At 35.3% G+C, this 111,114-nt stretch overlaps 11 protein-coding genes and 1 long non-coding RNA gene across 17 annotated transcripts; 7 read left to right on the top strand and 5 right to left on the bottom strand.

The window, feature by feature from the left end:
- The first annotated feature begins 9,042 nt into the window (after nucleotides 1-9,042).
- LOC109169033 (F-box/kelch-repeat protein At1g22040-like) lies at nucleotides 9,043-11,680 on the top strand. Of its 2 annotated transcripts, none has more exons than XM_019317935.1 (2): nucleotides 9,043-9,142; nucleotides 9,886-11,680. In XM_019317935.1, exon 2 carries the CDS (start codon nucleotides 9,995-9,997, stop codon nucleotides 11,381-11,383), a length of 1,389 nt encoding a protein of 462 aa, XP_019173480.1. In that variant the 5' UTR covers nucleotides 9,043-9,142; nucleotides 9,886-9,994; the 3' UTR covers nucleotides 11,384-11,680. The 2 variants fall into 2 exon arrangements, with proteins under 2 accessions (XP_019173480.1, XP_019173484.1); XM_019317939.1 differs by having other exon boundaries at nucleotides 9,044-9,142; nucleotides 9,898-11,680.
- Nucleotides 11,681-11,700: 20 nt separating this feature from the next.
- On the bottom strand, nucleotides 11,701-18,525 carry LOC109169020 (BRASSINOSTEROID INSENSITIVE 1-associated receptor kinase 1-like). Of its 2 annotated transcripts, XM_019317926.1 has the most exons (12): nucleotides 18,431-18,525; nucleotides 18,095-18,262; nucleotides 17,115-17,247; nucleotides 16,963-17,034; nucleotides 16,724-16,867; nucleotides 15,762-15,833; nucleotides 15,604-15,675; nucleotides 14,355-14,431; nucleotides 14,024-14,155; nucleotides 13,608-13,949; nucleotides 13,128-13,522; nucleotides 11,701-12,340 (listed from the first exon to the last, which is right to left on the bottom strand). In XM_019317926.1, the coding sequence occupies exons 2-12, from the start codon at nucleotides 18,210-18,212 to the stop codon at nucleotides 12,026-12,028; spliced, it is 1,872 nt and encodes a 623-aa protein (XP_019173471.1). In that variant the 5' UTR covers nucleotides 18,213-18,262; nucleotides 18,431-18,525; the 3' UTR covers nucleotides 11,701-12,025. The 2 variants fall into 2 exon arrangements, with proteins under 2 accessions (XP_019173471.1, XP_019173462.1); XM_019317917.1 differs by lacking the exon at nucleotides 18,431-18,525 and having other exon boundaries at nucleotides 18,095-18,424.
- A 21,118-nt stretch (nucleotides 18,526-39,643) lies between these two features.
- LOC109169045 (beta-xylosidase/alpha-L-arabinofuranosidase 2-like) lies at nucleotides 39,644-44,671 on the top strand. Its single transcript, XM_019317946.1, has 7 exons — nucleotides 39,644-40,163; nucleotides 41,621-41,908; nucleotides 42,009-42,178; nucleotides 42,250-42,347; nucleotides 42,819-43,169; nucleotides 43,259-43,669; nucleotides 43,854-44,671. The coding sequence occupies exons 1-7, from the start codon at nucleotides 39,747-39,749 to the stop codon at nucleotides 44,423-44,425; spliced, it is 2,307 nt and encodes a 768-aa protein (XP_019173491.1). The 5' UTR covers nucleotides 39,644-39,746; the 3' UTR covers nucleotides 44,426-44,671.
- A 1,981-nt stretch (nucleotides 44,672-46,652) lies between these two features.
- LOC109171372 (dynamin-like protein ARC5) lies at nucleotides 46,653-52,799 on the top strand. 3 transcript variants are annotated; one of them, XM_019320448.1, is made up of 18 exons: nucleotides 46,653-47,064; nucleotides 47,957-48,121; nucleotides 48,210-48,332; nucleotides 48,471-48,692; nucleotides 48,913-49,046; nucleotides 49,136-49,228; nucleotides 49,419-49,482; nucleotides 49,733-49,781; nucleotides 50,204-50,286; nucleotides 50,527-50,684; nucleotides 50,816-50,876; nucleotides 51,221-51,283; nucleotides 51,391-51,491; nucleotides 51,652-51,709; nucleotides 51,787-51,850; nucleotides 51,932-52,131; nucleotides 52,293-52,457; nucleotides 52,544-52,799. In XM_019320448.1, exons 1-18 carry the CDS (start codon nucleotides 46,726-46,728, stop codon nucleotides 52,616-52,618), a joined length of 2,217 nt encoding a protein of 738 aa, XP_019175993.1. In that variant the 5' UTR covers nucleotides 46,653-46,725; the 3' UTR covers nucleotides 52,619-52,799. The 3 variants fall into 3 exon arrangements, with proteins under 3 accessions (XP_019175993.1, XP_019175994.1, XP_019175992.1); XM_019320449.1 differs by having other exon boundaries at nucleotides 51,959-52,131; XM_019320447.1 differs by having other exon boundaries at nucleotides 51,787-52,131.
- LOC109171373 (L-type lectin-domain containing receptor kinase IV.2-like) lies at nucleotides 52,748-55,213 on the bottom strand. The gene is made up of 2 exons (XM_019320450.1): nucleotides 54,900-55,213; nucleotides 52,748-54,767 (listed from the first exon to the last, which is right to left on the bottom strand). Exons 1-2 carry the CDS (start codon nucleotides 55,031-55,033, stop codon nucleotides 52,973-52,975), a joined length of 1,929 nt encoding a protein of 642 aa, XP_019175995.1. The 5' UTR covers nucleotides 55,034-55,213; the 3' UTR covers nucleotides 52,748-52,972.
- A 3,783-nt stretch (nucleotides 55,214-58,996) lies between these two features.
- On the top strand, nucleotides 58,997-64,592 carry LOC109164755 (phosphatidylserine decarboxylase proenzyme 2-like). Its single transcript, XM_019313306.1, has 21 exons — nucleotides 58,997-59,558; nucleotides 59,662-59,741; nucleotides 60,002-60,026; nucleotides 60,194-60,253; nucleotides 60,575-60,643; nucleotides 60,766-60,858; nucleotides 60,956-61,006; nucleotides 61,116-61,199; nucleotides 61,287-61,378; nucleotides 61,523-61,678; nucleotides 61,791-61,875; nucleotides 61,985-62,096; nucleotides 62,246-62,346; nucleotides 62,455-62,502; nucleotides 62,578-62,724; nucleotides 62,983-63,078; nucleotides 63,190-63,264; nucleotides 63,352-63,444; nucleotides 63,643-63,729; nucleotides 63,844-63,894; nucleotides 64,225-64,592. Exons 1-21 carry the CDS (start codon nucleotides 59,313-59,315, stop codon nucleotides 64,336-64,338), a joined length of 1,965 nt encoding a protein of 654 aa, XP_019168851.1. The 5' UTR covers nucleotides 58,997-59,312; the 3' UTR covers nucleotides 64,339-64,592.
- Nucleotides 64,593-65,474: 882 nt separating this feature from the next.
- On the bottom strand, nucleotides 65,475-69,311 carry LOC109165154 (putative clathrin assembly protein At1g03050). Its single transcript, XM_019313807.1, has 3 exons — nucleotides 68,884-69,311; nucleotides 67,295-68,037; nucleotides 65,475-66,594 (listed from the first exon to the last, which is right to left on the bottom strand). The coding sequence occupies exons 2-3, from the start codon at nucleotides 67,965-67,967 to the stop codon at nucleotides 65,495-65,497; spliced, it is 1,773 nt and encodes a 590-aa protein (XP_019169352.1). The 5' UTR covers nucleotides 67,968-68,037; nucleotides 68,884-69,311; the 3' UTR covers nucleotides 65,475-65,494.
- A 4,879-nt stretch (nucleotides 69,312-74,190) lies between these two features.
- LOC109165744 (vacuolar iron transporter homolog 4-like) lies at nucleotides 74,191-74,804 on the bottom strand. Its single transcript, XM_019314660.1, has one exon. It carries the CDS (start codon nucleotides 74,782-74,784, stop codon nucleotides 74,191-74,193), a length of 594 nt encoding a protein of 197 aa, XP_019170205.1. The 5' UTR covers nucleotides 74,785-74,804.
- A 6,505-nt stretch (nucleotides 74,805-81,309) lies between these two features.
- LOC109169065 lies at nucleotides 81,310-96,444 on the bottom strand. The gene is made up of 3 exons (XR_002052172.1): nucleotides 96,432-96,444; nucleotides 90,607-90,621; nucleotides 81,310-82,004 (listed from the first exon to the last, which is right to left on the bottom strand). It is a non-coding gene; the product is annotated as an uncharacterized LOC109169065 (long non-coding RNA).
- On the top strand, nucleotides 89,968-93,636 carry LOC109169053 (actin-101-like). The gene is made up of 4 exons (XM_019317952.1): nucleotides 89,968-90,104; nucleotides 91,042-91,435; nucleotides 92,196-92,809; nucleotides 93,175-93,636. Exons 1-4 carry the CDS (start codon nucleotides 90,045-90,047, stop codon nucleotides 93,238-93,240), a joined length of 1,134 nt encoding a protein of 377 aa, XP_019173497.1. The 5' UTR covers nucleotides 89,968-90,044; the 3' UTR covers nucleotides 93,241-93,636.
- Nucleotides 96,445-99,493: 3,049 nt separating the features above from the next.
- LOC109165751 (zinc finger BED domain-containing protein RICESLEEPER 2-like) lies at nucleotides 99,494-102,703 on the top strand. Its single transcript, XM_019314671.1, has 4 exons — nucleotides 99,494-101,588; nucleotides 101,703-101,753; nucleotides 101,841-101,937; nucleotides 102,532-102,703. The coding sequence occupies exons 1-4, from the start codon at nucleotides 99,494-99,496 to the stop codon at nucleotides 102,701-102,703; spliced, it is 2,415 nt and encodes an 804-aa protein (XP_019170216.1).
- Nucleotides 102,704-104,829: 2,126 nt separating this feature from the next.
- On the top strand, nucleotides 104,830-108,486 carry LOC109171378 (tubby-like F-box protein 10). Of its 2 annotated transcripts, none has more exons than XM_019320455.1 (5): nucleotides 104,830-105,217; nucleotides 106,566-106,938; nucleotides 107,013-107,100; nucleotides 107,289-107,421; nucleotides 107,613-108,486. In XM_019320455.1, exons 2-5 carry the CDS (start codon nucleotides 106,591-106,593, stop codon nucleotides 108,340-108,342), a joined length of 1,299 nt encoding a protein of 432 aa, XP_019176000.1. In that variant the 5' UTR covers nucleotides 104,830-105,217; nucleotides 106,566-106,590; the 3' UTR covers nucleotides 108,343-108,486. The 2 variants fall into 2 exon arrangements, with proteins under 2 accessions (XP_019176000.1, XP_019176001.1); XM_019320456.1 differs by having other exon boundaries at nucleotides 106,579-106,938.
- Nucleotides 108,487-111,114: the final 2,628 nt, after the last annotated feature.

Raw genomic sequence — 111,114 nt, forward strand, 5'->3', positions numbered from 1 at the left:
TTTTTAATTAGTCGTAGATTTATAAGTCGCAGTCCACTTTAAGTACTTTTTCATCAAAACAGTCACATTTGACCATAGTATTATTGTAATATGACCATTTTTGGTCATCCGTCAATAAAATTATTAAATACAAAGACATTTTGATAATTTTTATACAAAGTGAGTTGACCCCGCTATATTTCTATGTTTTTTTTTTTTTTTGAAAAGAAAAACATAAGACCAAATTGTCTTAGTATTTAACCGTATTAAAACTGTTTTGTTGATAGAAAACAAAAATGATTATGTTATAATAATATTGTGACCAAATATAAATATTTTGAAAAAAAATAACTAGAAATGATTTGTCATATATAAATTTATAACCAGAAATGAAATTAACTTAAAAAAATAATAAGAAAAAACACTCAATGTTAAGGTGATTAAATGTTAGCCGGTTCTTTTATTCAGCTTCCAATTTAGAATACAAATTTCATATTTTCGGTCTACTCTTAAAATCTAAGGGGTCGTTTACTTCATTTCTTTGTTTTTCTATTTCCAGTTTTTCATTTCTCCATTTCTCCAGTTTTCCTTTTTCATTTTTCTAGTCTTCCATTTCTCCATTCTTCCAATTTTTCATTTCTCAGATTTTCTATTTTGTTAAGTACAATCATTCTATATAGAATTTGTACATTTCTACAACAAAGATAATAATAATAATAATAATAATAATAATAATAATAATAATAATAATAATAATAATAATTATAATTATAATTATAATTATAATTATAATTATAATTATAACAATAACAACAACAACAACAACAACAACAACAACAACAAATTTGTGTGCATAAAGAGAAGGAAAAATGAAAATAGAAAAAAATAATAATAATAATAATAAGAGAAACTTTCAATTTTGATCACATGATTATAGGGGCATTATTAATTTCAGTACCTGACTTACAAAAGTGTCAATTTAGTACCTTGACTATGTAATTTTTGTCAATTTTGATCACTCCGGTCGAATTGACGGTCAAATTTAGCCGGGAACATTTAATCAAACATTTAGTCTATAATCTGAGGGGCAAAATTGTCTTTTGATCCTTTCTAGACTAAATGTTGGATTAAATTTTTCCGACCAAATTTGACCGCTAATTTGACCGGAGTGATCAAAATTGACAAAAATTACATAGTCAAGGTACTAAATTGACACTTTTAAAAGTCAAGTGTTGAAATTAACAATGCCCCTATAGTCATGTGACCAAAATTAAAATTTTCTCATAATAATAATAATAAGTTAAGCGAAAACAAAGGAAAAGAAAGAAGGAAACAAAACTACTCAGTAATGAGTATAGCATGAATCAAACGCCCCCCCTGGGGCGTTCATTTCTGTACAGAAGTTAGTAGGCATATTATGCGCTCAAATGTACATGTGCTCTTTTAATTAGCCTAGTATATTATTATGATTGTCTTCCATGCTCATTGAAAATATGAACCACATTCATCGCAATTATGCCATTATGATATATACATATGCTTAAAATAAAATAAAATGTTAGTCAAATTTCATGAGTTCATTCAAAGTGACATTCCTTCCAGAGGAGCCATAATAATAATAATAGTAATAATAATAATAATAATAATAATAATAATAATAATAAACTTGTGTGCATAAAGAGGAGGAAAAATGAAAATAGAAATAAAAAGATAATAATAATAATAATAATAACAATAATAATAATAATAATAATAATAACAAATTTGTGTGCATAAAGAGGAGGAAAATGAAAATAGAAAATAATAATAATAATAATAATAATTATTATTATTATTATTATATAATAATTATATAATAATAATAATAATAATAATAATAATAAGTTTCGAAAACAAAGGAAAAAGAAGGAAAGGAAAGGAACAAACAAAACCACTCCGTAATGCTTGTAACAAGAATCGAACACCCACCCTCCCAAGCATAAGCACTGTTCACGCGCATCTTCTCCCATTTCTCCATTTGGAAAAGTCCAAATTGGATCTCTCCAAAATTATACATAGACTTGGAAAATGGAGAAGAGTTGGACAATTGGAAGGATGATTTTAGTAAACAAGTTTTCCATTTTACATTTTCCATTTTTCCACTTCTCAATTTCTCCAATTTTTTGGAAAATCCTCCATTTTTCCAAGTTAGTAAACGACCCCTAAATAGCTCAAATGTGCAAGTTGACCGCAAATTATGCCGTGCAACCGTGTGCACGGTTACAAAACAACGTCGTTTTAATTAAAAAGAGCAAATTACACTTTTGGTCCTGTGACTATTGGGAGTGTGTTAATTTAGGTACGTGACTTTTAAAACTAACAATTTAGTCCTTTAACTATCATTTTTTTAGCAGATTTGGTCCTCCCGGCCAAATTGTCGGTGGAATTTGGCCGGAAAGCGTTCGAATTTTTAAATCAAACGCTATTTTTTTTACAATTAAAAAAACCAAATTACCCCCACTAATATTTGATTTAAAAATTCGAACGTCTTTCCGGCCAAATTCCACCGGCCATTTGGCCGGGAGGACCAAATCTGCTAAAAATGATAGTTAAAGGACTAAATTGTAATTTTTAAAAGTCACGTACCCAAATTAACACACCCCCGATAGTCACAGGACCAAAAGTGTAATTTGCTCAATTAAAAATTACGTGCTCAACTTTTTTAAAAAAATTATTTTTGATTCTCGTTAACGGGGTTATGCTATGCATAATTTGAATTATATATCCAAAATTAATGAACTATATATTCAGAATTAATGAACTATATATCCAGAATTAGTGAATTATATATCCAGAATTAATGAACTATATATCCAGAATGAATGAATTATATATCCAGAATGAATTAACTATATATCCAAAATGAATTAACTATATATCCAGAATGAATTAACTATATATCTAGAATGAATGAACTATATATTCAGAATCGATAAGGTCAATTATGAATGTGTAATTATTAATTTCTGAATGTACTGTTGTCAAATTATGAATATATAATTATGTAATTATGAATATATAGTTATGTAATTCTGGATATATAGTTATGTAATTCTAGATATATAGCTATGAAGTTATGAATATATCCTACTATTTGAATACAAAAAAGAAACCACTTAACGTCTTTGTTTTGCAACCGTGTGCACCATGCGACTTGTTGACGGCTTGTTGCAATTCTTTTTTTTTTTCCTTTCTTTTTTAAGTTTCGGGCCTTAGTAATTGGATCTTCTAAAATACTATTGGGCTTCGATTATTCTTAGGCTTGTTGTTGGGTAAATTATGCTGTGGAAACATGTTCACCATGCGCATTGTGAATAGAAGGTTAGATTTATACTGTAGATTCATAATTTATTTATTTTTTGAAAACGTAGATTTATAATTTTATTTTTCATTTGTTGTTACAGATATTATGAATCTATAGTACATAAATTATGAATCTACAGTATAGAAATTATGAATCTACTGTATAGAAATTATGAATTTACAGTACAGAAATTATGAATCTACAGTATATAAATTATGAATCTACAGTATAGATGTTATGAATCAACAGTATATAAATTATGAATCTACAACTTAGAAATTATGAATCTACAGTACAGAAATTATGAATCTACAGTATAGAAATTATGAATCTACAGTATAGATGTTATGAATCTACAGTATAGAAATTATGATTCTACAGCTTATAAATTATGGATCTATCCCGTTAACAATAAATGAAAAACAAAATTATGAATCTACGTTTTCAAAAAAAAAAATATGAATCTACAATATAAAAATTATGGATCTACCCATGTGTTCACCATGCGCATGGTGAACACGTTTTCACAGCATAACTATCCTGTTGTTGGGGTTGCACCTCGTCGGCAAATTTTACTATGAACTATGGTCCAAAAGCGTGTCATCTCTTTTAATGAAAAAAATGGCATACGTTCTGTCTAATTAATTCTGTTTGTATAACGTTTTCAGTTTTATTTTATATACATTATAGTTTCATTTTAGCACAATTAAAATATCATTTTATTCTAACTACAGTTTTATTTAACATTATACACTCAATATGTAAGACATGTTATTGAATTTCATTTTATACACACTGCAGTCTTAATGTTAAAGATTTGTTACGTTCATTTACCCAAATAACAATCTCTCATGATAGTCGTACTATGAATATGGTTGTTCATATCTTAGCTAAAGAAGCATGTTCTATGTCTGTACGCTGGGAGTGGAGTTTCTCCCATCCTTCTATTATCGTCAACTAGTTGTACACAGATTTGAATTAATGAATTTATTTGGTTAAAAAAAAAAACTCTCACATCTTCTTTAATATTATTAACGATTAAACTAAAGTACTAAACCCAAGTTTTCCAAAAAAAAAAAAAAAAAAAAAAAAGTACTAAACCCAAAAGCGGTAGATTCTGCATGAACCCCATGATTAATTTAATGCAACACGTCATATGCTTCTAGAAGAATAGAAGAAACACAGATTCCAGTACATTCCACCTAAAATCAATAAAATAAAATAAAATATGTCTATAAAAAACAATTTAGTTCACACTTAATTGAAAACCAAATTCGTACTAATTTTTTTTATTTTTTTTTTAAAATCGTACGGAGTATTAACTGGTGATATTTAATTAATGTGGATTACATTCATGCTTCTTCAAAAAGTCATAAACTTGTAATTATAATTTATTTCACATTTTGAAGAAAAAAATTTAAAAAATAAGTTCATTTATAAAAGATATAGTGTCAAATAGTATGAATGAAGAATATTGTAAATAGAAGATAATTGTGACAATTTGTATAATTATTGAAAGTAAAATTAGTAATATATTTACAAAAATGTGATTAGACCTTTTTATTTTTAGTGGTCAACATTTTTATTATTAGTCAACATTGTAAAAAAAAAAAAAAAAAGCCGTGTACTTCTTTCACATTTTTCTATAAAATTGTGTGTATATCAAACATACAAATATTGAACTAGATATATATTGCTATTGGTTCAATCCTAATTTTGAATTGAGGCTAACGATTCACATATACGAATTATCTTAACATAGAGTTTTGAAATTAATTTTTTTTTTTCACATATATATACTGCATCATATTACGGGATGAGACGAATCCAATTAAATTTTAGTCGATCTTTATTTAGGGGCAATTGTATAGTGGCATATACATGAATTCAAATTTATAAGTTATAAAGTCAAAATATTTGATTATATACATATAATAATCCGGAAGAATTAGTAATCCTATATAAGAACATGCATACTAATCTCATCCATTCGTCCATATAAGATTTTTAAGGCTAGAAATTAATGAAAGAAAGGGGAAAATGCGATGATATTTATTTAATCAAAACGATGCATTTGGAAATGTTTGATAGTTCTTCCGCAGATAATTAATAATGTACACAGTGAGTGCACTATTATAAATCATGAATTCGCGACCAATTATATGCGAATGCACTATAAAGTGTTTCAAAATGCAAAATTATAAATACGAAAATATCATCATGTTTTTCCTTATTTTTCATACCCTTAATCATCTTAGATAAACATATAGTATGTGATTTGTCTGCATGCTCTCATGTTGCTACTACTTCTCACCCGATCTCGCACACACGCACACACGCACACACGCGCGCGCACACGGGCACACGCACACACGCGCGCGCACACGGGCACACGCACACACGCACGCGCACGCGCACACACACATTAAGTTTGAAAAAAAGAAGAAGACACTTTTCAATTAAAATTCCAAATAGTACCTAATTTGGTTGAATCAAGCAATGTCGTGTCTATATAAGCTACCAAATACATTAACCTAAGATTAATAAAATTTGAATAACAAATTATTGTATGGTAGATACCAATATTCAATTTTGACACCTAAAATGAATTATTCAATTTTGACACATCCAAAAGCATCATTCTATACGTTAAGGCATTAGCATTTGATATATTATGCCAAGTACTTCATTTATAAGATAAAGACTATTAACAATGGAAGAAAATCATTTCCAAGCAATAGGCCAATAGTAATTTTATACGGAGTAACATTTATTGTGGTAAAATATATCTTGTTTGATAGAAGTATTTTTTTTTTTATTTGTTTATTGTTAATTAAAAGGTTTTTTTTTTAATTAAAAAAATGTTAATCGATTAGTTAAAATATAGTATGTTATAGGATTGTTCTTGATGGTGGATTGTGTTGGGTTGTAGTAGCCATGCATCATTTGGGTGTTGAATCTTGAGTTGACACTAAAGTAGGGACGAAAACAAGTCGAGTTGCTTGTGAGATGTTCAATCAAAGTTTAATATGATTTAGTCAAATTTGAATTCGAGCCAACTCAATAAGTATCTAGTCGAATTCGAGGTTAAGAAATTTGTACTCATGGCTTGTTAAGTTATTTGCGAGCGATTTGTGCTTGTGTGTATATGTATGTATACGGTTCGAATTCGAGCCAATCAAATTGAGTTCAAACCTTGTAAAAATTAGTGAATCGAATTCAAGTCTTTTTTTTTTTTTTTTTTATAAACTCAATCAAACTTGAACTCGAGTACAAGACATGCATAGGTTTAAGCTCAACCCAACTGCACCCCTACATTAAAATACACAATGCATGTTTTTTGTCCCCAAATATATATATATATATATATATATATATATATATATAAAGGTATAGTGAAAAACGTGTACTTAATTTGAAGTCTTGTTAAGTTTAAAATATCATCTATTATCTATTGATGTCAACCCTTCTATTATAATTTTGCAGTAAATTATGTTGGAAAAATTAGCTTAAAATGACATATTAAGTGGCTATTTTGTGGTACAATTATCAGTGGGGTCCACTTCCAATTTGGGTCGGGTCAAAGTGGATTCGGATTCTTCGTAGTAAGACGAAGAGATTGATATATTGTACGCTCAAAACGGATAATGGGTGAATGAGATATTGATTCTCAAAGTAGACCCATTTAAGTTGGGAAATGAAGGGAAAATGTAGGACTTTGTCCCACATTGGTTTGGAAACAAGATTTGCCCCCCTTATATACATGAGCTCTTTTCAAGCTTGTAGAATTGTATAGCATAGAGGCTTTCGTGCGCGGGGGGGGGGGGGGGGGGGGGGGGGGTGCAAATCAAAATCCAACTAGAGGACATGAAAAAGGCTTGAAATCAAGCCCGAGCTCGCGTACCCCTACGTACAATAGGCCATGTTGAATGCTATCCCTTCCAACATCCCTATATAAAGAGAGACTTCTGCTTATACTCTCTTCTTTTGCCAACAGTGTTCATACTGTGCTTGGGAAACCTAGGCTACAACGCTCCTAGCACTTGTGGGAGGTAGCAAATAAGGTGTTCTTCTTTTGCCAACAGTGTTCATACTGTGCTTGGGAAACCTAGGCTACAACGCTCCTAGCACTTGTGGGAGGTAGCAAATAAGGTGTTTAGGTGCTTAAACAAGGAATCGTAGCACGTTTTATCCTGGGAAACCTAGGCTACAACGCTCCTAGCACTTGTGGGAGGTAGCAAATAAGGTTTTAAGGAAAAGAACTTCGTGTTCGAACTCGTGCTAAATCCCTACCCAAACACTCAACATTTTCCTTCCCAATTCTTTTTGTTTTCCCATATAATATTAATCTTTTCGTAGGATTATTATTTTTGGGAATTTTCAACCATATTACCCAACAAATTACTCATTTGAGAACCTATTGTTGTGTTAAGTAAGAATCAAACGAATCGAACGAATCAAGAGTGTTCTAGAAGAGCAATTGAAGCGGTGAACATCACTCGTTAAATTTTGTTTAAAGGCCATTTAAATGAATATCACAACTAGAGGACATGAAAAAGGCTTGAAATCAAGCCCGAGCTCGCGTACCCCTACGTACAATAGGCCATGTTGAATGCTATCCCTTCCAACATCCCTATATAAAGAGAGACTTCTGCTTATACTCTCTTCTTTTGCCAACAGTGTTCATACTGTGCTTGGGAAACCTAGGCTACAACGCTCCTAGCACTTGTGGGAGGTAGCAAATAAGGTGTTCTTCTTTTGCCAACAGTGTTCATACTGTGCTTGGGAAACCTAGGCTACAACGCTCCTAGCACTTGTGGGAGGTAGCAAATAAGGTGTTTAGGTGCTTAAACAAGGAATCGTAGCACGTTTTATCCTGGGAAACCTAGGCTACAACGCTCCTAGCACTTGTGGGAGGTAGCAAATAAGGTTTTAAGGAAAAGAACTTCGTGTTCGAACTCGTGCTAAATCCCTACCCAAACACTCAACATTTTCCTTCCCAATTCTTTTTGTTTTCCCATATAATATTAATCTTTTCGTAGGATTATTATTTTTGGGAATTTTCAACCATATTACCCAACAAATTACTCATTTGAGAACCTATTGTTGTGTTAAGTAAGAATCAAACGAATCGAACGAATCAAGAGTGTTCTAGAAGAGCAATTGAAGCGGTGAACATCACTCGTTAAATTTTGTTTAAAGGCCATTTAAATGAATATCACAAACATTTCAATGCATCACCATCACTCTAACCTCTAATTTCACCTTTTCCTAAAAGAATACATCCATACTAATCATATATGTGTCGCTCAAACTCGAAACTTCTAGTTAAATTGAAGAAGATCCTTGTCATTTCATCCACACCAGATATATATTTCTAAAGTGATCAAATATTCAAATTCCCTAGATTTGCATAGTGAGTAGTCAAGGTCAGGCCAATTGTCCCACCTAAAAGAGATGCTTACAATCCAACAAGGAAATTAATCATCGTGTCTGACAGTGAAAATCTTGGATACACCCAAAAATAAATAAAAAATAGTGAGTAGTGAAGGACAAAAATGTCAAATGATCATAGTCTCATCATTAAGGAAACTTTTATCCAGAACAATACTTTCCACGCCTTGCCATGTTTTTTGTCTTATCCTTAAATATTGCTAAGGAAAGTGTAGTAACAGTAACTTCAAACAGTAATAACAAAGCACATGATCAAATATCTCCCGACATTTGTATATCTGGACACTCCTCCCAGCTCGGTGCCCAATCTCCAGAAATGCTCTGATTCTTCAAAATTCCACTCTGGGTTCATCGTATCTATCACGGGTATTCATCTGTATCTATCCTTTTATCATCCAATTCTGCTTTCAAGATTGAGTCTTTATGTCTTGGCAATTCTGGGTTCTGCTTTGAATGCTTCTTGGGAGCTCTCAAATTTCTTGTCTGTTTTTGCTTTTGATGATTTATCAGCTTTTTTAAGGTTTCTGTCTTGTTATGATTTTTTTGGTGGGAAGTTGCAGTTTTCTTATGCTGAATTGGATGAAAAAACATGGAATTTTGATCCCTATTTCTTGAATCCACTGTTCTTTGTGATTCTCTTTCCAGAATTTTGCTTGGTGTGTTCATCCCTCTTTACTTAATTTATCCCAAAACTGTATTTTAAGTGACGAGGAAACCGGATAAAAATTAAGATTGAGCTAGGGTCACTCAATTGGGCTGCACATGAGCCAAACCAAAGATTGAATCCAACAAATTAGTTAGTCTAACTCATGGCCTTATAAACTCATATGTTCTCTCTTATTTTATCAATGTGGGACTCTTAACAGTAGCATCCATGAAATAAGTGTGATTGTGTTATCTCTGCCTTTAATCTATGCAATTTCTAGATCACTGGTATGCTAGATTGAATTCTGACAACTCAGGAGTGATATATAAATTTTGTATAGAACTATAGACATTGACAATCATGTATGGATTTGATGACAAACAGACGATGATGATTGGTTAATTTTTGTTCTAGTATGCTTTACTCTGGCTTTCGTTCTTTGTTAACCGAGCTTGATTATCAGTTATCCAATCAGGAAGTTGGTCCATTGCACGTTTATTAGTTCTCGTTGGACTGGCCGAAATACAAGACTTCTGTTCTCTCGGGATTGAAGGTTAGTGGGAGTATAACAGATGGGTGGGATATTGAGCCTAAGCAATCCCGATTCCCCCACGATTGAGCTAAATGAGGTTTCGCAAAGTGAAATGTGTAAAAGACAAAAGATATCGGTTAACGTTTGGGAAGATATCCCGCAGTTGATTATTCCCGGCCTACCCGATGAGATATCCATCCAGATTCTTGCGAGGCTCCCGAGAAATTATTACTTGAATGCAAAGTTAGTGTGTCGGGGGTGGAAAGCTGCTGTCACGAGTCCCGAGCTGTATAAAGTAAGAAAAGAGCTTGGAACGACCGAGGAGTGGCTCTACGTTTTGACTAAGGGTAGTGGCGATAAGCTTTTATGGCATGGCTTAGATCCGGTCTCGAGGAAATGGCAGAGGTTGCCACCAGTGCCTAGTTTGACCGCCAATGATGGGTCTAGAAGGGGGTTGTCGGCTCTTCGGTTATGGAGCATGGTGAGTTCGACAATGAGAATTGCGGGTGCCATAAGGGGCTGGCTCGGGAAGAAAGGCTCACTTGACCAAATCCCGTTTTGCGGGTGTGCTATTGGAGCCGTGAACGGTTGCCTCTACGTGTTGGGAGGGTTTTGCAAAGCTTCAACTATGAGATGTGTGTGGCGATATGACCCGATAACGAACGCTTGGAACGAAGTGAGCCCTATGTGCGTTGGTCGAGCTTATTGTAAGACGGGGGTCTTAAATGGCAAGCTTTATGTAGTTGGGGGCGTGACTCGGGACCGGGACCAGGGCGGGCTGACCCCTCTCCAGTCTGCAGAAGTGTTTGATCCCGAAACCGGGATTTGGGTCGAAGTCCCGAGCATGCCATTCACCAAAGCCCATATGCTGCCTACTGCTTTCTTAGCTGATTTCCTCAAACCTATAGCCACCGGGATCTCGTCTTACCGGGGAAAGCTTTATGTTCCCCAAAGCCTCTATTGCTGGCCGTTTTTCGTCGATGCCGGGGGCGAAGTGTACGATCCCGAGACGAACGCCTGGGTCGAGATGCCAATGGGCATGGGTGAAGGCTGGCCCGCTAGACAGGCAGGAACAAAACTAAGCGTTATCGTCGACGGGGAGCTCTATGCTTTGGACCCTTCCAGCTCGTTTGACAGCGCCAAGATAAAAGTGTACGATTCTCGGGACGATTCCTGGAAGGCAATCGAGGGAGACATCCCCATCCGGGACCTCACCGATTCAGAGTCTCCTTATCTACTCGCGGGCCTTCTTGGCAAGCTCAATGTGATTGCTAAAGACGCAAATCAAAACATCCTCGTCTTGCAAGCAGACAGGCAGCATAATCAGAACGAGAACGAGAAAGAATCTGATGCAAACATATGGAGAGTTATCGCATCGAGGAATAGCGGGTCTGCAGAGCTTATCAGCTGTCAGATTCTCGATATGTAACTATATATGCCCGTTCTCGAGGTCAGTTCGAATCAACCTCCACTTAGTTTTATGGTTTTTCCACTCTGCAGGAGTGAGCATTTCACTCTCCTACTTATATAAACTTTAGTATATATATATATATATATATATATATATAGTTTATTACAGGCTGTGTGAATGTATAATACAGCAGATAGTTATTACGTTATTGTTATTGTTATTATTATTCCATTAATAAAACGTTAGAAAGGGTTCGTTTTGCATGTACTGAACTATCGTGTAAACCGAGTACAACTTCAAAGTTGGTTCTTGAAATTCTGCAGCACTAATGTCTTAAGAAACATGTTTTGAGTGAATAAAATGTTCCCCATCATAGCAATACATTTGTAGAAAGGGCTCCCTATTTTTATTTTTTTTTTTTTTTTTTTGAATTATGAGAGAAACCCGCAACTAGTAACCAAATGACCACAAGGAGGTAAACCAGAACCCCGCCTTGTGACCTTAGACGGCAAAGGACTACAAGGAGGTAAACCAGTTTAAGTTGTCTATATATACCTGACCAACTCAAACCAGGAAGGCTAATAGGCGAGTCCCGCTGGCCTGGGAGTCGAACTTGAAACTTTGCGGTTACTAAATCAACAGTCTGACCTAGGATTAGGATCATCTTGGTCCAGACAACACTTCATCTTGGAGATTTGGTGTGGAATCGGGGATGTTCCAACCGATAGGGTGGGGGGCCTGGCTGTAATCGGCCCTGAACATTTCCTCCTTCTGCCACTCCTCCCACTTCTCGGCCAGCCCTTCGCCTTCGAGCATCCCCACGACTTCTGCCATTCGTGGACGCTCCATCGGGGTGCTCTGCGTGCAGAGCAGGGCGACCTGAATCAGCTGCTCCACTTCATATTCCTCGTACATACCCTGAAGATCTGCATCAACTAGTATTTCATACTTCTTGTCCTTCAGAAGTCCCTTCACCTGAAATCCCGAGGGAATGTTGAGCATATAAAATATAAATGTGTAATCTCACTATTGATACAGAAAACATCATTAGTTTCAAAGCCAAGATATTAATGCAAGTTATGGAAGTAAGTTTCAGTAAGAGTTTTTTCTATTTTTTTGTCCCAAGGACTATGTGACCATTTCCACATTTGGTCTCACGACTTTTAAATCCTTTCCATATTTAATCTCTCTGATCTAAATTCCGGTCATCAGTTACCAAATTTCAAGCAAGTAACTTATCTTAAAAGGGTAAAATTGTCATTTTGCATTTTTTTCTTAAACTTCTCGGGGATGTGATGGAAAATGACAATTTTGCCCTTCAAGATAAGTCACTCGCTTGAATTTTGGTCACCGGTGACTGAAAATTAAGTCGGAGGACCAAAAGTGACAATGATTTAAAAGTTCCTGTAAGATTTTTTTCTATTTTTTGTCTATGTGACCATTTCCACATTTGGTCCCACGACTTTTAAATCTTTTTCATATTTGATCCCTCTTATCTAAATTCCCGTCATCGATTACCAAATTTCAGGCAACGTATTAAAGGGTAAAATTGTCATTTTGCATTTATTTATTAAACTTCTCGGGACATGTGATCAGAAATGACAATTTTGCCCTTTAAGATAAGTCACTCGCTTGAAGTCTGGTCATCGTTGACTGAAAATTAGGCCCGAAGACCAAAAGTGACAAGGATTTCGTAGGATCAAAAGTGGGAAAAACTCGTTTCAGTATCATGGAGGAAGTAGATTATGGTGATAATGCTTACCCAATCGAGCAACATAACATCATCATCGTTGGCGAGGCGAGCAAGATCAAACGCCCTCTGCCCGGTGATGATCTCCAAAAGCGTAACTCCATACCCGAAAACATCAGTTTTCTCAGAAGATTTCCCAGTTGACAGATACTCGGGTGCTATGTGCCCGATAGTACCCCGCACTGCAGTGGTAACATGAGTGTCCTTGTAGTTCATGAGTTTAGCCAGCCCGAAGTCACCCACTACCGCTTCCATCTCCCCGTCCAGCAAAATGTTTGCAGCTTTGACATCGCGGTGGATGATCTTCGGGTCACAATGGTCATGCAAGTAGGCTAGCCCTCTAGCAGCCCCGAGGGCAATATGCTTCCTCACGGGCCAGCCCAGCGGGGGCACTGATTCGGGTCGGTCTGCAAGCATTTTTTGCAGCATTAGACTCTCTTCGTGCTTTGATACCATGTAAGAAATATATATACGGTATGCATACATACATACCTCTTAAACGCGAAGCAACGCTCCCGTTCTCCATGTAAGGATAAACGAGCAACCTCTCGGTTGGTGTCATGCAGAAGCCACGCAACCGGAGGAGATTCCTGTGCACTGCCATACTAATCATCTCGACTTCGGTCTGGAACTGCAGCTCCCCGCCCTGGCTCCGTTCCTCCTTCAGTCTTTTCACCGCAACCAACGAGCCATCAGCCAATCGCCCTCTGTAAACCTTGCCAAACCCTCCTCTCCCGAGTATGTTCTTGTTGCTGAAATGATCCGTGGCGACTTGCAGCTCACGCAGAGAGAACTTCTTCAGCTGCCCAAGGTGGACCTCGGGGTCCTCCTCAGCTGCAGAAAGAGTAAAAAGTGAGAGTACATTCAAGCGCACGAGACAAATCGATTAACAGCTCGATGCCACCAACCGGGAACATCAAAGAAATTGACTTGCGGTTTCCTTCTCCGCCACCACGCCATCAGAATTGCGGGAGCAGCAAACAAAATTGCGGCACCTGCAGCCACCCCTCCAGCAATGGCACCAGTAGTGCCGCTCCCCCCTGCAAAGGTTGATCGAGTTTCATGTAATCTAATCAATAATCGGGGGAGTGTTTAGCTTAAACTTTTAGTTTAGACCAAATACATCATTCAATCTGATATCAGAGCCAAATAAATAAGCGAAAAAAGAAGATGATTTTTTCAACGAATAGTAAGTAAAACGGGTAAAATGTGATAGAGAGAAGTAGAACAGTAACAAACCTGAAGAAGAGGGTGTTGGGGAAATTGGAGCTGGTGGAGGAGAAGGAGCAAATTTTAATCCTGAGTTGTTTCGGAAACTGAAGCATTGCAAATTAGCCTTCAAAGAATAACCCAAGACAAGAAAATACAAGGAAAACTCCAACGAAGTTGGTCGGGGTTGTTGGTTTGGTATCCACAAGATTCCAAGTTCGACTCTTCAGTGAGTTCAGTCTATTGTGTTTCTTGGTTTACCTCCTTGTAGTCATTTGCTGGCTAAAGTCACATGGCACATGGCCAGGTTTGCCTAGTGCACACCCTCGACTCCTCGAGTGGTGACGGCAGGTTTCCCTCGTCACCCAAAAGTGTATAACCTAGACTGGTTTATCTCCTTACAGGTTTTCCTCGTCGCCCAAAAGTGTCTTCCTTATGGTCATTTGCCAGTAAGGGTCACATAGCGGGGTTTACCCCGTGCACCCTCGAGTGGTGACTGCAGGTTTCCCTCGTCGCCCAAAAGTGTCTTCCTTATGGTCATTTGCCAGTAAGGGTCACATAGCGGGGTTTACCCCGTGCACCCTCGAGTGGTGACTGCAGGTTTCCCTCGTCACCCAAAAGTGTCTAACCTAGACTGGTTTATCTCCTTACAGGTTTTCCTCGTCACCCAAAAGTGTCTTCCTTATGGTCATTTGCCACTAAAGGTCACATAGCGGGGTTTACCCCGTGCACCTTCGAGTTGTGACTGCAGGTTTTCCTCGTCACCCAAAAGTGTGTAACCTAGACTGGTTTATCTCTTTATGATTTAGGGCCACATGGGCGGGACTTACCCCGTGCACACCCTCGAGGGGTGGCTGCAGGTTTCCCTCGTCGCCCAAAAGTGTCTTCCTTATGGTCATTTGCCAGTAAGGGTCACATAGCGGGGTTTACCCCGTGCACCCTCGAGTGGTGACTGCAGGTTTCCCTCGTCACCCAAAAGTGTCTAACCTAGACTGGTTTATCTCCTTACAGGTTTTCCTCGTCACCCAAAAGTGTCTTCCTTATGGTCATTTGCCACTAAAGGTCACATAGCGGGGTTTACCCCGTGCACCTTCGAGTTGTGACTGCAGGTTTTCCTCGTCACCCAAAAGTGTGTAACCTAGACTGGTTTATCTCTTTATGATTTAGGGCCACATGGGCGGGGCTTACCCCGTGCACACCCTCGAGGGGTGGCTGCAGGTTTCCCTCGCCACCCAAAAAAGACAAAATACAGCAATCCAAAGAATATCCTGAGACAAACCTGAGTTCAGTGAAAAGAGAAAAGGAACCATTGATTGGAACTGTTCCTGTCAAAAAGTTGTTTGAGAAATCACTGCATTACATGAATTGGGCTATATTAGTTCTGCACAAGGAAGAAGTAAAACTTTGGAACTCTGAAAAATGAGACCTATTACTCACAGGACTTGCAGTGACTGAACCTTGGTTAATACCATAGGAATGGTGCCTCCCAAAGAGTTATTGTTGAGCCTCCTTCAAATTTGTCGCAAAAAGAAGAAAGTAATTAAAACATTTGGTTCCATAGAATATAAATATGTAATCTAACTATCAAACCAAGACGAAATGTCACGGGTTCATGCTACCTAGAGATGCACTTTTGTTTATTTAGGTTCTGAAAATTTGGGTCTTGAATGCAAGGTTACAGAAGGCACTAGGCGCTAGTCGGGTGTCCCCGGGGTACCTAGTGCCTAAGCGGTCGAGTAATAATAATAAAAACAATAATAATAGGCTGCAGCCACTCTACACAATCCACCGGTTTGAGCATCGTCGAGTCGTCGTTGCCTGTCGTCCAAAGCTTCCAGTCGTTCAATCGCTACAACCACTCCATGTCGCCACAACCGTGGAGAATAGAGTTTTGCGACTCGACTGAGTTGGATGCCGACTCAGCGAAGTTGGGCGCCTAGTGGGCCCGCCGACTATAAGGTGTCTAGAGGTGAAATCCCCTCGGCCTAGGGCGCATAGGCCAATTTTTACAACCGGTTGAATGACAACAAAAAGACACTCCAAACCCATATTTTATATGCTTCTCCCATTAAGGTTGAATCCCCAACTTAAGGGCCCCCACACCCCGGCTCGACAAAGCATTGGAATGATATAAATCATGGCGACTCAATGGTTCAGCAAACCGGGCCAAATGATGGTGGGCACAAGGGATCTGTCCACTTTGGGCATAATCCCTACACTACCGCTACCGAGACTCGAACCTCGGTCTCTTCTCCCAAATACTGTCATATGTTTATATGCTGAAAAGCCTTATTAACATCACTTGCCAATTTCATCCGATTCTCAGCTTAACCTTTTAGTCCAAACGAAACACATCTATCAACAAAAACCAAAAGGGTAAGAGGGAAAGTATTTCGTACAAGAATCGCATTTGTTGAAGATTGCCCAAAGTCACAGGAATATTGCCACTCAATTTGTTCTGGTAGAGATCCAAGCTGACCAACCTTGTTAAGTTCCCTAGCTCACTTGGAATTATTCCACTAATGTTGTTGCTATACAGCTCCCTGGAAACACCATAAACAGCACAAACATTTTCACCCATAATTCAGACAACCTTAAAAAGGAGCAGGCAACTGAGGTAAGATCTGAAGCTTATTACAAGTACTGCAACTTCTCGAGCCGGCCAAGATCTGGAACCAGCCTCCCAGTCAAATTCGCGTTTCCCAAATCGCTACAAGGAACACGAAAACCATGAATAAGGTAAACGCGAAAACGAGAAAGGTAGCAACATGAATTCTCGGGCGGTTTTACACTCTAGTAACGCTGTTTCCACTGTCGCAGGTCACATGAAACCAGGTGCAGGGATTGACAAGGGTGGAATCCCAGCTCTGAAGAACATTGTTGGGGTCAAGCAGATTGCTCTTCAGGGCATTCAATGCATCACCTGTCTTACATAAAATGCCCAATTATCAGCTCTTGTCTTGTCCCAAAACACAATCATCATTCAAAGCTTCAACTTTAGGACTACTCACATAACACAATAGCACTATCATTGGCTGTTCTGTTCCAAACATTTTGGAGTACTATGTAGTTTCCTTAAAACTTTCTTACATTATTACACAAATTCCCATTAGGCTGTGGATTATCATGCTATCAATCAAGAAAAATTCAATCCGCATGAGGACACATGATCGACTCCTGACATAATGTTCATTTTTGTGTACTAAAAGTTCATTTTTAGTATAGTATCAAAAATTTTAACTCTCAATATATTAAAAATGAATATTCAGTATACTAAAAATGAATATTTTTCCGCGGTCCATATTACTATGGGGTGGGACCATGGTTCATAGTATAATTTACCTCACTCAATGTGGTGGCCTGGTGAGCTCATTATGGGCACCAGACACTGGTCCTCCTATCTAATGGACTGTTCGGGTGAGCCTTTACGTGGGAGTTCCACTTAATATGGTGAGTTCCCTATAGACACCAACACTAGTCCTCCCATCTATTGGCAAATTATTGTGGACCATGTTTTACACCATGTTACGTGGACCATAACAAAAAGTGCATTGTTTGTGTACTGAATATACATTATACAAAATAATGTATTTTTTCTGAATATAATATACATTTTTAATATATTAAAAGTACATTATTTGTGTATTGAATGTACATTATTTCATAGTATACTCCACAATAATGATTGAATTGGCAACAAAAACTCAAATTCAAATCGCAATAAAATATCAAAGTCAATAAACTATACTAAGTGAGAAAAATGAACAGACCTTCAGAGTTGCCGGCGACTATAGACCGCCGGAGAAACGCCGGAATCAAGCAGAAAGATAAGAAGAAAGCCAAGATTTTCCTCCAATTCATTACTCCCAACCTCTCCCCCGTCGTCATCACCAGCTAAAGCCAATATTTTTTCCTTCAATTCCTCGACGCCATTTTCACTGAGCTCCCAAGAACAAAGACAGACAGATAAAAACAAGAAAAAAAAAAAAAACTTAAAAATTCTGAACAGCCAAACTCGTGAAAAATGGAGAACTTCAATTCTTGCAGATTTTGCTTCTTTTCTTTCCTGGAAATTTGAGAATCCCAGAGAGAGAAAAGACTTTTAACCTCCATTGAAGAAAAAAACGGAGTGATAGTGATACAGTGATGAATACTCAAAGCTCAAAAAGTCTTCCCAGGAAAGGGCCTGGAAATTGGCATGATTGAATAGGACGGGGAAGACATTCTTGGCATGGCGCGGGAGAAGGTTGACCGAAGGTCAAACGTTTAAAAAACACCACCCAAAATTTCATGAAAATTGCATTGGCATACCTTTATCTTTTAGAAATTGCAATCATGCCGATGGATTCCTATTTAATGAATCCTCTATCCTCTATTATAATAAAGCAGAAATTTTTTGGAAAATAAAAATAGGAATAAACTTTCCGCTTAACTAAAACGCTACGTTTAGAAAATTAGGGCGCACTAAAAGTCTTCTCGATTTGATCAAAAATCAAAAGGGAAACAGATTTGAAACTCTGCAAAATATGAAGAGGCAACACATTTAATAATTACATAGGTATTGTCAATCCAACTATTAGTAACAATCGTTATGCTGTGCATCCGTATACACCATGCATGGTGCATACGGATGTCAAAACAACGTCGTTTTATTAAAAAACGCGCGTCTCCCCTTTAAAAAAAAATTCAGGTTCGATTCCCAACAACAACATTATATTGTTCATTCATTCTAGAATTTTAATTCATAGATTATGGAATTATAGTTCATTGATTATGGAATTCTAGTTCATCGATTATGGAATTGTAGTTCATCGATTCTGAAATTTTAGTTTATAGATTATGGAATTTTAGTTCATTCATTCTGGAATTTTTAGTTCATAAATTAGATTATGGAATTATAGTTCATCGATTATGGGATTATAGTTCATCGATTATGGAATTATAGTTCATCGATTATGGAATTTTAGTTCATATGTTGTTGCTGGGAATCGAACATGATTTTTTTTTTAAGGAGAGACGCGCGTTTTATTAAAACGACGTCGTTTTTGCATCCGTATGCACCATACATGGTGCATACGGATGCACAGCATAATTTACCCTGTTAGTAAAGAAGGAAAAATGAAAGGGCAGTGATTTGTAGTCTATGTAATGGTTTATGTAAACTGTTTTGGTTGATCTTTTGGACTATGAACTGTTTTGGTGGATATTTTGGACGGTAATTCTACCTATATTTTGACTTTAATATGTAATCTTAATGGACTTTCTAAATAAATGGTGATCACTGTGTTTATTCGCAAATTATGCTGTGGACTCATGTCCATAATGCATTGTGGACACGAGTCAAAAACGACGTCGTTTTCAGGAAAAATGCGACATTCTAGTTTTAAAAAAAAAAATTGATTTTGTCCCGCCGTTAACGGCGTTATTCGTTTGTGCATTATGAATGTACAGTTATGGAATTATGAATACAGAGCTCTGACATTATGAACTTATAATTATAAACATATAGTGATAAAATTATGAACATAGAGCTCTAAAATTGTGAACATAGAGCTTCGAAAATTATGAATGTACAATTATAGAATTATGAATGTACAGTTATGGAATTATGAACACAGAGCTCTGACATTATGAACTTACAATATGAACATATAGTGATAAAATTATGAACATAGAGCTTTAAAATTGTGAACATAGAACTTCGAAAATTATGAATTTACAGTTATTGAATTATGAATGTACAGTTACGGAATTATGAATGTACAGTTATGGAATTATAAACACAGAGCTCTGACATTATGAACTTACAATTATGAACATATAGTGATAAAATTATGAACATATACTCCTATAACGAAGCGGTCTGAAATTAAAAACAAATAATAATAATAATAAAAAAAAGTGAAAGATAACAGTGCCACTAACGGCACCGTTCTCGTGTCCACAATACATGCTGGACACGGGTCCATAGCATAAAGATTAGTGTTAATTATTCACTACCTAATGCAATAGAATTCAAAAAAAAAAAAAAAAAAAAAAAACAATGTATAAACATTAAATTAACATAAACCCCAAGTCAATGATGATAATTGTCTAGATGCAATAAATTTACATGTTTGTGAAAAACACACAACATAAGATTTGAGATAATGCACACGTGAATTTTAGTTTAAAAGACACTCTTATGTAGAGCTGTCAAAATGAGTTACTTGTAGGCTAACCCGCCATGATCCACAATGAGAGCGGGGCGGTCTTTAATGATGTAAGCTAGCATTTTATAGGCTCACGAAAGTGAAGGACTTCAAAAGACGCGGCGGAGAATCAACATTTCTAAACGTCTGACTTAATCAACATTTCTACGAGTGACTTAATAAATATTTTCCTTAAACTAATTGTGAGCGACTTAATCAATCTTTCTAAAAAAACTATAAACGTCTAATATACATTAGCTAATTTGTTTAGTGAAACTTTAATATCAATAATGACACAAAAGTCAGTTGTTGGCCCACATTTACAATATTACTTTTGTGAGTTGTGACAATCTAAAAAATTATCCGTGCATCGCATGTGCATTGCACGCGCACTGCACGGATAATTGGGCAATTATTTACTCGAATTTAAGCAATGATAACATCAAAAAATATAATCGGTACAACCCATTTAATCAATTGCACTATATAATATTCGTTGTTATAATTTATATTTGTATATTGATCAAAATATTCTTAAAGATTATAACAAATATAATCTGTGCAACACACGAGTAAAAATACTAGTTTTAAAAAAAAAAAAAAAAAAAAAAAAAAACTGAATATGCGTTAGTATTCCTTTCAAAAAAATCTACTTAGTATCATAACATTAAAACAATACTTACTAAAATTTTGTGCGTGCATCGCACGGGAAAATACTAGCAGAAATAAATAAGATAAACAATAACTATAAAAAAAAAAAAACAATATATAAACATTAAATTAACACAAACAATAGAACATAAACCCCAAGTCAATGATGATAATTGTCTTGATGCAATAAATTTACATATTTGTGAAAAAATACAAAACATATGATTTGAGATAATTCACACGTGAATTTTAGTATAAAAGACATTCTTATGTAGAGTTGTCAAAATAAGTTACGTGTAAGCTAACCCGCCATGATCCACGATGAGAATGGGGTGGTCTTTAATGATGTAAGCTAGCATTTTATAGGCTCACGAAAGTGGAGGACTTCAAAAGACGTTGCGGAGAATCAACATTTCTAAACGTCTAACTTAATCAACATTTCTACGAGTGACTTAATAAATATTGCCCTTCGACTAATTGTGACCGACGTAATCAATATTTCTAAAAAAGCTATAAATATTGCCAAGGATCACAATGTGGGCTGGTACAAGATGCATAGGAGGAGACGATAAAGCAATATAATTCTACTAGTATTTTCGCCCGTGCGATGCACGGAATGGATTGAATATTTGGATCGATATATAATTATTTAAATTAGAACATCAAATATTATATAGTGCAATTGAATATATGATTTGACAAAACTTATTTAGGAGCTTATTAGGCCAAGCATATGTTAATTAATAGGTCAAGAAACAAAAGGAGTTTGGTTCATATTTAAAAAAAAAAAAAAAATTAAAAATACCCTCCAATTTTAAATTTTTTATCAAACTTTATTCAATTGACATTTCAGACTAAAAGTAAGCCATTTTTAAATTTAAAAATAACACCTCCCCTTCATTTGCGTTCATTTTCTGTAGCTGGTAGACGGTGGGCGGTTATAGCTCACATTATATAAATCGCCCCTTTCCCTTTCAGAAAACACATTATTTTTCCTTCTCCTGCGAACATGTATTGTTCGTTCCTCTTGCCTGAGCTTATACATGTTTGTCCTCCTCTTGCCTGAGCTTATACATGTTTGTCCTGTAGTTCTGTGTTTCCTGTCGAGAGCGTGCAATACTCTAATCGTAAACGCTTTTAAGGTAGTGTTGTTGAACATGATACATAATACTTCACCTTTCCAGTTAAACAAACATCCAGTCATTTTAACCAGTACTATTGTGCGACATCCGTTGATTTCATACCAAACTAGTTTTGTTACTGCTAAAACCCCAACAGTTAAAAGTGTTTATGTCGAAATCAACAATGTCTCAAACCTCCAACCCAACTTCTGATATCACTGTTGTTGAACCATTGATTGGTGGTTTAAACTACAGAAGATGGACTGCCAAAATCATGATGCTTCTAGTTAACTATAAGATATCCACATTATCTCATTCGTACGAATAAGAGTTAATTCTATTATTGGTCATTCTTCCAAAAAGGTTGAACCCCAACCTTAAGGGCCCCCACGCATTTGGGAGGATATAAATCATGGTAACTCAACTGAACATGAATCACAGAGGCTAGACATTTGCTCACTGCACACAAGGAGACTTGATCCCTGGTCATTTTTTTTCAAAATTTCACCTCTATGACCAGTTGAGCTACCCATGCGGGCATAGATTTATATGTGGCAAATCACTTTTAGTTTTTTTTTATCGAATATCCTCATTTGGTCCTAATATTACTATGACAGGACCATTTTTTTTCCTTTAACAACAAAACAGTTAAATATTATTAAATACAAAGGCATTTTGGTCTTTAATTATATATATATATATATATATATATATATATATATATATATATATATATATATATATATATATATATATATATATATAGCAGAGTCAATCTACTTTGTTTAAAAATAACCAAAAGTGAACTGATATCTATAAATCTATGACAAAAAAATGAAATTAATTCTTACAAATAATATATAGGGTGGAATAATATTTTTTTAATAGAAATTACTGAAGTAGACAATTTATATGATATTAACCACATAATTAGTATTGTAAATTTGTAATATTCTTTGACTAGATGACTTTGACTGATATTCCTACCAATAATTAACAAATTCGTAGCTAATATTAATTGAATAATATAATTAAAATTAGAAAGAGACATTAACGTGAAACTTCCCAGACTGATGACTACAAAATGTCAAAATCTAGGCAAACACGGCTCCGGAATAAGTGGAACGAGTCAGCTATTCCACGTGTCTCTCTTCCACATATTTCCTTTTCTTGTTAATTTATCTTATTAACTTTTATTTTATTTTATTTTTTTGAGGGCCAACTTTTATTTTATTGTTCATACATGCTTTTTGGACTTTCGTTCCGTGGATTTAGCGGTAGTCTTTGTGCTATCAGGGTTAGTTGTGTTTGTAACACAAGTGAAAGTGGTTGAATAATTTATGAGATAATCATAAAGTTTCAAGTTTAACTTATTAAAAATTTATTAATTTGAACTGATTAATTATGTTTGGTTAATTATAAATATATAATTGGGATCTTTTAATGACACCATAATGATATTTTTAAAATTTTTCTAAATAAATTCGTAGTACATCATGAAGATGTTTGGTAAATGGCTGTTAGCTGATTGTGTTAGTGAAGTTGACTAGTCGATTGTTGAAAAATGTTTGGTAAATTAGCTGATAGTTAATAGCTTATTACATACACAATGACTTTCTCGGAAGAAAAAAAAAACTGATTGAAAAAATGTTACTTTGAACATTTTTTTGAATTTTAGCATTTTGGAGCAATAAGTTATTACAAAAAAACTAATTACTCAAACGCTTATATTAATTGTTTAATCAAATCAAATGGCTAATAGTGATCGAATAAACCAAAATTGACTGATAGGCTAAGTATTTTACCAAACAGGGCCAAAGTCATTACTTTATATACATAAATTGAGTTCATAAAAGTCATTATTGTGAAGAAAATTTACTAATGTTGGCACATAAACCACTACTGTAAATACATAAATTCACTATTATTGATACAATTTTTACGTACCTGTAAAATTATTTATATATATCTACAATATTTTTTTATGTAGGGAAAAGGGTCAAATAGACCCTTAAACTTTAGACAAAAGTGCAATCGTTATGCGTTGGACCCGTGTCCAGCATGCTTGCTGGACACGGGTAACAGTGCCGTTAGGCACTGTTATCTCCTCTTTTTTTTTTTTTTTTTTTTTTTTTTTTTTTAATTTCAGACCGCTTCATTGTAAGAGTATATGTTCATAATTTTATTACTATATGTTAATAACTATACATTCATAACTCCATAACTGTACGTTCATAACTCTATAACTGTACATTCATAACTCCATAACTGTACATTCATAACTCCATAACTGTACATTCATAACTCCATAATTGTACATTCATAATTTTCGAAACTCTATGTTCACAATTTTAGAACTCTATGTTCATAATTTTATCACTATATGTTCATAATGTTAGAGCTCTTTGTTCATAATTTGATCAATAACTGTAGATTCATAATTCCATACTGTAGATTCATAATCTCATAACTGTAGATTCATAACTCCATAACTATAGATTCATAACTCTATAACTGTACATTCATAACTCCATAACTGTACATTCATAATCTTCGAAGCTCTATATTCACAATTTTAAAGCTCCATGGTCATAATTTTATCACTATATATGTTCATAATTGTAAGTTCATAATGTTAGAGCTCTGTGTTCATAATTTCATAATTGCATAACTGTATATTCATAACGGCATAACTGTACATTCATAACGGCATAACTGTACATTCATAATCCAAAAAAAAAAATAACACAGTTAACGCCGTTAACGGCAAAACGCGCGCGAATTTTTTTTTTTAAACTAAATGACGCGTTTTTTTAAAAAAACGACGTCGTTTTTGGCCCGTGTCCACAATTCAATGTGGACACGGGTCCCGGGCATAATTTGCCGCAAAAGTGTAATTAGGCTTTTCAACTTGTTATTTTGGTGCGTCTAAGCCCAATACCAAGTTATTCATTTGGAATAACCGGTCAAAAAGATTCCGACGATATTTTTGGCGAAAAAATCCGGCGACAACAAAACTTAAAATTTAAAAAAAAAAATAAAAAATTTACCGGAGAAGACAATCGTTCAATAATAGTGAATATGAAGTTCAAAAATTATGAACATAGAGTTTTATAATTATGAACATAGAGTTCTGTAATTGTGAATATAGAGTTCAATAATTGTGAATATAAAATTCAAAAATTATGAACATAGAGTTTTATAATTATGAACATAGAACCGTGTTCACCTTACAAGGTGAACACGGTTCCACGGCATAACAATTGAGAAAATAGTTGTTGGGCCTCTAGTTAAGGATTACATGATCCACTAAACATGAGATAGCCCAATATGGCTTTGATATTGGGAGGAGAAGCCCAATCGTTCTAAAATTTTAAAAAAATAAATAAAACAAACCCTACTTGTCTAAAAACAATCATTATTGTGTGGACCATAGTCCATATAAGTTGTGTGGACCATATTTTGTATACTGTAAAATAATGTACATTCAGTACAAAAATAATGTATATTCAATACAAAAATAAAGTACATTGTATTCAGGGGATGTACATTATTTTTGTACTGAGTGTACATTATATTATATAATGTACATTCGGTACAAAAATAATGTACATTTAGTATATTAAAAATGTATTTTTTGTTATGGTCCATATAACATTGTGTGGACCATGGTCCATACAATAATTTGCCGTCTAAAAACGACAATTTATATCATGGACTGAGTTCTACATAGCATTATGGATCTTGAATCAAAATGATGAGGTATATAACTTTTCAAGACACAAAAATTCACAACACAAGACACATACACATATTTCATATTTGCTTATTTTTCTAATCTGATTTAGGTATATAATTTGTGTTCATAAGTATAGAATTATACAATCCTCAAGATACAAAAATTTATAACATATAATATAATTACTAATTTGTTTCAAGTACTTAATTTGTACTCTTAAGGTACACATTCATTGTGATCCATGGTATAAGGATTGATGATAGGGATCCACATTTTCATATTTTATATAGTGATGTAGGTTTTCTGTACTCCATTTCGTTGTATACAAATATATATATGTACTCCATTTCGTTGTATACAAATATATATATATATATATATATATATATAGTAACACTTATTATTCTTTACAATCAAAACTCTTACCGCCGTGATTCGATCTTGTGACCACTTATTTGAAACAGTAATAGCAGTGTCATTACACGCATAGTAATTGACACAATATATATATATATATATATATATATATATATATATATATATATATATATACACACACACGCATCACATGCTTACACTATTGGTACCAATAGTACTTAATATAATTATATATATTAACTGATTGTATCGAATACCATTAGCATGCATGTATCATATATGGTAAATGATATAGTCATTCATTATGCATGTATCATATATGGTAAATGATATAGTCATTCATTAATGTGTGTTGAATATTAACTTATGATTATGAAACTAATGATCACATTTTCAACCACAAGATTTCCTATATGGGAATGCAATATAGTTGAGAAAGAATAAAAATCTTGGATAAAATCTTTATATATAATTGGATATATGATCCCCCACTCAATAAATATCATATGGATTTTGCACATGGTGTGCCCTCTGCCCAAACAATTGATCAATATTGTATTGTTGTGAAGATTCATTGATTTTATATTATCTTTAAAAGGAAACCCACCGACATAAAATGCAAAACTATGTTCATAGAAAATTGGAAATATTTTACAGGACTTGGCGTACTGGTTCATCGTCTAACTTAATATAACGACCGAAGGTGTATGGCAGTGATGTTTATGATGATGGAATGTGTGGATTGAATCTCTTATGCGTACATGAAGACTAAGATATTACTAGTGAGCTAATTGCTCAACTTGCAATTTACCTCTATAGTAGCTCTCGGGGTGGGGTCTTGTGGATTTAGGATTAGTTCGACAAAAATGAGATCATCTAAGTATTAAAAATTTTTAAAATATTAGCTAATTAAGATATTACGAGGGATTTTTCATGGGTTCTCTTTTCGTTTGTTAAACGGTGGGGGAATCAAGTTGCCTAGACATTAGCATTACTTGATTGTGTGAAGTGGCCTGGTTAGGGACTCCCCTAATTCATTGTGGATGTTTGTATGGTTGAAAAAATCGCTAAGCACTCTTCAGGCGGAGCGGTTTAGGCGGCGATTAAATTGGTGCCTAGACGCTTGTGTATTTTTTATTTTTTTTAAAAAAAATTGTTTAAAATTTTTTAATTTTTTAAGATTTGATAATTATCAACTATTTAATACTTTAATAGTTAATATTAAAATATTAAATTTTAACCTAAAAAGGGTCTTAGAGTTTGAACAATTTAAGATTATTTCGCTCAAAATGATATCGTTTTGAGTGAAATAATACATTTAAAAAAAAAAAAAAAACAATAGCTAATTGACCGACTAGACGGTATTTTGACGGTCTAGTCGGCCGCCTAAACCACCAATTATAGTGATACGTTAGGCGGTTGACCAATGCCTAAGCATAATTTTTGCAACGCTAGGGATCTTTCTAATCGATGATATTTTATTTTATTTTATTGTAAAAAAGGTTAAAAATATTGGAGATCAGAATTTTATTTAGTATATATATATAATACGGAGTACCAATATAGTGATACACTGCATAATGTTGCATGAATTGGGCATCCGTTGTGGGCTAAGGGCCAGCTCTAGCTCAGCTTTCACCCTTCATCTAATTGTTATACAGTAGACCATGATTCAATAATGATGTCGTTTCTATAAGTAAAAAAATAACGATAATTATATTTAACAAATCTTGTATTTGTGATGTGCTCATAATAAAATGATATTAACTCTTTCATAAAACTCTGTTAAGTTATTATTACATTATAAATTATATTAACAAATTTTGTGAATAAAATATCCAATTTTAATTTTTGAATGTTAATGGCTCTATTACATTGTAGTATCTTTTCATATACTTTCTCAACCTACTAAAACATAAAGAACCAATAATGCCTCCACAAAGGCTCAAACTCACAATCTTTCAAATGGAAGTCCAATCCGGGTACCATTAGACCACATAGTCTTGATATCCAATTTTAATATGGAGTAATACATTCCTTTTTTTTTTTCGAGTTCTACTAACGCTGTTACAATATCACCTCCACTGAGGCTCGATTTTACAATCTCCCATATAGGGGAGCAACTTGATGCTTCTAAATCACAAGTTCATGTACATAGTACATTCCCCTTTAATTTCATTCTATCATTTCATTGATTAGGTTTTCATTGATGGATATATATGTGCACATTGGAAGGCACAATAGGAAACCTAATAAAGTGATGAAGTTGACTACCAAACCACTCATTAAGCTAAGGACCCAAATTTGAAAAGAAAAGCTGTGATGATTTAGCCTCATTGACATCAAATATATATGTTGCCAAATTATTAGGTTTTCCCATGTGATAATGCATATGCATGTCCATGGCCCTTTGGAACAAAACATTAAAATCTCAACTGGCCATTGTATATGCCCAAGGGATATCCATTCCTAATTTCCTAGCTACCCGAAAGGATCAGATGATCAAGTGTGTAAAATATGATTTTTACACTTGAAGATTACAAGCTTATTTCTTACTAATTATACCTTTTTAATTGAGTGTGTCGCAGCATCTTCTCAGTCAAACTCTTCGCATAAAATTTTTTTACTGCAATTTACTTTTTTTGTGTCGATGATAGGTTAATTACACGAGAATGAAATACACACATTTAGAGTAGTGACTGGCGTTTATTTTGATTAAAAAAAAAAAACAAAAAACAAAAAGTAGCCATTCCTAGTCCCCACTAGTCCATCACTTTTTGTAATACAAGTGAGACAAAATAATTACAGTAGAGAGATTTTGGCCAATGCAAAATCTAGCTAGCTTGCTTATTTTATTTATTTATTTGTCAGCATATATATGTGTCGGACGTATACAATTCATCTAGCGTAATATCCCGTAGGATCAAGTTTTAGTGTAGATAGTGCTTTTTATTTGGTCGTATGGTCACACACCATTAATGGGGCGTTTGATTGGATGTAATTTGGTTGTAATTGAATTATAATTTAATGAAGACCTGAATTACAGTGTTTGGTTGGAGGGAATTGCAATTCCATGGAATTGCAATTCTCTCATTTTGTTGAATTGCAATTCAATGCTTGTGGAAAAGAAAAAAATGGGAGAAATGACAAAAGTACCATTTGATAATTGTTATTATTATTATACAAGGACATTTTAGTCTTTATACTATTTTTTCCTTCTCATCCCCAATATATAATTCTATTCCTCCCTACCAAACAATGTAATTTGAATCCCTACATTATTCTTTTACCACCAAATTGCAATTCTTTTCCTTCCTCCCAACCAAACACCCCCTAAGTACGTAAAATGCACTACAAAGTGTTCAAAAACGCACCATTAAGCGTGGTGAGGTATGATGCATTTTTTTCGGTGTGTGGTGCGGTGTTTTGCAGTGCATTTCATTGTGGTGCATTTTCTAACACTATTTGTCCGTTTTTACGTACCTAATGATACATCCGCACGGACCACACAAGAAGCTCTGTCCACATTTAAGTTGAAAAAATCAATTGTATATCATGCTCCATACATTCAATCAATTTAATTTTGTTAATCAATCGAGTGAACCACAATCTCTTGACTTCATTTTTATGGGGCAAAATTGATGTTATGTTATTGATTTGAAAATGAAAAATAAATAATGCTACCATAATCTATCAATTTTTGAAAGAAACCTATGAAATGATTCCCCAAACCAAATGAAACTATCCAAAGTTGTGTGGTTTAAAAGACATTAAGGGCAGCATTCATCACATTTATAGCGAAGTTTCTACATAAAAAATAGATTGAATAAGTTTATATTATGATCACTTTAATATAATCCATAAATTCTTCAAGTAATGCAGACACAATTTTGTACTTAGCCTAGGTTAACAAATAAAATTTACCACTACTCCGAGGAGTCTTTAAGTGATAAATGACTATACTAAAAAAAAAATATGTGCATGTGAAAAAATTGACTAAAAATGTTTTTTAAAAAATTAAATTCATAACATTTTAATACAATAATTACGATTACCCAAGCACATAAATAATACTTCGTATCCACATGGGCATCTCAGTTGGTTATAGAGTGAAATTTAGAAACAATGACTGGGGATCGAGTCTTTTCAGTGACAGTGTGTGGACAACATCTCAAAGTGAAGAAGGTTCCTTGTATGTTGTAATTAGTAAGCAATGCTCTAGTCTCTCTGTCAACTGAGTTACTATGACTTAAATCCTCTCAAATGCTCTGTCGACTTTAAGTGTGGAACCTTTTGTAGTCGGGGATTCAACCTAGGAACAATAAATAATACTCCGTAATAGTAATAATAATTTAATACCGTCTGCATGGCCAGCTCAATTGGTCATAGAAGTGAAGTTTGGGAAGAATTATAAGGGATTGAGTCTCACCAGCCACAGTGTGAGAATAACTTCTCAAAATGAAGGGGACTCTTTGTGCGCAATAAGTAAAGATTTAGCTTATGTGATTCTGTTGCTCTGTCGGGATATGGTTGAGAAAATTCAACATTTTAGGAAGAATAATACGTAGTAGTCCAATACCTATCCTCACGAGGATTTCGGGAGTAACAAAATTCTCCGACATTGTAAACCAGCCAACATTAATTGGCCCACCAAAAACGGATAAGGTCAATTAATAATTTATTTATTCATTTTTTGAATAAATTTATTTTTATTATTCATTTAATTTTTAAGATTAGATCTATGTATATATTCGTGGTCCCGTTTTATCTTTTAGTTACGTAAATCATTTTGTTTACTACAAAGCTTTTTGCCAGGCAATGATTAACCCTAACATATAATAAATTATAATTAAATAAAAAAAATGTTTAGGTTCAAAAACATCCTTAAACCTTTCCCAAAGAAATTATGTTTCGAACTTTTTTTTTTTTGAAGAGATAAATTCGTATTGCACTAATCCATTACTAAAAAGTGTATACATAAAGGAGGCAGTTTGAATATTAACTATCAATTTACACTTAAAAATAAATTTAATATAAATTGAGATTTACCTATAGCTGCACAGTATACATAAAGGAGGCGGTTTGAATCTTAACTATCAATTTACACTTAAAAATAAATTCGATATAAATTGAGATTTATAAGTAGTTGCACACCATAAGTAAAAGTGTTCACTGGATCAATTCAAGTTTAACTTGCACTAGATCATTGCAAGGCCCATCATTCGAGTTGTTTTTATTCATGATCAGTCTTGGATAATTTAAATATATATTACTTAAAATTGATTTTGATCTTGCTCATAACTATTCAAGTCAGACATTTTTTTACTCTACTACATCTATGAACTAAATCAAATCGTGACTGCATCTATCGTTAGGTTACATTTTTATAAGAACAATAATACTATACTTTATTATAATAACATCATTGTCTAAGGCAATGTGTAATGATATGGTATAATGTTAACAGATATTTTTGTTAAATTCCACTTTGGACCCCATAAGTTTTGAATTTTTATTTTTTTGCAAGAGCAATTGATGAGACATTAGAATGACTTATCTTATAATAATAAGATGACCGACAAGTTGACAATAAAAGAGGATAAGAAGATAATGCCATAAGCCCATAACTTTTTGTTTGCCTAGTAAGACATTTATGCAATTAATTAATATTACAATTTTTAAAAATTATATTTAATATTTACATTGTACACACAATTATTTCAATTGTTATCATGTGGGTCCTAGAAAAAATGTATACATCAAAAGTTTGTGAGAGAGTAAAAAATGAAAATTCATGTATGGCTTGTTTGGTAATCAACGATTGTGTTAGCGGATTCAACCAGTGGGTTGCATTAAGGAATGGTGACTCAACTGAACATGAACCATAGAGGCTAGACCGGTGCTCACTGCGCACAATGAGCGCCCCTCACTTTGAGAGGTTGCTCCCACACTGTCACCGGCTCAGCGCTAGTGAGACTCGATCTCTGGTCATTCTTCCAAAGTTTCATCTCTATGACCAGTTGAGCTACCCATGCGGGCTAATATTGTTATTATTATTATTATTATTATGTAATGTTGATGATGCTGTTCATGCAAATTATGGAGGTGCTGGTATGGTCATCAGAAAATCATGGTGTTTTTGTGGCTACCCAGGCTACTCGCTTATCGTGTGGGGGCGACCCTTATCTGGCAGAGGCCTTAGCTATATATAAAGGAGGCGTTAACCTGGATCAAGGCTCGTGGAATGTCTAGAGTTATTGTAAAATCAGACTGCTTGAATTTCTGTAATAATTTTAATTCTTTACATCAAGACTTGTCCTCTGTTGGGGTGATTATTAGGCAATGTGCGGAAATTGCCAGGGATATTGGGGATGTTTGTATCCGTCATATCTTAATGTCAGCGAATCATGTGCTAGCACGGGCAACTGGTTCTTCGTCTATCAGGGATGTTTGGGACGCTGTCCCACCCCCTTGTATTTCAGGTTTGATTAATTGAAGTCTATTTTGGTTTTCAAAAAAATAACAACAACAATAATAATAATAATAATAATAATAATAATAATAATAATAATATTATTATTATTATTATTATTATTATTATTATTGTTATTATTGTTATTATTAATACAAAGCAAAAAAAAAAAAAAAAAACTAAACCTCATATCGTTATTTGAGTGAAGAGGAGCTCTTGGAGCTCTTGGAGCTCCTCTATATAAGAGGAGCATTGCTCCAGTTATAGACTAAATGCTTGCCGGCAACTTAGCAAGCATTGAGAGCTTAAAAGACTGATTTAATGAGCATTTAATGGCTCCAATTACAAAGTTTTTCTTTTTTAAAGTACCAATTCTGTCTCATTTTATCTGTCCTACTTATTATTCATTGAATCATTGGTCAAACAAACTCTGAATTCTTTATTTAATTTCTTTAGTATTTTAATTTGATTTTTCGTGTTTAATAGTACTTTTAGTGTAGTTTCTAAATATATATAAATTTTGTATACAAATAATAAACTTAATATTATAAAAAATTAGATTAAAAATAACTCCAGTCAAGCCTCGTTAACCGAACCAGACACATAAAATGGGACGGGGGGTGTATAATACAGGGGCGAAAGCGAAACAATGTACTTTGCAGCGGTTTGCCAAACCGCTGAGGAATTAAACAACTTTCTTGGCGTTTACCGTGAGCAAAACGTCAAAATGGTGAATCTGTCAAATATTTACGGATCCATCATTTACCAAACAAGCCCGCAGTATTTTTCATAGATAAATTAGATTGATCCGAAGTTGAAAAAAACATGAGAGAAGTATGAAAAATACTATATTTATTTTTATTATTTACCCTCAATTTTTACTCACACATTTAAAATATTGATATAGACATTTTTACAGAAACTCATGTAAAGAAAATAATTTATCAAAACCCGTCATATCAAAAAGTAAATTTATAAAAAGTATGATTTAGGATTACATGCAGTAGAACTTGAGAATTATATATCCAATGTTTTAAAAGGAACATGGAGGGTTTGAGTTTGATGGGATGTCTAGAAGAGCGTGCAGTTTGATGTATAGTAGCGAAGAATCCATCCGGCCTACGTGGAAGGTGGATCAATGGCAGATCTGCCGCATCTCAGCGGCGAATCTGGGCAGATCTATATGAATCGTCCGATCTCTCTGAATTGAAGGAAGTAGGACAAGTATGGTGAGCCATGGATTCCAGCCGGACAAATCTGACACAACACTCAAGATTCCTCCGCCATGATAGCGACTTCTTAAGTGTAAATGTGTAATCAACAACACCCACTACTATATATGCATTAACCTTTTACTACTCAAGTAGATTTTAATACTTCCAATTTGGTTGGAAGTTGGTCTAAAAAAAAGAAAATAATAAAGTTGATTAGATTATTGACTCAATAATAATAACAAAATTTCGAAATTGATTTCGAGTGGAAATGGTCTATTTAGTTTTATTGATTTAAAATGATAATTTATGTATAACTTAGGTTAGTTTACCTCATTGTGATCCTTTACAAATTAGGATCGCAAAGCAATATTTATCTAGTGCACATTATCTTTAAGTAGTGATTGTGAAGTTTCTTTGTCACTAAAGAAAATTATACTGCCAAACATCTTGTGCTCAGATGACATGCGGTGACTCTCTCATATGGAAGGTCATGAAATCGAGCCTCAGTGGAGACGTAATACAATTAGGCCACTGAACTCAAAAAAACTACAATTGAGTCCCTAAACTAAAACATTTCAAGCAATTTGTCTAATTTGTAGGTTTTCACTCTTTCTAACAGGTCACCTAATTTTAAATATTTTTAAAAAATAATTTTAAAACATTAATTAATTTATTTTAACTAAATCAATAATTAATTAAAATAAGCTAAAATAATAAAAAAAAAAGTAAAATAAAAAATAAAAAGAAACATCATCTCCGCCAGAGACGTCTCCGGCCATGGCCATGGTGTCTTCTCTTTGCTCTCTATGTGCGAAGGCGAAGGCGCGAAGCGGAAGAGGGAAGTGCGGAACGCCGGAACTGCCGATTGCGAACTCCGAGTCTCCGACATGCGCACTGCCAGTGCGGAAGCGGAAGAGGGAAGTGCGGAACGCCGAAACTGCCGACTGCGAACTCCAAGTCTCCGACCAGCGGCAGGCGACCTGCGCGCTGCCAGTGCGGTTTGGCCTTCTCCAGTTCTCCCGGTCTCTCTGCGAAGTCGAAGCAGAAGTTTGGAACCGGCGACTGCAAACTCCAAGTCTCCGACGACGACCTGCGCGTTGCCAGTGCTACTCCGGCGAAGACGATTGTTTTTTTATTTTTTATTTTTTATTTTTATTATTTAATTTATTTTAAATAATTAATTTTTTAAAAAACATTTTAAATTGAGTGACCTGTTAAAAATGATGAAAACCTGCAAATTGGACAAATTGTTTAAAATAAGTTAGTTTAAGGACTCAATTGTAGCTTTTTTGAGTTCAGTGACCTAATTGCATAATTGTGTACGGTTCGATGGCCTATTTGACCCTTATTCCACCGAATTTTAAATTCTGGGTGAACCCAAATAGATATCGGTTCGGATATTTTAAATTTTGGTATATCCGAATATAAATTCAGTTCGGATATCGGGTGTTAAACATTTATCCACATCCGACCCGAAACTCGAACTAACCAAAATCTTATTATAAATATAAAAATATAATTTATATATTTAGCTTTAAATGTATTTCATAATTAATAATACATTAATTTTTAAAAGTCTATTAATTAATTATTAGTGTTTGTTTTATTTTTTGTTTGATAGTATATGGAAAAATATAAATAATAAAATCATTAAAAAATTTAAAATTGATAAAATAATATTTTGGGTATATCCAAACTAACCAAAAATAAACTCAAAATAATTTCACCCGAACCGAACATATCCGAATTAAATTTGGTTCGGATGTTGAGTGTCAAAAATATCACCCGAAATTTTCAGATATCCAAAATAAAATTCGAATATTACCCGAATCGAACCGACACCTACCTATAAATAAATATTACAATGTAATAAAGTCAGTAGCATTCGGAAAAACAAAAATCATACTGACTATATAATATATATGGTTAGAGAATTTAGCGGCCAGCCCAACTTACATGGAAAGAGTCAAAATACATCGCTAAGCTGGGCTTTTGTAACTTTTTGTCATCATGGTACGTACCACATTCATCAACCAACGCGCCATATTAGCCATTTAGCCTCACTTGCAACTTATCATATTGACACATGCTAATAAGTTTACTATAAATACCTTATGATCTATGCACCTTCAGTTCAATTCGTTCCTAAAATTACAAATTTCTCTAAGATTAAAATTGTACTTCGTACCAAGGACCTTGTGGTCCACTGGTACTAAATTACTCCTCTATGTAGAAAATTGTGGGCTTGAGTTTTAATGGAGGTGAACTATTGACTTTTTGTGCTTTAATAAATTGAAAAAAATAGTTATGAAGATTTGTACTCCGTAATACTTTTCCAGCGTGCAATGTTTTTGGGCATGTGATGTGCCTGGCGAGTCGGTGCTATTGGATGATTCATGATTGGAATACCGCAATTGATTGACACGCAACACTAGACATATCACAATCTTCATACTCTCTCTATTTCAATGTTTTATTATGCATATCTTCAAAAAATAAAAAGTTTTATTAATGCATCCGAATATAATCTGTAAGCGCAGTTCAATTGGTCACAAAGGTGAAAGTTGGAAGAATGATCAAGGATCAAGTCTTACCAGTGACAGTGTAGGAGCAACTTCTCAAAGTGAAGGGGGTTCCGGGTCACATGTTATTAGAGATCTAGACTCATCAACAATTCACTTGCTATCACATGTTATTAGAGATCGGGACTCAACAATTCACTTGCTGGGTCACATGTTATTAGAGATCTAGACTCATCAACAATTCACTTGCTATCACATGTTATTAGAGATGGGCGCTAGTCGGGCGCCCGGGCAACGGCGTTCACTTGCTATCACATGTTATTAGAGATCTAGACTCATCAACAATCATGGTTGCAGTAGGCGCCCGGGCAACGCCTAGCGCCTAAGCGGCCTAGTTGGCGCCTAGGCGGAATCTAGGCGGCGCTAGGTGGTCGCGAAAAAAACAGTAGCAGACTTGCAATTTGACAATTTTAATGAGGCTGTTTTCAACATTCAATCAAATAACACATCCAAATAAATGACATAATGACAATTCATAAGTCATAACATCAAAAGAATATTAAAAAAAAAAAAAAAACTCAAATGAAATACCCAAATACTTCAATCATCCAAAGATTGAAAGTATCAAACTAGTCTACGAGTGTATACATGTCATATTATATGTATATGTCATATAAATGGACAAAATTAGCAAGGTCGAGTCGGTCGGGTTAACTCGACTAACTCGACAGAAATTGACGAGTTAACTCGGCATAATCGGATGATTTAGGCGCTAGGCGGCTGAATTAGGCGCTAGGCGGGAGCCTAGGGCGGAAATCGCCACGGCCTATGGGCGCCTAGCGCCTAGGCGCCGATTACTCGGTGCCTAGGCGGGATTTTTACAACCCTGTCAACAATTCACTTGCTATCACATGTTATTAGAGATCGAGACTCATCAACAATTCACTTGCTATCACTATTATTAAAAATATTATTAGAAATCTGGCCACCCTCCGGCTAAAATTTCAAGCAACCACAGTGGTCGCCTTCTCGCCTTCTAAATCGAAGAAGGCAACCCATATCTGTGATAGCAGGTCATTTACCGATTTTTGGGTTTCATTGCATCAAAATGAATTATTGCTAGGTGTAATTGCACATTTAACAAGTTGATGGGGCTAATTGACTTTTTAGCTAAAGTTTGAGTGCCTATTTGACCATTTTTCCTTATTATTATTGTTGGTTTTATGGTCTAGGGCAAATTATGTCCTGGAAACGTGTTCACCGAGAATGGTGAACACAAGTCCAAACAACGTTGTTTTTAGGTAAAAAAAAAAAAATTCGCGGATGTGGAGTTAACGGCGCGCGTTTGATCAAATTATGAATTTTCTGTTATGAGATTATGAATGTAATGAAAATTCATAATCTCATAACAGAAAATTCATAATCGCATAAAAGTAAAATATTTATTAAATTATGAATTTTCTGTTATGAGATTATGAATGTAGTGTAAATTCATAATCTCATAATAGAAAATTCATACGGAGTAATTTCATAACAGAAAATTCATAATCTTATAACTGAAAATTCATAATCTTATAACAGAAAATTCATAATCTTATAACAGAAAATTCATAATCTCATGGTTCCAAAGTGAATGTGTAGACATGGTTCCAAAGTGAATGTGCAGGCATGGATTCATAATTTATGAATGTCTGTGATTTCGGACGGGAATGTGTAGGCATGGTTCCAAAGTGAATGGGCAGGCATGAATTCATAATTTATGAATGTCCGAAATCATTGCTCACCTCAAATTAAAGTGAAATCGCAAAATGTGAAAATGAAGAAGAAAAGTCACGCAATTAATTTTAAAAAAAAAAGAAAAAAGAAAAGAAGATAACGGTGTACTAACACCGTTGGAACCGTGTTCACCATTCATGGTGAACACGCGGTTCCATGGCATAACGATTGATGGTCTAGGGGTAGCCATTCGGTAGGCCAATACTACCGTAAAATACTAAGATTTGTGAATAAATGAGAGAGAATAAAAAGCCCTTTTATATTAGTTAAAAAAATCTGACCCTTTTCCACGGTGACCACGTGTGGATATTTATACAAAGAGATGAGCTTTCTACAAGAAAAGTATAGCAAAAGGTAGAGTTGAATCATCTAATAATCTACCATAATTAATGCAACATTTACTTAAGCTAAAACAGGAAGCTATTTGTTAGACAACATTTACTTATGTTTATCTTTTTGAAAAAAATCATAATTGAAGATCGAAATATCCATGTATTTAATGACATTTAAACTGTTTTGTTGATAGAGGACAAAAAATAATCATGTCAGAATAATACTAGGACCAAAGGAGTGTATTTTGAAAAATTGACTGCCACATATAAATCTAGGACAAGAAATGAAACTCTATATTATATTTTAAAAGCTTTGTAATAATTTAGAATTTGCATGGTTAAATTTTCTTAACATATATATTTGTAATTATTTTAATTTCAATTTTGTACTAATTTACATATTTAAAACTTTTAATTATCTTGTATGAGGTTATATAAGAGTTTTTCTATGCATATCTCTTAGTATTTTCAAATTTTTTGACACGGTTACAACTTGCAATTTGGTATGAAAGGGACATCATCCAAAAATATACTAACATGTTTTGGTATGATATAGTAACATTGGGAGTTTTTTTTGTTTTTTCTTTTTTTTTTGTTTTTGTTTTTAATTTAATTTAAGGAGGGACATCGTCCAATAAAATGTGACGCATATTATTGCACTCATGAATTATTAGTGGTATAAATATCGTTTTCACTGTTCGAAGATCACACCTTTTCTCTTTCATTTTTATTTCTTCATTTGTTCTCCTTCTGTCAATAATAAAGCTTCTCTTTATTCCTATTAGAAAAAAAATAATATATTATATATGTTACATTTTAACAATTGAAGAGCAACATTTGTGTACTAATAATTCAGATGTTACATTGATATACTTATATGGGACAATGTTCCATTCACGAGAAGCTACAAGACAACGTGGTTTAACTATAAAAACATCACTCCTCGAATCTCAACTTGCTACTACGAACTACGAAGTAGTTTCCATTTTCGTTTTCTTCTTCCTTATTTCATAGTAGGGAGAGGCCATGGAGAAACCAATGGCCTCTGTGCTTCTCTGTTCCCTGTTTCTCTCCCATTTTCTGTGCATCATCGGCCCGGTTCAGTCCCAGACCGCCCCGGTCTACGCCTGCGACACCGTGAAGAACCCGGGTCTGAAGAGCCTGCCGTTCTGCAACCAGCGGCTGGACGTGAAAACCCGGGTGGCTGATCTGGTGAAGCGCCTCACCTTGCCGGAGAAGATCACGTTCTTGGTGAACACCGCCGGGAATGTGAGCCGGCTCGGAATCCCGACGTACGAGTGGTGGTCGGAGGCTCTGCACGGGCTGTCGTACACCGGACCGGGGGTAAACTTCACCGGCGTGGTGCCCGCCGCCACCAGTTTTCCTCAGCCGCTCCTCACCGCCGCTTCTTTCAATGAGACCCTTTTTCACACCATCGGGAAGGTGACATTTCCCCACTTCAATCTCTGGTTTTACAGTTAAAGATTTGATTTTTAGCATTCACATTAGTATAAACTTGCTCATTTTGCTCCATTCTTGAGATTATCAGATGATTCTCTTGTTTGGGTATTGTTTGGTTCTTGAGATGAGCCCTCTAATCTTATATTTTGGTTTATTCAAGCAAGGATTAGGTGGTCAAAGAACTAATAGAATGTGGAAGAGGGGTGGGATAAAACAGTGATTTTGAACCAGATAAACCCTTAATGGAGCTGTTTATGTTAATCTTTTTGAGTGACGAGGGAAACCCGCACCCACTATCTGAAGTGTGCATTGGTAAACCCCGTTCGACCCTAAGGGTAAATCGGTCTAGTTTGTCCATACCTCAAACCAAGAAAACCGATAGACTCCTCTCGTTAGGAGTTGAACTTGTAACCTTGAAGCTACCAAGCTAGTAGCCTAATCGATTTGATTGGGTTGGGTAAATTATCTCTTGTGACCCTAGTCGGTAAAGGACCACAAGTTGGTAAATCGACCTAGGTTATTCATAGTTGATCAGTTCAAACCAAGAAGACAGATAGACTGCATCCACTGGGAGTCAAACTTGCAACTTTATGGTTACCAAACAAACTGTCTGACCAACTTGGTTGGGGTTGCCCTTTATGGCCCTGTTTGGTAAAATGGCTGTTAGCTGTTAGTTGTTAGCTGATTGTGTTAATTAGAATGTATAAATAGTTGATAACATTAGCTGATTGTAGAAAAGTGTTTGGTAAATTAGCTGTTAGCTGATAGCTATTTGGTATAATTTCTTTTCTCAAAAAGCTAATTGAAAAAGTTGCTTGGAGTAGCCTTTTGAATTTTAGCCTTTTGAAGTTGCAAAAAGTTAATTAACCAAACATTTATATTGATATTTTAACTAAATCAAACAATTAATAGTTGTCAAATAAGTCAAAATTGGCCTATAGGCCAATTTTTTTACCAAACAGGGCCTATATGAATCTTGTCGGTTGTTTCTAAGGTTATGGTGTTTCTTCATCAGCTAAAGCATTCTTGGCAGTTCAAATTGACTAGTACTGCACAGTAGATTACATTTAATAATGGAATTTTGAATTTTCACAGATTAGGCAGATCCAATGGGAATGGAAATACCCAATTATTAAAAGCTCCATATAATGGTTGAACTAATAGTACTGGCTGACAATAACTTGTTTTAGATAGTAGCATATGAAAAGGACATATACATTGGACTCCAGCTTGCAATGTGCTATGTTTAGGCAATCAGCTGCATAGTAGTTCTCGATATTTGGTTATAATGTTGCATCTTTTCGAGCTAAAAACGTTGGTTGTGAATTACCTACTCGATATTCAAAGAAGAAAACTAAGTTATTGATTTAGTACTGGAGTAGTTAGGGTAAATTTTATAGAGAGCAGTTGAGTTACAGATGAAATATTGATGGGTGCAGGTGATTTCCACCGAGGCCCGAGCAATGCATAACTATGGTTTGGCGGGGTTGACGTACTGGTCCCCGAATATGAACATCTTTCGGGACCCTAGGTGGGGGCGGGGTCAGGAAGTCCCGGGGGAAGACCCGACTCTTACCGGGAAGTATGCTGCAGCCTTTGTTCGGGGCCTGCAAGAACGAGACGATGGCAACAAAGAAAAGCTCAAAGTTGCTGCTTGTTGTAAGCATTATACAGCGTACGATGTCGATGACTGGAAAGGGTACCAACGATACAATTTCAACTCCGTGGTATCATTCCTCCGCTTTTCGTTCCCGTGTAGATTCTATTTTTTTTTAATTGAATCTTATATTGTTCTCACGGAAATAAAGCGATTGTTTCTTGAGTTAGGTAACAGCACAAGATATGGCTGATACATATCAACCCCCGTTCGAGTACTGTATTCGCGAGGGAAAGGTAGCGAGCGTGATGTGTTCCTACAACCAGGTCAACGGCAAGCCAGTTTGCGGGGATTACAGCATTCTTGCGGGTGTCATTCGAGGCCAGTGGAATTTGAACGGGTAATGTTTCGATAAAAATTGTATCCGGGGTAGGCTTCGATTGAATGCTAATATGACTATCCGTCTTGCAGATACATAGTAACGGATTGTGACTCGTTTAATGCCATGTACAATTACCAACACCTCACGAAAACGCCCGAGGAGACTGCGGCTTTGGGATTAAATGCAGGTGAGCCCGTCTTCCACGATTCAGAAAACCGTTAAAAATGTATTAATGGTTAGTTCAGTATGTAGATGTAGTCCACATAGAAAAAATAAGAGAGAATATATGGGTTTATAAGGTCATGGGTTAGACTAGCTAATTGGTTGGATTCAATCTTTTAGTGTGATTTGACCCATGTGCATTATAGTCCAGTTGAGTGACCCTAACCCAATCTTGGTTTATAATAACAATTGACAGAAAAGCCACAAAAGACAGCATAATAGCCTTTGAACTTTTGCGTATTCTATAGACTTTATACAACCATACCTAGTAGTCTAGTACCCACAAATGGATTACAACTAAGGTATCCTATGATTCACATTTGACTTTACATGTAAAAGTGTCTTAGTTCACTATTTGCACCTTTTTCTTATGTTGGTCGTTATGTGCTCTTTGTTTAGTACTTCTTTAGATAAAAAACGTGGTTTAATGTAACAGGGGTGGACCTTAATTGCGGGCCGTTCTTGGCCAAGTACACTCAAGGGGCGATAGACAAAGGACTAGTGAAGGTATCGGAAGTTGATCGAGCTATCTCTAACAATTTTGCAACTCTTATGAGAGTTGGATTCTTCGATGGGGATCCGAGACAGCAACTCTATGGGAAGCTCGGGCCGAAGGATGTTTGCTCGCCTGCCCACCAGGAGCTCGCCCGTGAGGCTGCGAGGGAAGGAATCGTCTTGTTGAAAAACACTGCGGGTTCTCTCCCTCTATCCCGCGCTGCCATTAAGTCCTTAGCACTCATCGGCCCCAACGCTAATAACCCGTACACAATGCTTGGCAATTACGAAGGTATCTTTGATATATTTTTCTTGATAAGTTCCAACAATTTGAATATGGGTTTTCATTTACTTTCCCCGGGAACGATTTGAAATGTGTAGGTAAACCGTGCAAGTATACTAGTCCTATACAAGGCCTATCGGCCTTGGTTGCAACGAATTACTCGCCTGGCTGTGATAACATCAAATGTGCCACTGCCCTACTCGACGATGCGAAGAAAATAGCGGCCACGGCTGATGCCGTGGTCTTGGTAATGGGTTCTGATCAATCTATCGAAACAGAAGCGCGGGATAGAGTTAACCTCACCCTTCCCGGGCAGCAGTCATATGTAGTGTCGGAGGTTGCAAAGGTTGCCAAGGGACCCGTAATCCTCGTTTTAATGTGTGGAGCTGGCATGGATGTTTCGTTTGCCGTCAAGGATCCTAAAGTAACGAGCATTCTTTGGGCTGGATTCCCCGGTGAGGCCGGTGGAGGAGCGATTGCAGATGTTATTTTCGGGTATCATAATCCAAGTAAGTGCACATTCCCTCTTCAAGAAAACAAAAAAAAACTAACTTTTTATAGAGTTGCCAAAACAGGTCAGCTGGGCCCAGCCCGGCCCGGCAATAATACAGGACGGGCTAGCTCGGCAGACTAAGCCCGTTTTGACGGCTCTACTCTTTTAGTATCGGTAGACTAAATGTTTGCTCGTTTTAGGTGGAAGGCTACCGAATACATGGTACCCACAATCGTTTGCAGACAGCGTATCCATGATCGATATGCGAATGAGGCCAGACCCGAAAACGGGCTACCCGGGCCGGACCTATCGCTTCTACACGGGCCCAACGCTCTTCAAATTCGGGTACGGATTGAGCTACACCAAGTTCAGACACAGCATAGTTCAGGCTCAAGACTCCGTCTCCCTCGCCCTCGACCAAGGCCACCCCTGTCGGTCCACAAAGTGCGAGTCCGTCGATGCAGCCGAGCAGACCTGCGCCAGCTCAGCCCTCGACATTCACCTGAACGTGAAGAACGTGGGAACGGTGAGCGGGGGCCACTCGGTCCTCCTCTTCTCGTCCCCTCCGGCACTCCACAACGCCCCCCGGAAACAGCTCGTGGGGTTCCAGAAGGTGCGTTTGAGCCCTAACGAAGACGAGGTTGTCGTGTTCAACGTCGATGTTTGCAAGCACTTGAGCGTTGTGGATGAGGCTGGGAATAGGAAAGTGGCCTTAGGACTTCATGTTCTTCACATTGGCCATCTTAAACATTCCTTGACTGTGGAGATCTGAGAAACTCCAGAAAATCACAGTTGAAAATTTATTGTATCCTTTCCTTTTTCTTGATCACCAAATCATAAGACAAAACAGGAATCAATGTGTTCACAAGATTGGAACTTTCCAAAGTTGGAATGAGTTTGAAGGCAATTGTAACAAAGCTCTCAATTCTTTCAAAGTGTCCAATTCTCTTGTGTAGACTCAGAAGTTATGAAAAATTAAATGAAAGGATGATCTTTTACTCTTCCTTTCACCTCTTTAGACCGGTTTGTTCTACAGTCGATTTTTTTTTTTTTTTTTTCGCGAGCCTTTGTGGGCTAGTTTGTGAAGCCTACAAATTAGGATTATGCAACCCTAATTCGCCTCATGCGGACTCGCGGGCCTCACGTGCTAGCCTATGAGCTAACTTCAAAAATAAAAAAAAAATTATTAATATTATTTTATATTTAAATAATTTAACCTAAATAATATTACATTTTTTCGTGTTCAATTTTTTTTTTTTTAAATTTTAATGTTATATATGTATTTTTTAATTTATGAAATGCCCGCGGGCCAACTTGCGTAGCCCGTCAACCCGTGCGACTAGCATTTTCGCGTGTAAAAAATTATAGGCCCTAACTCGCTTCATCGTAGGGCGGTTTAGGGCTAGCCTGCGGACTTCGGCCCATCTTGATACCCCTATATATTAGATTATCAACACTTATTGTCAGAATATCTGGTGTAACAAACATGTAATGTGTAATTGCACTTGGTACAAAAAAGCATAGGTGTCAAAACATTTCAAGTGATGTACCAAAACATTATGAGTTTGATTCTTGCTAATACCTTATAGGTTGGACATGTCTCACATGATCTTTCTAGTGCAGTTTAGGTTTCATATGTAGTTTGTGAGTTGTTATATAGAAGTAGAGTTTATCTAATGCAAACTCATGAGTAATGAATATGAGAGTTTGTGGTCCACGCCTAATAGTTATTGCGTGGACGGTGATCCACACAGCTGTGTGGACCATAAAACGACGTCGTTTTGCGTAATTCTTTTTCACGCGACTCACTACAACATATATTTTTATAACTCATAATATACATTATTCTAAAGCATAATGTACTTATTTTAAAGCATAATGTACATCATTCTAACAATAAAGTACATTATCTTACCTCAAAAGTTTCATTATTATAACACATAAAGTACATTATTACAACACATAATATACATTATTCTAACATATAAAATACATTATTCTAACTCATAAAATTCAACGACGTCATTTTGGACTGTGATCAACATAATAATGATTGAATGTTGGCTGCAAATTATGCCCTGGAAACGTGTTCACCGTGAATGGTGAACACAAGTCCAAACGACGTCGTTTTTACGCAAAAAAAAAAAAAATCGCGGATGTGGAGTTAACGGCGCCGTTTGATCAAATTATGAATTTTCTGTTATGAGATTATGAATGTAATGAAAATTCATAATCTCATAACAGAAAATTCATAATCGCATAAAAGTAAAATATTTATGAATGGTGAACACGGTTCCATGGCATAACGATTGGGGGAGCGTTATGCCATGGAACCGTGTTCACCATGAATGGTGAACACGGTTCTAACGGTGTTAGTACACCGTTATCTTTTTTTTTTTTAAATTGCGTGACTTTTCTTCTTCATTTTCACATTTTGCGGTTTCACTTTAATTTGAGGTGAACAATAATTTCGGACATTCATAAATTATGAATTCATGCCTGCACATTCACTTTGGAACCATGCCTACACATTCCCGTCCGAAATCACGGACATTCATAAATTATGAATCCATGCCTGCACATTCACTTTGGAACCATGCCTACACATTCACTTTGGAACCATGAGATTATGAATTTTTTGTTATAAGATTATGAATTTTCAGCTATGAGATTATGAATTTTCTGTTATGAGATTATGAATTTTATGAAAATTCATAATCTCATAACAGAAAATTCATAATTTGATCAACGCGCGCCGTTAACTCCACATCCGCGATTTTTTTTTTTTTTTTGCCTAAAAACGAGGTCATTTGGCCTTGTGTTCACCATTCTCGGTGAACACGTTTCGAGGGCATAATTTGCCAACGAGGGATTGGGCCTCACTACTTGGTTAATGGGCTTTTGAGAGCTATATGGCCCAATACTCCAATAGTTTATTACAATATTTAAATAGCCCATTAAAATATCCTTCCAAATTTCAAAAAGTTTGAGATAAACCCACTGCCCACAGCATATCATACAGTCACACAATTCACACTCTTCCATCGCTGTTAGCGCAATCAAAGGGCAGAAATGGAGGCAAGTGAAGAAGGCGCGAAGAAGAGCGAGGAATTGGAGGGGCAGTGGCGGCTGTACGAGGCCTACAATGAGCTGCACGGCTTGGCGCAGGAGTTCGACACGCCGTTCGACGCGCCGGCGGTGCTGGTGGTGGGCCACCAGACCGACGGCAAGAGCGCCCTCGTCGAGGCCCTCATGGGCTTCCAGTTCAACCACGTCGGCGGCGGCACCAAGACGCGCCGCCCCATCACGCTCCACATGAAGTACAACCCCGACTGCGACTCCCCTCTCTGCCATCTCTTGTCCGACTCCGACCCCTCCGTTTCCCACGAAAGATCGCTCCACGAAATTCAGGTAAATGTTACGGACTATATTTTTTATTTTATCATTACCATCACAATTAATATAAGAACAGTTTAATTTAGACACATTGTAATTTTGCATATAAATAAATATGATGCTGGTAACTCGTTATATATATATATTTTATATTTTAAATATTTTATTGATTACCATCACAATTAATAAAATAACAGTTTAATTTAGGCACATTATAATTTTACATATATTTATTTATTATAGAGTTAATTCTATTTTTAGTCTTACATCAGTTCACTTTTAGTCTTTTTTTTTTTTTTAATTTTTTTTTTAATTTTTTTTTTATGAATATTTACATTTGGTTCTAGTATTATTGTGACATGACCATTTTTGGTCATCTATCTGCAAAACTGTTTAATGCTGTTAAATAGCATTTCGGTTCTCAATTATGGTTTTTTTTCACGACATTTCAATTATTTTGTTGACGGAGGACAAAAAATGGACATGCCATATTAATACTAGACCAACTGTGGATGTTAGGATAAAAAAGGACTAAAATGGAATGTCACCTATAAATCTATGACAAAAAATGAAATTAACTCTTATTTATGTGATGCTTGTAACCCGTTTTATATATATATATATATATATATATATATATATATATATATATATATATATATATATATATATATATATAATTTTATCGATTACCATCGCAATTAATAAAAGAACAGTTTAGTTTAGGTACATTGTTGAAACATGTAAATCTTCTCTTCCTACTTATTTTCTGTCATTGTTATTGATTCATGTTCTTGTTAAAATTAACAGTAATTATGCAAAATTGTACTGACACTGTTGTTGCATGGCTAGTATAATGGCATTGTTCTTTGTGATTTTTTTTATTTTTTTTGGAATTTCTGTGTAGGAATTTATAGAAGCTGAGAACATGAGGTTGGAGAAGGAGCCGTGCCAGTTTTCTGCGAAAGAAATAATTATCAGAATAGAATATAAGTATTGTCCCAACCTTACCATTATAGACACTCCAGGACTTGTTGCGCCTGCTCCAAGTAGAAAGAATCGGGCATTCCAGGTACAATCTTTAAGCCATCTGTTTTAGTCTTTGGATTATTCTAGAGACCTGTGCTAGGAATTTTGAGAATCGAGACTGCGAATTGCAGGCGCAAGCTCGTGCAGTGGAATCTCTGGTGAGAGCTAAAATGCAGCACAGAGAGTTCATCATATTATGCCTTGAAGATTGCAATGATTGGAGCAATGCAACTACGAGGAGGGTAGTAATGCAGGTATGAACTCCTTTATTGGTTGAATTTCAATTTTCACAATGATCTCCAATTCCAAATATGCAATTGTCTTGCAATCAGAATGGAATAACTACCGAGTAAGTCAATAAACTGCTTGATTTCTTATGGAATCGTATACAGATTGATCCTGAGCTGTCAAGGACGGTAGTTGTTGCAACAAAACTTGACACCAAAATACCTCAATTTGCACGGTCTTCAGATGTAGAAGTCTTCCTCTCACCTCCTGCTTCTGCACTTGATGGCTTCATGCTGGGAGATTCTCCATTTTTCACGTCTGTGCCTTCAGGAAGAGTTGGTTCTGGACCTGAATCAGTTTACAGATCTAATGATGAGTTCAAACAGGTTAATATATGAATGATTCTGTTGTCATACACGTAAGATGGTCTAAGTTGGGACATGAACAAGAATTTTTCTTGTGTAGAATTGTCCTTATAATATATAGTGATCCCTGATTCCTTTCTGCTTTCATGTTGGACCTAGGCTAGTTAAAATATTGACCTAGGTCCCTGCTCTTTGCAGGAAGTTCTCTTATCCTTCTAAATACTACTACTCTGGTTGACAGGCTATTTCTTCAAGGGAAGCGGAAGATGTTTCAGCATTGGAGGAGAAGCTGTGCAGACCACTTTCAAAACAGGAAAGAAACAGGATAGGTATTAGCAGTCTTAGGCTATTTTTGGAAGAGTTGCTGCTAAAAAGGTTAAGAATTTCTCTTATTTCCACTAGGGCTTTGTTTTGCTGTCTGATGATTTATTTAGTTCTGAAATTTTGAGACGTGCCATTTTAAGGTATATGGATAGTGTACCATCAATCATTCCACTCCTTGAAAAAGAGCATCGAAGCAGCACAAGGAAGCTAAATGAAATTAATGAGGAGCTCAGGTTTGCATCTTGTTTAAGTGATCTAGATGTTGCGAGTGTACTGGATACCTGCACTGCTTTAATGCAAGGCGTTGAGATGTCTTACTTTTAGGGTCGGAAATAAAATTGGGGTGCACTAACTATTAAAATAATGCATTCCTGTTTTCTAATATTTCTTTTTCCAACTCTTTTCCTTAAATGTGTACTTCAGCTCATTGGATAAAGTGAAACTCAAGGAGAAAGGCAGAGTTTTTCATGATCTCTTTCTGACCAAGGTTAGAACTTATTCTTAAGTTTTAGTATATTTCTCTTAAGTCTATTTTATAGTATTTCACTGTCATAAGATCAAGTTCATTTTCTTTCTGGATTTCTTCTGTTATAAAGTTTGCATGTCAGGAATAGCCATGCACATAAGATCACCTAATTTCAAAGATCTTATTAACTTGACTTCAAAGCATTTGGATTAAAAGTATTTTGGAAGTCCCTGCTTATTGATATTCTGACGTAAATTTCTTTATTTCTCAGTTATCACTGTTGTTGAAAGGGACAGTTGTTGCACCACCAGATAAATTTGGTAATCAATCTTCTTGATAGCTCTGCTCCATCAATTCTTTAACACATGGATATCATGTGAAGGCCTTCATGTTGCTAAGGCAAAATTTTCCCTGGGTTAACTTAACTCTAAGAACAACATTCTGTTCTTGATTCTATTTCATATTTTTTTTTTTTTACCATTATTGGTTTATCTTGCAAATAAAAAGTTCCATCTTTCACTTATTTGCCTTTTGATGGTGTCCACACTCCACACCATTCATTAGTCAGCTCTTTCTTTAATAACTTGGTTGCTGTATCAGTGGAATAAAGTTTATATTCAACTTTTTTTTTTTCAAATGTGAAAGCTAGAAATTTCAATTTTTGTGAAGTGTAAATGGGAACTTGCTTTCTTTAAAAGAGTAAGTTCTGGGTATCTCATGGATTCATGCCTTTGTATTGCAGGGGAAGCTCTCCAAGATGAAAGGGTCAATGGAGGGGCATTTATTGGATCTGATGGTCTTCAGTTCCCACACAAGCTAATACCTGTAAGCCTGGAGTGTCTGTAGCTGTAGTGTTGGTTATATACTTAAATGGAGGCATGCAAGTATGAATTTTGATCATTTTATTGATTTTATCACCTCTGGCTTTTTGCACCTCGCTTCTTATTTGAGATATCTTTTTAGAGTTGCAACCAAAATATAGTTTACTTAGGGCCTTAGGCTTCAACCCAATACTTCACCTGGATCAATGTAGCTTACATGTTGATATTTTCGCTCTTTGGGTAGAATGCTGGGATGCGTCTTTATGGTGGTGCTCAATATCATCGTGCGATGGCTGAGTTCCGGTTTGTTGTTGGAGGAATCAAATGCCCTCCAATTACTCGTGAAGAAATTGTAAATGCTTGTGGAGTTGAAGACATTCATGATGGAACTAACTATTCCAGGTTCCTACAACTTGCAGCTATACCTTAGATGACCTTATTCTGTTGTTTCCTACTTTATTCAATACAATCTTGCTTTTTTATGCGCGTACACGTGTATATATATTAATTTTCTTTGAACATTGAGAATTTAGGACTGCTTGTGTAATTGCTGTTGCAAAGGCCCGTGATACCTTTGAACCCTTTCTCCATCAGGTGACAACTTCAATGCCACTTCTCTGTCTTCTCTAAGGTTCAACATTGAAAGTTCACATAAATAAAATACTTAACTTTGGGCATGCTGTTATGTTCTCGGGCAAAAGCACGCGTCACAGGGCGATTAGGGTTATTGGGAGTGTCTATGTTGAGAGATAAACTAAAGGGATTAGACCATAATTATTTGCTATCTCTAAAGGAAATAAATCAATTCTAATAGTAAGGATAATAATTCTAATAATAAAGATCATATCACATGCTTTGAATATGAACTGAACTTGTTAATTTACTGATACCTTTTCTATTATAGCATTATATAATTAATACTTTTCCTTTTGGTGTAGTTGGGGTGTAGACTATTGCACATTCTTAAGAGATTACTACCAATTGCTGTATATCTTCTTCAGGTATGTATCATTCTTTTTCAGATAGCAATTATGTTTCTTCGGCTTATAGAAAATTTACACGCAGTTAATCCCTTCTGATTCCTCTTATTTTGGCTGGGCTCCTGTAGAAAGATGGTGAGTATCTTAGTGGTCACGATGTATTTCTTAGGCGAGTTGCATCTGCCTTCAACAATTTTGCGGAATCCACTGAAAGATCATGCCGTGAAAAGTAATGCTTTGAACTTGGCTCTTCTGTTTAAATGATTGTCTTATTTTCTAGACTCCCGTCTCTATAAGCAATTATGAAAAGTTTGTACTTGCTTCTAAACCTGAGTGTTTCGAAATTTATTGTAATTTTGGTTGGTTGTTACTTTTCTCTCTGTGTCCAGATGCATGGAGGATTTAGTAAGCACAACTCGATATGTAACATGGTCCCTCCACAATAAGGTTGGAAAGCTGCTTACTTTGCCAATGCCACCTTTACCATAATGATTTATCTGATCATGTTCCATCACACTTTTCAGAATCGAGCTGGATTACGTCAGTTCCTAGATTCATTTGGTGGATCCGAGCATTCTACTGTGAATGGTAATTCTATATCTGTTAGTCAAGAATTGTCATCTGAATCTGTAACCAGCGATAATAAGCAAGACATTAAACCACGGGCAGATGTAAAGGTTGGTCATGTTACTTCAGGGAATGACTCAAGTGTGAGTCCCCAGACATCGGAAACAAGGCTAGCTGACCTCTTAGATAGCACACTTTGGAACAGAAGGCTTGCTCCTTCTTCTGAGAGGATTGTTTATGCCTTGGTTCAACAAATATTTCATGGCATTAGAGAATATTTCTTGGCGTCAACAGAATTGAAGGTACGTCTTTATATGTTGGAGATTGTCTATATACAATATAGAGAAGCTATAAGAGAATATTTCTTGGCGTCAACAGGATTGTTTATTGTTATTTTTTTGATTGCTTAAACTTGCTTTCTGTTACTATTTCTGAAGTCCTGAGCAATTGGTACTTTCTGCAGTTCAACTGTTTTCTCCTCATGCCAGTTGTTGACAAGTTGCCAGCACTCCTTCGCGAAGACTTAGAATCTGCATTTGAAGATGATTTGGATAATGTTTTTGACATCACTAACCTGCAGCATTCGTTTGGACAGCAGAAACGGGAAACTGAAATTGAGTTGAAAAGGGTAAAACAAGCCTGTTTCTCTCATGAATTCTATCCCCTTTGACGATTATCTTTTGCTATTCTCTTACCGAGCATTCAAATTTGCAGATACAAAAACTTAAAGAGAAGTTCAGGAGCATTCACGAGCAACTCAATTCCCAGAAACTTAAGTTTGAGCAATAGTTGTAATCTGTTTAGTAATGAGTTTGGAAAGAGAGAAGTGAGAATTGCAATTCTGTATTATTTTTCTTTACTCTTGCTTTAGTTTGATCACATTGAAAGAGTATATATATGAAGTGCTATTATTCCATAAAAGAGTGAAAGTGCATGTCAGTTAATGATTCATACATCTTTGAGATTGTTATGCCATAACGATTACATTGATTCATAGAATCCTTTGACATTGCTATACTCTCATGCACTAACTTTTCATGTGCTTTGAGTTAATCATACAGAGGAAGATTAACAATTTGCACTCTTACCAGCTACCATCAAATGCACTATTTTAGTTTTCTGCTTTCAGGTGTGTTCACAGATTCAGAAAGTAATCCTTGAAGCATGTTTAGGAGAAATCTTATTGTCAAAGCTCGAGAAGCTAGTGCCCTTGGAGGAAGTGGCCTTGCCCGAGAAAGGATCAGAGTCGTCATGATATATGTAAGAGTAGTCTGCTGTAGCCCTAGCTGTGTGGAAATCGGGATGAAAGTTGGGAAGACTGGCATCACCAGACAGAACTTGCACTACCCTTCTCATGGTTGGTCTGTATTCTGGAATGAGATGGGTGCATATCAGTCCAAGTTTAAGGACAAGCTCTGCTTCATGGAGATTGTACACATCGAGGGTGGGATCGACTGCTTGAACTATCTTCCCCTGTGAATGTAATTCCTTTACCCAGTCTACCAACACGAGTTCTTGGGCAGTCTTCAGAGGCTCGATAGGTCGTCTGCCACTTGCTACCTCGAGCAAAAGCACTCCAAAGCCGTATGTATCTGTGCTTCTTGTAGCTTTACCAGTTCTCGTGAATTCAGGAGCCAGGTAACCCAGCGTTCCCACAATGTGTGTAGTCTTGGGTTGGATTCCATGTTCGTAAATCCTTGCTAGCCCGAAATCACCAAGCTTTGCATTGAGATCTGCATCTATTAGAACATTGCTTGGCTTCACGTCTCTGTGAACTACTATCTGCTGACATTCTTCGTGCAGGTATAACAATGCCTGTGCCACACCCGTAAGGATCTTGTACCTCTGCCCCCAAGTGAGCATCTTCTTTTTCTGCTGAGGATTGTCGTAGAGCAACTTGTCCAGGCTTCCATTAGGTATGTACTCGTAAATTATGAGGAGCTCATCTCGTCTCCTGCACCACCCGCATAATTGGACCAGGTTTCTATGCCTTAGCCTTCCCAAGCTTGTTATTTCTGCTATAAATTCTTGCATTCCCTGACATGACCCTTGGGCAACTCTCTTGATTGCCACTTCTAGCCCTGTGCTAGGGATAACTCCCCTGTAGACTTTCCCGAATCCTCCTTTTCCTACAAGGTTTCCCTCTCCAAACCCCCTAGTAGCGGTGGAGAGCTCTGAGTATTTGAATCTATGGGTGCTGCACCCGATTTCCCAGTCTTCAAGGATCTCATCTTCATCTGTAAATTTGTGCAGGAAATGAAGAGCAGCACCGATGAGCAGGAAAACCACTGCCACACTGGCGAACGTTAAACCAACCACAAATCCTCTCTTCTTCACTACCTTCTTGGGTTTCACAAGAGAGGGAAGCTTAGAGAGATCTAAATCTTTTGCTTTCCCTCCAACCCTGAAACTCCACCCCATTACATTATGAGCAGCAGCGAGTAACCCCGTGGAAGCAGAGAAGCCTACGTACATGTAATCATCAAGAACTCCCGAGAGGTCGATTGGGAGAGATATCAGAGGTTGATCTGGCCTCGAGATTCCAAGTGGAGATAAAGTGATGTTAAGCACCATCCCTCGGCTACTGTAATCTATCCATGCTTGAACTGGATCTCCCCCTTTTAGATTGATGGAAACGTTCTTGGTTCTGTTGGTATCCACATAATATGCGGCTGGCTCAGAAATGTTAGAAATGAGACTGGATATGTCTATTCCTACATGATTGTCATTAATGTCCTTGAGGTCGAGATTCTGGACTACATCAAACTCAACTGCCAGGAAATCTTCATTGAACTCTGAAACACTCGTATCATTCGGGAGACCCAAGTATTGGTTAGCAAGACAAGCCAGCGGGTGTTTGCTCGACTGAAGAACAAAGGCAAGGCCATGCCCTCCGAGATCAGTGTACTTTGGGTTGATGGAGAACACAAAAGTGGTGCTGAAATCAAAAGCGGTAGACTTTTTTTCACCTCCCGGATCACTTTCTTTGAATTGCAGAGAAGATGGATAAATCGCGTGACCAAACAGCTTGTAACTCAACTCTTCTGTTACTGCTAGTATGCCATCTGACCTCATGAATGCCGCTCCATCTAGCGTCAAGTTTGCATGCTGGAATCCATGGTATGTGAAGCTGATCTCTGGACTAACTAGCCCTAGAAAGAAAATATGCAGAATGAAGAAGAAATATGCTTCCATGGCCACCATAACTGTGATAAAGCAAATGGTTCTGAGCTTGGAGTAATTGAGGTAATATGATGTTCTGTCCAAGAACTTTCACTATCCACTTGTTATCTAAGGAATGTGAATATTACTTTTCCAAGGGCTTATTAGTTATTTCCTATCTTATGATTTTTTTAAACATATATTACCTCACCTTATACTATGATCCCTCGATATTCGTATTATTTTTGAAATACTCATGATTCTTTACAATGTAGTATCTGTTCTATACTTTCTCAAATATTTTCAAGCCAAAGAATCTAAGCCTCCACCACCGAGGTTCAAACCTATGCCCATCCAATTGGAATGATAACCGGAATGCCATCACACTACAAGGTAGTTGGCTTATTATTATTATTATTATTATTATTATTTATTTATTTATTTATTTATTTATTTTTATTTATTTTTTACTATTATTATTATTATTTTTCTCAAACTGCATTGGTTTGTGGTATCTGCACCTGCATTTGTTTGAATACAAATTTCCTATTTAGAGTAATTTACTGTCATTTCTATAGTAAGTTTATGTAAAATCTTTCAAACTACTCATTATGAATATAAAAATGCTAAAGATTTTTCTAAAAAGTAATACTCTTATCATACATTCACACATTAGTGGAAGAGAAAGAAGAATATAAAACAAAACGGGTTATCCCTTAGCACCAATAGTTAGTTGCTACGTCAGGAATATCGAGTAAAACATTGAGATGTGTAATATATTATATAACTCTAATGAATATAGAGATGATTGAAGCATTTGAATATGGATCTGTTGCATTTGGTTCTTCAATTTTGGTTATTCTTTTTAGGTTGGGTTATGTTACTACATATGGAAGGGATAACTTGATGTAGTGCACTTGGGTTACATGTTCCCATGTTGCCATTGGAGCTGCTGTAATTAATTGCTTAATTATGGTCAACTTGCCAAATGCAATTACCATTGGTGAGACATTCTTGAACCGGCTCAAGTAATCAAGTCTAAAGATCCCAATTAGAGGACATAGTCTAATAGTCACTCACCATATGTTTTCAATGTTAATCTTTTCGAGTTGTTTGTGTTTCATCTTTGTCTATACTTCTCGATAAAAGGTTTTAACTTTTAAGTTTCATTTATAGTCGAGAGTTTGTGTTTCATCTTTGTCTGTACTTATCAAGAAGAGGTTTCGAGTTTCATTTACCGTTCAAATTTCTTGTTTCGTCCTTGTTTGTATTTCTCGATGATAGGTTTCAAGTTTCATTTATAGTTTCAGGGGTTCGTGTTTCGTCTTTGTCTATACTCAATGAGAGTTTCGAGTTTCATTTACAGTTTGAGGTTCGTGTTTCATTTTTGTCTGTATTTCTCGATGAGAGGTTGTGTATATGTCTTGTGTTGTGATTTTTTGTGTCTTGTGTTATGAAATTTTATACTTTTAAGTATGAATTCTGTACCTCGTTGTTTTGATCTAGGATCTATAGTGCTATGTGAACCCTGGTATATGATTTAAATTGGCGTAAGTTTCATTTACAATTCAAGAATGTAACAGTGGGTTGCAATTTTTATGCGATCCGTTTGGTGATCCAATGGGCTTCTAGCCCGATGGTCTTATTGGGCTTAAAATTTTATAACAATTTTTTTAGTGTTGGGGGAGGTAGCAAACAATCGTTATGCTATGGAACCGTGTTCACCATCCATGGTGAACACGGTCTCAACAGTAACGATACACCGTTATCTTTTTTTTTTTTTTTTGTTTTTTTTTTTCTTAATTAACTGTGCGACTTTTCTTCTTCATTTTCACATTTCGCGGTTTCACTTCCTTTTCGCGCAAGTTTCTTCAACATTCATACATTATGAATGTGCATGCATGGATTTATGAATGTGCAGTTATGAAATTATGAATTTTCTTTTTTGATATTATGAATTTTCTCTTATGAGATTATGAATTTTCTCTTATGAGATTATAAATTTACAGTAAATTCATAATCTCATAACAGAAAATTCATAATTTATTAAATGTTTTTTTTTTATGTGATTATGAATTTTTTGTTATGAAATTATGAATTTTTTGTTATTAGATTATGAATTTACAAAAAATTCATAATTACATAACTGTAAATTCATAATCTCATAACAGAAAATTCATAATTTAATAAATATTTTTCTTTTATGCGATTATGAATTTTCTGTTATGAGATTATGAATTTACAGTACATTCATAATCTCATAACAGAAAATTCATAATATGAACAATCGCGCGCGGTTTACAACACATTAAGTATTTTTTTTCTGTAAAAACGACGCCGTTTAGACCGGTGTTCATCATTAATGATGAACACGTTTCCAGGACATAATTTGCCGGTAACAAAGACATTTGATTTACAAATTACATAATCACCAACATATGGGCTTGTTGGAAATTTTCTTGTACCATTTTGGAATAAATCTTCCTAAAGTCGCGTTAAAAATGATAAGTTACAAGAAAAAGTGTAAAATAAATTACTGAATTTTTATATTTTGTACAATTGAATCATCAAAAAAAAGTGCGCAATTGAACCATTAAACAAATAAAAATTTTACAAATAATATCTTTTACAGGTTATCTTTAAGTTTTTGGTAAAATATGATGTCATAATTTTATATTATATATAAAAATTATTTTAATTATTATTTTTATAAATTAAAAAATAATAATAATTCAAAAGAAGGTGGATGAAAGGGGAGATAACCATGGCTGCCTTCACCTTCGTCCGTGTGGATGAAGGGAGAGGCAACCATGACTGCCTCACCTTCGTTCTTCACGAGGATGGATACAATCATGGTTGCCCCTTCCTTCGTCTGATCTAGATGAAGGAGGGAGCAACCATAGTTGCCTCCCCTTTGTCCAGATCAAACGAAGGAGGTGGTAGCCTTTCCATCCTCGTCCAGGACAAAGGCAGGGGCAACCATGATTGCCACCCCCTTCATCCACAACAGACGAAGGTGAAAGCAGCCTTCTTCTGGAATTAAAAATAATTATTTTTAAATTTTTAGAATAATAATTAAAATAATTTTTATATATAATTTGATATCATGACATCATATTTAATGAAGACTTGGAAGTAATTTGTAAAAAAATGTTATTTGTATAATTTTTAAATTTTTTTAATAGTCTAATTGTACATTTTTTTATTCGGTGGTTCAATTATACAAAGTATAAAAGTTAAGTAACTATTTGATATTTTTTTCTAAGTTATAAGTTAACCTTTCATTACCAATGATTAATTTTAGTGCAAATGTGCAATGGTAAATTCTTATTTTCTTGTAATGGTAAATTCTTATTTTCTTGTACTACATGGCTTTCATTTTCTATTTATGGATTTAAAGTAAAATACAAAATTTTATATAAGACTAGTTTATGTTAAAGAAGTTTTCTAGCGGAAGAAGTTTATTACGTCTAAAACTGTCAAATGGACTTATCTTGTTGGCTTTGCTTGCCACATAGTACAGTGGGTGGTGGGTTGTGGTCTTATGGATTTAGAGGCTGGTCAAGAAGCAGGCCGGAGGTCGGTGAATCACTACATGCCATCTAGGGGTGGTGGGCTTTTGCAAATTCAACTTCACTCTCAAAAGTCAAAAGGCGTAAGCCATAGGCGTAGTCCATTGTCCCGAGAGCATCCAAATTAATCATGATGGCTCAGTAATTTTTTAGGTGAAAGGACTAGTGTCGGTGGTTATTAGGGCTCGATATTGAATCATCACCTTCAATTTATCATATGAGTAACAGCTAGGCTGCTCATATGAATAAATTTAACTTACTTCGACACTCTTATTTTACGCTATTGACTAGGAAAATTTGTAACTATTATTCAATCCAGGAGTAAGGTGGAGTGTGAATATTTATGACAAGTGAGAAAAGCATTGGTATCTAGAACTTGGACTGCGACAATATAAACAAACAAAATATTCCCCTTTCAGGGGGAGCTGCCGCGTAGAGTTAGTTAGAATATCGTTGTCCTAAAAAGAAGGCGCGGTTTGGTTGCAGAAAAATGCAGAGTCAAATAGCCGAGCAGCTGGTGTGCATTTTCGCGTCCGTCCAAGTCAAGATCGAACTGGAAGCCCAGCCGCCGCCCGCCGGCGAGTATGAATTCAGAAACTTCACTTTGATCTTTTCCCGTTTTCATATTCAATTTCTCAGTCCGTCTTCTCACCACCACGCGGATTCTCCCTTTCTTTCTCCTCACCTTCACGCATAGAATCTCTCTCTCTCTCTCTCTCTCGCTCGCTCGCTCTCTGTTGCATTCACGCATGGGACACGGCGCCTCCAAATCCGACTCTTCCTCGTCCGACTCCGACTCCGACTCCGGCACCAGTCAGAGTCCCTCCCGGATCAGAAGGTTCGGTCAGCGCCTCCGCCTCCGTCCCCGCCTCCGCCCCAGCCTCCGTCGCCACTGCCGCCACGGTCGCAGGAAGAAGACGACCTCCGGTTCGCACTCCGATAAGCTCCTCAGCGAAGAAGATTTCGCCGGCATCGCTCGCCTCCGCCTCGTCAATGTACTTATATAACTTACTAGCTTGCCTCTCTCCACTTTACATGAATAAATGCTCGCTTTAGTAGCAGTAGTAGTGATATGATGTGACATTTTTACTGTTGAAGGCGACCATGAAATTCAAGGACAAATGGCTTGCTTGCGTTACGCTTGGTTTTCAAACTTTTCGAACTCACACCTCTGATCAGTTAAGTACCTCTTTCAGCTTCTTGTTTCTGTGTTCACAAATTACAAACGCCAAAAATGTTGTAATTTGTTTAGAGTTGAAGTTTTGGCAAAGTAAAAGCAATAAGCTCTCTTGTTGAGAGTCGAACTTATAACTCAGTGGTTATTAAGTAACAGTCTCACTAACTTGGTTGTGGTTGCTTAAGTCATAATATTTTCAGTTTTGACAAATTAAAGTTGTACTTCTATGTACTGATTGGTTGCATTTTGCTGGTTTTGCAGCACTGACAAGCCTACTTGGAACTCAGTAAGTACCCACACATCTTTGCTTGAACAATTAAGTGTTTTTCTTTCTTGGAGTTTGGTTGGGAGAGATTTTATAGTGTCATTATTTTCTTTTGTATGCAAAAGTATGTGGTGATTGCTTTCTTGGTTCTAACTGAATTTAATTATGACTGTATATATTCCTTGCAGGAGAGGAAGCTCCTTTTGGAAAGCCATGGGGCACATATTGCAAGAATCTCTGTCTTTGAGGTGTGTAGCTGTATGGCTTGAGTAGACTATAACTGTTACTACATAATACAACACGTACTCCCACATTTTACTCCCGGTGCATGCTCTTGATTGATTCAGCCATAGTTTTTATTACTTTCCTTTTTTTTTTTTCTTTTCCGTCCACCCACAACATATTCTTGCTTATAAAGTTTGATCCCCTTTTCTCTTCTAATTCATTATTCTGTAAATGTTGGGTACCTTAAAAATGAAGAGAAATTCAATTTCCCTTGACTTGTTACCACAAATCAAAGGAGAAGAGAGATCTCTACTGAGTACTGATTCTTATTCTCCATAATACAGACTAATAAACTGTCCAGGAACAATTTGATTGGGTACTGCGAGATTGATCTACTTGACTATCTTTCCCGGGTAAGATTTGTAACAGCACAAATTTCCTGCAGAACTTTGTGCAGAAGTGACCTTAATAATGTGCTGAATTAAGAAAAAAATGTTGTTCTGTTATTTTTTCTCTAAAAGAACTGATCTTGCAGGACTCTAATTCTGATATTGAGGCATTTGACTTATTAGATCCATCATCCCCTTCTGTTGTAGTTGGCTGCATATCTATATCATGTTCTATCGAGGTATGTATCAGAGTACCATTTTTTTTTTTTTTTTTTTTTTCTCATAAGAAACATCATGCACTTTCTTTGCCTAAACTGTATATTAAACTCTTGGCAGGATCCAATTGAAACCGAGAGAAGTTTTGTAAAGCGTATCTTGTCTATAGTGGTAGGTCATTAGTATTAAGTTAGTAGCTCTTCTGAATTAATGCTCAAAACACTATATAATACTTGAAAGTGCTTTCTGAGAACTGAGATTGATTGATTGCTCTCTTCAGGACTACAATGAAGATGGAGAGCTTTCACTGGCTGAGTTCTCTGATTTAGTTGATGCATTTGGCAACCAATTTGCTGCTGAAAAGGTTTGAATTATCGTTTCTTTCTCAGTTGATACAACTTTGTTAGTAGAGATCAGATTCACTTAGCATTTTATTTTTCTGGTGTATCAGAAACAGGAGCTATTCAGACAGGCTGACACGAATGGGGATGGCGTTGTTAGCTTGGATGAGTTGGCTATGCTTTTGACTGTTCACAAAGAGCGGTAAGGACTGAATTTTTAACATTTGTTCCAAAAAATCAAGTAATCAGCTTTACTTCTTTTCTGCCAATATGAATGAATCTTTCTGTCAAAACTCAAAAGATGTATCCATTGCTGATCAGACAACATGCATACGTTTTCTTGCAGGGATCCTTTGATCAACTGCTGCCCAGTTTGTGGCGAGGTTCTTGAACTTTCTGATAGGTTGAACTGCATGATTCATTTGACCTTGTGTTTCGACGAAGGAACTGGTAGCCAAGTTATGACTGGAGGATTCCTAACAGATAAGCAGGCTTCAAGTGGGTAAGAACTCTTCATCACTGCTGCAAAAACCAGATTGTTATAACTTATATCGTGCTGTTCTATTAAGGTTGCAAGATAATCAGGTTTTAGAACTTAAAATATCTGTGTATAGATGGATGTTCAAACTGAGTGAATGGGCTCATTTCTCAACCTACGAGATCGGTCTGAGATCTGGAGCAAGTGCATCGCGTATCTTGGTAAGTTGGCATTCTCTTTGTTGAGCATATAACATATAAAATATAAACATGTAGTCCTACTATCAGCTTAGACTTTTAGTTGAGATGAATACTTCTTCTGTGACCGTAGGTGTATGATCGACGAAAGAAGAGGCTTGTGGAGGAAATAATCGACCGCAAGATTGTGTTATCAATGAGAGCTATTTATCAATCTAAGTTTGGCGTTGGCCTTATTGGCAGTGGTATGGCTTTTACTATAATGATCTAACAGATTCTCTGTCTACATATTCACCATCTTTCACTTAAAGGGGTGCACTGACAACATAAAGGTTATTAGATTGTTTTCAATGATTACTTTTTGATAAATTTTTTTTTTCCAATATTGATACAGGAGCAAAAGAAATCCTGCAAAGCATCTCAGAAAAACAAGGCAAAAAAATGGATTCTCTTGAATCTGCTAAAGACATAACAAAATTTGTTGAATTTTTTAAGGTATTTTTCTGAGTGAATCTCCATCTTTCTCTTAGTTAGCCATGTAACAAACATCTGATATTCAATCAAGTTCATTATGAATCTGTGTTTGACAGAGTTATTTTGTAGGATCAAATCAACATGAATGAAATGAAGTACCCATTGGAGCATTTTAAGGTAGGCAAGACTTCTGGACAAAGTGGAATCTCATTTAACATTGCTTGATACTAAAGATTAATTCATTTTGGACAGACATTCAACGAATTTTTCACGAGAGAATTGAAGCCTGGCGCAAGGCCAATCGCCCACTTGGAACACGATAACATTGCTGTATGTGCAGCCGATTGTCGTATGATGGCATTCAACTCTGTTACAGATAGTTCAAGATTTTGGATCAAGGTATACGTTGCTTTCTGTTCAGAAATTCCATTTGCTGAACTTATAACAAATATGCAAAAAAAAAAGAAAAAAGAAAAAAAAAAAATTCGATCCAACATGCAAGGCTATGTTTTGATGGTTTAAGGAGTCCATGCTATTTGAATGACATAAAAACATCATTAATCAAAAGAAAAATGACTATTATCATTAACAAATTCAATCGAAACATCTCCTGATACTCCCACATTTCATATATAACTTTGCTATATATTACCTCAGGGACGAAAGTTTTCCATCCAAGGTCTTTTAGGGAATGAAGTGTGCTCTGATGCCTTCATTGATGGAAGTTTGGTGATATTTAGGTTGGCACCACAGGTACTACTATTTCCATTCACCTTTATTCTGGAACTGTCAACTTCTATGCTGAATCATTTTGTTTATCACTATACTCTTCAACTTCTGCAACCATTTATATTCAAATTGCAGGACTATCACCGTTACCATTCACCCGTCTCAGGAACTGTCAAAACCTTCATTGATATACCTGGTTGTTTATACACAGTATGTGAAGTGTTTTTTTGTGCCAATGATTTATATTTTGCATCTCCTTAAACCATCCTCATTTGCTGCCTGTGTTTTATCCACTAGGTGAATCCTATTGCTGTTAATAGCAAGTACTGCAATGTTTTCACTGAGAATAAGAGGGTTGTATCCATAATCTCAACAGAAGACTTTGGAAAGGTTTGTTGTTTTGGAGCTATGGCACATATTAGTGAGCCAATCTTCACTTTCCATCATTATTCCATCACACATGGGTTGAAAAATGAGTTTATAACGTCGTATTGGATTAAACTAGTTAATTGGTTGGATTCAATCCAATCTGTATTTGTGTGACCTTGATCGTCGGCCCGATTGATTTTCTTGGTTTCTTGAATGTAGGTGGCATTTGTTGCAATTGGGGCAACAATGGTTGGCAGCATTAATTTTTCAAAGAAGGAAGGAGACTATGTTAGAAAGGGAGAAGAGGTTCATCATCATTAACAACTTAAATCTTTGTTCTTCTTTTCATCTTTCTTCTCTTTAAAAGCCATTTCAGCCTGGTCTCTTATCAGTTCTCTATCTTCCTCCATTGCTTTACAGTTTGGGTATTTCTCTTTTGGTGGAAGCACTGTGATTTGCATCTTTGAAAAGGTAAGTCCCCAAGCATCTTGAAACTCAAAGATACGTTCTGTCTCAACTATACTATTTTAAAATTCACGAGAGAATACTTTGTCACCCTTTGAGGTCTTACTTAACACGAATATGATTAGTCTCAGTGTGTGAGGTTCTGGTTGAGAAAAATTGTAGTCTAATCCAAAAAATATAATTTGATAGTGAGACTACATATTTATATTTTATATATTATATACTCTCAACGCTTCAAAAACTTGAACTTGAAAGTGTGCAATGCATAGATAGGCTTGCATTAAGGATGCAAAATGTATGATAATCAACTAAATCTTTGTTGATCTTCAAATGCAGGGTTCATTAAGGATAGATAAGGACCTCTTGGGAAATAGTGCAAAATCACTCGAGACATTAGTTTCAATGGGAATGCAGTTGGGGGTGTCTACAAAAACACATGATTATTGTTAATGCAATTGACAAAGTTTGATGATACACCTAAAAAGAAAGACGTTTACAGATAAATTAAATGTAATTAATTATTTGCGATAGAAGCTACGACAATATCGGATTACATAACTTTAAATTAGGAAGAATCATTACCTCATTTCATTAAATTAGAATAATTTTAGTAACTTAGTTATTACGTACATTGGTATAAATAGTGATGGTGTACAACAAAAGAATCATCAAAATATAACGAAAATATCATTTCATTTCTCTAATCTCTCTTGTTTAAATACTTGATCTTTTTCTCGGACTCTTGATTCTTCCCCCCTTTATTCTTTTTCCATAATCATATTTTGACACGTGATCATATCAACCGACTTATATATTATATTCCAATATAATCCAACTTGTGAAATTCTTTTACATCAAATTATCTCTATATTTGCAACAGATTCCAACCAGACGTACACTTTTGTGGCAACTTCATTTATGTCCCAAGATCCCTAGACCCTTTGTCATATGTAAAATACTATGTGTATTTTCATTTTCTACTCTTACTTTTATTTTCACACATAAAATTTTGATATAAATATTTATATTAGGACCCACATAAAAAAAGTAGTTTGTCCGTCACATTGGAAAGTAAAATTCAGAAAGTCCATATAGTAGAACTATTGTCATATTGTCCATTCTTGAACATTATATCCACAAGAAATTATGATTCTTAGATTGAAAGCAACCTAAACAAAAAAACTACCATAACTGTACAAAAAAGAACGAGTTACAGCTGAGAGCTCATCATGATATACATACATATATATGTTTTTTTTGGAGTTAATACCTCCAATGGTCTTCCGAGTATTAGCGATTTACCAACTGTGATCATTTGAGTTTTAAATGATCTCCAATGATCCTCCATGTTTTAAAAAATAACCACCCATGGTCCTTTTAGGACGTCTCGTGGTCATTTTAAACTTGGGTTTTTAAAAAAAATTAGGATCGAAAGACCATTGGATGTATTAACCCTTTTTTTGGTGACAGAAGAAACTCGCAGCCACTGTCCACTACCAAAGTATATATATGTATATATGTTTTTTAGGGTGACGAGAAAAACTCGCAACCACTATCAAAGTGTTTATTGTTTCATGTTTTTTTGGGTGTCGGGGAAAACTTGCAATCAATACTTGTTTGAGTAGGTTCTTGTGTAGGGATTTGGTTGATGAACATTAGCAAAACCTGCCTGCCCTTGCATTCCATCTCTGGAAAATTGATGCCACATCAGCTGTTCTTCCATTAACAGTCTCTGTTTCCTCTCTATCTCCGACATCTGCACGTACGCCGGCGGCGGAATGGAGAGCGAGGCGGCGAAAGGGTCCATTCCCTGAGCTGTGTAGGCTGCGCCGGAGGTCGGTGCCGGCAGAGCCAGCATTGCGGGGCGCCCGGCCGAACCGAAGGCCACGCTGCTAGCGCTGCCGGTGGTGATCACGCCGGAGGAGGCGACGGCGTGGTTGATCGTTCCCTGCTGGTACATTCCGTCAAGGAGTAACATGTCGAAGCCGCCGGGGAGTTGCGCCGTCTGGTTTGAGAGGTGGCTGGCGGATTGGACCAGGGCGGTTTCCCAGTCCCCGGAATCACTGAACGCCTCCCACGGCGAAGCCGTGGTCGCCGCCGCCGCCGCCGCAGAGGCGCCGCCTTGGAACAAAGCCAAAGCCAACTGATTCGCGTGCTCTTCCGCCGTCGGCGCATCCTCCCCCAAGTTCAACAGATCTCCGATATCCTGCCCCTTCTTCTCCGGCACCACCTCCTCCATCGCGTCAAAGAAATCCTCCGTCTCCGCCGCCGCCGGCTGCGGCGGCGGCGGCGGCAGCGCTTTTATCGCATTCATATCCTGTTCCGCCTCCGCCTCCGCCTCCACCACCACCACCTCCATTTTCTCCGGCGTTTCATTCCGCTTCTTCCATTTCTCGTCCGATTTCTCCCGGATAAGATCTTCCATGAGTTCGAGCTTCTTCTGCGGGTAATTGTCGACGTCAGGGTAGTCGGAGGAGCGAGCGATTCCGGTGGCTTTACACCAGGCGTAGAACATCTGTAGCTCTTGGAACTGCTTAGCCACCCTGCAGAAAATGTCGTGGACTTTTATAGAGTCTGGAATGGTAAGCTCCATGAATCTGTCAATCAAGATCTCCAGAAGCTCTGCCATGTCAAAGTAGATTACGAAGCTCTCCTTCACTACTGGGTACAGCGCTACCAGCACCATTCTGCTGCTCCTCGCACCACCTGAATGGGAAAGAGATCAGAAATTAAAGCCATCAGCTTAGTTAACATGAAGGGCCTTGCACTCTTGTTCCTTAAAGAAAGGTCGAATTCGAACCCTCTCTTGTATAGAAAAATCAATTTGACTAGTACTTTATTTTTTAATTAGACCAATTCGTTACGAACGGAAATTAATCTGAATATGTTGTCTAATATATATAACAAGGTTACAAAAATCGTTAGGCGTTCCACGGACGCCGGGGAACGCACAGGTGCCCCTTTTTTTGGCGCCTAGATGACCGCCCAATCCATGATGGCTTAGTTGGCCCCTTTTTTTTGGCGCCTAGAATGACGAATTTCTAGGCAGCTGTCCACTATATATACCCGTTTACAATTTGCACAACAGACACACAATTGCACTTCTATAGTAGATTGTGCGTATTAATATTGTGTCCATTACACGGAAAGATGTTGTCTCGTTAGGACATTATATATATATATATATATATATATATATATATATATATATATATGTATGTATATATATACTGAGACAACCATTGTGTTACTATTCAAAATTGATTGTGTACTGAATAAATTCAATATTGTTACTTAACCAAAGATTATAAGGTAGTTAATCAATTCATAGTTGATCCGCTCAAAACTAAAAGTTCAATAGAGTATTTGGCTAAAATTAAAGAAAGTTGTAACACATAAAACCGACCTGTTGGTTTGCAGGCTAAGAAGCGGTCGAGAATGTGGACGTAGTGATGGATTCTGGAATAGACGAGCTCAATCTTAAGCTCTCTCACCGGCGTGGACAATATGGCCGGGGTGGCCGCCGCCGCCTCCTCCTCCTCTTCCTCCTCCCGTTCTTCCTCCTCCTCATAAGCCCTGCGCTGCTTCCTGCCGCTCCGGCGGATCTGCATCCGGAACTCCAGCTGCTCGTCCAGGTACAGCGCGTACGTCCTCACGAAGGCGGAGAAATCCCAGGACTCCGACCGCGAGGCGGCGTCGCGGAAGTCGGACATGTTGAGGAGGCGCGTGCCGCGGCGCGTGGCGAAGAAGATCTCCTGGTCGTACGCGGGGTCGCCGTCGGTGAGGAGGCGGTGGATGAGCATGAGCGCCTTCAGCGCCACCACCCAGTTCCGCGTCTTGCTCAGCCGCCTCGAGACGGCGCCCACGCAGGCCGCCACGTGCGCGCGCGAGTAGCACGTGAGACCGAGGATCTCCCGCACGTGCCGCTCCTCCGCCGGGAAGTCCTCGTGGCTGGTGGCTTTCACGATGGCGACTTCCAGGTCGGCGAGGGCTCCGTCGCTGCCGGCGACTTTGGCCAGGCGGATGCTTGTCTGGTCCTTCACCGCCCCAATGGCTTTCCGTAACTTGCTGGGGGCCATGAGAACTAGAAGGGCTATTCGAATTAGAGCCACCTTTTATGCTTTAATTTTACTTCTCCCCTCTCAACTTCTGCAAATTCAAACACAAATTATATTGCATGCATAAATGCATCATATCCCATGGAACATGCTACAACAAATGCTACACAAATCCTACATGGATAACTCAACTGGTCATAAACGTATCACAAAATTGTTTGAGAAAAGTGCACACACACACACACACACACACACACACACACACACACACACACACACACACACACACACACACACACACATATATATATATATATATATATATATATATATATTGGTTCTAACGCGGTACCATGTGCCTATGCAACCTTACTAATTACACCATATATATAGATACAATACAAAGTGTTCAAAAACACACCAAGATGAAATACACAAATGCACTATAAAATTTCACCAAAACCCTAAGACGTGCAATCATGTCGTAGGTAGGAATAAATTCACCAGTGTGAAATACACTAGAAAATATCACCACAACCCTATAATGTAAGGTCCTGCACCATTATATATTGTAAATCGACCAGGTAATGATAGACATTTTAGAATTATTTTAAGGATGAAGTAGGGATAATAACCCTTTATTTGAAGGAGTTTTTGGTAAGTTTTATATGCAAAAATGTTAGGATGGAACAAGACAATACCACTTTTTAAAAGTTTTTGTGGTATCAAGACTTTGTAAGGGATGATGAAATACTAGTTTAGGGGGCGAGGGAGATCATGCTTGTGCATGCATGAGATGAAAAAAAAAATTCCTATTTTTTAACAAGTTTTTGGTAAGTTTTCTACATAGATGAAATGAAAGCGAAAATATTATTTTAAAGAGTTTTTGTGCATTATGTAACCGGTATAGTAAGATATTGAAAGAGTGACAAAATACCTGTTTTAGAGGATGAGAGAGATGTGCATGCAACACGAAATTAAAGAATCCTTTATTCTCACAATTTCTGGTAAGTTTTCTGTGTAAAATAATGTCTAAAACACGACGAAAGCTCTCATTCTCAAGAATTTATGCATGTGCATTATCAATGATCCAAACGTTGTCAAAATAGACCCGTCGTCTCAAGAGTTTTTGTGCATTATATATCAACTCAACGATCGAAAGTTGTGATAATGGAAAATGATCTAACAAGCTAATAAGAAGATTGGATTGGGAAAAGAGGGAGAAGGAGAAGATAGAGAAATATGAAAGAAAATTGGGTATAGGACACTCAGATCAAGCTAAGTATCCTAATCCCTCTATTCTTTCTTCTCCCTCTATTGCTATTTTCGTCGTCTCTGTCAATCTTCTTCTTCCTTAACTATTACATTGTTTTTGTTTTTTCTTTTACTTTTGTGCTTTTCTTTGCTGGTTTCCATGGCCGGACGGATCTCCTTTGTTGTCGGAGCACAATATAAGACTAACGTTGGATGGAGAAATGTTCTCTATGGACAACATTTCTTGACACATTTTTTAATGGTTTTAGGACTTGAGAGATAATGTTGTGTCGTTTGAAGACCACAGAATTAAAACAACAGTCATGAATTAATGCAAATCGATCAATCAATTAATAAAAGAAAATTAAAATGTTATTTTCTCATGCTAAAATTATGGAATTTTTTTAGGGTGCCAAAGTGTCAATTCAATGATGATAATATGGAATTTTTTGTCCGCACAGACTTAGCTTACTGGTTTAGTATGCAACTAGCATTTGGGAGAAGAGACCAATCACTATTAGAAATTATGAAATTTCCGACCACCTGAAAGTGATCTTAAATCAAGTCGAAAGTCTTGTTCCGACCACTTTTGGTATCCGGAAAAACCTTTGTTGCTATTTCCGACCACTTTTTGGTATCAACTTGATTTAAGATCACTTTCATGTGGTCGGAAATTCCATAATTTCCAGTAGTGAATGTTCTGTTCGAATCTCGGTAGCAGCAGTGTGGGAATACAACCAAGTATACTGTGCATGCACTATGAACACCCCTACTAAAATTTCTAAAATCACTTATTACCTTCTTGAATTGAAAATTTAAATTGTTTTCAATATCCCAATAAGTAATACTTCTGGAAGTATACTTAACATTTTTCTATATCAATCAATAAATGTCATTGTTGTCGGTAGTACCAGGTGTATTATTAATGTTGGTGTCAATAATACTCGGTATAACTAAATGAAATTTAAAGCTAGCATATATGATTATAAAAAATTTTGAATCATGTTATATTAGTTTCTTGGATTTAAATTTGAATATATATATATATATATATATATATATATATATATATATATATATATATGTGTGTGTGTGTGTGTGTGTGTGTGTGTGTGTGTGTGTGTGTTATCAACCTCACAAAATCATCTCATCTAAACCTTTGGTCCATGCATGGCTGTATGTCCATATGTACTATTTCTTGCCTGAACTAGCTTGCTAGCTCCTTGAATTTAGTTTCATGTTCAATGATGATTATTGAGTAATTATTGATTCAATTTGATTGAGGAAAAAAAATGATATTTTTCTCTTCCCATAACGAAATCGCTCGCAACATTAAAAAAAACGTTGACAAAAAGACAACGTATTTAATTAATGTTTCACTCTCGATTACTTTTTCAAGTCTAGTGTTATTTTAATGCACAAAGAGATCAAAAAATATTAGTGTTTCTCAATTATATTTTACACGCGACATGAAAAAAAATGCTTGACAAATGACAACATATTTAATTAATGTTTCACTCTCGATTACATTTTCAAGTCTAGTGTAATTTTAGGGAAGGGTTCAAGTGCGGACGTGCACGGGGGAAGGGTTCAGGTGCGGACGTGCAGTTGTGCGGTTAGATCTGAGTCGTTGATCAAATTTAGATCAACGGCTCAAATCAATGAAAATTTAAAAAAAAAAAAAAAAAAAAAAAATCGCTTGTCTGGAAGAAAGAAGTATAAGCTAAAAATGGCGCACCTTAAGTGATAGAAACACGCACCTTAAGTGTTAGATCTTAAGCACAAACTCACACACATTAAGTACAAAACACACACACATTAAGCACAACCTCACGCACATTAAGCACAAAACTCACGCACTTTAAATATTAACTCACAGACTTTAAGTTTCAACAACTACTGACATTAAGCACAAACTCACGCACATTAAGTACAAAACCCACGCACATTAAGCACAACCTCACGCAGCACAAAACCCACACACTTTAATTATTAACTCACAGACTTTAAGTTTTAACAACTACTCACATTAAGCACAACCCCACGCACATTAAGCACAAACCTCACGCACCTTACGCACAAACCTCACGCATCTTATATACAAAACTCACGCATATTAATCACAGATCCGCTCACCTTAATTTTGACCTAGATGCAAAAATTACAAAATTGCCACCGCGTTTTTTTTTAAATTTTAGTAATCCTGGACGTTGATTTAAGCTAGATAAATGGCCCAGATTAAACCGCACATGGGCACCTTAACCGCACCAGAACCTAATTCTATATATATATATATATATATATATACCCACACACTATATGATTCTAAGAGCAACCACACCAATGAATTATGGTGGATTTTTGGAACAGTACTAAAAAAATAAAAAAGCATGGTTTTTTGTTGATGCGGGATAAGGTTTTTGGGAAAATTTTACTCTCGTAAGTGATAGACTTTTATGGGGTCTACATTTTGAGAAATGGATACAAAAAGAAAAGATTGTTTCCGCATACTGGAGACGCAGGTGCCCAGCTGGGCACGTTACCTACTAGTTTTTTTTTTTTCTTCTTCTTTTTTTTTTTCTCCCTCCTCTCTCTCCTAGTGTCACATCAAAAACCACAAAAAAATTCAATGCTATTGTGGATGTTCTAATTAATTTGTACCACAAATGTTTGGCTAGTATAGTGAAACTAGAGTAAATAGCCATTATTCCATGGTGTACTTGAAGAGTTGACATATTATACATGCCTATATGGCCTTTGGCACACGTACGTCGTACAATGGAGTTTGTAATAATGTCTTGTACAAAATGTTTGAAATATTTTTTTAGGGAAAATGATCAAATAGATCATTAAACATTAATTGAAAAGTAAATTAACTTTTTAATATGTAATTATAACCATCAACAATTTATTTTGATGCAATGAAACTAAAAATTGTTAATGACATGTTATCACAGATCATTTAGATTTCGATAACCCGCCGATGAAATTCTGATAAATATCAGGCAACAAAGTGATCGACGACCAGCGAACGGTCACCGGTCACGGAGAAGGCAACCACTGTGATTGCCTTCTCCGACGAGAAGGCGACCTTAGTCTCCTTCTCCATGACCGGCTACCGTTCGCCAATCGCCATTATTCATAAATTCCGATGACCTGAGAATCAAAGTCTTATCATTATTGTCATCTATTAAAAAATACATGCAAATTCAATATAAATGTTTTAAAAACCAATGGTTAAAGCTTTTTTTTTTAATTATTATTTTATTTAATGTTTTAATGGCGATTTTATAAAAATCGACGTTATAAGTACTGCATTATATGTTATTTTTATAGTAGTATAATTAATTTCATAAATATAGGATATGATTAGACATGTGAGAATATAATTTCACAAGATATTTACATGAGAAATTCTAATCATAAGCTTATTATTATTATTATTATTATTATTATTATTATTATTATTATTATTATTATTATTATTATTATTATTATTATTATTTTGAAAATAAAGAGCTAATTCATTAATCATAAGTTGAAATAGTTACAATAAAGATCAATACAATGATAAAACATTCTTCAGACATAGAAACAACTTTCCTAGCAATGCTAAAAGAAACTTGAATCGCAAACTATGTTACAAGATTGAAGCTGAATTCATTGGTGGAACCTGAAGCTTCTTTGATGTTGGTAATGATCTGGCTATCCAAGACTGACTCTGTTTGGGAAGTCTTGCATACCACCTGAGTAACTATTGCGGCTCTTCTAGACAATATCTTCATTAATCTGAATTGGATATCGTGGTTCAGATCTTCTTCGTTGCTCAGGATGAGATAAACATACGTCATGATCACTTAAATCGTTTCACCTTAATGAAAAAAGAACTTGCCAAAGAAACGAGAGGAAATAACTCGCCAAAGAAGCAAGATAGAGGAAATAACTTATCAAAATAACTGATGGAAAAAGTGAGAAACACATATATGTTGTTGTTGTTATTTCCATTTTATATCATAATTCGTTTCATACTCGAGTTGCAATCGAAACCAATATAAAGAACTCTTTCCACGTTTATTACTTATTTCATTCATAAGACTAATTTGAATCCGAAACCTTTCTTAAAAGTAGGGTTTATTAATAATAATAATAATAATACTAATAATACTAATAATAATAATATAAAATATTTTTATAAATTTGATATTTATATTTTAGAAAATAACTAACATATAATTATAATATGGGAATTAGGTCATGAGATCGAGTCTCAGTGGAGGCGGTGTTGACTCTTTGTGCTTCAATAAATTGAGAAAGTATGTTTGAACAGATACTACAATGTAATAGAGTCAGTAGCATTCAAAACAAAAAAAAAAATTCCAATATATAATGTGTATATATTATTGAAGAAGATATTAGTATTATTGAAGAAGATAAGAAAATATACGGTGGATGCATGTGCATAATAACAATAGTGGAAAAGATTACGGAAGTTATAATAGTTGGAGTATGTTTGTCCAAAATATTGTATAGTACAACTTTTATAGCATAATGTATTAAAAAAAAAAAACATAACGAAAAAACAAACATAAATGAAGGGTATAACTTTCATTCACACTTATTAGTTTTTAGAATAGATAAAACAAACTGGCCTCCTATATATGCATAATAGAGTTAATACTTGATTTGGTCCATCGACTATTAAGATTTCACCACTTCGGTCATCGACTCCCAAACTTACTCAATTTCATCGTCAACTATGTCATTGTTAACCAAAATTATCATCAATCATGATTATTTTGATTTGGACCAGTGACTATTTTAGGTAAAAACTGCATAGTTTAAGATGAAATTGAACAAGTTTGAAAGTCGATGATCAAAGTGATAAAATTTAAATAGTCAAAAGATTTATAAATCAGGTATTAACACATGCATGATAGTATGCACGTTATGTACATCGTACCCATGCATGCAATATGCATGCACGTACGCATTAAAATCCTAGTACGTCAAATGACTTAGAAAATGCAAAAGTGATGGCCATAGCCACCCACCCCCCAATCAAAACCCTAAAACAACACTTCACGTAAGGAGCCCTCCCAAGATAAGCACCCAACCCTCCAAACCCTAGCAACGCCGCGCTGGAAACCGCCACCACTACCGCCACCCGCAACCGGTACGCCCTTATGAACGCCGCCGGCAGCAGCGGCACCACCGCCCCCACCGCGAAAGCCACCGCCGACGCCACGGCCGCCTGAAACGGGTTCGGCAAACTCTCCTTCTCCGCCTCCACCGCCCCCGCCTCCCCCCGGCCCTCCTTCCGCTCCATCTCCGCCACCGCCATGTCGTGCTGCGAGGACACGGACACGAATTCTCCGATCGCCATGCTGCACGCTCCGGCGACCGTCCCGGCGATTCCGGCGAGGACCATCGTCCGGGAATCTTTCCGGAGGGCCCCAACGCCCATCATGAGCGATGCGGTTGAGAGCAAGCCGTCATTGGCACCTAGGAGAGCTGCCCTAAGCCATTGTGCCCTCTTAGAGAAGTCAACTTCTTGGTTACTTTCTTGATCATTAGTTTTTGCCATTAATATAAAAGAAAAGAAAAGAAAAATGTATGTATATTATATATTCTAGTTATTATGGGATTGAAGAGAAGTGGGCATGTGGAAAGCACAAGCAAATGATACTAATTTATAGAATTTGTCGGTCTAGTTTTGTTATAACATGGACCAGGGTCCACCTTGCAGGGTGGACAATAATCATAAACGATATAAATTATGAATTTTTATTAGTATTTTAATTGTGAATTTCTAGAATATAAATTATGATTCTAAGGCAAAACACATAACAGATGTAGAAAGGAATTTGTAAATACAATACAAAGTCATTAAATCATAATTTGGTGTTTTGAATCCACCACTTCCCCTCTACTCTAGTCCATTTATGGTTGAAGCTTTGACATGTAAGGAGGTCCTCTCTTGGCTTCGGGGCAGAGTGTGTCGTCCGTCCAACTACATTCGGATTGTTCAAATCTTTGCTAGATTCTTTCTTCGTCATCGACTATTATTAGATCTTATGTTGGTTTAGCTATTTCGGATTGTAAGAGTTTAATGAGTTTGTTTAGTTCTTGTTCTATTAGATTCGTTCCTCGTACGTCGAACCGTTTAGCTCATTCTTTAGCGTCTGCAGCTTTTTCACAGGCATTCCCTGACTTTGTTTCTGTTCTTCTTCGCTAATATATCCGGTTTTTACTTTCAAAAAAATCTTTATTCGTTAATATTGTGTGACTGTAGTATTTGAAATATAAAACAAGGTAATGATTTTATATATATATATATATATATATATATATATATATATATATATATATATATATATATATATATATATATATATATATGGAAACTGAATGGAACAATAAATTTTATTCTTCCAAAAGGCTGAACCCCAACCCTAAGGGGCCCCCACACCCCAGCCCGACAGAGCATTTGAGAGGATGTAACAATAAATTTTATAATGTTATAGAAGGCTATCAATAGCTTTTATAAAGTATAATAAAGCAATGAAAAATTTTACTTCAATTTTTTTTAGTAGTGATTATAGAGGCTATCAATAGTTTTAAGTTAGACCTATAGAGTTAAAATATTTTCTTCTTCTTTTTTTTTGAAAAAATAGCATTTTGGCCATTCAATTATATGCAAATGGTTTATTAATTGATTATAAGGTTATGGTAGAATTAGTCACTTGGAAGCACTAGGTTTAACTGTTAAATTCTAAAAACTCTTTATCTTTTCAATGTTATTTTTGTAAACTATGCAGTATTTTTTATATAACCATTCAATCACTTTTACAATGTTTTAACCTCTGATGCACAGAAATGTTTAAAGGTGAGTGCTTTCGCGTTCAAATATGTTATTATTATTATAATCATCATCATCATCTAGTTACCCAATGGGGTAGCTCAAGTGTCAAATGAACTTTCTTTGTGGGAAAAAATTTTGAGAGAAAAACTCGGACCACATCGTGATTTACACACACAAAAATATCTAGTAGTTGGTTATAGAGGCTATCAATAGTTTTTACTTTTTAAATTAGACTTATGGAGTAATTTTTTACTTTTTTTGGTACACATTTAAGAGGTAGCATTTAAAATTATAGATGACTACAAATACACACATTTTAGTACTACAAGGTTAAAAAAAATTAACAACAACAATGCCCCTACTGTGGGTAAGACATTGTTGAAAATCTCACGATGTCCGAGTTCCGAATTGAAGCATGTGTTCCATCTTAACTAAAAGCCTAAACTGATAGTTGGATTGCACATTAATAGGTATATGCTCAACACGACCAATAAAACGAGTTTTTTAAGGACTGGAATAGGTCTTCTGACCAAATGCCGATCAAAATCGAGATTTGAAAAATCCACCGTCAAAATTACCGACCAACAACTAGTGTTAGACAGAACTAGCTAGCGTCCAACACCTCATTTGTGGACGGAAAGTAGGATAGGAGCGGAAATCCACCATTTTGATTTTTGGTTATTTCAGTCCAATTCAGTCTTTGTTTAATTGCTGATTTGGAGGAGAATATAGGAGAGTAAAGATGGGAGGAAGTTGAAAAAAAAAAAATGAGGGATACACAGATGATTATTTAAATAGTCTAATTTTCGTCTACAATGTAAGTTGGTAAATGGCCAATCCTATCATTTTAACTTTTTACATACCAATCATATATATGATCAAGTTTTAGCTTCCAATATAGCATGCTAATCAGAATTTTCGTCCAACACTATATGTTGGAAGAAAATTCCGACCAACTTACCATGCGCACATTCATTTATCTTCAACGTTGGCATGGGAAGTTGTGATGTTTTACAAAATAACGCTCATGATTTATGTTAAGCGGAACTAGCGAAATATTCAGCAGTGAAGGTAAGATATATGATGTTTTGTGAAAATAAAAATACTTTTATGTTAAAAATAAAATAAATTAACGAGCATGTAACTCATGTAAGAATCATTTTACGTATACAATGGTGAGTCAAATATTCTACTAAACTAAATAAAGTAATATTATCCTCTCGGTCAAACTTGTCATTCGTCACACAAAGTCTTTCTAGTACGGTTACCTTTTCTATGTAGCTTAATTGCATGATATTAACTAGTGCAAACCATAAGATAATTATTGTGGGTTTCTCTCGTCATCCAAAATAAGTAAAGTAATATTTACAATCTATACTTACATAATTTCTAATTAAATCTGAAAAAAAAAAAAAACATTTTAATTTAAAACTTTATAATTTACTTATTACAAAAAAAAAAATATTTTTTAAAAATATATGAAAGAAAGATATAATACTATATTAAAATCTATTTGTATTAACAAAGTTTTACTCCCTAATAAATATATGTAAAACAAATTTAATATTTTATGTTTTTTTTAAAAAAAAAATTATGGTGTAATTACCACTAATGTCAATTATACTGAGTATCGAGTACTATTCTTCCAAAAGGCTGAACCCCAACCCTAAGGGCCACCCACATCCCGGCCCGACAGAAGTATCGAGTACTATTAGTAATAGTGATGATAGTACTCAATACAACAAAAAATAATATACATATAGTGATTAGTTGCCATACCTAGAACTATTGGCACATTGGCATGATAAGAAATTTTTTTTTAATTTTTTAATATTTCTCAATTATTAAATAAATATAAGAAACAAACATTTAAAAGAAAATGACACTTTTTGTCATTGAATTATAAAGAAATATGTACTTCATAACATTTTTTGTCCTTCAATTATATCATTATCACTTTTTACCCCTCAATTGCTAGCTTGTGAAATGCTTTTTTTGTTCCTTAATTGTTTGTAAAGTAACTTTTTTTTTTTTTTTTGATAAGGTAAAGTAACTTTTTTTAAACTCAACTTTAATAAAACGTCGTCTTATAGGCAGGAAAAGAATTTTTTTTTTTTTTTTTTTAAAGTTGAGAGACAAAATGTGACATACGGGTATAACTGAGAGACAAAAAATACAATTTCTTTATAATTTAGGGACAAAAATATCATTTTTCCAAAATTTAAGCATGTTAAAAACCAACAATTCCAACCAAATTTTATGTAAACTAAACTGAATCTTGTTTCCTCCATTAATTATGTACCATGTAATAAATTAAACCTATCTCAATAACATATTAACATCAAGTGATTGTCAACTAAGAATCTAAGATGATACCTTCAACCGCCATATTATAAAGTTATAAAATATTCACTTAAAGCACGTACACTCGAATAACGATTGTAAATTTTTCCGTAATTCAAAAAAAGTTATAAGATATGGTTTTTTTGAAAATTTGTTGAATACATTTATCTTATTTTACAAAACTTTTATATGTTGATTATGGGATTTTAGTCATTTTAGGTAATAGCATTTCTATTGTATCATACATTCATACCCTACTTTAAAAATAAAATTTTCTTATTCAAAATTGTATCTCTCCTTTTTCTTCTTTTTTTTTCTTCATAAAATAAGTCTACGAATAGATGCATGTTCAAGTACAAAGTTTCATAAAGATTTGTTAAGATGTGATTAAAGTTAGGAGTTAATTCCATTTTGGTCCTAGAAGGTGACAGTCCACTTTTAGTACTTTTTTATCAGAACATCTCTTTTTTGTCCTAGATTATTGTGGCATGACCAATTTTGATCCTCTATCAAAAAAATCATTGAAATTACATTAAATACAAAAGCATTTCGCTCATCAATTACGAAATTTTTCAAGAAATAAACATAAAATATATAACGGGTCAATACACTTTGTATTAAAAAGATCAAAATGTCCTTCTATTTAACGAAATTTCTACGATTTTATTGATAGAGGGCCAAAATTGATCATGTCATAATAATACTAAAATCAAAAGGGGATGTTTTGATAATTAAAAAAAAAAAAAAAAAAAAAAAAAAAAAAAAAAAGTGGACTATCACTTATAAATCTAGAACTAAAAATAGAATTAACTCTTAAAGTTAGAGATAATTCTCAATCAAGTTCAAACTCATCTCACACTAAATTTTTTTTATAACAAAATTAAAGAAGAGGGATATCCACATATACAATCTACACCTACACCGAAACTCAAACCTTAGACCTCCTACATAAGGGAACAACCAGCCAGTGGACCACAAGCCACTTGGTATCTCACACTAAATTGAACGAAGTAATTTGAAATCAATTTAACCTTGAGATTGTGGTCCCAGTCCACTCTTAGAGGAAGCCCAACCTATGATCACATATGGCCCATTATAATGGCAAATTATGCCGTGCAACCGTGTGCACCATGCGGTTGCAAAAAGGGTATTGTTTTGATTAAAAACAACGCGTTCGACTTTTAAAAAAAAATCATTTTTGATTACCATTAACGGATTTATATTGTGCTATATATTCAGAATTAATGAACTATATATCCAGAATTATCCACACAAGTTACTGGTACTCTGTTTTGACTTATGGCAGTTCACTGCGTCTGTATATTCAGAATGAATGAACTATATATTCAGAATGATTAAACTATATATCCAGAATTAATGAATTATATATTCAGAATTAGTGAACTATGTATCCAGAATTAATGAACTATGTATCCAGAATTAGTGAACTATATATGCAAAATTAGTGAACTATATATCCACACCAAAAATAGTGAAAATCCCATCGATTGGAGTTTTAAAAAAAAAAAAAAAATTGATTAGTAGACAGCGCCACTAACCGTTACTCGACCATAGTGAAACAGCGTCGTTCGCAACCGTGTGCACCATGTTACAAAGCATAACGATTGCATTATAATGTACTCCGTAAATATCATGGTATATTAAAAACTTTTACTTTTGAAAAGTTTATCACACAAGCAAAACATTAGTATTAAATATAACAACATTTTCACGGTTTTTTTTAATTGATTAAATTCTATATAAAATATTATTATATGGAAAAGGTGAAATTGATATATCCGATAATACTTTCCATTAAAATTTCATCAATTTAAAAAAATAAAATAAAATAAAATTAAGAGACCAAAACTTATTAAATTGATAGTCAATAATCAAAAGTGAAAATATTATTATAACCACTACACTAAAATTGTTATCAATTATTAAAAGTAAATAAATAAAGTTGACATTGCACATAACTTGGCAAACAAGTAATTGTAATATTCTCAATGTTAGAATATTACATTATTGATTTGACAAAACTAATAAGGGAAGAAATGGCACACTACAAATTGCATCTAGTTACATATAGATATGCACTCAAACTGAGATTTTAAAAATGCAAATATATATATATATATATATATATATATATATATATATATATATATATATATACATACTAGTGATCAAATGAGTCCATCCTATTATGAGTCCGTGTGGACAGATCTGGGTCATTGAATGCTTGAGATCAATGGCTTAAATTTCGCCAACTGTGCAAGTGAAGTGCAGAGTTGCACAATTACACAGTTGGCCAAATCTAAACCATTGATCTCAAGTATTCAATGGCCAAGATATGTCCACACAGACTCATGGGGAAGGGTGGACTCACAGGAATACTGGCCTATATATACATATAAAGGGTGCATTGAAAAGATATGAATCATACCAAATAGAGAAACATGTTGATGATCACATAACAATTTGAATAGAAAATAGTATAGTAAGATTCAAGCCCAATGTAAAATTTCTTATTAAATCAGATTCAAGACCCTTGAAGTTCAAGAGTTTCAATGCAGTTAATAAGCCTGCCTGGAAGCATTGCTAGCTTCTAACAAAAAGATGATGAATGCAGAAAAGCCTTGCTCAGCAACAGATTAGCAAACATGCGATGTATCCTTGCTACTTGAGTTTCGCAAAAAGCTTTAGGGCAACCTGTGTCCCGAAAAGAGTTTCAAGAACAAATCAGACCTACGCTAAGCTAATGCACACGAATCAATAGAAAGGAGGGAAGGAAGTGATGCTTACGCATTTGTCAATGCAGTGCCAATAATCAAAATATTGTCCAGTGCAATGTTTGTGCCCACTTTCATCACCTTCAATCCGTTTAGCACATGCCTGTGAGATGCAAGGACGGTTGAAATTTATTAAAAAGAATTCATGATACTGAACCAGTTTTCTAAGGATTGCTAAGGCTTGGCAAACCAAATTTCCCATGTAAACCTCATCACTGCCAAGTATTAACCTGGCATTAGAGAAGTAGCTTTGGCAGTAGTCAAAAGACCCATCTCTTTTGGAAATTCTTTCCTTTATTTTTACTTGCAAAATAAATAAGAAGCTTTTGAAATATTTCATCCTTACATGTAGTCAAGTATCAAATATTTGGCAAAGTTACCAAGAAAAAACACTCTGATCAGTCGGGGACAGGATGACAGAAGAGCCATACCCACTCAACCCAAAAAAATTTAGGTTAAGCCAGAAAACTGGGTAGGTTCAATTAAGCTGTGAGGGTTAGATTGTACACTTAGAAACAATATAAGGCAGAAATATGCATGAACGAATCTAGACCTTGATTATTCACTAACCAAAGAACCTTCCAGTTTCTATACACCATTGTCCCCTGATGTCTTTGTTATTGGTCCTCCAAGTTATCTACAGTGGCTTTAGCACCCACAGAGACCATTAAAGCATCCAATTCTACTTCACCTTCAGATCACAGAGTTATAGTTTTGTTCCCTATATGATAGATGTCTATAGTCACATTTCAGCAAAGTCCTACAAGTGCATATTGCTTTAGCATTCAATGCTAACTAGACTTACTCTTCAATAAATGTACAAGTACATCCAATGGTAATATGGTATCCAACTAGTTTACATGTAACTAGACTACAGTATATAAAACTTAAAATGTAATGCTCCCAACCTTAATATCACATTTTGAGCAATTTAATGGCCACCAAAATTAAAAATCTTAAACTTAATGTTCTCAATACCTAGATCGTATATATAGTTCCTTATTAAGCTTTTCATTAGTAGTTCCAACTTTTAAACCAACTGATTTTATTCTTTTGTGTTCACACAGGCAAAATATATGATTAATATTTTTCATGATTAAGAAGGAATGCAATCCAAAACTCATATGTCAATAGTAACTATAAATACACAAATGTACTTTCATTTTGTTAGAGCAAAAAACACAAAAGACAATCAGTTGAAATATTTTATACCACCAACATTTTTTATCATTTTTTTTAACAATTTGGTAAGGGTCTATTGAGAATAAAAATGTATTGGTGTAATTAGATTCAGTGTTAACTTATACATTGTGTTTTCTCTCCTGTACACTTAAAAAAATTTCAATTTTGCTCCTTTTTTTTCCTTTTCCCCCAGCCTATTCTTAACGCCATTAAACAATACTGGTAAATATAATAATTTATATATTATGTCTTACTTTTTTATACACTTACAACTTATTTCAAATTTTATATTATGAATTATTTATATTATCTTTTATATATTTTTTCCTCATAATAGTTATTTCATTGGACTTTTTTTTATCGCGCATTGAGTGTGTCTATAACTAGTTCTTTCAATAAATGAACAAGTACATCCAATGGTATCCAACTAGTTTACAACTTTGCTATGCCATATAACAAAAGTATTATCTTATATACACTTGGGTTCAGATATTATTTTGGTCATTTCCGCAATCATTGCCGCATAGCAGATGAACCATGTAATTAGCCAATTACATATTCTCATCCAAACCTTCTAACTGTTTAAATGCAAGATTTCAATAATTTAGTATAAGCAATTTCCCAAATCTTGATAGTAAACTAAACCGATCTAAAGGAATGACAGCAGTAAAGCACATAACTAGATAAATAATACACCCTAACAAAGATGAGATCCACAGGATACTCATGATTTCAAAGATGCTAAGCTATTCTTTGTTACGGTAGGTGTGGTAATCACCTGATATTCCCGGAGCTGCCTTATGCATTTTGGCTTACAAGTATCTTCAAGTAGCTTCTTCTGATCTACAACTTCCTCGTCCGACCTAGGTGATTAAAACAAGTTAGGAAACACACGAGGCAGTTAATGAGACATTGCATGTATACCAAGAGTCCAAAAAACGCCATCTTTTGCAATTTCTCAGGAACACATATCAACTCAAGAAAAGGGTGGTGGTAACTTCGCACCAAGCCATCAAGACATCATTACAATTCTCTATAAGTCACAGGTCGAGTAACCCAACACACTAGGGAATCCAAAAGTATTAACCAGACAATAAAAAATCTCCCTCCTTTCTTACTCATCGAAAAAAAATTAAAAATAAATAAATAAAGAAGCTCTCCTGCTTCATTATCAATTAGCAACTTTATCAAGTCATTTCAACAACTATATCCTTTCATATAGAATGGAAAAGGCATTTATCGGAGAACCACTACAGGAATGTTCCAAAAGTATCATGGTAGAATTGTAACTTGTAAGACACAATTTCATTCACTGATCGAAAGAAAGTAGCCTTAGAAACTAAATCTGAACACATTGTCAGTACCTATACAATAATCCAAGCTCATACTATCTATACACACAGCTAATAGCAAGTTAATCATACTAATGTATACGTAATTGACAAAGAAGCAAAACAAAAACAAAAATAAGTCCAAATTAATTAAATTAACGATTGAACACACTGTCATTACCTATACAATAATCTAAGCTCACACTATCTATACACACATCTAATTGGAAGTTAATCATAATGATATACATGTAATTGACCAAAACAAAAAACAAAAACAAAAAACGTCCGAATTAAGTAAATTAACGATTGAAAAAGAGCGAAGATCCTCACATGTCTAATGAAGATGAGACGCGAAGAGCTTGATGCAGCTGATTTCACCTGCAAAACACAGAATATCCGCGTAGAATTAGCGGAAAAAATATATATGCAAACATCTACAAATGAATTCCGTAAATCTGTTGAAGAAAATAATGTTGAAATACAGATCTGATTAGACGAACGGAACTGACCTGCGTCGATCGGGTGGTGTGTTTGAGGCGGCGATATGGGATGAAGTATGAAGGGGAAAGTCAATGGTGCGTGCCGTTCCCGTCCTATTACCACTGCCCAGGCGCGTTCGTTGCGTTTGTGGAAATCAGCCCAACCCTAGACCCAATACCAAAACGGGTAACCCGTATGGTTTTATTTTCATTTCTTTTTGTGAATAAGGGTCAAATAAGTCATCCAACAACACACAAAAATGTAATTAGGTCATTGAACTCAAAAAACATACAATTGGGTTCTTAAACAATACAAAATGATACAATTGAATCTAAAAGTGACATGTTTACTTTAAGTGAAGGTTATTTTATTAAAATAATAATTTTTTATTTTATTATTAATTGTAAATAACAAATTAAAAAAAAAAAAAAAAACTTCGACTCCTTGCCGGAGAAGAAGGGACAAAAACTTCGTCCCTTCTTCTCCGGCAAGGATACGAAGGGATTCCTTCGTCTCCACGCCGGGGACCAAGGGATTCCTTCATCTCGAGGCCGATTACGAAGGGGTTCCTTCGTCTCCAGGCTGGAAACGAAAGGGTTCCTTCGTCTCCAGGCCGGATACGAAGGGGTTCCTTAGTCTCTAGGCTGGAGACGAAGGGGTCTCTTCGCCTCCGGCAGCCTGGAGACGAAGACACATTCTTCGTCCGGCAGCCTAGAGACGACAAAGACTTTGATTTTTTTTTTTATATATTTTATATTTTGTTATTTAAAATTAGTTAATAAATAAAAAATTATTATTTTAATTAAATAATCTCTACTTCAGGTAAGCAGGTTACTTTTGGGTTCAATTGCATTATTTTGCGTTGTTCAGTGATTTAATTGTATGTTTTTTGAGTTCAATAGCCTAATTACATTTTCTTGTGTAGTTTGGTAACCAATTTGACTCTAATTTCTTTTTTTTTTCAATTATAATATCTCCGTATAAATTGATAATTTTCTTCTTCTCCCCTAATTATACTCCTCTATCCCATTTTATCTGTCCTACTTACTATTCATTAGTCAAATCAACTCTTTCTTCCTTATTTATTTTCTTTAGTATTTTTACTTATTTTTAAATTTACTTTTTTGTGTTTAATAGTACTTTTAGTGTAGTTTCTAAATATAAAAATTTTGTATATTAATATTAAATTTTATATTATAAAAAATTAAATTAAAAATAACTTCAGTCAAATCTCGTTAACCAAACTAGACACATAAAATGAGACGGATGAGTAATTATAATTATAGTTTTCTATAATGTATTAACAATTAAGTCTGATCTTCAAAAATTCAAAAATTGGGCTAGAACCAGGATCCCCTATATATATGATTGGTCTCAATCAAGCTATATGAAGTATCAATCGTTATGCGTTGGATCCGTGTCCAGCATGCTTGCTGGACACGGGTAACAGTGCCGTTAGGCACTGTTATTTTTTTATTTTTTTATTTTTTAAATTTCAGACGCTTCGTTATAGGAGTATATATTCATAATTTTATTACTATATTATTAATAACTGTACATTCATAACTCCATAATTGTACGTTCATAACTCTATAACTGTACATTCATAACTCCATAACTGTACATTCATAACTCTATAATTGTACATTCATAATTTCCGGAGCTCTATGTTCACAATTTTAGGGCTCTATGTTCATAATTTTATCACTATATGTTCATAATTGTAAGTTCATAATGTTAGAGCTCTTTGTTCATAATTCGATCAATAACTGTACATTCATAATTCTGTAACTGTAGATTCATAATCTCATAACTGTAGATTCATAACTCCATAACTGTAGATTCATAACTTCATAACTGTACATTCATAATCTTCGAAACTCTATATTCACAATTTTAAAGCTTCATGGTCATAATTTTATCACTATACATGTTCATAATTGTAAGTTCATAATGTTAGAGCTCTGTGTTCATAATTTCATAATTGTATAACTGTACATTCATAACGGCATAACTGTACATTCATAATCCAAAAAAAAAATAACGCCGTTAACGGCAAAACGCGCACGATTTTTTTTTTTTAACTAAATGACGCGTTTTTTTGGAAAAACGACGTCGTTTTGGGCCCGTGTCCACAATGGGTCCAGGGCATAATTTGCCATGAAGTATCGAGGCCTTAGATCTTAACCAGATCAGGTCCATTGAGATCTAAGTCATCTAACCATAAAATCGATCATATTTTATCAATCTTGAGCCTATTTATTAATATTATAATTGTCAAAATTAAAATGTTACCACATCAATTTCTCTCTATTGATTCATTTTTAATTAATAAGTAGTATCTGTTTATATACTTTCTCAACCTACTGAAACACAAAAAAATCAATAACGCTCCATTGAGGCTCAAATTCACAACCTTCCAAATGGAAGTCTAACCCGGGTACCATTAGACCACATAGTCTTGGTAATAAGTAATGTTATTAAATACACTAAAAAATATTATTATTACATTATAGTAATGAATCAACATTTTTCATTTAAATTGAATTTATAACATTTAAATCACAACATTTATTCTTCGTGATAAAGTAAGCCTAACAAATCTAATCAAATTTATCATTTCCTAATAAACACACGTGACAACATATGCAAGTAGGAGTTTACAACCAATTCTATTACCGACTTACCGTCACCACTAACCAATTATATGGCATGTAAAGGAATTGATGAAGTTGGTTATCCGTCATTACTTGAGAGTCACTATCCGTCACTTTTCGTTACTTGCTCTCTTGTATAAATATATAAATCAATTGTAATTTTTTAAAAATTATAATTCTTCATATTTAACACCATTATTTGCGTTATCTAATTATAGGACTTGAAAATATGAGACAATCACAAATATGAATTGAAATAACATAGACCCTTATAAAGGGCTTATGAGTTATTGGCTTGGCTTGGTTAGTAAAAAAGTTATGTCTATGCCTATTTCGAGACATATTTATTAAATAGGCTGAAGTCTATATGTTTAAGATTTGACATGTTATTCTTCTAAGATTTGACATGTTATATATATATATATATATATATATATATATATATATATATATATATATATATATATTGATTGATTGATTGAAGCACAAAGAGCCAAAAACGCTTCCATTGAGTTTGGACTTCTAAGTTGGTTTTTGCAGAGATGAGTGGGACAGAGAAAGGGAAAACAGAAAAAAATAAATAAAAAATTAGTGCACAGTTAGACACTTTTGCAGCGCCTCACATGAACCTGTCATAACTTTTTCATCTTTGGCACGTGGGACCCCGTATATAAATGAAAAATCATGTTCTTACATAAGAGTGTCTACAACAGTGGTTTTTCTCAAAATTTTTGAAGAAGAAAAACCAAGTGGGTTGTTTTGTAACAAATGGAAGGTGTAGTTCTTTGATGGATTTTTCTCCAGTAAAATCAAAACTTTTGTAGGATCCACTGAATGAGAGAAAGAAAGGAAGCAATTTGGGTGGTTTCGCGTGTGGCAGATGGGGGGCGCCCAGCTGGGTGCGTTATAGTTTGTGTTTTTTTTTTTCTCTTCCCTCTTTTTTTTCTCACTCCTACTTGTATATGGAAAAAACTAACAAATAATTCATACCATTGAGGTTGCTCTACGGACCTCAAATCTTATATTTCCTCTTCCCCTATCCTCCACACCTGTTAGATCCCCAAAAAAACCATTCAAGAATCATCTAATGGGGATGCCCTTAGAGCATCTTCATTTGTGATTCTTGCTTAGTTTTTGAGAAGATTATAACCTATGTGGAAGAGGGAGAGTGTTGGAGAGAGAACATGGAAGTTCTTACAAGGAGAGTGAGTTTTTGTCTCCAAATGTGAGACTCGCATGAAAAAAAAAAAATTGATCTTATTAAATGCGCGTTCAGCACGACACCTAACAATTGCTTTCTTTTTAATTTTTTTTTTTACTCTTAACTTTTACTTTTCCTCACAAATTTTTGATGTAGACACTTTTCATTATATTCACATGATAAAAATATCATATTCTTGTTTGCTAATCATAAAATAGAAATAAAAAAAAAAAATTTTAAAGTACATGTAGTATAACTTTTAACAAAATTTATTCAAAAAGCTATACCCTTTACAAACCAATTAAATGGGATTAGCGATTCAAATGAAGCGACAAATCAATCCTTAAAACATTACTCCGTATATAATTTCTCGAATGACTGCGCAGCAGAGAAAGCCGCCAAGAAAATGATTTGGACCGACAAGACATGGACGGCGCGAAAACCGTCCAACCACCTGCCAGCTGCCGCCGCCCCTGCCAGAAACGTATAGCTATCTACTCAGCCACCCCTATGATGACGTGGAAATTGATTGGACCGACGCTATTTTCCAACCTGGACCGCAACTTTTTGTTGATTCCCATCCATCTATTTATACATTTGCCCAAATCAAGACATATGTTCCAACTTTTCCCATGGAAAATGTTATTCTATTTCAAGGGCATATATTTTCATCACATGATAAAAATATATAATTTAACTAATTTAATAATGAATTTTACTACAAGATTTCCCAAATCTTAGAACAACTTCAATAACTTTAGTTTTTTTGGGAGTTTTTAGATACCAACTATGAAAGATAGAGGATGACAAGAAAAATAGAGAAAACTTAAAAAAAAAAAAAAAGAGGGGGGGGGGGGTGGGGGGTGACAACAATTTTTTTTAAAAAAAAAAGTTTAAAAATACGCATCTACTGACGAACCCCACAAAAAAATATTAATTATAGAGGAAAAATCCAACCAAAAATCACTCTGCACATTTGATGAAAATCAACCATCTAGTTTTTTACTGTTTCAAAAACCATTAAAAAAAAAACCCTTAATAGGAATGCTCTTTCTCCATCAAATTTGCTTTCTGATGTGGCAGACGTTGATAAGTTATTTTGTCTATGTATGTCCATGTAAAAGTGTCTACATAAAAATTTTAGGTGTTAGAGTAAAAGTTGGGAGTAGATAATGTGAGTACATATAATATTTTTCTTTAATAATTGAGACATAAAACCACACCTAATAGGTTGAAATAATTGTCAAATAAACGACTTAAGATTGTAACCGTTAGACCACCTGATCTATTATATAAGACTTTGATCAAACCTTAAACTCATCACTTGGTTTTCGCAGTGTAATTAGCTAGGGTCATGTATCAATTAATTGCAAAACCATTATAAATTGTCATAGTTGTCTGATGGACTACTTAACCAACCAACCATATTTTCAATCAAAGAACATCATGTCGACTCGCTTACAAGATCCACGCTACAAAAAAAAAAATCAAATTTAATTTAGAAAAAAAATCGTAAATAAATTACTAAAATCGGTATATATTTAATTTACCAGACCAATAAATTTATGTAAGTAAAACACCAAAATATATAGGTAAATAAATTGTTATAATTCATAAATATTTCATTTATCACTGGATTTTTATAAGTAAGATACTGAAATCCGTAAATGTTTAAGTTATAATTATATATTTAATTTATGTGGTGTAAAAAATGTTGATATTACGAAAAAGATTGATAGTCATCAATCACAATTTGTTCAACTAAAGTATCTTAAACTCTTAAAGTGAACATTATTTTTCTTTAAAAAATAAAAAATTCTAGTGCATGCTATTCCCACTTTTTCTTTTTGCTCTTTTATGACTAAACCGACCAGCCACGAGTCCTATATATATGCATGCGTATACGGATCCACCTCCCATACCCTAACCTCTATTTTGGCCTAATTTTGCTCTTACTTCAAGTTCAAAAGCATCATCTTGAAAGCAGAAAATGGCTGACATGGAAGACATTCAACCTCTTGTCTGTGACAATGGCACCGGCATGGTTAAGGTACATCACTCATCTCTCTATAGCTTTATATATCTATATCATTGTTGTCAAAAGGTAGAGTTTTTATCACTTTTGATGTCTCAACTTTTGTACCATTTACACTTATAATTTTATCTCCACTAGCAATTTTTTTTTTCTTTCAATATTAGCCTAGGTTGATTATGGCACTGATACCACTTGTTAGATCAAACACTTATCACTACGTCAAAAAATATAACTCCTAATGGGATGTGCAACTTTATTTTTTTATACCATCATCACATTTTTTAGAGATATGGCGTTGGACTTACGCCCACCTGATGTTGAACTTGTCCCTTTACTGACTTTTGCCCTATAAATAAATTGAAAGCAGGGCTAATAATGAAAAACAATGTAGCCATGCACTACCATTCTTTTCATTATTCCATCCGTCTCATTTTGTTTGTCTTGTTTACTATATATTGGTCAAATTAACCAACTCTTTTTTCATTGCTTATTTTCTTTAGTAATTTTTAAATTTAACTTTTGAAAAGATGCACTTTTCGTCCCTAAGTTATATGGTAATTGCAGATTTCGTCCCTAAGTTATATGGTAATTGCAGATTTCGTCCCTAAGTGCTGGTTATACTAACTTTTCGTTCCTAAGTTACTAATGACGTTGCACTTTTCGTCCCTTTACTAATAAAACATTAGAGACAAAATTTGTAATTTTAATATAACTCAGGGACCAAACTTGAGCACGAAAGGACAAAAAGTGTAACGCCAATGATAACTTAAGAACGAAAAGTGAGTATGACCAACGTTCAGGGACGAATTCTACAATTATCTTATAACTTAGGGATGAAAAGTATAATTGATGTTTTTAATACTGAATAGTATTTTTAATATAGTTTCTAAATATATAAATTTTATACGCTAATAGTGTAATAGTAAACTTAATATTATGAAAATAATTATAGGCAGGATTCGCCGGCGACGATGCACCTCGGGCGGTGTTTTCGAGCATCATAGGGCGGCCAAAGCACCAAGGCGTGATGGTCGGAATGGGGCAAAAGGACGCGTACGTGGGCGACGAGGCGCAGTCGAAAAGAGGAATGCTTTACCTCAAGTATCCGATCGACCACGGCATCGTCACCAACTGGGACGACATGGAGAAGATTTGGTACCACACTTTCTACAACGAGCTGCGGGTCTCCCCCGACGAGCACCCCGTTTTGCTCACCGAGGCGCCCATGAACCCTAAGGCCAACAGGGAGAAGATGACGCAGATTATGTTCGAGACTTTCAGCACGCCCGCCATGTACGTCGCCATTCAAGCCGTGCTTTCCCTCTATGCTAGCGGCCGCACCACAGGTACCTAGCTAGCTTCATATTTTTCCATTCCTTAATTGCTTTATGATATACGGAGTATTATTATTTAATCCAATACTTTGCTAGCTATAATAGTAAATTTTAGGTGCTAGCTCGGTGGGGTAGTATATTGATTTCTTGGTTTGAGCTGATCGACTATAAACAACGTAACTTAGACGGGTTGGGCTAGCTAGCTTTACCCCCTAAAAAAACAATTATAAAGTTAACAAAAGTTTAGGTGTTTTAATTTTTTGGTCAATTATGACTATTTTAATAGTTAGAAATTCAATAGGGACGACTCTCGGTTAGAGCATTTTATTGACACTTTCGATTTGAGTTGGTTAACTATGGACAATCTAGATTGGTTTACCTTTAATTATGATTATAAGACGGATTTTACCCGTGCACACCTTTAAGTAACGCAAATATTGACTTTGGGTTATAACTTTTTGTTAACATTTTCGATTTGACGGACAACCTAGACTGATTTACCTAGTTTGTGTGTATCTTTAAGGAATGCAATCATATATATATATATATATATATATATATATATATATATATATATGTGTGTGTGTGTGTGTGTGTGTATGTATTTAATTGCCCCTTTAAGTAGGAGGTTTAGAGTTTGAGTATCAGGCGTAGATTGTATATGTGAGTATTTCCTTCCTTGTAATAAAATAAAATAAAAAAATAACTATTTTGATTTGTTAACTTTTCACATATGTGTAAACGACTAAACTATGCGTATCAATATGTATAGGTGTAGTACTAGATTCCGGCGATGGTGTGACGCATACCGTCCCCATTTATGAAGGCTACGCTCTACCGCACGCAATTCTCCGGCTGGATCTGGCCGGCCGCGATCTCACAGATTCTCTGGTGAACATCCTGAAGGAGAGAGGCTACAATTTCGTTTCCGCCGCCGAGAAGGAAATCGTGCGGGACGTGAAGGAGAAGCTCGGCTATGTAGCCCTAGATTTCGAGCAGGAAATGGAGACGGCGAAGAGCAGCTCCGAGCTAGAGAAGACCTACGAGTTGCCGGACGGACAGGTGATAACCGTCGGAGCCGAGCGATTTCGCTGCGCCGAGGTTCTGTTCCAGCCGGCGCTCGTGGGGCTCGAGGCCGCCGGAATCCATGAGACCACTTACAATTCGATCATGAAGAGCGACGTTGATATCAGGAAAGATCTGTACGGGAATATCGTTCTCAGCGGCGGATCTACCATGTTTCCCGGCATCGCCGATCGGATGAGCAAGGAGATCTCGGCGCTCGCGCCCGGCAGCATGAAGATCAAGGTGGTTGCGCCGCCGGAACGGAAGTACAGTGTGTGGATTGGTGGCTCAATCTTGGCTTCCCTTAGCACCTTCCAACAGGTACACTACATTACATGTTTATGTTATAGTATAATTCTGATATCAAAATGTTACAAGTTCAATTTTTGTCAATATTTTTCATCACGAATTTCTTGTTAACATTAAAATGTTACGAGGCTAAAATGGTTGGTCGAATGAGTGCATTATATGGAGTGGGGTTTATCCCGTTACGATTTTCCTCATCGCCTAAACGATTTGTCATAATGTTTATGGCTAAATAAATATTGAAACGTCAAAATTAATTAATTACTATGTATTATTTAGGCTTACTCATGTATTATAAATGCGATAGTTTTTTTTTTTTTTTTAAATGTTCAATGTGGACTCTCTCATCATGCTTGCTTATATATGATGTCAATTTGCAGATGTGGATAACTAAAGCGGAATATGATGAGACTGGTCCTGCCATTGTACACCGGAAATGCTTCTAAGTTTCGGGAAATACAAGAATGAAGACGAAGATTACAGTGCTTTGTTGTGCTCTCTATCAAGTTGGTCAGTTGCACATACTTAAATGTGTTATTCGATGCGTTTTTATATTAGAGACGTTTAACTTTAGTATTCTATTATTTTGATGTCACTTGAGGTAGAAGAAAGAGCATTATTGTTTTGGTTTTTGCCTCTTTCTCTCTATTTTTTGATTTTGGATCTTTTGGGTTTGTATTTGTTATAGGTTAGGGCTTAGGAGTATTTTTTTTTTTTTTTTTGTGTGTTTTTTAAAAAGTAATTATCTAAAAACTATTCTCATTGCACAAAACAGGGAGTTATGTCCCTAAGGTGATACATAGATCACAATGTAATATCTTGTCATATTTGTTGTTTTGTCATTGTCTTTTTTTTAATCATAATTATTGTACATGTATTGAGTTTTGAATTATTGGAGAAGTTTTTTTTTTTTTTTTTTTTTTTTTTTTTTTTTTTTTTTTTTTTTTTTTTTTTAAATTATGGGAAGGAAAATAAGAAAATTTTGATTAATCAACAAAAAATAACATACTTCACATAACGATATAAAATTAGTCCAAATGAACTAAAATCTGCTTAAATTAAAATATCAATTTAGTCCATATAGAAGATGATGTTAAGTAATATTGTATTAGGCTCATTATAATAGCAATCAAAAGGTTATCTAATGCCCATTTTGAGAAATATTCACTAGCCAACCTGATTTGGTTATTGAACTGGTTTAAACACAACTTTAAACTAAACCCTATTAGGTCTAGTCAAAACTCCAAACTTGTGAAATCATAATTTTGTTACCAACCTAATGATATAAATGGATAACAATCCAAAGTTTTTTTTTTTGGTTTTTTTTTTTGGTTTTTTTTTGTTTTTTTTGTTTTTGTTTTTGTTTTTGTTTTTTTAAAATTAAGTTAGCTCATAAAACTGTTCGGGTGATTCAATTTGTCACTAGTTTTGCCCCAACTTGAATTCAACTCAAAACGATCTTAGTCTAAGTGCGCATTGCACGCTATTAATATCGCTATGGTTCAGTTAACCTACTTGATATAATCCGCTTATAAATCGATACCAACTCTTGCAACCATTATCAAGTCTAGAAGACTTTATGCATGAAGAAAATATGGCTTTAATGGTTAACAAAGACACTTAGCTTAGCAATTAAGTTCAAAGCATTATTTGGTAGTTTACAATTTTGAAGTATCTTCCCAATTATGTTACCCTTTCCGAAGACATATTCGAGTAAATTATCTCCTATATTATACGCAAACTTTAAAGAATTAAAGTTATCACATTTCACAAACACTTTTTTCCATAAATTTACATGAATTTTATAAATCGTTTTCAAAGTTGTTTTCTTCTTCTTTTCTTTTTTTTTTTTTAAGGTAAAAACGAAATATCTTAATAACGACCAAAATTGTTTTCCTAATTTTTTTAAATGTAAAAAACATTTATAGTCTCTAAAAAGAATTAATATTTATACATATTTGAAGAAAATCTTTTATATACACACACTATATAAATAAAGAAACCCAACAAATGTCAGAGCCCGAGTGGGGGGAATGAATTGAAGCTGATGATTAGGTTGGTCACGAGTTGGTCTCAAAATGCTAAATTAATTGCATTGTGCTTAATAAACTATTTCTGAATAATATAAGATAAGATAATATAGTACACTTCCATTCACGGTCCAATATTCTTATTTGTAATGTTGGGTGGCTTGAGATTATTGAGCATTGTCTTGTCTTGTTTGTCGAGCTTATTTATTATGCTAGTGGGAGTTCTATAAAATTGTATCTTACATTTTATTTTTGTTCCCAAAAGTTAAACCCCTAATCTTGATAATTCAGATAAATACAACTTTGAGAGATTGCTCTTACACTGTCTTTGGTGAAACTCAATCTCGGATATTATTTCTAAACTTCACTGTTGTGACTAACTGAGTTGTCCATACGGGTGTATCTTACATTTTATAAAAAGGATATAAGAAGAGTACGAAGACATTACAAAATTATCGAGTATTTATAATAGATGTGTGTATTTTTTTTTGAAAGCAAAACGGCTAGAATATATAATATATTAATTCAAAAGAGTTGTAACAAAGTCATGAGGGACGGAATCCCAATACAGCGAACTAGCCTGAGCAGAGTCTTTTGAAGCTAAAGCATGAGCAATCGTATTTACCTGTATAGGAACCAAAAATAACGAACAGGAATCAAACAAAGACATAAAACGTAAACAATCATCTATCACCACTCCAACGTACAATCTAGGCTTGGCTGTTGAGGTAGAAATATAGCGGTGAAGAACCGAGCAGTCAGTGTGTAAGGCAACCGAATCAACTTCACGATCTATAAGCCATGAAAAGGCCTCTTTGCATGCAAGCTAAGGACTCCGTCGTAAGTAGGTTTGCACAATGAGTGAGGGCGCCATTCGATGCTCCCACGAAAGATCCCTCGAACGATAGATGTGTGTATAATCGATTGGATTGATAAATTTTGATTAATTATTTTTAATGGAGTTGTTAATAAAAATAAGTTTTAACTTTTTATAATTCATAAAATCATACAATTAGATTACCTTTTTAATTTGTATCATTATATATTGACGTAAAGATTATTTTGTGATGCGAAAGCACGAAACTATAAATTAAAAATGTTTATATATATATATATATATATATATATATATATATATATATATATATTAAATTTGACTAAATTCAATTATGTTATAAATAAATTTTGATTTGGTTAACGGTTAAAACATTTTGTAAATTCATATATTGGATTAACCGAATCAACACCTATTATTCATAATATTATAATTCACTACACTTAAAAAGAAGTCCTATAAAATAAAACCGTTTTAAAATTAAAAAACAAGGTTTTATTTTGGGCTGAGCTGGGTTTAATGATGAATGCAAAGCATGCTTTATTGCCATTTATTATTATATTGTTATTATATTTATATATATTGAGAAATTTTATTTATATTAAATGTTTTGCATTATGTCATTTGATTCGATTAAATTAATATATAATTTTTCATATTCATTGGTTTTTAAAAATCACTCAATATTACAATAATTATTTTTTTTTGAAACAATATTACTATAAATAATTAATTAAATATAAGAATATCACGTGGTGTAAAAATGTGATACAACTAGACCTACTAAGTAAAATGAGATGACGAGAGTCTCTTGCAGTGTAATTCGAGATGTCGGGTTCATATTTGTGGCATTAGTTGAGTTGTCAAGCCCATCATCGCACCTGATATTCATAGTAAAATTTACTTTTTATGTGTGATTTGCGAGTTATTACACATAAACGAGTTTATATTTATATACCTTTTTGATTAATCAGTATATTTTGGACCATAGTCCACATTGTAAGGTGGACTATTGACATAAGATACATTTTTATTATACTACTAAATGTACATTTTTAATACACTAAATATTTATTTTTAAGGTATATTATTTGAGTACTTAATATACATTAATATTTGATACATCTATTATCAAATAATGTACATTCAATACAAAAATAATGTACATCTAATATATTAAAAATGTGTATTTATTCATTGTTCACATTGTAATGTACGTCATGGTTTATAATATAATTTGACCTTTCGATAATAATTGTGAATTTTTTTGTAACTGAAAAAACAATCATATAATTTTATTTTATTTTTTTGAAAACAACAATCATATAATTATTTACATAGTCAATAAAGATCGATAATAATTGTGAATTTTTTTGTAACTGAAAAAACAATCATATAATTTTATTTATTTTTTTGAAAACAACAATCATATAATTATTTACATAGTCAATAAAGATGCCCCAGTCAAGTCAAAAAGACCAAAACTGCTCATACCATGCCCCAAAAGATCAACTTTATCATTAAGGCATTAAGTTTTGCTATTCAAATCTTGTCGATTTTCGTATTATGTAAATTTTACCAACCCAATTATTTCTTAACAATCAATGATAATTGCATAAAAATTTATAATACATATATACTTTGAATTGTTACAAATAACTAAGTTTAAAAGATGATATATTATGTAATGAAATAAATTTATAGTTATTATTGTGTATAATAGCTTTTAAATTAAACATGAGAAATATAAAGCGCACTAGGATGACCATATGTAATGAATTTGATCGAAAAGATATTGACTTAAAATTTTATGAGTATGAAAACCATGTTCAATCATTGTATTACCTTCCCGATGCTTATCATATATTTTCTTAATACATACAAAAATCATGTTTCATCACTATCTCTTCCCAGATTAATCATATTTTTAATGAGTTAATACCCAAAATCGTCCTCGACTATAGTGGTTTTTCTCAATTTCGTCCTAAACGACTTTGGTGACCTAATATCGTCCCTAGGGCTGTGCAGAAACCGAAGAATCCGACCCACCCGCCCGACCCGAAACCCGACGGACCAATCCGTGGAGCGAACCGTATCCGAAACCCTTACCCGATCCGATGCAACGCTAGAAGACGGACTGAAGGGGTTCGGGTGGGAGGCATTAAACGCCACCCGAACCCGTCCGACTACCCGATGAAAGCCTAGGGTTTTTTACGCTACATAAGACGACGTCGTTTGGTGTATGTATATATATCACTCATTTCCAGCAAGCGCAGCCGTGCTCTCACTCTTGACTCTTCTAGACTTCTCTCATCTCTCATCTCTCCAGTCTCCACTCTCGTTCTCTCTTTCGCTCTGGTCTTTGAGAGTTTGAGACTTTGAGTCTTAGACTCTTAGTGTCTTACTCTCTAAGACTCTGAGAGTCTTAGTCTCTGTTTGTTAGTCTGGTGGAAGCCCTCTTCGGAGCATCGGAGTAGCGAGTGGCGGAGTGTTGGAACGGTGGAAGCCCTAGACCCTAGTCCGGTCACCGGAGTCTGGTGGAACGGTGGAACTGTGGAACGGTGGAATAGTTGATTCGAAGCCCTTTGTTCTCGAGGGATTAAATCTGAGAAACGAAGTAATTACTAAACCCTATTTACATTTCCGTTATAGATTATTGTGTATTTGTCTTCTTGATTAGGGTTTCTAATTTTTATGATTATGTGGACTGTGATACTTGTAAATCCGTTGAGAAGTTCCGGATTGCATGTCACTAGTCCTTTGAGTTTGAATTTGTGAATTGTTTGATTAGGGTTTCTAATTTGTAACCTAATCTCAGTAATCTGTGGACTCACTGTACTTGTAAATCCGTTGAGAAGTTCCGGATTGCATGTCAGTAGTTCTTTGAGGGGGAATTTGTTAATTGTTTGATTAGGGTTTCTAATTTGTAACCTAATCTGTGGTGGAAGCCATACTACCCTAGCCCATTGCCATTGTGTGTTAAATACTGAAATCCATATAAATGTTAAGCATGATGGTATTTCTGTCAATTCTGTGGAAGCCATATAAATGTGGGAGTGTGTCTCACTGTCTTGTAATCATGTGTGAGTGTGTGACTGAAATCCATATAAATGTTAAGCATGATGGTATTTCTGTGGAAGCCATATAAATGTGGGAGTGTGTCTCACTGTCTTGTACTCATGTGTGAGTGTGTGACTGAAATCCATATAAATGTTAAGCATGATGGTATTTCTGTGGAAGCCATATAAATGTGGGAGTGTGTCTCACTGTCTTGTACTCATGTGTGAGTGTGTGACTGAAATCCATATAAATGTTAAGCATGATGATATTTCTGTGGAAGCCATATAAATGTGGGAGTGTGTCTCACTGTCTTGTACTCATGTGTGAGTGTGTGACTGAAATCCATATAAATGTTAAGCATGATGGTATTTTGGTGGAAGCCATATAAATGTGGGAGTGTGTGACTGAAATCCATATAAATGATGAGCATATAAAGTAGCATACACCTACTTAGCTTGAATGCCTGATTATGGATTTCATTGTAAATTGTAAATTGTAATTTGTAAGTTGTTAGTTACTTACTTGTAAATACTTGTAACTGTTGTAAGTTGTAACTGTGAAATTGTAAGTTTATGGATATGTGACCCTTAAATCATTTATGTGCAATTCTGCATACATGATGAAATGTAAAATTCACTGAATTCTGCCTGTTTAAGTGTTTAACACTTTAATTGATACATGTGTGTATGTGCCAATTGACAAAGCCCATTCTCTGTTGATGATTTTGAATGAGTGATTTCCCATTCTGTGTCACTGATACTTTCCCCTTTTTAGATGGAAAGTGTTAGTGGTGGGACTGGTGTTATTGGTGTATCTGGAACCCAACCTGAGTTGGAAGCACCTGCTGTAGAGACTGTTACTCCTCAGTCTCAGCAGCCTTTGCCTCCACCTGTTCCAAAGAAAAGGAAAGAGGTTGAATCCAGGGCTCCATGTTGGGATCACTTTGAAAAGATCAAAGACAGTGAGGGCATTGTCATCAAAGGAAAGTGTATATATTGTGCAAAAGTGTATTGCTGTGAGAGCAAGAAACATGGGACTTCATCTCTAAGACTTCATGTGGTAAACTGCCTTAAAAATCCTCACTCTAAGGAGACAAGGCAGTCCCTACTCACATTCCAACCTGCACCTTCTTCTGCTGGAACTCAAAGTAGTGAAGGAACTGAAGGGGTGTTGGGTACTTGGGTGTTTGATCAGGACTTGATAAGGAGAGCCTTAGCTGAGATGATTATTTTAGATGAACTTCCTTTTAGAATTGTTGAGGGACAGGGTTTTAGAAAGTTTGTTTTAGTTTGTTGTCCTAGGTTTAAAATCCCTTCAAGATGGACTATCAGTAGGGACATTTTCAAGATATTTTCTGATGAGAGGGTCAACTTGAAGAAGTTTTTTAGGACTAGCAGTCAGAGGGTAAGTATCACAACTGATACTTGGACCTCAGTCCAGAGAATAAACTACATGTGCATAACTGCACATTTCATTGATAGTGAGTGGAAGCTGCAAAAGAAGATTATTTCATTTGTTCCTATATATTCCCACAAGGGGGAAAGTATTGCAAAGGCTTTAGAGAGTTGCCTTTTGGACTGGGGTCTAAAATCAGTGTTTAGTGTGACAGTTGATAATGCTTCCAGCAATGATACTGCCCTAGGTTTCTTGAAGAAGAAGTTGGGTTCTTGGGGTTGTACTTCTGTTAGGTGTAAGTATTTGCACATGAGGTGCATTGCTCACATTCTTAACTTGGTGGTACAGGATGGGTTGAAAGAATGTGACAGTTCAGTTAAGAAAGTCAGGGATGCTGTTAGGTATGTGAGGAACTCACCTGCTAGGTTGCAGAAGTTTAAATCACTAGCTGATCTAATTGGGGTGGAAGCAAAAAATTCTCTGTGTCTAGATGTCCCTACAAGGTGGAATTCCACATATTTGATGCTTAATACTGCATTACTGTTTCAGAAGGTATTTGAAGCCTATGATGATCATGACAGTTCATTTAAATCTGATTTGGGTGGAAGTGTACCTGATTTCTTAGATTGGGAATCCATTCAATCTTTGGTTATGATTCTGAAATCTTTTTATGAAATGACTGTTAGGATTTCTGGATCATTGTATGTGACTTCTAATACCTTCTTCTCTGAGATTTCTGATTTGTCTTGCTTGTTGAAAAATATGGAGGAAGCTACAGAAGATAGTGTTAAACTGATGGGTAAAAATATGAGGGCAAAATTTGATAAGTATTGGGGTGAGCCTGAAAAAATGAATTTTTTGATATTCTATGCAAATATCTTAGACCCCAGGGACAAAATTGAGTATATGCCCATTCAGTTTAACCAGTTATATGGTGAGGAAAAGGGTAAAACAATGTTTGATAAGGTGATTGTTGGCCTTAAGGAGTTGTTTGAAGATTATGTTGCATGCTTCCCTGTCCAGTCTGTTGAACAATCTGAAAAATTTTCTCCCTCAATAACAATATCTGATTCTGTTTCTGTTGGGAGACCTCAATCATTACTGAAATCTCAGATTAAGAAGCAAAAATTGGTGAGTGGGGATTTGTCTAGGAAAAAAACTGAGTTGGAAGTGTATCTCTCTGAGGTTATTGTGGATGAGGATGATTCATTTGACCTTCTAAGATGGTGGAAGCAACAATCTGAAAGGTTCCCTGTCTTATCTAAAATGGCAAGGGATATTCTAGCTGTTCCAATATCAACTGTTGCTTCAGAATCAGCTTTCAGTACAAGTGGAAGGGTACTTGATGCCTTTAGGAGTTCCCTAACTCCTAGAATTGTTGAGGCATTGGTGTGTGCACAGGATTGGCTAAGGTTAAGCAACCAACCAATCTCAATTGAAGAAAATATTGAAGATGTTGAAAGGATAGAGAAAGGTATATACTTCTAACTGTTTACTCAAATGATCTGTTTACTTATTTACTTATTTGATTTGTGATTACTTATTTACAATTTACTTATTGAATTTCCATTTTGTTTTTGTACTGCAGAGTTGTGCTGCACATCTAGCACTGGAACTGGAATGCCTACAATTGTTGTATGTTTACTTATTTACTTATTTGATTTGTGATTACTTATTTACTTATTTGATTTCATGATAAATTTATGCCTCTATATGACTGTATCAGTGTATCATGTATGTGTATCAATGATTCAAATCAATGTCCCAAGTGAGGCTGGGAAGTTGGAACTGGAAACTGGAAACTGGAAAGTGCTCATGGCTAGGTAACATTTTAAATGTTGCTGCCATTGAGCTCAGGTATCAGTATAAATAGTTAAATACTGTATAAATAGCTAAATCTTCTGAGTTCTGACTCACTATACTTATAAGTTATACACTTATACCTGTATAAATGTTCTTTATTATGCTATGATGATGCTTCCACCAGGTTCTCTGAATATATAGAATTGGGTTTGGTATGTTGCCTATGAAGTGTGGTGTATGCCATACTCATTGAGTAGTGTTCCCCCAATCCTAAATTGATATGGAAAAAAAAAAATATCTGAGCACTCATTGAGTCTTTGCTATTTAAATATAATTCATTAGTTGTCTAAGCATAAGTATTATTCTGCTATGATGATGCTTCCACCATTTCTCTGAATATATAGAATTGGGTTTGGTATGTTGCCTTTGAAGTGTGGTGTTTATGCCATACTCATTGAGTAGTGTGCCCCCAATCCTAACTTGATATGGAAAAAAAGCTATCTGAGCACTCTTAGAGTCTTAGTCTTTTACAGTTTCAGTTTGTGTGATTGTGTCAATTCTAACTAACTACAAATGTTTTGAACTTATTGTGTTTTTATGTGTTCACTTATCAGGAAGAAGAATAGACATAGAGTACTCTATATTATATTAATCATATATTCATATATTGCTTTTGGAGTTTTGGATATCTGGCTTTCTTTTGCTGATGTGCTGACTGCTGATTTGAGAGTGGAGACTGATGCAGTGCTGCTGTTGCAACTTGCCTGCTTGGAGTGCTTGCTATGAACAATTATAATTCTCTTTAATTTTGTAACTTCTAACTTTCTAAGTTGTAACTAATCTGTTGAATGTAGATTATATGTAAGCTAATTTGTATTTTGCTCATTATATGTTTACACTTTTATAAGTTTACTTATGTTATTTACTTAATTTTGTTGTTAAGTAGTTAGTAATTACTAGTTAGTGGCTTTTAGTACTTAAGTAGTTCATTAGTTAGGTACTTAGGTGTTCCATCATCCATGAATAATTGAATTTTTAAATTTTTTACATTCTCATAAAACCGATTTACAACTCGGATATCCGACCGATCCGAACCAATCCGAAAATAACTATAACCGATCGGATTGGTCAACAAAAAAAAACGGTTAGGGTGATCAAAAGACAAATCCGAAATTCGGCCGGGGGTCTCATTCCGCATTCCGAACCGTCCAATCCGTCCGACTGCACAGCCCTAATCGTCCCAGACTTTTGTGTTTCGCTCAATTTAGTCCTAGACTTTTGTGTTTTTACTCAATTTAGTCCCTCATTTGTTATTCTGTCCATTTGGTGTTAAATAAATAGACAATTCAGTAATTTTAATATTGGCACATCTTTACTCATAGACATGTGAACTGCGAAATTTTTTTTTTTTTTTTTTTACGAATTACTCCCAGAATTACTTCTAAAACTGCGAATATAAAATTTGATTTGCAGGTCCGGGAGTAATTCGTACAAGAAAGAGGAATTTCGCACTTCACAAGTTGAAAGTAAAGAGAGATCAATATTGACATTACTGAATTGTCCCTTAATTTAACACCAATTTGACGGAATAACAAATGGAGGACTAAATTGAGCGAAACACAAAAGTCTGGGACGATATTAGGTCACCAAAGTCGTTTAGAACGAAATTGAGAAAAACCACTATAGTCGAGGACGATTTTGGGTATTAACTCTATTTTTAATACACGAAGAATGTAAAAACAAGAAGACTACAATAACTTGAGTATAATCATATTCAAAAAATCTGAAGATTCATACTTAACAACTTTTTCACAAGTTTCTCAAAGTTCTATAAATTCGTGCGAAAATAATCATGGTGAGTTGTTATGCACTAAAATTAACCTTTTTTTTTTTGTTTTTGTTTTTGTTTTGTTTTGTGTTGGGACTTTGGATTTGGTATTTATCATGTTTATATATAAGTCAAAAACTCATTCTCCAATGTTGAATTTTCAACCCCAAAAGTCCTCATACTCCGACTGAACAGAGCATTGAAATGATGTAAATCACAGTAACTCAATAACTCAATAGGCAGAGTCAAATAATGATGAGCACAAAAAATCTGTTCACTTTAAACATTATTCTTATACAGTCGCTACTGAGATTCAAATATTAATATTTTTTTCTCTAAATATTACCTAATGAATCAGTCAGCTAAGTCGGTGCGAATTTAAGTCAAAAAGTTTATTCTTGGGAGTTGGGGTTGCTTAAGAGCATCCACATCAGCTTGAAAGATTTAGGAGTTATTTGTGGGCCCCAGCATCCACCTCATTCTCCACTATCTCACTCAATCACAAATAACTCTTCTCCACATCAGTTTGAGATATTTAGGAGTTATTTGTGGACCCCACCATTTAACTCACTATATTTTAATTATTTCTTTATCTATTTTATTTATAAATTTATATTTTATTTCTTTCTCTATTTTACTCCAACATGCCTACGATACAAAGTATCCGTTGCCAGCAACGGTCGGAAATGTGACCGTTGCCGGCAACCGATACAAATCTGGCCGTTGCTCGGCCAGCAACGGCCAGATTGGTATTAAATGAGAGTGGCCGCCAGCTGGCGGCCACTCTCAATCGCCCAGCCGGGCGCGTGTCGCACACGCGCCAGGCTGGGTGGTCAGTGAGACGCAATTGCGTCTCACTGCTTCTCAATGCTTTATTGTTTTTTTTTTTTTTTTTTTTTTTCTGACAATCTCCCTATATTTGCAGGGAGATTATTTCTCAATTATCCCATGTCCACACTAACTATTATCTCAATAAGGGAAGAATTAATGCTGAATTATCTCAACAATATCCACAAGTGTGGATGCTCTAATACTTCGTAGTTAAATACTCCATAGTTATGGCACTGTAGTTTCTGGACACATTATAATTGTTTCCAACACAGTACAACTCCCATCTCCATTTCCCCAATGGCAAATGTTGGGTTAAAAGGATGCTAACTTTTAATTCTTTCTTCTTTTTTCCTATTACCATTATTCTCTTTCTATCTTCTTCTTCTTATTCTTCTTCAATCCTCTCTCTATTGTTCTTAGAACAAAGATTCAATGCTGCCTGCCTAGCTCTGGATGAGAGAGAGAGAGAAAGGGCAGTGTTGAGTGAAAAAGATAAGGTGAATTTTATCCAATTTCTGGGTCTGACCCACTTCTTCTTTTCTTCTGATCCTCTTATTCTTCTATGCTCTAAAGTTCCCAGAAAATTTTTGCCTTGCATTTACTCTGGAGCCTCTCATCTCTGCTGACTTTCTTTGTAAAAGGTACAGATCTATCTCTGCCCTTATTTACCATTAGATCTTGGATAGTATCTGTGTCTCTGCTCAGATGGGTATTCACAATTGATCTGTGGTTATGTTTACCTAGGTTTTGTATGCCACAATTTGTAGAATAACCTGTGATTCTCAGTTAATGATGTTTCTTGTGTGAATTTCTAGTTTTCTTGGCCATTTTGGGGTCTGTGGATATGATAGCTCAACCAGAAGTGTTGCTTATTAGCTGGTAAACACTGTTTATCCAGGCTAAAAATGGTTTTTTTTTTTCTTTTTTTCTTTCATTCATGGTTTTGGGGATCTTTTTTCTTGAATTTTAGTGGTTTCTTGTGGATAAAGTTCTTGGCTTTTCAAGGTATACCCTCCCCCTCCCCTTAAAAAACACCCAAATCTCCTTTCTGAGAGTGAAGTTTATCTGGTTTTTTTTTTGGGTCTCCATATCTGTATCAGCTATGGAGCTTTGATTAGCCTATTACTGTGATGGATTCTTCTGTGTTGCTTTGAAGAATAGTTTGAGTGTTGTTTAAATTCAGTCATAGAAAATGCAATAGTTGACTTTTGACTCTAGGTAAAGGATCACAATGAGGTAAACCATGAGCTCTTTTTCTGGGGGAGAATTTCGGGATAACCCGGGTTCAATTCCAAAAAGCGACGATTTTCGCTGGGCCAGTTCCATGGCCTCTCGGAGCGAACGGGGATTAGTTGGGTGGACTTGGAACCTTAAACGGACAGAGAAAGACCCAGACCATCTCGTGGTTTACACAAAATAAAAAAACAAGGAGGTAAACCAGTCTAGACTATGAGTCAAACTTGGAGTTACCGAGCCAATTCTCCGACCAACTTGACTGGCCCTAACCGGCAAAGGATCACAAGGAAGTAAACCAGCCTAGGCGGGGGGGTGAAACTTGGAACCTTATGGTTACCGAGCCAACTGTACCTCCAATTTGGCCGGGGTTGCCTCTAACATCTTTAATACATGAAAATATAGGTGGGTGAAACAATGGGAAGCATTGAATGTGTACTATTGTACTAAGTTTTGAGGTGAGAATCACATGGAAATTTCGAACCTAAACTAGGTCTTAGGTGGGGTTACGGGTTAGACTTTTCTTTATGTTGAACAGCTTGTGTGGGTCTAATTACAAGAATCTATCCGCAAATGGTGTGGCAGAAGTCTGGCTTCACATTGTGGATCGAGATAGCGTTATTAGGACTTCACCCTCATGTGATTGTTCTTCTTGTTTGTTTGATGGCTTGATTGCGATATACGTGAAACTGTGAAAGTTATTTATGCCTTTTTTTTGTTCTCCTCGATGAATCACACAATTTGTCTTTTGTTCGGTGGCACCCATCAGATTCAATAGTCAATGTCGTTTCGTAGTATAGTTCGGGATGTTCGGGATAGCTTCGGGAGCTTATCGAGACGCAGCTTCGACGTGAGGCTGTCCGGTCACCAAAGGGGCAGATCCCACGGTTCATTTCACGAATTGAGTGACCACCCGTCTATAATTCAGACCAGTTGTTGGGCTAATCTCCCGACCGAGCTCCTTTTCGACGTAATCCGAAGGTTAGAGGAGAGCGAGAGCGCATGGCCCGCTCGCAAGCACGTCGTTGCGTGTGCTGCAGTTTGCCGGTCGTGGAGGAGTATGTGCAAAGAGATCGTCAGAGGTCCGGAAATTTGCGGGAAAATCACTTTTCCGGTTTCCCTAAAGCAGGTACTTCGCTTCAACTTCATCTCCACTTTAAACTAGCCCTCGGTTTTTCAGAATCGTTAATTTCCCTTTTTCAGCCCGGGCCTCGTGATGGAACTATCCAATGCTTCATCAAGCGGGACAAGTCTAACTTAACCTACCATCTTTTCTTGTGTCTTAGCCCAAGTAAGTAATTTAGATTCTCGTTTTTAACGAGTATATAGCATCTATCTATTTGCGGTGTTAATTACTATGGGAATTGTTCTCGGTAACCTAGGCATAGGATTTGAAGTCTGCTAATCAACTTTTGTCTTACGTTGTTTGTCTTTTCTGTCTCGACTTTTGCTAATACACATTGCGACTCGACTTTGTAGCTTTGCTAGTTGAAAACGGGAAGTTCCTTCTCTCCGCAAAGAGAACGAGGCGAACTACTAGCACCGAGTATGTTATCTCGATGGATGCTGAGAACATCTCGAGATCCAACAACACGTACATTGGAAAATTGAGGTACGAAACGAATCCTTAATAAACATGTTATTGTAACGTTGTCTAGTCCAATATAATTTGTGATTTTTTCGTGTCATGTTAAAAACAAATCGAACTACTAAAGGATCAATCTTGGACTTCGTATCCTTTGTGTCCTTTATGTGACGTTTTTTTTGTAGAGACACGAATTTATTTGATGATGTTCCTTGCAGATCGAATTTTCTGGGGACGAAGTTCTTGATATACGACACGCAGCCCCCGTGTACTGGGGCGCCCGTCGGGGCACCCGGAAGGACGAGCCGGAGATTCTCTTCCAAGAAAGTATCTCCCAAAGTTCCGACGGGGAGCTACAACATAGCTCAGGTAACATACGAGCTAAACGTGCTGGGAACCCGAGGGCCTCGAAGGATGCACTGCATCATGCAGTGTATTCCCGCCTCGGCCCTCGATGCTGATGGCATAGTGCCCGGCCAGCCCGAGGTTCTCCCGAGGCCCCTCGAGGACTCGTTCCGAAGCATCTCGTTCTCGAAGGCCCTCGACCACTCCACCGAGTTCAGCAGTGCAAGATTCTCCGATATCGGTGTATCGGGCGATGACGGGAAGGCCCCGCCCTTAGTTCTGAAGAACAAGGCGCCCCGGTGGCACGAGCAATTGCAGTGCTGGTGCCTCAACTTTCGAGGGCGGGTCACGGTTGCGTCTGTCAAGAACTTCCAGCTGATCGCTGCCGCTCCGCCACCGCCACCGCCACTGCCGCTGCCGCCTGCTGGTGGACCGACGACGACCTCCCAACCGCCAAGCCAGCCGGATCACGACAAGATCATCCTGCAATTCGGGAAGGTTGGGAAAGATATGTTCACCATGGATTATCGCTATCCCCTCTCTGCATTTCAGGCTTTTGCCATCTGCTTAAGCAGCTTTGACACCAAATTGGCTTGTGAATAAGGAAAGAATATTCTTCCATCATTTTGGCTGTCATTTCCTCCATTAGAGATTTCAATATTGTAAAACAGATTAAACTGATTTGCCTTGTCTGCTTACCTTTCTAGTTTTAACATAATCTAAGCCGCCTATTCTTAACTGTCACAACCTTTGTGTCTTTGATTTGGGTGAAATATAGGTTCAGAAGGTTCGCTCTAGTGACAATCTACCAGATTTGTTCACCAAGTTCTTACTTGCGTCTACATTTGAAAAGTTCGTTTATAAAATTGGGATGCGTAGGTTAGGGAGAGCAATAACATCCAAGTATGATTGATTTATTGATATCTCGATGATCAAATATTTTTATACATCCAAAGTTTAAATCATGAAAGTTTACGATTGTACTATTTTTCTTTTTACTTGAGTTTTTTTTCACAGAATTTTCTCAGTTTAATGTTTTTAATGAGGCAATTGAAGCGACACATGAATTACTCATATATTATGTAGTCTTTTCTTGTTTAGTTTTTTTTCCATTGATTTTTTTTAGCGAATTTATAACATGTAGTCTTTTCTTGTTTAGTTTTTTTTCCATTGATTTTTTTTAGCGAATTTATAACGATTATGGTTATATAATGTCCAAGGGGAATGCTATAAGAATTTTAATATGACATTATGACTATTCATGGCAATGTTTTTTGTAACGGTCATCCTCTTAATTACATTCCTTTAATTGTTGTATTATATATTTGTAAGGATTGACTCAATAAAATGGCTCTCTTAAATTTCCATGTTCTCTATATTTACATTTTTCTGTTTATTCTATCTTTACAATATTGCCTGTAAGTTCACTGGCTAGGTGTTAACAGGTCAATGGGCACAATAAACTATTATAAATTCAAATTTATTTTGACTCTACTAGTCTACTCAAATTAAGAGTAGACACCAATCAAATTAATCTATATATATATAAAACTAAAATCCTCCCCAAATTTCCCCCCCAAAACTTAGGGTCATTTATGTAATATCTAAATTTATTTAATTAATAAGTATAGTAATTATATATTATTCATATCCGATTAATTATAGAAATTAATTTACATGTGAATCATAACTTACCAAATGAATTACTACACAATCTTACCTAATTAATTTATAGTACCGTAAGTATTATGTCCAGATTTATATATACTCAATAATCAATCAATAGAATCAGTTATTAATAAATTTACCTTATTTTACGTTATAATTGCTCCATAAATAAATTCATAATTAGCCATAAACTGCAATTGCAATTGTACATCGAGATTTCTCTATAACCATCCACATAATCTGCAAAATAATCTTTATTTCTGCAAATAATAATGCTCCATAACCAACCACATAATCTGCACTATAAATACTCTTATAATCCTAAACAATTCTACCATCCATTATTTTCTATTCTTCTCTGCTATTTTTCCTTATTGTTCACTAATGGAGATTCTCAGTACAAATCTGAAGTTTGCTAAAGGAGTTCCAATGGTTAAATCATCAATAGCCCTAAAAGATATTCAACTTGAACTTGAGAAACTAAGACAGAGGCAATATCAAAGGTATTTTATATTTAGCTGAGAATGTAATTTTGTGTGATGTGGTGCCATTTTCTATTTTGAAGTTTCATTACAAGGTTAAAACAGTTAAAATTTCAGTACCACCAATGAGAGGGGAAAACGCAGGGAAAGGAAAGGAAAGATAAAACATAGAGGAAATGGAGGTCAAAAGATTGTGCAAGTACAAATCCATACTCAACTCCAGTGTTAGGTAAAGGGGAAAAGGAGTTGAATCCCCTCCTCCATTTTTCTAGGGAAAAAAAGGTTTTTCATTGTCCTGTGAGTTGACTTAACATCAGGTTTCTCACATATGAACTGTATTACATTCCATATGATTTTGTTTTGCAGAACATGTGAATGCATAAACTTGGGATGTATTTATAATTTAGTATAAAGTATGTCGTATAGTAATTTAATTATATCTTAGTTTTATTATATTTTCTTTGCAGGAATCAAGCTATGTGCATGCAGTTTCTGAACAATGAAAGAAGGTTGAAGGTTATCCAAGTGAAATAAAGGAAAGCAGACTATAAGGAATGAAACCTGCACAAAGTTATTAAGTTAGGCTAGACAAACTTCCTTCTACAAGACCACAACTTGGTTGGCTACAAGATGCATCTCACGTTGGACAAACTATTTTTTTTCCAAGACCACAACAATGAAGACCACAAGATGTACCTTAGTCTGGACAAACTGAGTCCTCTAAGTTTATAGTTCAAATTACAATGGAAGTGTTTAACATGTAGATTGTACCAGATTGGAGTAATTGCAATCTGGAAATCAAATAAAATATAAATGCAATTTACTCTATGTATGAGTTTGACTTACATACCATTTTGTGGTACGTGAACTTATTGATTAACCAAAAGTCCAAATTATATCGATGCTTAATCCACACAGAAAAGTACACAGTAAATTACAAGATCAAATCACAACTAAAACAAAGAAAAAAATAACTTAATTCAAAATGCATGATAAAAATAGTATATCAAATGTAATTTGAGTACTAATAACTTATTACCTATTTGGCAATATTAAAGATAGAAAATTTGTTATATAAAAATAAAAAAGATCTCTAATTCACTGAAATGGAAAAGGAAACAAAATTCACTAATTAATACTAATAATAACCCGTAAAAATGAAAAAAAAATCCCTAATTCACATTGAAAAAGAAAATTGATCAATACTAAATAATAATGTGTAAAA

The sequence above is a fragment of the Ipomoea nil genome, unplaced genomic scaffold (genome assembly GCF_001879475.1).
Source record: "Ipomoea nil cultivar Tokyo-kokei standard unplaced genomic scaffold, Asagao_1.1 scaffold0317, whole genome shotgun sequence".
In the NCBI taxonomy this organism is placed as follows: domain Eukaryota; kingdom Viridiplantae; phylum Streptophyta; class Magnoliopsida; order Solanales; family Convolvulaceae; genus Ipomoea; species Ipomoea nil.

What these genes read in the sequence shown, in the direction of transcription:
- LOC109169033 (XM_019317935.1), top strand. Translation starts at nt 9,995, where the DNA reads ATGGGTGGGATATTGAGCCTAAGCAATCCCGATTCCCCCACGATTGAG.
- LOC109169020 (XM_019317926.1), bottom strand. Translation starts at nt 18,212, where the DNA reads ATGACGACGGGGGAGAGGTTGGGAGTAATGAATTGGAGGAAAATCTTG. An exon ending in CTTCAACAAATGCGATTCTT is followed by an intron (nt 15,834 to 16,723) that starts GTACGAAATACT and finishes ACAAATTTGAAG; the next exon opens with GAGGCTCAACAATAACTCTT. An exon ending in ATGTTATGTTGCTCGATTGG is followed by an intron (nt 12,341 to 13,127) that starts GTAAGCATTATC and finishes TCGGGATTTCAG; the next exon opens with GTGAAGGGACTTCTGAAGGA.
- LOC109169045 (XM_019317946.1), top strand. Translation starts at nt 39,747, where the DNA reads ATGGAGAAACCAATGGCCTCTGTGCTTCTCTGTTCCCTGTTTCTCTCC. An exon ending in GATACAATTTCAACTCCGTG is followed by an intron (nt 41,909 to 42,008) that starts GTATCATTCCTC and finishes TTCTTGAGTTAG; the next exon opens with GTAACAGCACAAGATATGGC. An exon ending in AATGCTTGGCAATTACGAAG is followed by an intron (nt 43,170 to 43,258) that starts GTATCTTTGATA and finishes TGAAATGTGTAG; the next exon opens with GTAAACCGTGCAAGTATACT.
- LOC109171372 (XM_019320447.1), top strand. Translation starts at nt 46,726, where the DNA reads ATGGAGGCAAGTGAAGAAGGCGCGAAGAAGAGCGAGGAATTGGAGGGG. An exon ending in ATGATCTCTTTCTGACCAAG is followed by an intron (nt 49,483 to 49,732) that starts GTTAGAACTTAT and finishes TTTATTTCTCAG; the next exon opens with TTATCACTGTTGTTGAAAGG. An exon ending in GATGGAACTAACTATTCCAG is followed by an intron (nt 50,685 to 50,815) that starts GTTCCTACAACT and finishes TTGAGAATTTAG; the next exon opens with GACTGCTTGTGTAATTGCTG.
- LOC109171373 (XM_019320450.1), bottom strand. Translation starts at nt 55,033, where the DNA reads ATGGTGGCCATGGAAGCATATTTCTTCTTCATTCTGCATATTTTCTTT. An exon ending in GATGGAGCGGCATTCATGAG is followed by an intron (nt 54,768 to 54,899) that starts GTCAGATGGCAT and finishes TTTTGATTTCAG; the next exon opens with CACCACTTTTGTGTTCTCCA.
- LOC109164755 (XM_019313306.1), top strand. Translation starts at nt 59,313, where the DNA reads ATGGGACACGGCGCCTCCAAATCCGACTCTTCCTCGTCCGACTCCGAC. An exon ending in ACCCATTGGAGCATTTTAAG is followed by an intron (nt 62,503 to 62,577) that starts GTAGGCAAGACT and finishes CATTTTGGACAG; the next exon opens with ACATTCAACGAATTTTTCAC. An exon ending in GTTCAAGATTTTGGATCAAG is followed by an intron (nt 62,725 to 62,982) that starts GTATACGTTGCT and finishes ATATTACCTCAG; the next exon opens with GGACGAAAGTTTTCCATCCA.
- LOC109165154 (XM_019313807.1), bottom strand. Translation starts at nt 67,967, where the DNA reads ATGGCCCCCAGCAAGTTACGGAAAGCCATTGGGGCGGTGAAGGACCAG. An exon ending in CTTAGCCTGCAAACCAACAG is followed by an intron (nt 66,595 to 67,294) that starts GTCGGTTTTATG and finishes TTTCCCATTCAG; the next exon opens with GTGGTGCGAGGAGCAGCAGA.
- LOC109165744 (XM_019314660.1), bottom strand. Translation starts at nt 74,784, where the DNA reads ATGGCAAAAACTAATGATCAAGAAAGTAACCAAGAAGTTGACTTCTCT.
- LOC109169053 (XM_019317952.1), top strand. Translation starts at nt 90,045, where the DNA reads ATGGCTGACATGGAAGACATTCAACCTCTTGTCTGTGACAATGGCACC. An exon ending in ATGGCACCGGCATGGTTAAG is followed by an intron (nt 90,105 to 91,041) that starts GTACATCACTCA and finishes AAATAATTATAG; the next exon opens with GCAGGATTCGCCGGCGACGA. An exon ending in CCCTTAGCACCTTCCAACAG is followed by an intron (nt 92,810 to 93,174) that starts GTACACTACATT and finishes GTCAATTTGCAG; the next exon opens with ATGTGGATAACTAAAGCGGA.
- LOC109165751 (XM_019314671.1), top strand. Translation starts at nt 99,494, where the DNA reads ATGGAAAGTGTTAGTGGTGGGACTGGTGTTATTGGTGTATCTGGAACC. An exon ending in TGTTGAAAGGATAGAGAAAG is followed by an intron (nt 101,589 to 101,702) that starts GTATATACTTCT and finishes TTTGTACTGCAG; the next exon opens with AGTTGTGCTGCACATCTAGC. An exon ending in AATGCCTACAATTGTTGTAT is followed by an intron (nt 101,754 to 101,840) that starts GTTTACTTATTT and finishes TGACTGTATCAG; the next exon opens with TGTATCATGTATGTGTATCA.
- LOC109171378 (XM_019320455.1), top strand. Translation starts at nt 106,591, where the DNA reads ATGTCGTTTCGTAGTATAGTTCGGGATGTTCGGGATAGCTTCGGGAGC. An exon ending in TTCCGGTTTCCCTAAAGCAG is followed by an intron (nt 106,939 to 107,012) that starts GTACTTCGCTTC and finishes TCCCTTTTTCAG; the next exon opens with CCCGGGCCTCGTGATGGAAC. An exon ending in TTTCTTGTGTCTTAGCCCAA is followed by an intron (nt 107,101 to 107,288) that starts GTAAGTAATTTA and finishes TCGACTTTGTAG; the next exon opens with CTTTGCTAGTTGAAAACGGG.